Raw genomic sequence first — 144,179 nt, forward strand, 5'->3', positions numbered from 1 at the left:
GCAATAACAAAAAATAAATAAAAAAAGACTAGGAAAGGCATTGCTAGGATTGTAAACTACCAACACTTCAAATCCCCCCCCCCTTTCCCCTCTCCCAGCACAAATCCCCCCCCCCCCCCCCCCCAAAATTCCACCTCCTAGCACAAATTCTCCCTCCCCTCTCCTAGCACAACTCCCCCCACCTCCATCCACTCTCCTAGCACAAATCCTCTTCTCCCACCCCCATCCCCTCTTCTAGCAAAAATCTCCATTCCCTTCATCCCCTCTCCTAGCACAAATCCTCTTCTCCCACCCAAATCCCCTCTCCTAGAACAAATTCCCTCCCCCATCCCATCTCCTAGCATAAATCCCTCTTTTCCCACCGAAATACCCTCTTCTAGTACAAATCCCCTCCCCCATCCCCTCTCCCATCCCCTCTCCTAGCACAAATCCTCTACCTCCACCCAAATCCCCTCTCCCAGCACAAATCCCCCCCCCCCTTATCCCCTTTCTTAGCACAAATCCTCTTCCTCCACCCAAATCCCCACCCCCCCAATCACTTCTCCTAGCACAAATCCTCTTCCCTCCCCATCCGCTCCCCTAGCACAAATTCTCCCTCCATTCCCTCCCCTAGCACAACTCCTCTCCCCCCTCCCTCATATCCCCTGTCCTAACACAAATCCTCTTCCACCCAAAACCTCAGGTGGGATAGTTGAGCCCGGAACACATGGAGAGAGGGTCACCCATTTCAGGGGTCCGTAGAAGCAATCCAAGGGTTGCTGAATCACTTCCATCATATATTTTGTATAGAGTGGAGAAGGATTAGAACCCCTGTCAGGTTTTTACTGCTGTCTGTGTCCCTGTTAGGAAGATTCACCTTCTTTACTTGCTCTGGCAAAAGTTATAACCAAACACGAAAGCAAATCCTAAATTTTGGGTTGTTACCAAAACAGGAATAGCAGGGAAATCTTCCAATGGGGACACTAGTTCTGGTGACAACCAGGGATTCCTTCATTTTGGAACGATATTACAAGACAATTTTATGGTCCAGTTTATTGAGGCCCCAACTAGGAATGACGCTCTGCTGAACCTGGTAATCTCAAACCTTGTAGAGCTTATTACTAATGTTCAGATAAAGGAACATCTGGGTAGCAGTGACCATAACATGATTTCATTTGATGTTAACTGTAAGCAAAAAATACATACAGGAAAGATAAAAACATTTAATTTTAAGAGAGCAAATTTTCCAAGGATGAGGGCTGCTCTCCAGGACTTAGACTGGGAGGGAATATTGGCATGGATAAACACAGAACAGAGATGGGAATTCTTCAAAAAGACTGTATGTGAACTCACTGCAAAGTATATTCCCATGGACAATACATTTAAAACAGTGGTCATCAACCCTGTCCTCAGGGCCCACTAACAGGCCAGGTTTTATGTATTACCTTGGGGGAGATGCAGACTAGAATACTACAATCACTGAGCAGCAAATGATATCACCTGTCATGTATTTCAGTTAACCTGGCCTGTTAGTGGGCCCTGAGGACAGGAGTTGATGACCACTGGTTTAAAAGACTAAAAATAAAACCTATGTGATTCACGGCCAAAGTTAAAAAAGCTATAAACTGTAAGAAAAGGGCTTTTAAAAAATATAAAAATGAAGGAACACTATCATCATTTAAATGTTACAAAGAATATAACAGAATATGTAAAAAGGAAATCAAAACGAACAACAGATTACAAAAGATAGGACAAACCCCTCAAAATACTTCAAATATATTAATAGTAAAAAAGGTCAGGTCTGAGGGTGTAGTCCCTTTACAAAGTGGGTGACTGGGGACAAAGAGAAGGCAAATGTAATAAATACTTTCTTCACCAAAGGAGCATGGGGGGAGCTCATGTCTATAATGGGGGTGGTAGTGACACAGCCCCGAATAATCAGCAATGGCTCAAAAGTGATCTGGTTCAGAAATATTTAGACAGAATAAAAGTGGATAAAGCAACTGGACCTGATGGCATCCACCCACGGATCCTAAAAGAATTTAGCTCTGTAATTTTGAAAGCCATTGTTTCTAATTTTTAGGGACTCATTAATGACGGGAATAGTACCACTGGATTGGCGTAGGGCCAATGTGGTGCCTATATTTAAAAAGGGAACAAAGTCTTTACCAAGTAACTATAGACCTGTTAGTTTAACTTCTATAGTCGGGAAGATACTGGAGAGTTTAATAAAAGACCACATAGATAAGTTCTTGCTGGAAAAAATATTTTAAGCAAAAGACAGGAAGGGTTCATGAAAGACAGAAGTTGTCAGACAAACCTGATTTCTTTTTATGAAGAGGTAAGTAAAACCTTGGACAGAGGGGTGGCTGTGGACGTGGTATACTTGGACAGAGGGGTGGCTGTGGACGTGGCATACTTGGACAGAGGGGTGGCTGTGGACGTGGCATACTTGGACAGAGGGGTGGCTGTGGACGTGGCATACTTGGACAGAGGGGTGGCTGTGGACGTGGCATACTTGGACAGAGGGGTGGCTGTGGACGTGGTATACTTGGACAGAGGGGTGGCTGTGGACGTGGCATACTTAGACAGAGGGGTGGCTGTGGACGTGGTATACTTGGACAGAGGGGTGGCGGTGGACGTGGTATACTTGGACAGAGGGGTGGCTGTGGACATGGTATACTTGGACAGAGGGGTGGCTGTGGACGTGGTATACTTGGACAGATGGGTGGCTGTGGACGTGGTATACTTGGACAGAGGGGTGGCGGTGGACGTGGTATACTTGGACAGAGGGGTGGCGGTGAACGTGGTATACTTGGACAGATGGGTGGCTGTGGACGTGGTATACTTGGACAGAGGGGTGGCGGTGGACGTGGTATACTTGGACAGATGGGTGGCTGTGGACATGGTATATCTGGATTTTGCAAATGCGTTCGACACAGTTCCCCACACGCGGCTCATGTGTAAGGTAAAGTCTACAGGCCATGAAATATCAGTTTGTAAATGGATAGAAACTGGCTAAAAGACAGAATTCATAGAGTAGTGGTTAATTATTCTTCCTCTGAATGGTCTAAGGTTATCAGTGGTGTACCCCAAGGTTCAGTGTTGGGACCCTTACTTTTTAATATCTTTAGAAATTATATTGGGTTTGGTAACATTTCTGTCTTTGCAGATGACACCAAACTATGCAGTGGAATAATCTCCTTACAGGATGTCTCCAATTTACAAGCTGACCTCAATGCTCTGTCTAATTGGGTGACTATGTGGCAGATGAGGTTTAACCACTTCAGCCCCAAGCCTCTTTCTGAGATTTGCTGTTTACAAGTTAAAAACAGTTTTTTTTTGCTAGAAAATGACTTAGAACCCCCAAACAATATACATTTTTTTTCTAACACCCTAGAGATATAAATAAAATGGCGGTTGTTGCAATACTTTCTGTCACACCGTATTTGCGCAGCGGTCTTACAAGCACACTTTTTTGGGAAAAAATACACTGTTTTGAATTAAAAAATAAGACAACAGTAAAGTTAGTAGTAAGATTATTCCCGCGCTATCAGGTATGAAAATTAGCTAGAATAGGAAAAGCAGCTAGCACCGAAACAGGTACACACCAGACCTATATTTAAACAGTAAAGTTAGCCCCAAATTTTTTTTTATATTGTGAAAGTCACGCTTCAAAATTGCGCCCGCTCATGGAATGGCGACAAACTTTTACCCTTAAAAATCGCCACAGGTTTAAAAAATTCTACAGGTTGCATGTTTTGAGTTACAGAGGAGGTCTAGGGCTAGAATTATTGCTCTCGCTCTAACGATCGCGGTGATACCTCACATGTGTGGTTTGAACACCGTTTTCATATGCGGGAGCTACTCACGTATGCGTTCGCTTCTGCACGCAAGACGCAAGCTAGTCGGGACGGGGCGCGTTTTAAAAATCTTTTAAAAGAAAAAAATATATTTTTTTATTTATTTTATCTTTTATTATTTAATTTTACACTGTTTAAAAAAAAAAAATTGTGTCACTTTTATTCCTATTGCAAGGAATGCAAACATCCCTTGTAATAGAAAAAAGCATGACAGGGCCTCTTAAATTTGAGATCTGGGGGGTCAAAAAGACCTCGGATCTCATATTTACACTAAAATGCAATAAAAAAAAAAATAAATTTAATTTAAAAACAAATTAAAACATTCACCTTTAGGAGTGGGAGTGACGTTTGACGTCGCTTCCGCCCTCCAATGCTATGGAGCGGAGCGGGGGCCATCTTCCCCTCACTCAGCATCCAGACAGTGAGGGGAGAGGAACCGATTGGCTCCGCCTCTATTGACGACTCCGGTAAGCGGCAGAGACGACCGGAGAGCGGCGGGAGGGGGGGGCCTCTCCCGCCCTCATGATAAAAGCGATCTTGCAGCGAATCCGCTGCTGAGACCACTTTTATCTGAAAGAGGATAGTCCACCGTTTTTAAAAATATCATTATCATTTAAAAAAAAAAAAAAAAATTGCCCTTTAAGAGCTACGGGCGGAAGTGATGTTTTGACGTCGCTTCCACCTGCATTGTTATGGAGACGGGTGGGGGCCATCTTCCCCTCACTCGTCTCCATGGCCAGCAAGGGAGAAGATCCGATCGTCTCCGCCGCTGCAGACGGATCCGGTAAGCGGCGAAGGGCACCAGAGCGCGACGGGAGTGGGGGGGGTCCCTCTCCCGCCGCCGATAAAAGTGATCTTGCAGCGAATCCGCCGCAGAGACCACTTTTATCTGAAACCGGACCACCCGCTGAAGAAGAGGATACCGGGGTTATGGCAGCTAGCTGCTGCCATAACAACGATACTCCTCTTCAAACAGCCGATGTATAACGATGATGGTTAATGTTGATAAATGTAAAGTTCTGCACTTGGGGGCTAAGAATATACATGCATCATACATAGTAGGGGGAGTACAACGGGGGTGATCCGTAGTGGAGAAGGATCTGGGGGTTTTGGTAGATTATAAGCTCAATCATAGCATGCAATGCCAAGCAGCGGTTTCCAAAGCAAGCAAAGTCCTTTCTTGTATTAAGAGAGGTATGGACTCCAGAGAGATAACATTTTGCCCCCCCCTGTACAAATAATTAGTAAGACCTCATCTTCAGTTTTGGGCTCCAGTTCTCAAAAAGGATATCAGGGAACTGGAGAAAGTGCAGAGAAGGTCAACCAAACTGATAAGAGGCATGGAGGAGCTCAGCTATGAGGAAAGATCAGAGGAACTGAATCTATTCCCTCTTGAGAAGAGGAGATTAAGGGGGGATATGATCAACATGTACAAATATATAAGGGGGGGATATGATCACCATGTACAAATATATAAGGGGGGGATATGATCACCATGTACAAATATATAAGGGGGGATATGATCACCATGTACAAATATATAAGGGGGGGATATGATCACCATGTACAAATATATAAGGGGGGGATATGATCTCCATGTATAATACATAAGGGGGATATGATCTCCATGTATAAATCCATAAGGGGGGATATGATCTCCATGTATAAATACATAAGGGGGATATGATCTCCATGTATAAATACATAAGGGGGATATGATCTCCATGTATAAATACATAAGGGGGATATGATCACCATATATAAATATATAAGGGGGGATATGATCACAATATATAAATATATAAGGGGGGATATGATCACCATGTATAAATACATAAGGGGGATATGATCTCCATGTATAAATACATAAGGGGGATATGATCACCATGTATAAATACATAAAGGGAGATATGATCTCCATGTATAAATACATAAGGGGGGATATGATCACCATGTATAAATACATAAGGGGGGATATGATCACCATGTATAAATACATAAGGGGGGATATGATCACCATGTATAAATACATAAGGGGGATATGATCACCATGTATAAATCCATAAGGGGGGATATGATCTCCATGTATAAATACATAAGGGGGATATGATCACCATATATAAATATATAAGGGGGTATATGATCACCATGTATAAATACATAAAGGGAGATATGATCTCCATGTATAAATACATAAGGGGGGATATGATCACCATGTATAAATACATAAGGGGGATATGATCACCATGTATAAATACATAAGGGGGGATATGATCACCATGTATAAATACATAAGGGGGGATATGATCACCATGTATAAATACATAAGGGGGATATGATCACCATGTATAAATACATAAGGGGGATATGATCACCATGTATAAATACATAAGGGGGGATATCATCACCATGTATAAATACATAAGGGGGATATGATCACCATATATAAATACATAAGGGGGATATGATCACCATGTATAAATACATAAGGGGGGATATGATCACCATGTATAAATACATAAGGGGGATATGATCACCATGTATAAATACATAAGGGGGGATATGATCACCATGTATAAATACATAAGGGGGGATATGATCACCATGTATAAATACATAAGGGGGGATATGATCACCATGTATAAATACATAAGGGGGGATATGATCTCCATGTATAAATACATAAGGGGTCCATATAGTGAACTTGGTGTTGAGTTATTCACTTTACAGTCAACACAGAGGACAAGGGGACACTCTTTACGTCTAGAGGAAAAGAGATTTCATCTCCAAATATGGAAACGTTTCTTCACAGTAATGCGGCGTACACACGATCGGATTTTCCGACAACAAATGTGCGATGTGAGCTTGTCGACCGTGTGTGGGCTCCATCGGACATTTTTTGTCGGAATTTCCGACAACAAAAATTTGAGAGCCGGTTCTCAAATTTTCCGACAACAAAATCCGTTGTTGGAAATTCCGATTGTGTGTACACAATTCCGACACACAAAAGTTCCACACATGATCGAACTCAAGCAGAAGAGCCGCACTGGCTATTGAACTTCATTTTTCTCGGCTCGTCGTACGTGTTGTACGTCACTGCGTTCTTGACGTTCGGAATTTCCGACAACATTTGTGCGACCGTGTGTATGCAAGACAAGTTTGAGCCAACATCCTTCGGAAATAAATCCCAGGATTTCGTTGTCGGAATGTCCGATCGCGTGTACGGGGCATTAGAGCTGTGAAGATGTGGAATAGACTCCCTCCAGAGATGGTCCTGGCGAGCTCAGTAGATTGCTTTAAGAAAGTCCTGGAGACTTTCCTAAATGTACAGAATATAACTGGGTACTAACATTTATAGGTAAAGCTGATCCAGGGAAAATCCGATTGCCTCTCGGGGGATCGGGAAGGAATTTTTCCCCTGCTGTAGCAGATTGGATCATGCTTTGCTGGGGTTTTTCTCCTTCCTCTGGATCAACTGTGGGTGAAGGATTCTGTATATGGGATTTTATGATATTATTTTTTATTTATTTATTTTTATGGTAGAACTGGATGGATTTGTGTCTTTTTTTTCAACCTGACTAACAATGTAAATTCCCACTCACTTCCTGTCTTGGCTGTGGGACAGGAAGTGAAGGGAAATCTACTGGGAGACTGATGGCAACAAAAAAAACTGTCAGAGTAAAAAAAAAAAATAAATAAATAAATATATATATATATATATATATATATATATATATATATATATATATATATATATATATATATATATAATATATTATATTACACACAGTATCTCACAAAAGTGAGTACACCCCTCACATTTGTGTAAATCTTTTCTTCTATCTTTTCATGTGACAACACTGAAGAAATGACACTTGTCTACAATGTAAAGTAGTGAGTGTACAGCTTGTATAACAGTGTAAATTTGCTGTCCCCTCAAAATAACTCAACACACAGCCATTAATGTCTAAACCGCTGGCAACAAAAGTCAGTACACCCCTAAGTGAACATGTCCAAATTGGGCCCAATTAGCCATTTTCCCCTCCCCGGTGTCATGTGACTCGTTATTGTTACAAGGTCTCAGGTGTGAATGGGGAGCAGGTCTGTTAAATTTGGTGTTATCGCTCTCACTCTCTCATACTGGTCACTGGAAGTTCAACATGGCACCTCATGGCAAAGAACTCTCTGAGGATCTGAAAAAAAGAATTGTTGCTCCACATAAAGATGGCCTAGGCCAGTGATGGCGAACCTTGGCACCCCAGATGTTTTGGAACTACATTTCCCATGATGCTCATGCACTCTGCAGTGTAGTTGAGCATCATGGGAAATGTAGTTCCAACACATCTGGGGTGCCAAGGTTCGCCATCATTGGCCTAGGCTATAAGAAGATTGCCAAGACCCTGAAACTGAGCTGCAGCACGGTGGCCAAGACCATACAGCGGTATAACAGGACAGGTTCCACTCAGAACAGGCCTCGCCATGGTCCACCAAAGAAGTCGAGGTCACGTGCTCAGCGTCATATCCAGAGGTTGTCTTTGGGAAATAGACGTATGAGTGCTGCCAGCATTGCTGCAGAGGTTGTAGGGGTGGGGGGGTCAGCCTGTCAGTGCTCAGACCATACGCCGCACACTGCATCAAATTGGTCTGCATGGCTGTCGTCCCAGAAGGAAGCTTCTTCTAAAGATGATGTACAAGAAAGCCAGCAAACAGTTTACTGAAGACAAGCAGACTAAGGACATGGATTACTGGAACCATGTCCTGTGGTCTGATGAGACCAAGATAAACTTATTTCTCACCTTCCAGGACTTCCCTTGTCCCTCAGTATTGATTGTGTTTCTCCCACAGCGAAACGTTTGCTTTTTTTTTATATATATAATTTTATATATAATTTTTTTTTAATTTTTTAAATTTTTTTTTTTTTAAAATCACCCCTAAGTGAAAATGTCCAAATTGGGTCCAAAGTGTGGCCACCATTATTTTCCAGCACTGCCCTAACCCTCTTGGGCATGGAGTTCACCAGAGCTTCACAGGTTGTCACTGGAGTCCTCTTCCCCTCCTCCATGACGACATCACAGAGCTGGTGGATGTTAGAGACCTTGTGCTCCTCCACCTTCCGTTTGAGGATGCCCCACAGATGATCAATAGGGTTTAGGTCTGGAGACATGCTTGGCCAGTCCATCACCTTTACCCTCAGCTTCTCCAGCAAGGCAGTGGTGGTCTTGGAGTTGGAATACTGCCCTGAGGCCCAGTCTCTGAAGGGAGGGGATCATGCTCTGCTTCAGTATGTCACAGTACATGTTGGCATTCATGGTTCCCTCAATGAACTGTAGCACCCCAGTGCCAGCAGCACTCATACGTCTATTTCCCAAAGACAACCTCTGGATATGACGCTGAGCACGTGACCTCAACTTCTTTGGTGGACCATGGCGAGGCCTGTTCTGAGGGGAACCTGTCCTGTTATACCGCTGTATGGTCTTGGCCACCGTGCTGCAGCTCAGTTTCAGGGTCTTGGCAATCTTCTTATAGCCTAGGCCATCTTTATGTAGAGCAGGGATATGCAATTAGCAGACCTCAAGCTGTTGCAAAACTACAAGTCCCATCATGCCTCTGCCTCTGGGTGTCATGCTTGTGGCTGTCAGAGTCTTGCTATGCCTCATGGGACTTGTAGTTCTGTAACAGCTGGAGGTCCGCTAATTGCATATCCCTGATGTAGAGCAACAATTCTTTTTTCAGTAAATAGGTTAAGAGGGTCTGCGCTTAGGACGAGTATGAAGGTTGCAGCCTCCCCAAATAAGCCTCCGTAGGAGGGCTCTAAATTATAAAAGAAAGAGGATGAGAGGGGTGAGTGGCGCTACCTGTGTGCCAAATAGTGATTTACCAGATCACTCTTTAGTGGCTAAGTAGTTAAACACAGTGATATTGTGATAATAATTACAACAAAACAGTTAACAGAATAGCAATAGTAGTGTGATAATTATGATAGCTCGCCTACACCAGTAGGTAAATGCTAAAGCCATCTGAGTGTGGGCACCAATCCTACACAGGAAAACCAAAAATATAATTAACCTTTATAAATTAGTGGATCCCATAATACTTTGTACAAATGATAATGAATCCTCTCCTCATATCAATGCATATAAAATCCAAACATAAGTTGCATGACAGTAGAGTGATCCTCTGCTTATAACAGTACATACAGTGTCCAAACCCTAAATTCAAAATGTATGTAGCCCCAGGAAACAAAAACCAAAAAAACAGAAAGAATACAAAAAAAAATCGCACCAAAATTAAAAATCGCACCAAAATGCAATTTATCGCACCGTATACAAAAAACACATAGGTGCGTTCAATATAGTGTCCAAACCCTGAATTCAAGATGTATGTAGACCCAGAAAGCAACAAAAGAAAAAAAAAATGCAAGAAAACGCACCAAAAAACAGAAAAAAAAAAATGCAAAAAATTGCAGCGAAATTAAAAAATCGCACCAAAATGCAATTTATCGCACCGTATATAAAAAACGCATAAGTGCATTCATCCCAATGAAGGTGACTGTTCGTGCTTAGAGGAATTGTAGCAGGTGACTTTAGTGCTCACAGAATCTTGACAGGTGACTTGCGTGCTCCCCCTTAAGGGTCCCCACTCACCAGATCCTACTACCCCTACAGGGGTAATACGTATGTAACTCCTTAAGGTAGGTAGGTAACCACTGGTGTCAGCCTCTGCAGTTCCAGCAGCCTTGGGATATCCGAGTTGTAGTAAATATTCCTAATCCTAGTTGTAGTAAATGTAAATATTCATAATCCTCATAAAAAAGAGAAATTGTTACATTTATGAATATTTACATTTACTATGCGGTAAAACTACTTCAGGATACGTCCTCCAACCGAGTCACCAGGCCCCTCTCCAGACCAGCACTCTGTATGATCCTTCCATGATGGGTCCTCCCCTGGGATCTCCTCGGTTGTCCAGCTTTTTCTCTCAGGATAGACAGCTCAGGACCGTTCCTCTGCCGCTGTGGTAGGCCCCAGACAGGCTTCTGGGCCCGTCCACACGCCGCAGCGACATGGGCCTCCGGAACGGAGGACCACGAGGTGGTTCTCTTAATGCATACCTGTCGGCCAGGAGGGCCAGCAGGTGGCTGAAAAACGAACTCCCAAAGATGGCGTCTGTCCCATAAATACCCTCTCCCAGAATGCAACCCAGAGGACCACCTCCACCGAGTTGTCTCCGGGACAGAGGAGCACTCATACGCTTCAACACGTTGCTTTTCCAACACTAGCCCATGGCGACAACGACACCCACCGGCACAATGTGGAACTACTCGCAACGTCAGCCAAGCTGGAACAGAGGCAAATATAACTTCCTGACCCACTAAATTTACCTATCAGCGGTAGATAAAAATCTACCAGCGCTACACATTGATATAAGGAGTGGATTCATTATCATTTGTACAAAGTATTATGGGATCCACTAATTTATAAAGGTTAATTATATTTTTGGTTTTCCTGTGTAGGATTGGTGCCCACACTCAGATGGCTTTAGCATTTACCTACTGGTGTAGGCGAGCTATCGTAATTATCACACTACCACTTTTCTGTTAACTGTTTTGTTGTAATTTTTATCACAATATCACTGTGTTTTTTAATTACTTAGCCACTAAAGAGTGATCTGGTAGATCACTATTTGGCACACAGGTAGCGCCACTCACCCCTCTCATCCTCTTTCTTTTATAATTCTTTTTTCAGATCCTCAGAGAGTTCTTTGCCATGAGGTGCCATGTTGAACTTCCAGTGACCAGTATGAGAGAGTGAGAGCGATAACACCAAATTTAACACACCTGCTCCCCATTCACACCTGAGACCTTGTAACACTAACGAGTCACATGAACACCGGAGGAGGGAAAATGGCTACTTGGGCCCAATTTGGAGATTTTCACTTAGGGGTGTACTCACTTTTGTTGCCAGCGGTTTAGACATTAATGGTTGTGTGTTGAGTTAGGGTCCTTTCCGCCCCGTGATCATCCGCTTTCTCAGCAGGGATCGCTCCGTTGATCCCCGCTGAGCCGGCGGATGACAGGGCGGTCCCTGCACACTGTGCAGGGATCGCCCTGTCAGATCTCCGCTCTCCTCTATGGAGGATCGGAGGAACACGGACCGTCTGTCCGTGTTCATCCGATCCGCTCTGCAGGCGGATAGAAAAATAGGATTTTCCTCCGTCTGCAGAATCGGACCATAGCGGTTCATCCGCTGACACCCGCTATCCCATAAGGATGCATGTATGTCCATATTTCATCTGAAAACAGATGGATGAAATACGGACATACTGTCCGCACGTGTGAAAGGGGCCTTATTTTGAAGGGACAGCAAATTTACACTGTTATACAAGCTGTACACTCACTACTTTACATTGTAGACAAGTGTCATTTCTTCAGTGTTGTCACATGAAAAGATAGAAGAAAAGATTTACACAAATGCGAGGGGTGTACTCACTTTTGTGAGACGCTGTATATACATACACAAAATAGGGCATGGTAATTAGAAAGTCATTGACACCAGAGCTTCATACATGTTGGATCAGAACCACAGTACCACACACACTAGGTAGTCCAAAACACAGCCGAATGGACTGACAAATAGTACAAAACAGACCACATAAACCCCACAAACCAGGAGAAAGAAAACCAATTTTTGTATAAAGTTGTCTATGGAGGCCGTGATTTCCTTTTGTTCTGAAAGCCATGAAACCCAATTATCGAATCTGAGGAATAAAACACCAATAAAATTTAGTAATAAACATTCCATTTTTCACCTAGAAACAAAAAAAAACAATGTTTTATATACCTGTAACAAGATATTAGCATATGAAACACAAATATACATTACATTACATAAACAGTGCACTTTTTTAACATACCAAAAATTGTTGAGCTCAATTTATTATTAATATGTATTACTTATTACATATTAATACCATGTGGATTTTTGTTTTATGGTACACCAATAATCCCCCCCCCCAAAAAAAAAATGTATTCACCATGGTGAGAAAAAAAATGAGCAACTTGTAATAAATCTTTTAGCGGTACCATTTATCAACAGATCATAATACCTCACCACAAATCTCTCACAGAACTGTCTCCCTGGAAAACAAACACATTTTAGTAAATGCGCCTTTCAATTATATCTTGGCTCAGGTAATTTACATGTCTCACAGATCTGGTGAGAAAGAAGGGGGGGGGAGGGGCGTCATTTGGGTGGGTTCTCAGCAGTTGAGACAGCAGACCTTAGACAACACAACATATATTCCATATTCCACACACACACACACACACTCCCACACACACTCCGACATCACACATATCAGCATGTTTTCTATAATGACCTGTACTTCTTAACCACTTCCCTACTGCGCATAGTCATATGACGGCGGCAGGAACCCTTTGTCCCCCCCCCCCACGGGCCGCCGTCATATGACGTCTTTTCTTCCTGAGCCTCTAGGGCGCGCCGCGTCACTAGGCACCCCATGCGTGTGCCCGGCGGCCACGATGTCCGCCGGGCACCCGCGATTGCCCGTGAACACAGCAGGACCGTGGATCTGTGTGTCTAAACACAGACCCACCACTGGTGTGTTCCCAGTACAGAGGAACAGCGATCGGTCTCCTCCCCTTTGTGAGTCCGCAGCCCCCTACAGTTAGAATCACTTTCTAGGAAACATAACCCCTCGATCACCCCCTGGTGTTAACCCCTTCCCTGCCAGTCACATTTACACAGCAATCAGTGCATTTTTATAGCTCTGATCGCTGTATAAATGCGAACGGTCCCAAAATAGTGTCAAAAGTGTCCGAAGTGTCCGCCGCAATATCGCAGTCCCGATAGAAATTGCAGATCGCTGCCATTACTAGTAAAAAAAAAAAATAACAATAAAAATACCATAAATTTATCCCCTATTTTGTAGACGCTATAACTTTTGCGCAAACCAAACAATATACACTTATTACAATATTTTTGGTTAAAAAAAAAAAAAAAAATGTAGAATACATATCGGCCTAAACTGAGGAAAAAAATTGTTTTTTTTGTTTTTAATGGGATATTTATTATAGCAAAAAGTAAAAAATATTGTTTTTTTTGTTTTCAAAATTCTCGCTCTTTTTTGTTTATAGCGCAAAAAAATAAAAACCACAGAGGCGATCAAATACCACCAAAAGAAAGCTCTATTTGTGGGGAAAAAAAATTTATCAAAATGTCATATGGGTACAGTGTTGCATGACTGCGCAATTGTCATTCAGAAGTGTAACAGTCTGGGCAGGAAGGGGGTGAAAATGCCCGGTATTGAAGGGGTTAAACCCATAACCTCTGTTTTGTAAGGTTGAAACTCTTTCAAAGATCCATCTAATTTTTTTACGCCCCTTCTCAGCCCGTATGGATGCATTCTCAGATTTTGGAACAAACGGCTTTTGTTTTAGACGACTGAGAATGTTCGATGGCTACAGCTGGATTAGTAGCTGGCTGTTTACAAGATACGGGGGCAATTTTTTTAAAACAAAAACTCTTACCCTCCAGGGATTTATTCTTGTAGTACAGGAGGCAGTCAACTGAGGGACACCTAATTTCAATATGATTTGTAGCAGTTACAACATAGCCAGTGTTTACAGGTCTAATTACGAAGCTCACAATCCACAGTTGGTAGTTTACAAAGAGACAGATTCATACTAGGGCTGAAACAACTAATCGACAAGCAATCAACCATGAAATTAATGGACTACTACTTTCACAATCGATCAATTGGCCAGTAACACAATGGGGTTAAAAAAAAAAAAAAAATTAGCCCTCTATAGTACAAAAAGAGTAAACAATCGCCACTGTAAATATTACTTTCACTGTTCTACAGTAAAAAAAAAAAAAAAAAATGAACCCCTTACAGAAGTGATTATCCGCGCCACAAAGGGCCAACCCTAGCCTTCTAAACCCCATTATGTTAATAAACGTCTTAGACCTGGTCCACAGAAATGCACCACAGTTCATCCACATGGCCCCCCATGAGACACGTTCACGTCCATGCCCCCCCCCCAGCCGCAGCGTATTTGGAAAGGGTCAGGGTCACCCTCTTCAACGCAAAACGGCGCCTCTTCTGTTCAATACACTTCAATAGAGAAGCTGCAGGAAAGCATGCAATGCGCCCCTGCAGCAACCCGTGTCCTCCAATCTGTCCGACAACAAAATGGCCAAAAAACAAAAACGCCACTCGCAGCAAAATCACGTGCGCAAAAATCAAAAAGCACAGCAGAAACAGATCGAATGCAAACTGCATAGGTGTGTACCGAGCCTTACGCTGGCCACACCGATCAATTCTCAGACGAGAATATTCAGACGAAAAATCTTTGTACATTCGCTGAATGAAAGAATGTTTGAAATTTTAACTTGTTTTTAACATTCTGTTTTTAAAATCAATGTAATTTCTGAAGGAAAACATATCATAACATATCATATCTTTATCTCTCTCTTAGGGGCTTCAGGGAAGAGGATGAGATAGAGGAAGCAGAAAGCCAGATGATATCTGAGCTCTCCTCAGAAGAGGAGGCCGGCTTAGGTCCGGATAGTGATGTAGAAGACATCAAGTTAAGTAGTCATCTCTTCGCTTAGAGGACTTGGAGGGACTCCTCCCAGGCTATCTATGCCACTGAAGAAATTCCTGAACCTCTGCACAGGATAAGATGTACAGGGGGTTGGTTAAAAGCCAGGCTAGGGTATTTTCCCTACACCAGTCTCTAAAAGACGTGGTTCTTCAGGAGTGGAAATTTCCTGAAAGGAGTTTGGTCAGTCCTAAAACCTGGAAGATAAGGCTCCCCTTCAAGGAGGAGGAAGAGGAAAAACTCTTAAAGGTCCCTAAGTTGAACGCCGCACTTTCCCAGGTGACAAAAAAGTCTGACCTCTCCTTGAGGACCCTGGGAACATCCGGGACCCAATGGACCAAAAGTCAGAGTCCTTGTTAAAAAAAGCCTGGGAGGCCAATGCCTCGGCCATGGTCCCTGCATTAGCAGCAACCTGCATTGCCAGAAATGCAGACTTCTGGATAGAGAAGCTTAGTAGACACTTCTCCCAAGGAAATAAGTCTGAGGATATTCCCTTTCAGTGATAGGGAAGGCTGTAGCATTCCTGGCTGACGCAGCAGTGGATTCCGTTTAAAGCCTTTGCAAAAACAGGAGCACCGATCAACTTGGCCAGGGGGTCATATGGGCGAAAGCCTGGGAAGGGGATCTTACCTCTAAGGCCAAACTGTGTGGGTTGCCCTTCGAAGGATCTTTGTTGTTTGGCTCAGGCCTTGATGATGTTTTATCTAGGTCCTCAGAAAAGGGAAGAAATTTCCTGTCAAACCCAAACGGGAAAAGTAGAAGAATTTTTTTCGAGGCCCATCGAGACAAAATCAACAAGAGTCCAACAGAAGGTGGGGTTATGGTAGGGGCAGGCAAAAAGGTAATTTGCTCTTCTTCCTCTCCAGGCCAAAACACAAAAGATCCCAAGTGAAGCCAGAATCGGGGTAGGGGGCAGACTGTCTCATTTCATCCCTCAGTGGAAGAAGACTTCAGACAGTCCTTACATCATCAGTCTGATCAGGGAAGGCTACTGCCTAGAATTCTCATCAGAGCCTCCTCCTATGATCATGTTAATGATGCATCAAAAAAGAAAGCCCTATTAGATGGGATTCAGGAATTAGTAGAACAATAGGTGGTAGTTCTGGTTCCAAAAAGCCAGCTTTACCAAGGCTTTTACTCCCATATATTTGTGGTACCCAAGCCGTCAGGGAAGTATCGGTAAGTAACCGTCGTTTTTTGTTCAGATGGTGTCAAGCATGTGTGGTGGCAACCAGGTAAGGAGTACAAAGACAAGTGTGTCTTGTCTACAGTCAAGCATGGTGGTGGGAGTGTCATGGTCTGGGGCTGCATGAGTGCTGCCGGCACTGGGGAGCTACAGATCATTGAGGGAACCATGAATGCCAACATGTACTGTGACATACTGAAGCAGAGCATTATCCCCTCCCTTCAGAGACTGGACCGCAGGGCAGTATTCCAACATAACGACCCCAAACACACCTCCAAGGTGACCACTGCCCTTGCTAAAGAAGTTGAGGGTAAAGGTGATGGCCAAGCATGTCTCCAGACCTAAACCCTGTTGAGCATCTGTGGGGCATCCTCAAACGGAAGGTGGAGGAGCGCAAGGTCTCTAACATCCACCAGCTCTGTGATGTCCTCATGGAGGAGTGGAAGAGGACTCCAGTGACAACCTGTGAAGCTCTGGTGACCTCCATGCCCAAGAGGGTTAAGGCAGTGCTGGAAAATAATGGTGGCCACACAAAATATTGACACTTTGGGCCCAATTTGGACATTTTCACTTAGGGGTGTACTCACTTTTGTTGCCAGCGGTTTAGACATTAATGGCTGTGTGTTGAGTTATTTTGAGGGGACAGCAAATTGACACTGTTATACAAGCTGTACACTCACTACTTTACATTGTAGCAAAGTGTCATTTCTTCAGTGTTGTCACATGAAAAGATAGAAGAAAAGATTTACACAAATGTGAGGGGTGTACTCACTTCTGTGAGATACTGTGTGTGTGTGTGTGTGTGTGTGTGTGTATATATATATATATATATATATATATAAAATCTCTCACGCGAAATATTAATTGGCCGCTAATTATTGTGTATTGCTGCGGCGGTATTTCAGGTAACCCGATAGTTATCGCTAGTCAGAAGGCATCCGGGTTTATTTTGTATTTAATGTTCAACGTTTCTTCCCCTGTAGTAAGTCATTTTTCAGAAATGTGCTGTGGTTAGACCCGAGGATTGATGTCGACGCACTTCCCCTTAGTGTGGGTTTTGATTTAGATGATAGGCGCAGGGGGGCGTGGCCGACACAGCCAAAAGCGTGCAGCTGACTTGAGTGGTGCCTGTTAATGTCTTTAGTTTCAGTGTCTGGAGGACGAAGATCACCGAACGTCACACTAACAATTGGTGATCCATGACTCGATACTTTGTATCCTCTCCATAGCTCTCTTCTTACCATGAAGAATACTTTGTTCATTCTGCTGCTGAGTTGGGTGAGTTGTGATATTTTTTGTATTGGATGTGGTTTGTCTGGCACTATGGCATTGTAGAGGGGCAAGGCTTGGTTCACACGTACAGTGACTGAGCGCATGCGCGATTGCGCGCGTCGGGTGTAGGGCAGCCTGTTAATTTCAATGGCTATGCTCAAGAAACCCTTTTCCAAAAATGCGCCGCACCAAGCCGCATGGTGCACTTAATGGCACCGCCGCACCTCTGCTGAAGGGCAGCGCGGCAGGAAAGTGCACAATTTTGAACGCGTTCTGAATCCTGACGCACATAGATCTGGACCTGTGTGTGTGTGTGTGTGTGTGTGTGTGTGTGTGTGTGTGTGTGTGTGTGTGTGTATATATATATATATATATATATATATAATGAGCCCCCGGTCACTTTTGCTTTTGTTAATTCATTTCCTAAAGCAGAGGTCTCCAAACTGTGGCCCGGGGGCCGGATGCGGCCTTTGCTTGTCTTTTTCTGGCCCTTGGGGCACTTTTCCTCCCACTGACACCAATGATGGGGCACTATTCCTCCCACTGACACCGATGATGGAGCACTATTCCTCCCACTGACACCAATGATGGGGCACTATTCCTCCCACTGATACCAATGATGGTGCACTATTCCTCCCACTGATACCAATGATGGGGCACTATTCCTCCCACTGACACCGATGATGGAGCACTATTCCTCCCACTGACACCAATGATGGGGCACTATTCCTCCCACTGATACCAATGATGGTGCACTATTCCTCCCACTGATACCAATGATGGGACACTATTCCTCCCACTGATACCAATGATGGGACACTATTCCTCCCACTGATACCAATGATGGTGCACTATTCCTCCCACTGATACCAATGATGGTGCACTATTCCTCCCACTGATACCAATGATGGTGCACTATTCCTCCCACTGATACCAATGATGGGGCACTATTCCACTATTTTTTCCCAACAAATAGAGCTTTCTTTTGGTGGTTTTTAATCACATCCTGCATTTTTTAATTTTTGTGCTATAACCCTTTCATGACTAAGCCTATTTTTGACATTTGGTGTTTACAAGTTAAAATCCATATTTTTTGCTAGAAAATTACTTAGAGCCCCCAGACATTCTATATATATATATATATATATATATATATATATATATATATATATATTTTTAGCAGAGAATCTAGAGAATAAAATGGTGATTGTTGCAATATTTTATATCACACGGTATTTGTGCAGCAGTGTTTTAAACACAACTTTTTGGGCAAAGGGACACTTTCATGAATTTAAAAAAAAATCAAACAGTAAAGTTACCCCCATTTGTTTGTATAATGTGAAAAATGATGTTACGCCGAGTAAATAGATACCAAACATGTCACGCTTTATAATTGCACGCACTCGTGGATTGGCGACAAACAACGGTACCTAAAAATCTCCATAGGCGACGCTTTAAATTTTTTTTACGGATACCAGGTTAGAGTTACAGAGGAGGTCTAGGGCTAGAATTATTGCTCTCGCTCTGACGATCGCGGCGATACCTCACATGTGTGATTTGAACACCGTTTACATATGCGGGCGCGACTTCCGTATGCGTTTTCTTTGCTGCGCGAGCTCGCGGGGACGGGGTGCTTTAAAAAATTTTTTTCTTATTTATTTTATTTATTTTTATATTTAGAAATTGTGTTTAAAAAAAAATTTTTTTTGATGACTTTTATTGCTGTCACAAGGAATGTAAACATCCCTTGTGACAGTAATAGGTGGTGACAGGTACTCTTTATGGAGGGATCGGGGGGTCTAAAAGACCCCCGATCCCTTCTTTTGCGAAAACGGCGATTCTGAATACTGTAGATTTTTTTTAAAACCCACGCCATTGGCAGCCGAGTAAACGGGAAGTGACGTCATGACGTCACTTCCGCGTTTACAATTAGAAGGCTGGAATGAAGCCGCCCGCGGCTTCATTCCAGACTGTCAGCAGCCGCTGAGGCGGCGGATTGGTGATCGGGCCTCCCGGGAGGCCCGGTAAGAGCGGCGGGAGGGGGGAGACGTCCCCTCCCGCTCATCCGGTACAACAGCTTTTAGCCGCGTTTGTTATACATGGATAGCCGATCGCCCGCTCTACAAAACGGTACCGGGATGATGCCTGCAGCTGCGGGCATCATCCCGGTATAACCCCCGATAGCCGAGTACGCACATCTGCGTACGCTCGGCGGGAAGGGGATAAACAAAAAAACCTGACAATTTTGGTGGAAAAAAAAAAACCCCAATATTTTTAACTTTCTGCTATAAAACATATCCAATAAAAAAATGTAAAAAATCTAATTTCTTCATAAAATTTAGGCCAATATGTATCGTGCTTCGTATTTTTTGAAAAAAAAAAAAAAACAACAAAAAAAAAACAATAAGCGTATATTGATTGGTTTGCGCAAAAGTTATAGCATCTACAAACTATTGGATATATACTGGAATTTTAAATTTTTTTTTTTTTTTACTAGTAATGGTGGCGATCAGCGACTTATAGCGGGACTGCGATATTGCGGCGGACTTTCGGACACTGACATTTTGTGGGAACCAGTGACACCAATACAGTGATCAGTGCTAAAAAATTGCACTGTCACTGTACTAATGACACTTGCTGGGAAGGGGTTAAACATCTAGGGGCGATCAAAGGGTTAAGTGTGTGCCTAGCCAGTGTTTGTGTACTTTGTGTGCTGCTTTTACTAGGGGAAGAGACGGAATTTATTCCCTGCTTTGCGAGGAAAGAAAATCTTACTTTCCCCGCTGACAGGAAAGAGCTTTGCCTTGTTTATCATAGTCCGGGTTCTGTCCTGTGTAAATGCATGATGATCGCCGGGCGCAGGCAGTAATCCAATGGCCGGCACCTGGTGATCAACATCTGCTGTGTTTAATCACAGCATGGCTGTGTCGCCACCGGCGGCACGCACGTGCTTCCCCTACCCGTAAGTGTCAGATCACGTACTAGCTATGAGGAAGGCTTCGGCCGAAACACGTTAGCATTATGTGGATTGTACACTGCTATTGCACTTAATTAAATTCCTATAAGAAGAAGCTTTGGGTTGCCGGCAATTTTTCTTTTAGTATAGCTACGTAATCTGACGCAGCCCAGCCAGCTTGCCGCTGTATATCAATGTTATACGGTTGGCAAGTGGTTTAAAAAAAAAAAAAAAAATTTTAGGTCTAAGTCGCCATTCACACTTAGCGATTTTGGAATTGCCATGATACTGCCTGCGATTCCAAATCACGTGGCGTCCTGTGCAAAATGCGCAACACGGGTTCAGGTGCCATTCATTACAAATTTCAATACAAACACGATGCGATTTTTTTTTTTTTCGCAGTTGTTGTGCAACAGAATTGTGGTGCGATCGCTGTGAAACGCGACTTTTAAAAATCACGTGAAGCTTTTCACCCCAAAAAGGACCAGGAGCTTCTTTTGGGCGACAAATGCGCGTATGGAAGCCCATTGAAGTGAATGCGCAGAATCGCGCAAAGAGCCGCCCGCGCACAATCGCGAGCATGGACACGAGTTCCCGCTACCCGAAGTGTGAATGGGGCCTGAAGGTTGCTTAAAAGCCCCTCAAAAGATGATCTATTTTCTTTCTAAAAGCAGAAACCCTGGAGAATAAAATAGTGGTAGTTCCAGTTTTTTTTAATGTCACATATTAGCACAAAGGTTTAACCAGAACAAAATTTCAGCAAAAAATACACTAGAGTTAATTTTCGGACACACAAATGCGATAGATTACGCACTTTATTGGTAAAATATAAAAGATAAGGTTGTGCCGAGTAAATAGATACCCAACATGTCCAGCCTTAAAATTACGCTCATTTGTTAAACGTCGACAGACTTCAATACCCTAAATTTTCAAATGGTGACGCCACTTCCCGACCGTAGGATGTCCATGGGTTGAATTGGTTATACCGGGATGATACCTGCAGCTAGTCGGTTGTAGACCAGTCTTTCAAGAAGTTTGGAGGAGAAGGAGAGTAAGGAGATGGGACGTAGGTTGTTGAGATTGGTGGGGTCCAGTGAGGGCTTTTTAAGTATGGGGGTGACTAGCGCATGTTTTAGAGCGAAGATGCCACAAGAGAGGGAGAGGTTGAAAATGTGAGTTAGAGAGTGTAGAATCGAGTCAGAGGGTGAGCGTAGCATTTGCGAGGGAACAGGATCCAGGGGGCAAGTGGTTAGATGAGTGCTAGATAAAAGTTTAGCAACCTCAGTAAAAGTAGCAGAGTTGAATGAGGGAAGTAATGATTGTGTCTGTGGACATGGGGTGTTGCATGGGGGAGGTTTTTGCGCATTGGTGATCTCCTCATGAATTGTATCAATCTTAGTTTTGAAGTGATTGGCAATCTCCTGGGCAGTGAGTGAGTTGGTGGGTGGAGGCAGTGGAGGACAGAGTAGAGTATTGAAGGTAGAGAAGAGTTGACGTGGACTGGATGAGAAGGTGTTGATGAGTGTGATAAAGTAGGTCTGTTTGGCAGTGTGAAGGCAGGAGTAGTATTTTAGGAGGGCAGATTTATATTGTGTGAAGTCTTCCTGGGTCTTAGTCTTATGCCACAGGCGCTCAAGAGCGCGGCTACGTTTTCTGAGACTTCTGGTGTCGTCTGTTTGCCAGGGTTGTAGCAGTCGGGGCCTAATTCTGCGTGTAGTGAGGGGGGCCAGCTTGTCTAGGGAGGAAGACAGTGAGCTGTTGTAGATGAAAGTAGCTTGGTTGGGGCAGGACAGGGGGGAGATTTTGTCATAGAGGTGATCAGTAGCAGAGTAGAGAAGAGAAGGGTTGAGGTGGCGAAGGTTTCTACATGTAACTGTTAGGCGGTTGGAGGGAGAAGAGGTGGAAGACAGGGAGAGAGGAAAACTAATAAGGTGGTGATCAGAGAGTGGGAGTGGATTGTTGGAAAGGTTGCACGGATAGGAGAAGACAAGGTCAAGGGTGTTGCCGTTGGAGTGGGTAGGAGCCTGTATCCATTGCTTCAGGTCAAGCGATGAGGTTAGACTGAGAAGTTTAGAAGTAATAGTAGCGTTAGTGTTAACAGGGACGTTGAAGTCACCAAGAATAATTGTGGGGATTTCAGAAGAGAGAAAGTAGGGTAGCCAGGCAGAGAAGTCATCAAGAAAGGCTGATACTGGTCCAGGGGGCCGGTAGATGACAGCAATTCTTAGAGAAATGGGAGAGAATAGACAAATGCAATGTGCCTCAAAAGAGGAGAGTGTCAGAGAAGGAGGTGGGTGAAGTACCTGATAGGTGCTGCATGGGGCTAGAAGGATTCCCACTCCACCTCCCTTCCGTCCACTTGGTCTGGGGGAGTGAGTCCAGAGAAGGCCCCCATGGGAGAGGGAAGCAGGAGAAGTAGTATCTGATTCATGAAGCCAGGTTTCAGTAATGGAAAGTAGGTTAAAGGAATTTGTGATAAAGAGGTCGTGAAGGGCGGTGAGTTTGTTGCAGACAGAGCGTGCATTCCACAGAGCACAGGAAAAGGGAGGGGCTGGTTTTGGAAAGAGGAATAGAGACCAAGTTCTGTGGGTTGCGGCTCCTGCCAGAGGGATGGGAGCGTTGGGCAAAGACAGATGGTGGTGGCCCAGGGTTTGGGGATATGTCACCAGAGATTAGGAGAAGCAGGAGGGTGAGGGAGGTAATGTGGGAATGTGATTTATGTGAAGGGGCATGTCTCAGAGTACTGGAGGTTTTATTAGTATATGGATGTAGAATGAGCAAGAGTTGGTAGGAGCAGTAGTAGGGAGAGGACAGAAGGCAGGGTGATATGTATAAGAAGGGGGGTGAAGGTAAGAGAGTTTGAGGAGAGAGGACAGGAGTGTCAGAAGCAGTGGTAGAGAGTGCATGTTACAGAGCGGAAGGAGAGCTTAATTAGAGAGACGGGGTCACCTGCAGTCTGTTAGGTGCTTTCCAGTGCAGTTTGCTATATTTGTTTGCTTCGTGCAATCGCTGAAGTGCAGAGATTGAAGTGCATATCACTTGTAGAAGGAATCACTTAGAGATGGAAGCCATTGCAATGTGCTCCCCCAGCACCCCTTAAGGATGCTCAAATTTATACTGTTATAAGGGTGGGGTTGAAGTTCATTAATTAATCATGAGTGACTATAAGAATGCCTAACAATCAAGGTGGACTTTTTGCTTCTAAAGTCAGAATAGCAAGAGGCCAGAGGCCAAGATAAGATCAACACATAAAACTTAGGTAAGACAGTCCAGAGCAACAAAAAACAACGTCATGGTTATGCACACAGGGCAACAGATAGAGAAGGCCACATACCAAAGACACACACACAGAGACAGCAAGCAGATCCCAATTTCATTTAACGGTGGAAGAAGTGATTCAGCTGACACATACCTGTAAAGAGACAGAGAAGGAATGATCAGGTGAGGTAGAACTTGAAGCAGAGATTGAAGTGCATATCACTTGTAGAAAGAATCACTTAGAGATAGAAGCCTTAAGGATGGAAGCCATTGCAATGTGCTCCCCCAGCAATGTATTGGAATTTAGGTTCAAATTTGGCTGTTGGTGAACGTAACATATATGAATTATCCAAAAATCCTGAAGTCCATATCTAAACGAATAGAACATAACAAATTAATAATAATAAATAATAATAATAATAAAAAAGTTTTCCTATTACCGTATCTATTATTAATTCGTTCCGATGCCACATTCTATATTTTGGACAATTTGTAACCCCGGATAGATTTGTATTCGTTACATTCACTAACAGCCAAATTTGAAAGGAAATTCCAATACCTATAACTTAATAGTTATTATTAGTTAGTTGTTATTTTTTCAGATTTTCTTTCTTATTTTTTGGCTTTACGAATTGCGATCATAACGAACGACCCGAAAAACGAAAAAAAGAAAAAAGAAATTAAACGAAAACAAAATTAATTTTTCAACCTTGCACATGTCTACTTAACATTACACAGTCAATCACATTTAGTGGACGGTCCGCAGTAGTCACATGTGAAAGCATATGCAGCAGCTTGGCAGCCACCTCCCCTTTACAGTCTCCCCCCCCCCCACCTGGGGTCATTGTACTTACAGGACTGTGCTCTCTCTACAGGAAGTGGGTCTCGATTTGACCGGGAGTCCGAACACTCCCTGGCCAATCGGGGGATATCGAATATTAATTTGCTATTGTCACACAACTGGGTGGGCTCAGGGCGCCCTGAGCCCACCCTTTTTTTTTAAGGCCAATTGGAGCCTCAGGCTCTAATCATGTGCTTCAAAAAAGAAAAAAAAAACCCTTGGAATCCATGCATCTGGCGCCTAATGGACGGGCCTCCACTGTTTAGAACCCTTAAAGGACTGGGAGGTGGCCGGCGGGAAGGGGTTAAACAAGATTGCATATTGATAATGCTCTTCACTTTACAATGATCTCATTTACCTGTAGACTAGAAAAAAAAAAAAAAAAGATGATATTCCTTTTTAAAGTTGCACACCAGGATAAGTAAATATCATCTAAATCCCTTCCTCACGTGTCGTCTTCTGGAATCTCGGTGATCTTTGTGTATTTCTTCCAGATCTGGGCAGTAATCCAGTGTGAGACTTCCTGTAATAAGGACTGCTCACTGCTGATCTCTCTGCTTGTGCAGGGGGACTGGTCTTGTCTCCGCCCCCTTCTCTGGCGGGTGGAGCCTGCTGGGCCCCTCCCACTGCTTTGCGCTCGCCTTGTGCAGAGTGACTGGTTAGGTCTCCGCCCCCTTCTGTGGTGGGTAGAGCCTGCTGGGACCCTCCCACTGTTCTGCGCTCGCCTTGTGCAGGGGGACCGGTCTTGTCTCCGCCCCCTTCTGTGGTGGGTGGAGCCTTCTGGGCCCCTCCCACTGCTCTGCGCTCGCCTTGTGCAGGGTGACTGGTCTTGTCTCCACCCCCTTTCTCTGGTGGGTGGAGCCTGCTGGGCCCCTCCCACTGCTCTTCGCTCGCCTTGTGCAGGGGGACTGGTCTTGTCTCCGCCCCCCTTCTGTGGTGGGTGGAGCCTGCTGGACCCCTCCTACTGTTCTGCGCTCGCCTTGTGCAGGGGGACCAGTCTTGTCTCCGCCCCCCTTCTGTGGTGGGTGGAGCCTGCTGGGCCCCTCCCACTGCTCTGCGTATGCCTTGTGCAGGGTGACCGGTCTTGTCTCCGCCCCTCCTGTACTGGGTGGAGCCTACTGGGCCCCTTTTACAGCTTTGCCCTCTGCACGTGCGAAGTACGGCACAGTGATGATGTCACGGCTGCTTTTTACTAGGTATTTTTGTGAAGGTATTTGGTGCCCAAAAATGGGATTTATAAATATTGTGGCTATTTAAGAGTATATTAAAATTTTATATACTTAAAAAAAAAAAAAAAATTGTGCCGTAGTTTGTTTTGCAAAGGTTTGGATCGCTTGTTTTTACTTGAATAGTGAACAAAATGCATTACTTGATCGGGCATGCCCAGGTGATTTCAGACAAGTCTGGTGGAAGGATGTGGTGGGCAGGATTGAGGCCAATGCTCGGAACTGTCGCATGTTGGAAATCTGTTCTTTGTAGTCATAATAAAAGGCTGTGCTGGTATTGCTGCTTTAAACCTCACATTTAACTGCTGCCTATATACAAACACATGGGATGGAAAGGAGCAGTGGATGGGAGAAAGTGAAGGATGGATGGGAAGGATGCCTCATACCAACCAGAGCACTGGGCTAAGGCATCATGAAGGCTGCCACCAGGACAGTGGAAGGTGGGGCAATCAACTTCCCAATCAATGTCTCGTATAAATGGTTTCCTAAGTCCAAGAAACTGCCCACTCGATGGTATACCCACCCCTGGTTGTATCCTATGGAACTACTCCAGCGCATCTTACCTTGGCTCATGACCATTTTGCTCACCTACTTCTGAAAGGCTTATAGTGGAGGTCCGCCCACCGCTAAAAAAAAAATAAAAAAACAGCAGCTACACATACTGCAGCTGCTGGCTTTTAATAATAGAACACTTCCCTGTCCTGGAATCCAGTGATGTCGGCACCGCAGCTGATGTTTCCATCAGCCGTCGGGTGCATGCCGCCACTGCGTCTAAGGGAACCCGGCAGTGTAGCCTTACGGCTTAACGCCAGGAACCCAACTGCGCATTTACGCGAGGCTCCGCTCCTCTCTCCTACTGGCCCGGGGACATGGGGAAGGGGGAAGAGGAGGGAGCCGAGCCGTGATGTCATTGTCCAAAGCTGTGGCTCCCGGAAGTGGGATCAGGATACCTGTCAAAGATGGGTATCCTGTCCCCCCTCCCCCCGAAAGGTGCCAATTGTGGCACCAGAGGGGGGGAGGAAACAAATGAGCGGAAGTTCCACTTTTGGGTGGAACTCCGCTTTAAGGCTGGAAGGGCTCCACCAGGAACACTGTTGGTTTCCAAGAAATGTTTGGAGAACTCTTAGGCTGAGTTGGCTCTTTCAAAGCAGAGAGAAGGAGGAAAAGAAAGGACTTCCATTTTTTAGCTTAACCTGATCCCCCTCCTTGGATAGGAGTGATGGATGGCTGGATAGGATAGGATGGATTGGATGAATAGGAAGGATGCCTAAACCAACCAGAGCACTATTAAGGCATTATGAAGGATGCTACCATGAGAGTGGAAGGGGGCCCAATCAACTTCCCAATCCACGTCTGGTATATAGGATCCCCTAGGTCCCAGCAGCTGCCCATTCTACACAAATAAATAAGGGAAATTCCGCGCCAACTCAGAATTCAAAGCAGCCAACACCACAATCAGACTAATTGTAAGTATATGAATAAATAAAAATGTGTGGCGCTAATAAATATGTGTGCACAGTGTATCAACTGTGGTAGTAACATCCCCAAAAAAATATAACCATGATACTGTAGGTGCTTCTAATCTTATATGCTTCTCGGAAGGCGTTGAAAGTGCGTTGACGTATAGGGTACTGTAAAGAAGGATAAAATACCCTTACCAAGTCCCAGCAGCTGCCCATTCTACACCAATAGTATACCCACCCCTGGTCTTAGTCTATGGAACTACCCCACAGCATCTTAACTTGGCTCAACGCCATTTTGGCCCACAATCTTCTGAATGAGCTTGGGCTGGCAGGGCTCCACCAGGAACTCTATTGGTTTCCATGAAATGTTTGGAGAACTCTTGGGCTGAGTTGGCTCTTTCAAAGCAGAAAGAAGGAGGAAAATAAAAAAAAAAACTTTGGTTTTCAGTTTAACCTGATCCCCCTCCTTGGATAGGATGGAAGGAGGGTTGGATAGGAGGGATAGATAGATTGGATGAATGGGAATGATGCCTGATATCAACCAGAGCACTATTAAGGCATTATGAAGGATTCCTGCATGACAATGGCAGGGGGGTCCAATCGACTTCCAAATCCACGCCTAGTATAAATGGTCCCTTAAGTCCCAGCAGCTGCCCATTCCATACAGAAAGTATACCCACCCCTGGTTGTAGTGTGTAGAACTACTCCAGAGCATCTTACACTGTCACATGACCATTTTGGCCCACACTCTTCTCAATGACCTCGGGCTGGCTGGGCTCCCCCAAGAACTCTATTGGTTTCCATGAAATGTTTGGAGAACTCTTGGGCAGAGTTGGCTCTTTCAAAGCAGAAAGAAGGAGGTAAAGAAAGTGCTTCTGTTTTCAGTTTAACCTGAACCTCCTGCTTGCATCTCTCACTCTGCTGGTATTTTGGAATGTATTTGCTGTGTAGTGTTGTAAGTGTGTGTGTGTTTTTTTTTGTTTTTTTTTTGTGTGGTTTGATCAGAGGACTCGGCAGTCCCCATAAGCACGTTTTCTGGTTTACAGGAATGACTACAGGCACTGGCCGAGAGAGAACACCTCACACACTCTGTTTCCGTCCTACTTGCGAAATCTGTGACTTCCCTAACATTATCTTGCTTACAAACCAAACTTACTGTATTAAAAAATATGTATTAAGTATCAAAATTATAGCTTGATGTAAGGTGTTTACAGATGTATTGATAAGGAGATCTACCTTCACATCGAGTCCTCCTGAAAACCAAAATATTTAAAACAGCAGCCGTAGCAGAGTCTTATCCTTGACCACAAACTGACAACCTCCTCTGCACCAAGGAAGAGTGATCAGAGGTTAATCAGTTCACTATCATGTGTCATTTCCCTCCACTTAAAATATTTTCTAACAGTCAGAAGGTGCTACATGGCAGCGGATTTTAACCCAACCAGTATTAGATATGCACACATGATATCTTCGGCCAAGTCTTCTGGGAAAAGTTAGAGGAGCTATATTCCCTTCCACCCACCCTATCCTGGGTTCTCTTCAATTCACATACTCCCCCGCCCAGCAGATGCAGCATTGCCTGCTGTGTTCTGCCACAACAGTGGCATACGCATTGTCCCGTGCCACCACCTTTGGTCCTGATATCATCAGAAGCCAAGCACTTCTTCCTGGTTTGGGTAGTGTGGCACCTGCTGAGGTGCGGCAGGCCCACCTTCCTCTGGACACTGTCCTCTCTTGCTTGTTCTAAACTGACCACACAAAGCACAGAAGCTGACCTGTGTTGGTGTGGTCAGTTCTCATCCTTTGGCTGGCCATTCAGAGGCACAGGACACTGTGCAGACACACAGCATTCCTGGATTTGGTAGTTCAGCTACCATGCCCCCCCTCCCCCCTCCCAATCACAGCCTGCCTCTGGTACACACCCCCTCCCAATCACATCCTGCCTCTGGTACACACCCCCTCCCAATCACATCCTGCCTCTGGTACACACCCCCTCCCAATCACAGCCTGCCTCTGGTACACACCCCCTCCCAATCACAGCCTGCCTCTGGCACACACACCCCCTCCCAATCACAGCCTGCCTCTGGCCCACTCACCCCCTCCCAATCACAGCCTGCCTCTGGTACACACACCCCCTCCCAATCACAGCCTGCCTCTGCCCCACACACCCTCCCAATCACAGCCTGCCTCTGGCACACACCCTCCCAATCACAGCCTGCCTCTGGCACACACCCTCCCAATCACAGCCTGCCTCTGCCCCACACACTCTCCTCCCAATCACAGCCTGCCTCTGGCACACACACCCTCCTCCCAATCACAGCCTGCCTCTGGCACACACCCTCCCAATCACAGCCTGCCTCTGCCCCACACACTCTCCTCCCAATCACAGCCTGCCTCTGGTACACACCCCCTCCCAATCACAGCCTGCCTCTGGCACACACCCTCCCAATCACAGCCTGCCTCTGCCCCACACACTCTCCTCCCAATCACAGCCTGCCTCTGGCACACACCCTCCCAATCACAGCCTGCCTCTGGCACACACCCCCTCCTCCCAATCACAGCCTGCCTCTGGCACACACACCCCCTCCCAATCACAGCCTGCCTCTGGCACACCCCCTCCCAATCACAGCCTGCCTCTGGTACACACTCTCCTCCCAATCACATCCTGCCTCTGGTACACACCCCCTCCCAATCACAGCCTGCCTCTGGCGCACACCCCCTCCCAATCACAGCCTGCCTCTGGCACACACCCCCTCCCAATCACAGCCTGCCTCTGGCCCACTCACCCCCTCCCAATCACAGCCTGCCTCTGGCACACACACCCCCTCCCAATCACATCCTGCCTCTGGTACACACCCCCTCCCAATCACAGCCTGCCTCTGGCACACACCCTCCCAATCACAGCCTGCCTCTGGCACACACACCCCCTCCCAATCACAGCCTGCCTCTGGCACACACACCCCCTCCCAATCACAGCCTGCCTCTGGCACACCCCCTCCCAATCACAGCCTGCCTCTGGTACACACTCTCCTCCCAATCACATCCTGCCTCTGGTACACACCCCCTCCCAATCACAGCCTGCCTCTGCCCCACACACTCTCCTCCCAATCACAGCCTGTCTCTGGCACACACACCCCCTCCCAATCACAGCCTGCCTCTGGCACATACACCCTCCCAATCACAGCCTGCCTCTGGCACACACCTCCTCCCAATCACAGCCTGCCTCTGGCACACACCTTCCCAATCACAGCCTGCCTCTGGCACACACCCTCCTCCCAATCACAGCCTGCCTCTGCCCCACACACTCTCCTCCCAATCACAGCCTGCCTCTGGCACACACACCCTCCTCCCAATCACAGCCTGCCTCTGGCACACACCCTCCCAATCACAGCCTGCCTCTGCCCCACACACACCCCCTCCCAATCACAGCCTGCCTCTGGCACATACACCCTCCCAATCACAGCCTGCCTCTGGCACACACCTCCTCCCAATCACAGCCTGCCTCTGGCACATACACCCTCCCAATCACAGCCTGCCTCTGGCACACACCTCCTCCCAATCACAGCCTGCCTCTGGCACACACCCTCCCAATCACAGCCTGCCTCTGGCACACACCCCCTCCCAATCACAGCCTGCCTCTGGCACACACCCTCCCAATCACAGCCTGCCTCTGCCCCACACACTCTCCTCCCAATCACAGCCTGCCTCTGGCACACACACCCTCCTCCCAATCACAGCCTGCCTCTGGCACACACCCTCCCAATCACAGCCTGCCTCTGCCCCACACACTCTCCTCCCAATCACAGCCTGCCTCTGGCACACACCCTCCCAATCACAGCCTGCCTCTGGCACACACCCCCTCCCAATCACAGCCTGCCTCTGGCACACACCCTCCCAATCACAGCCTGCCTCTGCCCCACACACTCTCCTCCCAATCACAGCCTGCCTCTGGCACACACCTCCTCCCAATCACATCCTGCCTCTGGTACACACCCCCTCCCAATCACATCCTGCCTCTGGTACACACCCTCCCAATCACAGCCTGCCTCTGCCCCACACACTCTCCTCCCAATCACAGCCTGTCTCTGGCACACACCCTCCCAATCACATCCTGCCTCTGGTACACACCCCCTCCCAATCACAGCCTGCCTCTGCCCCACACACCCTCCTCCCAATCACAGCCTGTCTCTGGCACACACCCCCTCCCAATCACAGCCTGCCTCTGGCACAAACACCCTCCCAATCACAGCCTGCCTCTGGCACACACCTCCTCCCAATCACAGCCTGCCTCTGGCACACACCCTCCCAATCACATCCTGCCTCTGGCACACACACCCCCTCCCAATCACAGCCTGCCTCTGGCACACACCCTCCCAATCACATCCTGCCTCTGGTACACACCCCCTCCCAATCACAGCCTGCCTCTGGCACACACACCCTCCCAATCACAGCCTGCCTCTGGCGCACACACACCCTCCCAATCACAGCCTGCCTCTGGCACACACCCCCTCCCAATCACAGCCTGCCTCTGGCACACACCCTCCCAATCACAGCCTGCCTCTGGCGCACACCCCCTCCCAATCACAGCCTGCCTCTGGCGCACACCCCCTCCCAATCACAGCCTGCCACTGGCACACACCCCCTCCTCCCAATCACAGCCTGCCTCTGGCGCACACCCCCTCCCAATCACAGCCTGCCTCTGGCACACACCCCCTCCCAATCACAGCCTGCCTCTGGCCCACTCACCCCCTCCCAATCACAGCCTGCCTCTGGCACACACACCCCCTCCCAATCACAGCCTGCCTCTGGCACACACACCCCCTCCCAATCACATCCTGCCTCTGGTACACACCCCCTCCCAATCACAGCCTGCCTCTGGCACACACCCTCCCAATCACAGCCTGCCTCTGGCACACACCCCCTCCTCCCAATCACAGCCTGCCTCTGGCACACACACCCCCTCCCAATCACAGCCTGCCTCTGGCACACCCCCTCCCAATCACAGCCTGCCTCTGGTACACACTCTCCTCCCAATCACATCCTGCCTCTGGTACACACCCCCTCCCAATCACAGCCTGCCTCTGCCCCACACACTCTCCTCCCAATCACAGCCTGCCTCTGGCACACACACCCTCCTCCCAATCACAGCCTGTCTCTGGCACACACACCCTCCTCCCAATCACAGCCTGTCTCTGGCACACACACCCCCTCCCAATCACAGCCTGCCTCTGGCACACACCCCCTCCCAATCACAGCCTGCCTCTGGCACATACACCCTCCCAATCACAGCCTGCCTCTGGCACACACCCTCCCAATCACATCCTGCCTCTGGCACACACCCTCCCAATCACAGCCTGCCTCTGGTACACACCCCCTCCCAATCACAGCCTGCCTCTGGCACACACACCATCCCAATCACAGCCTGCCTCTGGCGCACACCCTCCCAATCACAGCCTGCCTCTGGCGCACACCCTCCCAATCACAGCCTGCCTCTGGCGCACACCCTCCCAATCACAGCCTGCCTCTGGCACACACCCCCTCCCAATCACAGCCTGCCTCTGGCACATACACCCTCCCAATCACAGCCTGCCTCTGGCACACACACACCCTCCCAATCACAGCCTGCCTCTGGTACACACCCCCTCCCAATCACAGCCTGCCTCTGGCACACACCCTCCCAATCACAGCCTGCCTCTGGCGCACACACACCCTCCCAATCACAGCCTGCCTCTGGCACACACCCCCTCCCAATCACAGCCTGCCTCTGGCACACACCCTCCCAATCACAGCCTGCCTCTGGCACACACACCCCCTCCCAATCACAGCCTGCCTCTGGCACACACCCTCCCAATCACAGCCTGCCTCTGGCACACACACCCTCCCAATCACAGCCTGCCTCTGGCACACACACCCTCCCAATCACAGCCTGCCTCTGGCACACACCCTCCTCCCAATCACAGCCTGCCTCTGGCACACACCCTCCCAATCACAGCCTGCCTCTGGCGCACACCCCCTCCCAATCACAGCCTGCCTCTGGCCCACTCACTCCCTCCCAATCACAGCCTGCCTCTGGCACACACACCCCCTCCCAATCACAGCCTGCCTCTGGCGCACACCTCCTCCCAATCACAGCCTGCCTCTGGCACACACCCTCCCAATCACAGCCTGCCTCTGGCACACACCCTCCTCCCAATCACAGCCTGCCTCTGGAACACACCCCTGGTTCAGCCCCCAGCACCCCCAACCCCTCCTTATACTTACCTGAGCTCCATCTCGATCCAGCGATGTACATGAGAGCAGTGGCCCTCCAGGGTGTCTCTCTCTCTCTCGTCATTGGCTCACACAGCTGCTGTCAATCACATCCAATGAGCCAATATCCATTCACAGGAACGCAGCTTGGGAGGCTTGCTATTGGGGGCACTCAGCAGGGGGGAGGAGCCAGGACCACTGGTGGGGAGGATCCAAAAGGAAGAGGATCGGGGCTGCTCTGTGCAAAATCCTTGCACAGAGCAGGTAAGTATAACAGGTTTGTTATTTTTATTTTAAATCACAACCTTTACAATTGCTTTAAACTTAGGGAAAAACCAGTTGAAAAACGATACAATTGGTCTGAGATAACCACAGCCCAGCCAAAAAACGAAATGGACAGAGTAGCTCCTGTTTAGGACAAGCCTAGGTGATAATGTATCTATAATATGTGAAAATATGTAAGAGAAAAGTGTAGCTCCCAACTGTCCCTGATTTCGAGGGACTGTCCCTGATTTCGAGGGACTGTCCCTGATTTGGAACAAAGTCCCCTTGTCCCCCTTTCCTCCTCATTTGTCCCTCATGTTGGACTGATCTATATAGTTGTATATAAAAGGCACTACTTATCTTTCAAAAATTGTATCCCAGTGCTGAACCTTCCATCCAGATTCTAAATTGCTGTATTTGTAAATTTCAAAAGCCAATATAAAGGAATAGTAAAAAAAAAAGCACTTGTGGGTTTAACTAAAAATTTTCTTGTATAATTCTCCTTTAACCACTTGCGGACCGCCCGCCGTCGTTATACGTCGGCTCTTTGAAGAGGAATAACGTTGTTATGGCAGCAGATAGCTACCATAACCTCCTCTTCTTCAGCGGGCGGTCCGCTTTCAGATAAAAGTGGTCTCTGCGGCGGATTCGCCGCAAGATAACTTTTATCCGGGGCGGGAGCTGCCGTGCTCCTGGGGTCTCCGCCGCTTACCGGACTCGTCGGTAGTGGCGGAGATGATTGCGTCCTCTCATGTGAACAGCCTGGAGCCAAGTGAGGGGAAGATGGCCCCCACTCGGCTCCATAGCATCGATCGGTGGAAGTGACGTCAAATGTCACTCCTGCCCAATGCTCTTAAAGGAGATTTTTTTTTTTTTTTTTCAAATGACATTTTTATTTTTATTGCATTTTAGTGTAAATATGAGATGTGAGGTCTTTTTGACCCCCCAGATCTCATATTTAAGAGGACCTGTCATGCTTTTTTTCTATTACAAGGGATGTTTACATTCCTTGTAATAGAAATAAAAGTGACCCTTTTTTTTTTTATTTAAAAAAGGACAGTGTCAAAAAGTAAAATAAGAAAAATAAAAAAAATTAAAGCGAACCGTCCCGCCGAGCTCGCGCGCAGAAGCGAGCGCATACGTGAGCAGCGCCCGCTTATGAAAACGGTGTTCAAACCACACATGAGAGGTATCACCGCGATCGGCAGAGTGAGAGTAAAAATTCTAGCCCTGGACCCTCTCTGTAACTCAAAACTGGTAATCTGTAGAAATTTCTACACGTCGCCTATGGAGATTTTAAGGGTAAAAGTTTATCGCCATTCCACAAGCGGGCTCAATTTTGAAGCGTGACATGTCGGGTATCAATTTACTCTGCCTAACATTTATCTTTCACAATTTAAAAAAAATTTGGCTAACTTTTTACTGTTGTCTTATTTTTAAATTAAAAAAAAAAATCCAAAAAAGTGCGCCTGTAAGATCGTTGCGCAAATGCGGCGTACGGCATAAAGTATTGCAACGACCGTCATTTTATTCTCTAGGGTGTTAGAAAAAAATATATATAATTTTTGGGGGTTCTAAGTAATTTTCTAGCGAAAAAACCTGATTTTAACTTGTGAACACTGAGTCTGAAAACTAGGCTCCATCCTTAAGTGGTTAAGGGGGCGTGGCAGGGGGTGTGTCCTATGCCTACATACTTTTTCTAATAAGTGTCCCTCATTCCCATCTCAAAAAGTTGGGAGGTATGGAAAAGGCCAGCACACCATGCAGGTTGGTGTGTGCCGTTGACCACAAGGTTGTGTCAGAAATCCAATACACAGGACACACAGGTCCTCTTTACCAAGTCCCTCAGAGTACATTGACGTTCTTGAGGTTTGCATGTACAGTGTGGTGAATGCATCGTATGCAAAAAGATGGAAAAAGTTGTGTTTTCTTGGGGCTGATAGGAGAATGATGCTACGTCTTGTGCACTCATTACCACCGTCCCGTGGGTCTGTCTCAGATGAGTAGATAAGGTGAGGCTGGCCCTTCACAGAAGTGATGAAGAAAGCTGCTAGACCCACATGAAAACATTTAGAAGGTGTCTAAGGAAGTACAGACTCCTCATCAAGAACAGGAAAAGAGATAACTATTTCCAGCGGTCGCTGTCTGTTTTGGAATTTGCGTTAAATATTGCCAAAGCAAAAGCCCAGTTTCGATGAGGAGTTGCTTAGGTGCAATTCGATTAAAAAATCAACTTTTTAAGGTGTATTTAGGATCGTTAAGTTTATTTCATTTAGTGTTTTTGACCTTCCTTGCGTGATAGGCTTCCCTGAAGAGATGAGTTTTTAGGGATTATCTAAAGGTGGACAGAGTAGGAGATAGCTGGACAGGGTAGGAAGTTCCAGAGGATGGGAGAGACCCTGGAGAAGTCCCAGAGACAAGCATTAGGGGAGAGGGACGAGAAAGCTAAAAGTCTTGGCTCTTGGGCGATTTGGTGAGGACAGTTAAGCCTAATGAGGGGTTTAGGATTGTTGAGGAGCTTCGGTTACCCTCAGGAGCCATTTAAAGCCTATTGCACCCTTAAAGCCACCAAAACCACCCTAATGTTGCCTTCTTTATGAACTCCAATGCATTTTGTCAAAATGATGACATTTTGCTGAAATCCCCTGATTTTTGCCAAAATTTTGGGGAAACAACAACTCTCAATTTTGTTGGCGGTCTACTGCAGCTGTCCCCATGGAAAGTTCGAGCACTCTATAATTAGGGTGGTTTTTAGGGTGCAATAGGCTTTAAAATGCTTCAGAGGGTAATGGAAGCTCCTCGACAGCCCTGGACCCCTCATTAGGCCTATTAGTTTAGTTTTATTTTCACAGAAAGATAAAAAAAAAAAAAAAAAACAGTGTCAGTAAAATAAATGAATTGATGACAGTCTAGAGGCTGTCCTTTTGAGCACTCTATAATCCTGAAAGCAGAACTCAAGGCAAAACTTTTTTTTTTTTTTTTATATTTCATTTTGGATAGAGTAAGGGAGGGTTCCTACTGGGTAGCTTTCCCTTGACTTCCTGTCCCATAGCCACCACAAGAAGTGAGGGAATTTTGGGAAATTTCGTTAATTTTCACTGTTGGTGACATGGGCGTAGCATAAGGGGGTCACAGGGGTCCCAATTGCCCCAAGGGACACGTGTGGCCTCCCTCCTTTGTGCAGTGGGTTTGTCAGAGCACTCAATGTCACGTGAAGGGGGCCTGGAAGTTCTCCTTGGACGGACAGTGCTGGGAGGAAGCCGAGACCCGGGTAAGGCTGTTTGCCAGTAAGCTGCCAAATACTTTGCATTCAGCTGAACTTTCTATTAGGAGGAAGGAGAGTGTCTATGGATGTTTGATGAGCTGATTGTGCTTATAGCACCATCTCTGCCCTTTCTATCTATCTGTGTCTGTGCATCACGGAGGTATTGTGAGTGAATGTGGAAGTTCTGATTTGTGCACAAGTTTATTTCCGTTTCTCTCTGAATGCTCTCTAATCAACTGGATCATGCCTGGAACTTTGCTTTAGCTTGCCAGATAACATCTCCTATGCTGCTTAAAGTGGTTGTAAAGCCTCAAGGTTTCTCACTCTAATGCATTCTATGCATTAAGGTGAAAAACCTTCTCTGCTCTTCAAAGTAGTCCCTGCACTACTTTGGCCCGACTTTGACGCGACTTGAGGTCCAAAGACCTCAAGATCACACAGGCATTGCTTCAAGTCGCGTCAAAGTTGCATCAAAATCGCAAAACTTTCAGGTTGTACAAGTGTGAAAGGGGCCTTAGAGTCCCATCATGGGGGGGGGGGGATGAGGAGGAGCTGGGGCTGACTAGAATAAATGCTGGAGCTGTAGACCCTCACAACCGTGGACCCAATGGTTCCTAGCGACCAGTCAGATGTCTCCTCCACTCCAGAGTGACTGCCAGCACTCAGGGTTCCAGGCCTGTGTTGGTTGTCTTTGTGCAGTGTCTGTGCCCCCCCCCCTCCTGCCGCGCTCCGGTCATCTTCGCCGCTTACCTTAGCCGTCGGTAACGGCGGAGACAATCGTGTCCTCTCCTCCTGTGAGACAGCATGCCGAGTGAGGGAAAGATGGCCCCCGCTCGGCTCCATAACATTGGATGACGGAAACGACGTCAAACCTCACTTCCAGCCAATGGTCTTAAAGGTGAAAATGTTATTTATTTATTATTGCATTTTAGTGTAAATATGAGATTTGAGGTCTTTTTGACCCCAGATCTCACATTAAAGAGGTCCTGTCATGTTTTTTTCTATTACAAGGGATGTTTAATTTTTTATTTTTTTAAAAGGACAGTGTAAACATAAAAAGTAAAATGAATAAGAATTTTTTATTTTTTCTTAAAGCCCCCCGTTCTGCGGAGCTTGCGCGCAGAAGTGAGCGTATATGTATGTCGCGCCCACATATGAAAACGGTGTTCAAACCACACATGTGAGGTATCGCCACGATCGTTAGAGCGAGAGCAATAATTCTAGCACTAGACCTCTAATGCCGTGTACAAATGGGCAGAATTTTTGACCAGACTGGTCCGACTGAGCGAATCCGGCGGACAATTCGACCGTTTGTGTGGGCTCCATCGGACCTGCAGCGGACTTTTTTCGGTCGAAAATCAGACGGACTTTAGATTTGGAACATGTTTCAGATCTTTCCGATGGACTCGAGTCCGGTCGACAAATCCACTCGTCTGTATGTTAGTCCGACGGACGAAAACCAATGCTAGGGCAGCTACTGGCTATGAACTTCCTTATTTTAGTCCAGTCGTACGTCATCACGTACAAATCCGTCGGACTTTGGTGTGATCGTGTGTAGGCAAATCTGTTCGTTAGTAAGTCCATCGGAAAGTCCATCGGACCAGTCCGGTCGAAAAGTCCGCCCGTGTGTACGTGGCATAACTCTGGTAACCTGTAGAAATTTTTAAAACGTCGTCAATGGGGATTTTTAAGTGCCAAAGTTTGTCGCCATTTCACGAGCAGGCGCAGTTTTGAAGCGTGACGTGTTGGGTATCAATTTACTCTGCGAAACATTACCGTTCACAATATAGAAAAAAATTGGCCTTACTTTACTGCTGTCTTTTTTTTTTAATTCAAAAGGGTGTATTTTTTTCCCCAAAAATTGACATAAAGTATTGCAACAACTGCCATTTAGTTCTCTAGGGTGTCGTAAAAAATAAAATAAAAAATATATATATATATATGTGTATATATGTTTGGGGGTTCTAAGTAATTTTCTAGCAAAAAAGACTAATTTTAACTTGTAAACAACGAATCTCAAAAAGAGGCTTGGTCCTTAAGTGGTTAATATACTGTAGGTGTATCTCATGAGCACAAAAACATGCACACTTGGCCAGTCAATGTGACAGCACTAACCAGTCAGAAAGCAATAAAAACCTGACAAGGGTTCTAATCTCTTTCCGCTCCAAAACGAAAAAGGTCAACGATTGTATACAACAGAAGGGGGGTTCTGCAACTGAGACATAGATGGAAAAAAAAAATTGCTACTATTTTTTTTTTTACACTAATACAATATTTTTTTTTTTTTTATTGAACTTTATTGCTTTCAAAAGGGGTGAGCAACATCCCTTGTGATAGCATGGGCCATGACAGGTCCTCTTTATTATTATTATTACTATACAGGATTTATATAGCGCCGACAGTTTACGCAGCGCTTTACAACATGAGGGCAGACAGTACAAGTACAATACAATTCAATACAGGAGGAATCAGAGGGCCCTGCTCATTAGAGCTTACAATCTAGGAGGGAGGGTCAAGTGATACAAAAGGGTAATAGCTGTGGGGGATGAGCTAATGGAGAAAATAGTGCAATTATTAGATGGAGGCAGAATAGGCTTCTCTGAAGAGGAAAGTTTTCAGGGATCGCCTAAAAGTGGATAAAGTTGGAGACAGTCTGACAGATTGGGGTAGGGAATTCCAGAGGATGGGCGAGGCTCGGGAGAAGTCCTGTGGGCGGATATGGGAGAAGGTGATGAGGGAGCTAGAGAGCAGGAGGTCTTGGGAGGAACGAAGATGGCGATTAGGTTGGTATTTTGAGACTAGGCTAGTGATGTAGCTGGGGGCTGAGTTGTGGATGGCTTTGTAACTTATTGTTAGTATTTTGAATTTAATTTGTTGGGCGAGTGGTAGCCAATGGAGGGATTGGCAGAGAGGGGTAGCAGACACTGAGCGGTTTGTAAGGTGGATGAGTCTGGCAGCCGCATTCATGATGGACTGAAGGGGGGAGGAGCCTATTTAAAGATAAGCCAATGAGGAGTGAGTTGCAGTAGTCAAGGCGAGAGATAACCAGGGAGTGAATCAGGAGCTTTGTGGTTTCATTGGTTAGAAAGGGACGTAGTTTGGAGATGTTGCGGAGGTTGAGGCGGCAAGCTTTGGAAAGTGATTGGATGTGGGGCTGAAAGGAAAGTTCAGAATCCAGGATAACACCTAGCACCCTGACATGTGGGGACGGGTGGATGGTTTTGCCATTGCTCTTGACAGAGAAGTTGGGGGAAGAGGAACGTGGGGGAGGAAATATTATAAGCTCGTTTTTGGACAAGTTGAGTTTGAGAAAGTGGTGTGACATCCATACAGATATGTCGGTTAGTAAGTTAGTGATGCGTGAGGAGACTGATGGAGTGAGTTGAGGGGTGGAGAGATAGATTTGTGTGTCATCAGCATAGAAATGATATTGAAAGCCGTGAGAGGATATCAGCTGACCCAGGGAAGAGATGTAGATTGAAAATAAAAGAGGTCCAAGAACAGAACCTTGGGGGACCCCGACAGAGAAGGGAAGAGGAGTGGAGGAAGTAGAATTGTAAGTGACACTGAAGGTGCGTTGGGATAGGTAGGATGAGAGCCGCTGAAGAGCACAGTCACGGAGACCGAGGGAGTAAAGTTTTTTGCGGAGGAGGGGGTGGTCAACCGTGTCAAAGGCAGCTGAAAGATCCAGAAGTAGGAGTACAGAATAGTGTCCATTGGTTTTTGCAGTTAGTAGGTCATTTGTGAGTTTTAAAAGAGCAGTTTCTGTGGAGTGTTGAGGGCGAAATCCAGATTGAAGGGGATCAAGAAGGTTGTTTTTAATGAGGTGGTCACTAAGTTGGTTGTAAACCAGACGTTCAAGGAGTTTAGAAGAAAAGGGGAGCAAGGAGATTGGGCGTAGGTTGTTAAGATTGGTAGGGTCCAAGGACGGCTTTTTGAGTATGGGGTTGACCAGTGCATGTTTTAGAGCATCGGGGAAGATGCCAGAGGTGAGGGAGAGATTGAAGATGTGGGTTAGAGAGTGTAGGATGGGGTCAGAGGGTGACCGTAGCATTTGAGAGGGAATGGGGTCCAGGGGACAGGTGGTTAGGTGGGCGATAGAAAGGAGTTTAGCAACTTCATCTGTAGTAGTAGATTTGAATAGGGGGAGTGTCAGTTGTATCTGTTGACATGGGGTCTTAGCTGAGGGAGATACCTGTAGAATAGAGATTTCATCACGGATTGTATCAATCTTGTTTTTGAAGTGATTAGCGATTTCCTGGGCAGTGAGTAAGTCAGTGGGTGGAGGCGGTGGAGGACAAAGTAGAGAGTTGAAGGTAGAGAAGAGTTTACGGGGATTGGATGAGAAAGTGTTAATAAGAGTTGTAAAATAGGTTTGCTTGGCAGTGTGGAGGAAAGAATAGTATATTTGGAGGGCAGATTTGTATTGGTTGAAGTCTTTGAGAGACTTAGTCTTGTGCCACAGACGCTCAAGAGCGCGACTACGTTTTTTGAGAATTTTAGTGTCATCTGTTTGCCAGGGTTGTAGGGGTCGAGGCCTGATTCTGCGTGTAGTGAGGGAGAGATCTGGGGTCTAATAGAGGGGGAGAGAGAATCTGCAACTGAGACATAGGCAGAAATAAAATGTATTATTATTTATTTTATTTTAAAAAATTACACTATACTGTACCTTTTTAATTGCTTTGTGTTGAACTTTATTGCTATCACAAGGGTAGAACAACATCCCTTGTAATATCATGGGCTATGACAGGTCCTATTTACTGAGAGATCTGGGGTCTAATAGAGGGGGAGAGGAAATGTGCAACTGAGACATAGACAGAAATAAAAATTAATATCATTTTTATTTTTTTTAGTTTTTTTTTACACTATACCTTTATTTTCTTATTTTTTTAACTTTATTGCTATCACAAGGGGTGAACAACATCCCTTGTAATATCATGGGCCATGATAGGTCCTATTTACTGAGAGATCTGGGGTCTAATAGAGGGGGAGAGGAAATCTGCAACCGAGACATAGAAATAAAAATGAATATATATATATATATATTTTTTTTTACACTATACCTTTTATTTTTTATTATTTTTTTTACCTTATTGCTATCACAAGGGGTGAACAACATCCCTTGTAATATCATGGGCCATGACAGGTCCTATTTACTGAGAGATCTGGGGTCTAATAGAGGGGAAGAGTAAATCTGCAACTGAGACATAGACAGAAATAAAAATTAATATAATTTATTTTATTTTTTTTTTAACTTTATTGCTTTTACAAGGGAAGAAGAACATGCTCCAAGAGACAGGATCCACCCTGTACAGGAAGCCTGGTTTAGCGGTCATGGTACCAGCCAGCCTAAACTGGAACATAGACAAAGGTTAAAGATAAGGAATCTGCATACTCAGAAATTGATTAAATCAGCTTCCGAAACTACTGTGGGTGTGATATAATTTTATTTTTGCTGCCAGAGCTGATTTTGCACGCATGTTTAGGAAATAATTTTAGTGCCTGAAGTTTAGGTACGCCCCCAAACATCATACAGTGCGGTGAAAAAGTATTTGCCCCCTTCCTGATTTTTTAGTTTTTTTGCATATTCCTCACATTTAAATAATTCAGATCATCAAATTTTAATACTACACAAAGATAACCCGAGTAAATCCAAGATGCAGTTTTTAAATTTTTATTTCATTTATTAAGGGAAAAAAAAGCTGTACAAACCTGCCTGGCCCTATGTAAAAAAGTAATTGCCCCCTCCCATGCTGAATCATGAACAAACTGTGATTAACCACAATTTTTTGGAAAGTTAAATTTCACTTTGCCACACTGAGGCCTGATTACTGCCAGACCTGTTGAATCAAGAAATCACATAGATCGAAGCTGTCTGACAAAGTGAAGCACGCTAACAGATCACAAAAAGCCACACATCATGCCACAATCTAAAAAAAATCCAAGAACAAATTAGAAACTAAGTAATGTACATATATCGGTCTAGGGAGGGTTTTAAAGCCATTTTTTAAGGCTTTGGAACTCCAGTGAACCAAGGGGAAAGCCATTATCCACAAATGGGGATACCTTGGAACAGTGATGAACCTTCCCAGCAGTGGCCGGCCTACAAAAATTACTCCAAGAGCATGACGAGGACTCATCCAGGAGGTCATAAAAGAACCCAGAACAACATATAAAGAACTGCAGGCCTCACTTGCCTCAGGTAAGATCAGTGTTCAAGATTCAAGAATAAGAAAGAGACTGGGCAAAAATGGCGTCCATGAGAGAGTTTCAAGGCCAAAGCCAAAAAGAACACAAAGGCTCATCTCACATTTACCAAAAAACATCTTGATTATCCCCAAGACTTTTAGGCAAATATTCTGTGGACTGATGAGACAAAAATTTTGGAAGGTGTGCGTCCCGTTACATCTGGCATAAAACGAATACAGCATTTCATAACTGGAATATCATACCAACAGTCAGACATGGTGGTGGTAGCGTGATGGTCTGGGGCTGCTTTTGTAGCTTCAGGACCTGGACAACTTCCCATAATTGATGGAACCATGAATTCTGAGCTCTACCAGAAAATCCTAAAGGAGAATGTCCGGCCATCAGTTCATGACCTCAAGCTCAAGTGCACTTAGGTTATGCAGCAGGACAATGATCCGAAACACAACAGCAAGTCCACCTCCAAATGGTTCAAACAAAGCAAAATTTAGGTTTTGGAGTGACCTAGTCAAAGCCTGGACTTAAATCCAATTGAGATGCTGTATCGTGACCTTACACGGGCCGTTCAAGCTGGAAAACCTTCAATGTGACTGAATTAAAACAATTCTGCAAAGAAGTGTGGACCAAAATTGCTCCACAGCAATATGAAAGACTCATTGCCAGTTATCGCAAACGCTTGATTGCAGTCGTTGCCACCAAGGTTGGCACAATCAGTTATTAGGTTTTTAGGGGGCAATTACTTTTTCACATAAAGCCAGGCAGGTTTGGACGGCTTTTTTGCCTTAATAAATGAAACCATCATTTAAAAACTGCATTTTGTATTTACTCGGGTTATCTTTGTGTAATAATAACATTTGTTTGATGATCTGAGTCATTTAAGTGTGACAAATATTGAAAAAAAAATTAAAATCAGAAAGGGGGCAAATGGTTTTTCACAGCATTGTATATATTTTCTGAAAGAAGACACCCTGGAGAATAAAATGGCGGCAGTTTCAAATTTTTATGTCACATGATATTAGCGCAACAGTTAACTAAGCGCTGAAAATCAATATATTATCCATGAGGTTGCACTGAGTAATTAGACACCCACAGGAGCGGACTGACCCATCGGGCACGCGGGCACAGACCGAGGGCCTGGGGCCATTAGGGGCCCGGCCCCATGAGAGGCCACTTGAAGTGGCTGTAATAATATCGATAATAATACTGCTAACGGCCCCTTGTCCACCGCAGGTGCTTGTACTGTACGGGACATCACCTGGGATGGACGAGAAGAGAGGAGGGGCCGGCGGGGAGCAGCCTGCCGTTAGCAGTATTATTACAGTCATTGGGTAGTGAAGCTTTTTATTCACTGGAGTATAGAGACACCAGGGCCGCCATTGGAGGGAGGGGCAGGACCACAGGAAGGCCCATGATACTCTCCTGGCCCCCCCCCCCGTGTGCTCTCCCTCCCCCCACAGTGTCCCCCTGTGTGCTCTCCATCCCCCACAGTGTCCCCCTGTGTGCTCTCCCTCCCCCACAGTGTCCCCTTGTGTGCTCTCCCTCCCCCACAGTGTCCCCCTGTGTGCTCTCCCTCCCCCACAGTGTCCCCCTGTGTGCTCTCCCTCCCCCACAGTGTCCCCCTGTGTGCTCTCCCTCCCCCACAGTGTCCCCACTGTGTGCTTTCCATCCCCCCACAGTGTCCCCCTGTGTTCTCTCTATCCCCCCACAGTGTCCCCCCTGTGTGCTCTCCCTCCCCCCACAGTGTCCCCCTGTGTGCTCTCCCTCCCCCCACAGTGTCCCCCTGTGTGCTCTCCATCCCCCACAGTGTCCCCCTGTGTGCTCCCCCCTCCCCCCACAGTGTCCCCCCTGTGTGCTCCCCCTCCCCCCACAGTGTCCCCCCTGTGTGCTCCCCATCCCCCCACAGTGTCCCCCCTGTGTGCTCTCCCTCCCCCCACAGTGTCCCCCCTGTGTGCTCTCCCTCCCCCCACAGTGTCCCCCCTGTGTGCTCTCCATCCCCCACAGTGTCCCTCCGTGTGCTCTCCCTCCCCCCACAGTGTCCCCCCCTTTTGTGCTCCCCCCGCACGGTGTCCCCCCTTTGTGCTCCCCCCCGCACAGTGTCCCCCCTGTGTGCTCTCCATCCCCCACAGTGTCCCCCCTGTGTGCTCTCCATCCCCCACAGTGTCCCCCCTGTGTGCTCTCCATCCCCCACAGTGTCCCCCTCTGTGCTCCCCCCACCCAGTGTCACCCTATGCAGATGTGGCTTGAGTGTGGGCGGGGACACAGGGGGCCCCATGATCTTCTATTGCCCGGGGGCCCCATGAGTTGTCAGTCTGTCCCTGGAAACCCAACATGTCAAGCTGTAGAATTGTGCACCCCCGTAGAACGATGAACTGTAGCGCCCAATATTTTCCATAGGTGATGCTTTAAAAACCCTTACTGGTCATCAGTTGACTGTGAATTATGGGCCTAGAATTGTTGATCTCGCTCCGGTGATATGTAACATGTGGTGTAAGCAACTTCCTCATATGTAAGCTCCCCCGAAATGTGTACATTTATTTTTTGACACTTTTTTTTTTTTTTTTTTTTTTTACACTTTTTTTTTTTTTTTTAACTAAAACGTTATATCACATAAGGAAGTAACAGTCTGCATGTGGTATAAACTCTTTGTGAGTCTCTTTAACCATTTCACGTGACGTCACGACGTCACTTCCTGCTCTGGCAGATGTTAAAGCGGAGTTCTGGCCACAGAATTATTATTATTTTTTTTTTTTAACAGGCATCCCATTCAGGGCTTTTTTTCAGCAGGAACTAGGGGGGACTCAGTTCCACCACCTCTGGCTCAGGTCTTGGGCACGTGGTATAGGCTGCACCCTCTGTGGTCTCCATTTTTTTTTCCCTGGTGACCAGTTGTTGATGCTCCTACTGCATGATCTCCCTTGCAAGTGACTGTAGTATAGTATAGTATGCTGGGAGGTACTACAGCTGGATAGGTGTTTCAGCTTAATATTGCAACAAAGCTAAGGAATATGACAGATGGTGGAGCTTTTAAGGAGGGGGGAGAAGATGAGGGCAGTGGAGGGGGAGGGGTTGTATGCGCTATTTGATGCCATTTGGCAGGTAAGTGTGTGTGGCGGGCATGGTTGAGTTCCTGCACCTATTCTCTGAGAAAAAAAGCCCTGATAATGCATAAATAACAAAAATGAAGTAAATATATGTTTTTGCTAGCTAAGACTTCTATCCTTTTTTTTCTACTTACAATTTAAAAAATGCTCTTCTGGCCGTTGCCATGATGATGATTGCCATGATGATTGTGGGCATGTGAAGCCCAATCGCATCCTCTTCCTGGATTAGCGATGGAGAGGTGCATGCTGGTTACCCAGCATGCACCTCTCCATTGCTAATCCAGGAAGAGGATGCGATTGGGCTTCACATGCCCACAACTCGCGCATGCGCGATGCGCCTGCAGCCGTAGCGCCGATTGTTTGCCAAGTTGCCATAACAACGGGCGGCGAGGGAGGAAGGTCCCGCCCCGTTGTTATGGCAACCTAGATAGATCCACCTTAAATCGCGTCATTTCCGGTCGGGAAATAACGCAATTTTTTTTTTTTTTACACACTCCTGCCCACCGACTCCTGGGAAATGATATCCACGCTTGATTGCAGTTGTTGCCACCAAGGGTGGCACAACCAGTTATTAGGTCTAGGGGGCAGATTAGGAGCCACCCCATGGCAACAGGGCATTTCTGGTGAGTAAAATTTTTTTTTTCAATCCCAAACATTTTTTATCACCAGTAAAGGACTGTGAAAATGTAAAAATGTTTTTCAGGGTGGAACTCTGCTTTAACACTGCAAAATTTTTTCCTGGAAAGCAGAGATCAACGTTTTTTTTTTTCTTTTTTAATCTCATGCTTTCCAGGGTAAAGCAGAGATCTTGGGTCTTATAGGCCTCAGATATCTCCATAAAGAGGACCTGTCTTGCCTTACTTCTATCACAAGGGATGTTTACATTTCTTGTGATAGTAATAAAACTGATAAAAAAAAAATTTAAGGGACAGTGAAAAAATATAAATAATATTTTTTGCAAAGCGCCTTCGTCCCGTCATGCTCACACGCAGAAGCGAACGCATATGTAGGTCGTGCCTGCATATTTGAACAGCGTGCGCACCGTGCATGTGAGGTATCGACGTGAATGTTATAGCGAGAGCAATAGTTCTAGTGCTAGACTTCCTCTGTGATTTTAACCTGGTAACCTGTAGACATTTTGAAGTGATGGACTTTGGCGCTGTTCCACGAGCGTGCGCAATTTTAAAGTGTGACTTTAGGTATCTATTTACTTATTGTGACATCATCTTTTACAGGTTACCAACAAATTGGGTTATTTATATATTTTTCTTTTGCAATAAAATTCATTTAAAGTGTATTTATTCCAAAAAAAAATAAAAAAGCGTTTGAAAAACCACTGTGCAAATACCATGTGACTTTAAAAATTGCAACGACCACCCTTTTATTCTCTGGGGTCTCTGCTAAAAAAATATACATAATGTTTTGGGAGTAATTTTCTAGCAAAAAAAATGATGATTCTTACATGTAGGAGGGAAATGCCAGAATTGTCTTGGGCTGGAAGTGGTGGTTTCCATGGAAGGGTTCCTCCATAGGCTGCTTAGGGTTCATTGAGCTGTGGCTGGTTGACCTCCCATCTGATGGTGCCTGGATAATTTTGATTCCAAAACTTCTTGACAGAACCAAAGGCATGACACCAAAGATCTCTTTATTTATCTGTTAGGGTGGTATTCTGACCACCACTGTAAGGGTTGAATTGTACCTACTGACCACTTCTAATGTAAGGGGCATTTTGCCATTGACCCCCAATGAATGCTTTAAGAAATGGTTTCTCTGAGATCTGAAATATTAATTTTTTAGGGGTTACGATGGGCTAAAAAGGAAATAATTTCTTAACCACTTCCCGCCCGCCATATAACAAAATGACGTTGGCAAAGTGGTTGCGATATCCTGACCAGACGTCATATGACGTCTTTCAGGACATCAAGCCGCTGCTCGCCCCCGGGGGATGGGGTGCGCATCGCGGCGATCGTTGTTGCGGCGTGTCAGTCTGACACACCGCAACTTCCGATCCCGGTAAAGAGTCTCTGACAGACTCTTTATCACGTGATCAGCCGTGTCCAGTCACGGTTGATGACGATGTAAACGGGAAGCTTTTCCTCACTCGCGTCTGACAGATGCGACTAGAGGAGAGCCGATCGGCTGCTCTCCTGACAGGGGGGGGTCTGTGCTGATTGTTTATCAGCGCAGCCCCCCCTCGGATACCCACCCAGGACCTCCAGGATGCTGCCAGGACCACCAGGGATGGCCACCACACTGGACCACCAGGTATGCCACCCTAGACCACCAGGGAAATGCCAATCAGTGGCAAAGAAAAATGCCTGCCAGTGCCACCAGTGATGCCTGTCAGTTAAATCTATCAGTGCCAGCCATCAGTGCCCATCAGTGCCGCTTAGCAGTGCCCAGCAGTGCCGTCTATCAGTGCAACCCACAAGAACCCATCAGTGCAGCCTTTCAGTGCGCATCAGTGTCGCTTATCAGTGCCCACCAGTGCCACCTATGAGTGCCCATCAGTGCCGCTTATCAATGCTCATCAGTGCCACATATCAGTGCTGCCTATTAGTGCCCATCGTCAGTGCCCATCGGTGCCACCTTATCAGTGCTGCCTATCAATGCCCATCAGTGCCGCATATCAGTGCCACCTATCAGTGCCCATTGTCAGTGCCCATCAGTGCCCATCAGTGCCCATCAGTGAAGGAAAAAACTTACTTATTTACAAAATGTTATAACTAAAACAAAGAAAAACGTTTTTTTCAAAAAAAATTTTTATTCGTTTAGCAAAAAATAAAAACCGCAGAGGTGGTAAAATACCAACAAAAGAAAGCTCTATTTGTGGGAACAAAATGATAAAAATGTATTTTGGGTACAGTGTAGCACGACCGCACAATTGTCATTTGAAAAGTGACAGCGCTGAAAGCTGAAAATTGGCCTGGGCAGGAAGGTGCGAAAGTGCCCGGTATTGTAGTGGTTAAGGGTTTACCAATATCAGATCCTCACCACCACTCGCACCCCACCTCCTTGGAGAAGTGATGAGTATGTTGCACATAGGCTATTGGTCTTAGTATCGTGGGCTTATTAGTCTTAGTCAACCAGCTTCTGTTTAACCATTCTACACTGCAATTTGGCAAAAAGAGGAAAGACTGTGGTTGCTATGATTCAGTTATGCTCCTTCAGACAGTTTAGCTTAGAAGGCCCCATCAGTGGAGTAAGAAACTATTTTTTCAGTTTTGCAATATTCCGATAACTTTATCTGTGTACGATGACTGTAAGCTCCAGACGGCCTTCTCAGTATTCAGCTTTCTGGTGATACTGCTGTGGTTCTCAGCAATTTCCTCTTATGCCTCACGCACAGAATGCTTGATTCTTGCTCATGGGGAATATTTGATCAGCGAAGATGCACTTCAGGTAAGAGTCGATTTTCCCCAAACTCTGACTCGACGGAGAGCTCATAGGCAGCGTCAGAGTTTTCCATGTCTGCAGAGTTTTTTTTTCAATTGAAAATTTTTGAATGGAATTTCTTGACTGAGTTGAGGAAGATCACTGCAGCATGTTGGGCGGCCACTGGTGATGTAACACAAGGGTAACATCGTCCCCAGGAATCCAAGAAAGAACGAGCTGGAAATGTGCCCACATAATAAATTGCTAGAAGAAAGATGAGGACTTTGCATGTCTTTAATGTCAAAAAAAAGTTTTTTTTTCCCACTTTAGAGATATACTGTGAATAGTTTTAGAGATTTTCAACCTTCAGACCAAGACTTTTTACATAAAGCTCCCATCTGCCCAGGTAAAGAACCTGTAGATCAAACCATTTTAATAGAATTACTAAACAGATCCAAGGCTATTTATTGCTCTACCTCCTTTGGCGTTGCACAACCCTAACCAATCCATGGGAGGTGGGATTTCAAGTCTAGGCTGAAGAACACCAAGCAGTGGAAGTCTGGTGCTAGAAAGCCAGTGGCTTAGTGGTTCGCATTCCTGTCTTGCAGAACTGTGGTTCATGATTTGAATCCCAACCATCCATGACACTACCTTCATGGAGTTTGCATGCTTTGTGAGTTTCTTCAGCGTAATCTATCCCCCCCCCCCCCTCCAAAAACATGCTGGTGGGCTAAGTGGCTCCATTCTAGATTCATCTTAGATGTGTGTCTATGTGAAATGGGGACCTTAGACCAGGGGTCCCAAACTGGCGGCCCTCCAGCTGTTGCAAAACTACAAGTCCCATCATGCCTCTGCCTGCAAGAGTCATGTTTGTAACTGTCAGCCTTGCAAGGCCTCATGGGACTTGTAGTTTTGCAACAGCTGGAGGGCCGCCAGTTTGAGACCCCTGCAGACTGTAAGCTCATTGAGGGCAGGAACTGATGCGAATGTACAGTATGTGTGGCACTGTGTAAATTGTTTGACCTATATGTAAAAAAAAAAAACCTGTAGTAATAATGTGAAAATGTGTTCTACTTTCTGTCTGAAAGTGGAAAACCTCAACAGGAAGTAATAAAACCATATAAACATTACTATAGTGGACCTGTAAGCAGGCGGTGGCTGCATTATATATCCTCCAACCTGAAGGTGGCACTATGCCGTTTCTTCAGGCTGACAGGAGCCAATTATAGACTAATTGTCTTCAGCTCTTGGTACCCAAATCCCGTGGCAGCCATCTTGACTGAGAATTGCACAAATAGGGGAATTCTGCATCGTTTGGTCTGAATGGAGTGTTGGAGTAAGCTAGGGGCAGAGATCCCATTGGTTGGGGAGAGTATAGGAATAGTATTAGGGACAGGTACCGTATTATCAGCTTCCCGCAACAGTCTCCTACTGATAGCCAAGCATCTGCAGGGACATTTGGAGATCTCAGTGTGAACAAGCTATAGCCTCCTCCTAGAGAAATGTTCCTCTGGCTTATCTGTGATATGTAAGTGACTGATATATTATTATTTGGAATGTGCCTTCTGAATAAACGGCACTCTCTCCTTTTAGAAGTGATTGGCCTGCGATATTGTTAGTAATATGGAATTGTGTTGTTCTGCAAGAAGAAAAGATACCCCCCCCCTTAAATTGTACCTGTAGTTATAAATACTTTTGTAGAAATTGTACTTGGTTCTTCTAATAATAATATTAGTGTAATGATGGGGTCTACTAGAATTCTGTGTGCCTTTCATATGGTTTGCCAGTCATCATGACTGTTCTACCTAAAGGCAGGTACATCAGGACAACTGATATTACCCTTTATTGGTCAGCAAAGTCTCCTCTGCACACCCCTCTGATGGGCCTTGCCTTGTAGTTTAAAGCTCAAATCCGCGTTATGAACTTAAGCACCCCCAGTCCATTGACCTCCTTTCCCGCAGTGGGAAAAAAAATCACTATTCATATTTTCCATGGCTCAGAGCTGCTCTCCATGTCCTCCTCCACCAATGACCACAGATCCTTCTCCAGGTTGAATGATGACCAATATCATTCAACACACTTCCTATGAACCCAGGGTGTCATGTACTCACCCTCTGGGGTGTGTAGTCATGCTGCCCGAGGACACCGGATAATAAATCAAGCTTACATCACTATGGAATGAGGGCCACCCACTGCCAAAGCTGGAGGTAAAAAGGAAGACCCCCCCCCTCCCTTACATACACACACACACACACACACACACATTACGTGACTGGTTAGAAGACCCCTGGAATTTAGGTATATGATCCAAACATTTTTTTACTGTGAGGGTGGGGGCTTTCAGCCCCGGTAACCTGCCTGCACCCTGTTAGTTAGGAGGGATTTTAATACCACTTTTTTGACACATTTTCAAAGTGTCTTGATAGTCTACAGTATTAATTGCTAATTAAGTATAGGTCTTGTTCAATGGCCACTTAGTCATGGAGGCCACTTGGACACAGCCTTCAAAACCAGCCTTGACAACCTACATTATTATCAAATGTAGCCACGGCCCCGACCTCTGAAGAGCTGATAATGAACCTTAGGGCCAGGGAGAGCTGACATCCATTCTCAGTGTGGGTCACTAGGCATAGTGGGTGCAGAGTAGTGTAGATTAAGTTGGGCGCCAGACACTTTGATGGTGCAGAACAAAGAGATTTATTTTCTCTTGAAGAATTGGGGAGAGAGGGTTAGGGCTTGGACAACCTTTAAGCAGGTGCAAAAGCACTTCGCAGACTCTGAGACTCACAAAAGGTAACTGGTACATGGGTTATATAGCTCCCGGTGCCTTAAAGCTGAACTGCGCCTGAAAGAACCGTTCCCATTAGCAACTGAACTGGTATTTTGACTTCAACACAGATCTGTACACATACCAACTTTGTAGGATCTGGCCTCCATCTCGCAGCCTTCCAATGCCATAGGTAACGATGCCACCCAGCGGCAGAGGAGAGAGGTGCGTCAAACTCAGAAGTAGGAAAAGAGTCAGAAGATCCCCTAACAATTGGCTACTTTAGTTACCACCTAGCAAACTAGAATTGACAGCATCCCTGTTCAAGACCAGGGTGCTACACAAAGTATAGGTCTTCTTCAATGGCCACTTGGGCCTTCAAAAACCAGCCTTGACAACCTACTGAATTATCTAAGTATGATCTTATTCAATGGCCACTTAGGCAAAGTGGTCACTTAGGCACAGATTTCAAAACCAGCCTTGACAGCCTATATAATTATCTAAGTAAGGTAGTAGGTTTTCTTCAATGGCCACCTAAGCACAGTAGACACTTGGACACAGCTGTTGTCATATAGAGGGATATACACTACAACAGCCTTCAAAACCAGTCTTGACAGCCTACAAAATTATCTAAGTATAGGTTTTCTTCAATGGCCACTTAGGCACCATGGACAGTGGGACACCAGTTGGTGGACATTAGCCTAGATGTAGATGAAACAAGCAACATAGTAAAAAAAACAGCATCAAAGTAAATCACAGAGGAGGGCAATAGCAGGCATCTTGTGGGACCCATCAACCATCTTAACAACTAGGCCCAGCTTCCAAAAACCCAAGCTGCTCAATGCCCTGTATATAGAGAGCACCCAGGAATTAGATATCATTGTATCTGTAGGAGAGTTTTTACCAGAATTAGCTTTGTATGCTTTTCTGCACGTTGGTTTCCGGAGATACTGAGTCTGCCTGAACTACTTTCAACGTTCTGCTTTGCTCAGCTTTTCCTGTAGGGCCACTTCCCTGAACTCCTAATGCAAATCATACATATATGGGCAGACCAGCTCTCAGAAAGAGACTAGACAAAGATGTAGTAGGTGTAGCAGAGAAATGACACATGAACACAGAGCACAGAACCTGTAATAGAGGAAGTCTTTATGGCATTTCAAAGAAAATCGTCCTTCTGTATGAACAGTACATAGCAAACACAGACCCAGGAAGAAATGTCATTATTCAGCAGTTAAACATGTGAATGTTACAGCATTACATGCATTCAAGTAGTGATCTCATACTAACCTACATGGAAGGGTCACATCGTCTCGCTGCGGTTAAATTTTTTTTTTTTTTTTGACCCTCCAAGTCTAAGTGTTGTCGTAGCACAGTACTGCAATGCACAATTGTTGTTATGCTGTGGAGTCATTTATATATGTAGCAAGGTCTCTGGCCTTGTCCAGTCTAATGAGAACTTTCCCGGCCAGAGATAGCTGACATCCTTCTGTATGAGGTGGGTTGTGAGGCATAGTGGGTGCAGGGTGGACAAAGTTTATTGGGCGCCAGACTTTTTGTATGTAAAAGAGTTTTTATTTCTCTTAAAGCCTCATACACACGATTGGACTTTGTACAAACTTTCCCGTGGATTTTTGTACAAAGGGCGTTGGCCGTAAACTAATTAAGCATACACACGGCAGGACTTTTTCGGCAACAAACACGAACGTAGTGACGTTTCAACGTACTGACGACATTTAAAAAAGAGCACGTTCAATTCTCCGGCGCCACCCTTTGGTCAACTTCTGTATTGTGGTCTGATCTTTTGCATTGGTTCTGAGCATGCGTGTTTGTACAAAAGTCGGATAGTTTTGTGTACACACGATCGGACTTTGCTCCATCAGACTTTTGTTGCCGGAAAGTTTGTCCGTTCGCGCAGCCAACAAAAGTCCGATGAAAACCAAAAAAGTTTGTACGATGGAGCGTACACACGGTGTATACGGGCCTTAACAGTCCTTTTTATATTTTTGGGGGAAAGAGGGCCAGGACACCCTTAAATAGTTGATTCAATTGGCAGACTCAGAGACTTCAATAGGAGGACAGCTGTGCAGGGGAAGGCCCCAGCAAGGCGCCACGTCTGCACATGCAGGAATGCTGTCTCCTATGGCAACAGTCTTTAACAGTTTCTAACTCAAACGTAACAGTTGCTTCAACTTCACTACATCTGCCTCTTGTAGTTCTTCAACACTGCGCTCCTGGTCTCTCACTAGACCATCTGATTCACTGACTCTGAATCCCTTGAGCTCCTCCAATATTTGCGGTGGTATCTCCCTCAAGCATCACCCCCGCTTCCCTGCTGGATCCCTAGCTTGGCACTCTAGATACTTCTCAAGCTTCACCCCTGCTGACCGGCTTGGTCCGCTGCTGACCGGCTTGACTCACAAAGCTGCTCTACAAGCGTCTCCACCCCTGGTTGGGTCCCTGACTTGATCACCACCTGAAGTTTCCCGATTCTCCACCATGCCTGTTCGGTGAGAATGCTGCTCCGGTACTTGCTTCAGTTACTCACGGTGGTCCCTGCTAATAAGGTGGTTGGCCCCTTTATGGCGACAGCTTCCCTTCAACCCCCGACCACTGACAAGTTCTCCGGCCGACAGAACCGTCACTTCTGGTTGGACTGCAAGCTGCATTCCCAACCCTGCACTGCTCTCTTACTTCTGTATAGGCCCTCACACAGCCTAGCAGCCATATGCCCCCAGGATAGGGCCAATCTCCGGCCTAGCAGCCCGGGGCATACGACACACGTCCACCCAGACAGCTGTCCGGGTGGCACAGAACGTGGATCACCTGACCTCACCTGAATATATAGGCTATCCCAGCAGGCCAAGGGATTCAAGAAAACCCCTGCCCATTGACTGAAATACCCCATATACCCATAACCTGACCTTGGGTTGCCCTTCTGGTATCTAGTACCACCAAGTACCTGGCGGTAGAAGAGAAAAGTGCTACTAGGCCAGTTTTAGGGAGAAATCAATGGATCTCTAACAATTGGCCAGGGTAACTACTCCTTGGCAAGTCAATTTGTGAGGAGCGTTCCTGACTAAGCCCCAGGGCGCTACATCTAGAATGGCATCCCAATAAGCAACTACAGTAGCAGTCACATCTTTTTTTTCATGGATTTTAACCTGGTGATCCTGGGAATAACAAACTTTTTGCTCCTTCATGGTGTGACGATCCGGGGTGATTAAGCTCTCTAGTGGTGCATCCGAGTTGAAGAAATTGTGTCAGTCCGACTGCATTTCTCAAGGGCGTGGCAGCCCATTTTTATTCAAAAGAAACAAATTTCAAAATCAGGCATACGCTGCTCATACGCACCTGTGACGCGGGGTCGCATTTCCACAATGGCTACTTTCCTTTCTGCACTATATCTTTTAGGAAAGCCATGGTTGGGTCACATAGGCTGGACTTCTAAAGCCGCGTACACACGAGCGGAATGTCCGACAGAAAAAGTCAGACGGAAGCTTTTCATCGTATATTCCGATTGTGTGTGTTGGCCTCATCTGACTTTTTTTTTTTCGAAAATTCAGACGGACCTAGAAATAGAACATGTTCTAAATATTTCCGACGGAACCAATTCCTATCGGGAAAACTGCTCGCCTGTATGCTGTTTTTGATGGACCAAAAACTGCTCATGCTCGGAAGCAAGTACGAGACGGAAGCTATTGGCTACTGGCTATTGAACTTCCTTTTTCTAGCCCCGTCGTACGTGCTGTACGTCACTGCGTTCTGGACGGTCGGACTTTGGTCGGACTTTGGGTTGACCATGTGTAGGCAAGGCCGCTTGAATGGAATTCCGTCTGAGTTCCGACGGAGAAACCTTCTAAGTTTATTCGGATGGCAAAACCGGTCGTGTGTACAGGGCAAAACGTGTCTTCCTTTGTTCATCTCCATTACTTGTTGGATTGATGGGGCTAGTAGTTTACACAATAAAGATAAAGTACTTATACTGCCTTTCCAGGACACACCATTTCTGGCAGGATCGATGGGTATATTTCTGCTGTACTTGCAGAAACCTTTCCTAGCCCAAATTAAATTGAATGTAGCCACTACAGCTAAGGACTGGTAAGCTGCAATATGGGGGGGGGGGGGGGGTAGATACGGTTTAAGGTATGAATGGACCCAAAAGGGAAATATGAGGACCTGTTTACATCTACCATGTTTTTAAAGTGTAAATAAAGACAAAATTGTAGTATTGTATAGAGTGGGGAACTGCATAAGCCAGGTCAGGTTTTAATTGCTGTTTGTGTCCTCGCTGGGTTGGGGGTTACCCTTTCTATTTGTCCTGGTGACCATTCTCTCCAGTATAGAAGGGGATGGGAAATCCAACATTTTAGAGCTGCCACTGAAAGGGAAGAGGGGAACATCTTCCAATGGGAACACCTATTCCAGTGACAGTTGTCTGAGAGGATATCCCCTTGCTTTAGACATATTTTCTTACTACACATGGCCTACACATGACCTTCATTGAAGCACACAAGGAGTGTGTGGTATGTCCTTTCAAGGGCTGAGTTCAGGTTTGGTCTGAACTTGGGTTCTGACAAACCCAAGAAGGAAGTTGTCACTCTCGCCCACTGCCACCCAGTCAACTGCGGCCAGGGATATCCCCATCCCGCAGCTGCATGTACAGATAGGGGTGATGTGGCCCATTACACATGGACTTATTAGGTCAATATCATTGACTTAATATGGTCATGTGGCCATATTAGGCCACATGTTATATTATAAAATTAAACATACAACTCATGATTTCAGCTGTTTGGTTCTACTTTACATCTCGATAGCTAGGGACAAATCTTTTGACATCTTCTGATGTCACACTGGTATACAGTGATTCCAGTTGTCTGGTGATGGTCCCATAGTAAGCAATCCATTAAAAAATCAAATAGTGCAGTGATAAATTTTACATACCAAACAATAATATTGTACAACCTGAAAAAGTCTCTCATATGATGTTATATTTTTCTCTCCACCCATAAATCCTTCATAATATTACTCCTGTCACCACCATGTTCACACCATCACCAGTTGTGCTCCCACCTGAAGACCTTACCAATTTATGTAGGGTCAAAATAGGCTCATGCCCCCTTTTACATGGACTTCGGATACAGTTTGATGTCACTTGGGTGGTCCTTAGCTGGTATGGCACCTCTTTCCACCCTTAGCCACATTCATTATCCTTCATATTTACTTTTATTCACACACTCCCACATAAAAATGCACTTACATTGTTCAGGGGCTTACACGCACCACAATACAATCGCCTGTGTCCTTAAACTCATTTATACTTTAAACACTGATCATACAGCTCAGATACTATTATGTCCTGTATTTCCAAGCGTGAATACTTCAACCAGTAAGCCCCGCCCCTACATGTTTCGTTACTGGGTCACGTAACTTCCTCAGGGGGAATTAAAATCTTTTTGACACCTTCTGATGTCACACGGGTACCCAACAGGACTGGTGATGATGATTCTAGTTGTTTGGTGATGGAGGTATGGGGGGGCATTTTAGGCAAACCCTTAGAGATCTTTTATTGTATAAAAGTTAAGAAGTCCTATTTTAGAAGGTTCATCAGGCATTAGTTTATTAATATTTTCCTCATTTCTATTTCCCACAGGTCTATTTATTATTGGGTAATCCTATTCATACTCTAGAAGATTGGAACCAGACATCAAAAGCAAACAAATTCAACTTCAGTGAAGATGGACTAAGCCAGCCGACGTGGAGCAAACCTGGCCGTTACAAAAGATCTTCACAGGAATGCCCAAATGATCAATCTTTTGACAATGAAAAAAACCGCTGCTGCAGGAAATGTCCAGAGGGTATGTTTATATTAACTGGAATAAAAAAACGGGACAACTTTATTTAATTTAGCACAGTGGCTGTCATTCAACTGACCACCGAAGCACTTAAGGGTCATCATAGAGCAGTGATGGTGAACCTTGGCACCCCAGATGTTTAAATGAGCATCATGGGAAATGTAGTTCCAAAAAATCTGGGGTGCCAAGGTTCGCCATCACTGTCATAGAGTATGTAAGAATCAACCAGCTCTAGTTTAAATTTCCTGTTTTTTTCCATCCTTTCCAACTGAACTTTCTTTCAACACTAAAATCTTTAAGCAAAATTACTGTGAGACTAGGCACAACGTTTTCAATGTCGATTGGGGATGAGGTTCGGGTTTGGAGCCACCTTGGATTTGAGGCAGAGCCCATTTTTTCAAGGTTAAGCAAAACTCTAAAATTTTTGGTAAAAATGTTGCCTGATCCTCTAATGTAACCCATATGCCTGGTCTCAGATGGGTTCCTGAGAGCCTGAAAAAATGGATAAGCTGGCCTCTTCATTATAAATGGTGAGGAGATAATATGTTGCACCACTGCGTCACAACCGTGTGCATTGCAGCAGCGTTGCCTCAATTGTTCGTTGGGTGGTAGTGCCCGCCAGATGCTACAGACGGTTTACTTCTGGTCACAGTACGTGTACACCCCCTGCCTTTGCAACTTAAGGGGAGTGGTTGGGGGGGGCAGTGAAATCATGGCTCAGCTGTGTGTTTTTAATGCTCTCCCTCCAACATATATAAAAAATATTTTTTGTGGGGGAATATTTTATCTGATTTTGCCTTGCTAGGGCTTTTTTTTTAAGTTTGAGGTATGCTGCCTACTTGTTTTGCTGAACAGATAATGACACTGCCCTTTGCATCAAAAGCACCAATCTTTCACCCCCCCTCCAGTGCCATAGTTGGTTAGAAACCAGATGTTCTATTGTCCTCCCCCAACAAAATACAATAATGAGAAAAAAGCAGGTCTAAAATGAGAGGCAGAGGTGGCAGTAGTAGGAGGTAATCGGGTCCCGTAGCACATAGTGGTGGTAGGACCATACAAACTGGAGCCAGGACACAAGGTTTTTTTTTTTCCCCCAAAGTTGCCGACCAATGCATTCACGGCAAACCCAACAGATGACTGACTGGCTGACAACGCCTCCTACACCTTCTTCCTCCCAGGCAAAGAGCAGACAGCTGTCCATGAACATTTTGCTGTTCTAGAAGGCCACATAGATCTTTAACACATTCCCCAAAACCATAATTTAAAGGACTGGACTTTGATTTCCTTGTTTATCCATTCAGGGCTTGCTGACCCAAGGGGTTATCGTTTACGTCCCCTTCATAGAATAGTTTCAGCGTTTTTACTCAAACCTATTTACTGTCATAAAATCCAAATGTGGTATTGGATTCAAAGGCTCTTATAGGTCTGGAAACGTTTTGGATGGATATGATTTGGTCTGTTATTTGGTCTACAATTTATCAAAATAAGGAACGCATATTTTCACATTCCTATCTTTCAAGGTCATCAGCGAATTTTCATTGTGCTGTAGGCAACAACCACTTTTCAGCTTTAGTCATCCTTCCCCTTCGGTCTTGCCTTGGCCCTGAGAATGTTCACAAAGGTCCTCCACATTAGTTTTGGATGTGTTTCATCTCAGAGGATCTCCAGTCAATGGATACCTGGACCTTGGAGCCCAATGTGTCCATCTAAACCTTGGACTTCTGATGGATCCTGAACATCTGGCCCCCACCTAACAACTGTACATTTATCTTCTCAATCAGCACATCACCCACAGTTATTACCTCTTGTATCTCTTGACCTTCCCTCTTAGATTGTAAGCTCTAAGGAGCAGGGCCCTCTGATTCCTACTGTATCAAATTGTATTGTATTTGTACTGTCTACCCTCAAGTTGTAAAGCGCTACGTAAACTGTTGGCGCTATATAAATACTGTATAATAATAATAATAATAATAATAACATCGAAAAGTCATCTCTAATTACATCATATTGCGCTAGTTGTCCTGGATTTGTCCCATGCTATCAAAAAAGTTCCACAAAGTTCTGAAGTGGAATTGAGCAAATTCGAAGGTAGATACCATAAATTCCAGCACTTGCATGTAGCTCTGTAGGAAAGTTGGAACTGAAATTGTCGAACTTGTTTCTGAAGTTTCCTCAACGTCTCCCAGAGCAGGAAGGCCTTGCATGCACAGTGTTTTCCATGTATTCCAATGGCTCTAGTTCACACCAGTGCAGTCAGTTCCAGTCAGTTTCCAGTGCAGAAAAAAACGTAGAGCGTGCTGCATTTTTTCTGCACAGAACTGTACAGGAACCTAGCAAATTGTATCAAATACACACTGGAACTGCGTGTGGTGTGAACTGTAAGCAAAAACTGATCTGGAACATACCCGGAGTGCAATTTTGTGATGCGAACTGGCCCTAAAAATGCATGCACAGTGTTTTCCATGTATTCCAATGGCTCTAGTTCACACCAGTGTAGTCAGTTCAGTCAGTTTCCGGTGCAGACTAAAGCTAGAGCCATTGGAATACATGGAAAACACTGTGCATGCATTTTTAGTGCAGAAAAAAGCGCACGGAACTTCATCTGGTGTGAACTGGCCCTCATTAGGCCTTTTTCAGGCCAAGGCCTTCCTGCTCTGAGAGGAGTTGAGGGAACTTCAGAAACAAGTTCGACAATTTCAGTCCCAACTTTCCTACAGAGCTACATGCAAGTGCTGGAATTTATGGTATCTACGTTCGAAGTGGTTCCATTTGCTTAATTCCACTTCAGAACTTTGTGGAACTTTTTTTTATAGCATGGGACAAATCCAGTCTTTTGGAAAGTTTGGTCGGCGGGACTTTGACTGAGGCCAATCACTTGTAGCGCTGGTAGATTTATGATCTACCATCTGATAGGTAAATTTAGTAAATTGCTCGTTAAAGGAAGTTAGATTGGGCTGACGTTGTTTCCATACTGAGCCGGTGGGTGTCGTTGTACTATTGGCTAGTGTTGGAAACGCAACGTGTCGAGGCGTATCGGTGCTCTTCTGTCCTGGAGACAACTCGGTGGAGGTGGTCCTCTGAGTTGGATTCTGGGAGAGGGTATTTATGGGACAGACGCCATGTTTTAGGGTTTTTTTACAGCCACCTGTTGGCCCTCCTGGCCGACAGGTATGCGTTAGAGTGCTACCTTGTGGTCCTCTGTTCCGGAGGCCTGCGGCGCGTGGGTGGGCCCAGAAGCTTGTCTGGGGCCTACCACAGCAGCCAAGGAATGGTCCTGAGCTGTCCATCCAGAGTGAAGAAGCTGGACAACCGGGAAGATCCCAGGGGAGGACCCGTCATGGAAGGATCATGCAGAGTGCTGGTCTGGAGAGGGGCCTGGTGACTCGGTTGGAGGACGTATCCTAAAGTAACTTTACAGCATAGTGTTGCCGGGTTTGGCTTAAAGGTTCAAGTACTGTGTCTGACATTCACCGCAAAACCAATACATCCTGTGGCAGAGGATCGTACAGGTTCATCTCAAGCAAGTCTGTGGCAGAGACTTTTGTTCGTGCTGCGTACTGGCTGCTAGGCAAGTGAGAGAGGCCTATCCAGATGAGCAAAACATGTGTCCCACAAGGGGAGCGCATTCTACTACAATATTCAACTCTAAAGGACATTTGTCAAGAATCCTACAGAAAGGTATTTGAGCTTCTCTGCAGTTTCCCTTCTGCCTCTTTCCTGCTACTATCTTCGTTAAGTGTTCAATAAAGCATTGAAAACGTACTCAAGTGTTGGTGCTTATATCGTCCGGAGGTAAACTCAACGGAACCCTAGACCCGGTGCCGGTGAAACAGAGGGAAGGAGAGTGAAGGTAACAAGCCCGCTTAAATCAGCAGCTCCACCGAGAGTTAGTGCTACACACTATATAGAGTAAGCATGTGTGATATAAAACACAGTATTGCTTTTATGGGTTCCAACAAAAAAGGGGGGAGTTTTTTGGGGACTTTGGATGAGAGATGTATACCAAAGAGCAGTCTTGGCAAAGTACATTTTATTATACCTTGTGAAATCATGTACAGCATACTGAATGACGCAAAAAAAAGGCATACACAGAATCGCATAAATGCAGGGCATGCTAAAAATCACATATAAGTATTGACGCCATGGTACTTGGCATATCATGGGGTAAAGTCCTGCACAACATGGGCCACTGGAAGGTCTGGATGGTGTTGGGAAATCTAGAGTAAAACAATATAAGAGACATAAAATCATCTGTATGGACATCATGCATCTATGTAAGCCTGACGCGTTTCGTTGGGGTATACCAACTCTTCAGGGGCGAATGCAATGGTGATCTATAGAGAAACATAACCATATGGTATAATATTGTAGCTGAATAATAGGAATAAGTAATAGGTGTAAGGGACAGGATGGACATCCCTATAAATACTCACGTCAACTGCATAGATGTGAACAGAGGATCAGAGCTGTTAGAAAGGTCTGGCAATCCAGTCTTTCTCTGGACTAAGTGATTCAGTTACATCCTCAGAATTAAGATGTCTCTGTCATAGTCGCTTCTATCCTCGGCATTTTTCGAGGGCAGTTTTTTGGGTTTTTTTTGTACAACATTTTCTGTATTAAAAATCCTTTTTTTTTTATTGGTCTTATGTAATATTCTAATTGTCTGAGATACTGATGTAGCGCTACCCTCATAGGGGCCGCTGGTAGAGTCTGTACCCAACCGGTTGCTCCCACTCTACAAGTTCTCCGACACCTCTGACACCCTGGGTCCACTCATTATTACCCGCTGACACCAGTAATAAGAGACTTACACAGTACTGATGAAAGAATTCCGCTTTGCTTACTGTAGCAAGAATGGCATATAGAAGTGAGTAACATAAACTTGTACGTCATGTGACTATCTTACCTAAAGCAACAAATCACTAGTAATAGATGCAATTATACAGGCTAAGGATTTCTGTTAGTAAGGAGGAGGGTGGGCCGGGCCCACCCCGACCCTGGTGTGTGGCAATAGCGAATGAATATTCGCTGTTGTAACACTGATCCTCCTCCCGGCCAATCAGGAATCGGGTGAAAGTGGCTGAAAGGACTGGCGATCCTATTGGACGCCTAGGAGGAGGGGAGGAGATGCACGGCAGAAGTAAGGAGGAGGAGAAGACACAGGAGCCCGACTTACGTTGCTGCCTGATGCCCTCCGACGCCTGCCACCTGATGCCTGCCGCTGCCGGGGATGCCCACCGATGCCAGCCACCTAGATGGGGTAAGTGCCGGGGGGACCGATCAGCAGAGATAGTGGGTGGGGGGGGGGGGGGTTGTTGGGGGGGGGGGGGTGCTGGTGGTGGTTGTTTGCTCCCCCCCCCCAAAAAAAAACCCCACCAGCCGCCACTGGCAGAAAGGTAAGGGACTGGCCCTTTTTACTATGTCATCCCACTCTTTTCTGTACCTCAGCCCACAGGCACGTAATCCTAAAATAGCAAAACATTCAGCAAACTGTTTGTAACTGTATTAGTAACTTGACTGGCTCCTTTAAACAGAGTCCCAGATAGCTGAAGGAAGACCCCTTTAGGTTAAACAACACCACTAGGGGAGGGACACAGGGGGTTAAAGGTAGCTCTGTGGTAAAGATGAGATCTGAAGGTCTTCAGCTAGCACTTAAAGGGCTTGTAAAGGTTCTTTAAAAAAAAAACAAAAAAAAACAACTCTGTCATACTTACCTGTTCCGTGCAAGGGTTTTGCACAGAGTGACCCCTGATTCTCCTCTTCTTGGGTCCCCCAGCAGCACTCCTGGCTCCTACTCTTCTCGAGTACCCCCACGGAGAGCCGCATTTCCTGGGGGGCAGTCGTGCGGGCGCGCCCTTGAGTCCTGTTGCTGCGTCCGTTGAAGCAGAGAGCAGGACTCGGCCCCGGCTCCCGTGTCACTGGATTTGATTGACAGCAGCAGGAGCCAATGGCTCCTGCTGCCATCATTTTATCTAATGAGTACCCGAGACGGCGGCTGGAGCTGCTAGGCTCGTCCCCATCGCTGGGTTCAGGTAAGTAAAAGGGGGGCTCTGGGGGGGGGGGGGTCCTGCACTACGGAAGTTTTTTCACTTTGATGCATAGAATGCATTAAGGTGAAAAACCTCCAGGGTTTACAACCCTTTTAAGAAACTGTGAATGAGACAATCCTGCATGGTAGAGCAGAGCAATTTAGCTGGTATGTGGTTAGCCAAAAGAGGATGCAGACTCTTCCTGTGTAACTTAGGCACAAGAAATCATATCACAATGTATGTTTGTTTGCTTGTTGGTATATAGTGATGGGCTTGGGCGTGTTCGGATTGAACCCGCCAGGAAACCATCACTGCACACCGCCAATCATAGGCAGTGAGGTATTTCCCCCCCCCCCCGCTTGTATCCGGTGGTACTACAGGTACCATAGATGTGAGCAGACAATGGTGTCTGTATACAGTGTCTATGTGATTAAATGGTGCCTGCTCACCGATACTTTAACCACTTCAGCCCCGGAAGATTTTACCCCCTTCCTGACCAGAGTATTTTTTGCGATACGGCACTGCGTCGCTTTAACTGACAATTGCGCGATCGTGCGACGTTGCACCCAAACAAAATTGACGTCCCTTTTTCCCCACAAATAGAGCTTTCTTTTAGTGGTATTTGATCACCTATGCGGTTTTTATTTTTTGCGCTATAAACAAAAAAGAGCGTCAATTTTTTTTAAAAAAAGCATTATTTTTTTCCTTTTTGCTATAATAAATGTCCTCAAAAATATATAAAAAAACAAATTTTTTCCTCAGTTTAGGCCGATATGTATCCTTCTACATATTTTTGGTAAAAAAATCGTAATAAGCGTATATTGATTGGTTTGCACAAAAGTTATAGCGCCTACAAAATAGGGGATAGTTTTATGGCATTTTTTATTATTATTATTTTTTTTTTTTTTTATTAGTAATGGCGGCGATCTGTGATTTTTATTGTGACTTCGACATTATGGCGGACACATCGGACACTTTTGATACTATTTTGGGACCATTGTCATATAAAAAGGCACTGATTACTGTGTAAATGACACTGGCAGGGAAGTGTTTAAACACTAGGGGGCGATCAAGGGGTTAAGTGTGTCCCAGGGAGTGATTCTAACTGTAGGGGGGATGGGCTACCTAGGACATGACAGCGATCACTGCTCCCGGCCACAGGGAGCAGTAGCTCCCACATGTTACATAGGCATCGCCCCGTTCTACCTCTCCACACCTCAATCGCGAGCCGTCGGCGAACATAGAGTTCCCGGGACCTGCGGGCATGCGCCCGCACGCCTGATAGGTGGCAAATTTAAAGGGACGTACCCGTACACCCATTTGCCTGCCTGTGCCATTCTGCCGACGTATATCTGTGTGCGGCGGTCGGCAAGCGGTCAATTGAAGTTGCAGGTGGTGCTGAAGGTGGTGAAGATGAAGATGGTGGTGATGAAGATGGTGATAGCTTTTCAGGATCTCCCTCAGGGTCCTGGCTCAGGGGATGGAGTCTGACCTCCGTCGCACCGCGCCGCGGCCCACCCGGATCTGATGTGCAGGTAGCCTGGAAGGATCAGGAATGGCCTTTAAGCAGTTGCCAGATAGGGAGGCGTTGCTGTCCGCAGATGTCCCTCGGAATGCCCGCTTGATGACTCTTTCTTGCACAGGCCGCGACTCGGCCGCAGAACACACAGACACAGAGTTCCACCTGGCATATCCCAAGAGAGCGATCTCGGCCTAGACCAGCCTTTTTATATCCTCTCCCAGCAGTCTGTTGTTCTTCTCTCCCAGCAGTCTGGTAGTTGTAGTTCAAGCCAGTCCTATGCTAGAAGTAAAACCCCAGCATTCTGAACTACACATCCCATGATGCTTTGCTCTGCTCAATGCTCTACCTTTAGGAAATGACATCGTGGAGTCCAGGCCAACACTAGGGGGAGACAACTCCATATCAACAGTACTGCCCATTGTCCTTGAATTGCAGGCAACAATAGCCGGCTCCTGGCTACACTGAATCTTGGGGTGTCAATCGCTGTAAGCCATAATCATTGAAATTAAAAGAAAGAAATGCTTGAAATGTATCGTTCTGTGTGTAACACATCTATATAGTGACTAGCGGAGGGCTGTCTCCCAGGGGCTATCCAATATCTGTTTATGTTGAAAATCACTCTATGGGGACCAAACTATCTGTCCAGGATTTTGTACGGTTTAGCCATTGAGGCAACTTGGCTTTGTTGTCCAGCACCTTTTAAAGGTGGCCATTGGTTCTGGATCCATTCCGTTTGGCAGTGCTTCGCCCCTGTTTATTGAACCATTTGGTTTTCACCCCTTATCTACTTATATCAGCAGATTTGGCTGTCCCCAATCATCTGCACGTGAACCACAGAGATTTACCCCCCCCCTCTTTGGGAGATTATTACATCCATAGTATCTGGGTATTTTTACATACGAGGTTCATTCTCCTGCAAGACAGTGAGATTCGTTCTCTCCTTTGCTATCTCTGAATACCTTAATTGTGTCCTGAAGAAGCCTAACGGTGAAACGCGTCGATACACAAGGGCTCACTGTATACTCTGTATCATATACAGGATTTTGAATCTTTGAATGCTCTATTCATATATATGTATTTTCATAATAAACATTGTTATTTTTCTACATCTTGCTATTTATAATATGCCTTTAAAGTCCGACCTAGGGATACTTAGTAAGTTCCTTTTTTTGTTCCCATCTATATAAACTATAGGAGTTTCACTTTTTGAATTGAGTTACCGAAATAAATTAACTTTTTGATGATATTTAAATTTTATGAGATGTCTCTGTATACTGTATATCTATGACGCCAAACACTTTAGTGCAGCCCCACGTGCGACATTTTGATGTTATCTTTTAATAGCAATAAAAGTGATTTATAAAGCAACATTTTTTATTACAATAAAAGAAACGTTATACTTACCTGATTTCTGCAATGGTATTGCACAGAGAGGTCACTTACCTTTTCTGGAATTCCCTACTGGCTTTTTCCGCTCCCCCTTCCCTTTTTTCCTTTGGTCTTCTGGCCGGTCACATATCGTCCTCCGTTCTTATGTCTCTGTGCCCTGCAGTGTTGGTGGCCATCTCTAATGTTGCAGAAAGCATCTCTGACAACTCTGCAGTATTGTATCTTAAAGTGGTCGTAAACCCGCTGACTTTTTTTTTTTTCTACACCTGTAAGGGAAAAGGCATAATGAGCTAGTATGCAACGCATACTAGCTCATTATGAAATACTTACCTTAGAACGAGGCACCGGTATCTCACCCGGTCCACCCTGAGGGAGCTGACATTTTGCCCGCGGCGTGTCTTCCGGGTATCGCGGATCCGGCGCTGTGAGTCGGGCCAGAGCCGCGATGTTGACTCCTTTCCCGGCAAAGTCCGGTGTCTGCCGGACTTTCAGCCTGAGAATCCCCGAAGCGCATGCGCCGCTGAAGTCGGCGGCTCATTGCGAGGGGAATATCTCACAAACCGTAGAGGTTTAGGAGATATTCTTTTTACCTACAGGTAAGCCTTATTATAGGCTTACCTGTAGGTAAAAGTAAAAAAAAAAAAAAAAATGACTATACAACCGCTTTAAAGTATTACTAAACCCACAACAGTGAAATCAGTCTGTATATGCAGTAAAGCATGCTTGTTATACTGACTGTGGAACCTAAGGGGGTTAATCCTCTGCATTGTGATCCTGTCTTCTCTGATCCTCCCCTTCTTCCATAGTCCCCAATCTGCCGATGGAACAGAACCTTGGGGGCACTCTGCACATGCTCAGTTTGGTGTGTATTGCTAGAGAGTTGTTGTTTTTTGGGGAGAGTGCATGTGATCAGCACAGGACCAATCAGCACTGTTCAGACAGGGGGTTAGCGGTCGTGCAGCCTCATAGAACTGTCAGAGGAGAATGAAAACTCCTCCTACAAATTTTAACCAGTCGGCTGGACACTGATAGAAGTCACAAGACTGCTATATACTGCTGATGAGAAAAGGTATTTAGCAGTTTATATTTTCTAAAATATTTGCATTTCCATGTTCTGTGTACTGTGGGAGACCAGATATAATAAATGCAGGCTCCTGGGTTCAGTAACAGACCAACATGGTGGAATTTCAAATAGGAGTTCTACACTAACCACTTAATAACCACAAAGGATTTGGAATTTACAATATACTGTGTCCATATTATGATGTCTTATGGAGAACATGGTCTACCAACCACAATGTGATCCTTGTGCTTGTTGTAGAACATTGTAATGGTCCAATGTATTGGAAATAGTCCATGAAGTACCACCTACATGGTTATTTCATGGCACCCACGGGTGGTACGTCAAAGCACCCCCAGGGGGGTACCTACCCTAGGTGGAGAACCACTGCTTTAGAGGAATTTCAATGATTGTTTAGGGTTTTGTTGCATCTGATGAGCTACATGACCTCCTAAACACGGAGTCTGACCACACGCTTATTGATCTCTATATACAATATCCTTCAGATTTACCTGCAAATATGAAGTGTGAGGGCCTTCCTGGACAATCCAATTTATTCCAACCCAACAATCCAATCTAATGACGGTTATAAAATGATATTGCAATGTGCGCCCAACCCATATTTCACACCTGCCTGGTGAAGGTGGTGGCGGGGGTGGGGGTGACCAGGACTAAGACATGTATTGGGAAATGGGGGGAAAAAATGTAGAAAAGACAACTCTGAACTGACCATTTTGGGATCCTCGGGTCCCATAGTAATGAATTGTTTTTGGATAAACTTTAAAACTATTTGGAGTGAAGAACCACTGGAAAAAGAGTGACCATTTTCCTTTTATTTTAGGCCAATATGTTGAAAAGCCGTGTAATACCTCCGGGGGGCCTCCTACATGCGCAGTCTGTAAGGAAAGAACATATCTTAAATTACCCAACTACAAAAACAGTTGCATAAAATGCAAAAGCTGTGACGATGGTAAGTAATGGAAATGTAATTTTCAAAAATAGAAAGTTTGTGTGTGTATATACAGTGTACGCTATATACAGTTTGTGTGTGTATGTATATATATATATATATATATATATATATATATATATATACGCTTTATCTTGGTTTGGTAATACACTTAGAGCACAGCAAGAGTGGCTCTATTTGTAATATATATATATATATATATATATATATATATACCGTAATAATAGTCAAATATCTTAGTCCGTAGGGTTCAATATTGAGTTGGCTCCGCCCTTTGCAGCTATAACAGCTTCAACTCTTCTGGGAAGGCCGTCCACAAGGTTTAGAAGGGTGTCTATGGGAATGTTTGACCATTCTTCCAGAAGCGCATTTGTGAGGTCAGGCACTGATGTTAGACGAGAAGGCCTGGCTCGCAGTCTCCGCTCTAATTCATCCCAAAGGTGTTCTATCTATTTGAAGTCAGGACTCTGTGTAGGCCAGTCAAGTTCCTCCACCCCAAACTTGCTCATCCATGTCTTTATGGACCTTGCTTTGTGCACTGGTCCAAATCATTTGGTGGAGGGGGATTATGGTGTGGGGGGTTGTTTTTCAGGGGTCGGGCTTGGCCCCTTAGTTCCAGTGAAGGGAACTCTTAAGGGGTCAGCATACCAAGACATTTTGGACAATTTCATGCTCCCAAGTTTGTGGGAACAGTTTGGGGACGGCCCCTTCCTGTTCCAACATGACTGCACAAAGCAAGGTCCATAATGGTCAAACATTCCCATAGACACACTGCTAAACCTTGTGGATATCCTTCCCAGAAGAGTTGAAGCTGTTATAGCTGCAAAGGGCGGACAGTGGGGAAAAAAATGATTTGATCCCCTGCAGATTTTGTAAGTTTGCCCACTTACAAAGAAATAACGGTCTACGGAGCCTTGAAAAAGTATTCATACCCCTTGAAATTTTCCACATTTTGTCATTTTACGACCAAAAACATAAATGTATTTGATAATCGGATAATTTGTAACTTCGGATAAATTCGTATTGGGTTCACTAACTGCTAAATTTGAAAGGAAATTCCAGTACCTATCATTTAATAGTTGCAATAGTTATTATTAGTTGTTATTTCAGATTTTAGAATTTTCGGGTTTTGTAAAAAAATCGTTAAACAGGTTTTCGTCAATTCAAATATTTTCGAATTAACAAATTTGTTGAACTTCCTCGAAAAAACGAATTCAGAACGAAACAAATTGCACATGTCTAGGGCACAGTACTTGCCTTGCCCCAGGCCCCGGCAACTCATGCTATGCCACTGATTGGGAGAGACCCAACTGGAGCCCTTTCATGTGAAGAGATCTATTTAAGTGACGCAACACTTTTTTTTTTGTATCTCTAATAGAAATTTGGGGAATTAGAATACCAAATATCATTTGTGTTGTAACTAAAATTATAATTTAATTGAATAATCATTGTGAGATCCCAAAAAAAACCCCAAAAGTATCATATTTTCTTTACTTTTGTTTGCTTTCAGAAAAAAATATTTGTGAAGGTCTTCAGAGAATTCCCATTTCATAATGTGTTTATCAGGCATATGGTTGTCCGGGCAAAGAGAACGTTTATGATGGGGTTTATCATGGATTTAGATTATTTAGCCCTAAATGCCAACTCCATGTATGTTGTATGTTTTTTTTCTGAGAGATGATACCTCTTTTCCCGCTCTAGATACCACACAGGAGGAGATGAGGAAAACTTCTCTGGTGGGGATAAAGATGGCAATTTAAAAAAAAAAACAAAAAAAAAACCTTAACAATAAGTAAAAATAAAATGTATTGTTTTTGCCCTCATTGGGTTCAGGTTTTGGTGACCACACAGGAAATAAGAGAAAGTCTCTCCAATGACCACAGAAAAATGAAAGTCTTCCATGTAGTGGCATTTTGTAGGATTTTCATTTCCACCATATTTAGCTTTTATGTTCTTTTGTCTGAGCCTGACCCTTTAGTTGGATTGAGCCTATAAAGGGATACTGTGTGTGAGGACGGGCCATTGATAGGTTGGCATCCGTCACATTTTAGGTGACCTGCCTTAACACCGTCAGCCCCGTAGTTCCAGTCCCGTCTACTGCCTTCGAAAAGGTGGAGAACCCTCTTCTCATTTCTAGATCTAGCTGTATTAAGTGGCTGGCATTGACCTTGTGCATACGACTTGGTGGTGGCTCCTGGAAAATTGGTGGGAAGAAAAAAAATGAATAACGTGCCTTTCTCTTCAGAAAAACAGGTTGAGGTGGCCCCGTGTACATCGAGCACCAACCGAGAATGTAAATGCAAAGAGGGGTTTTATGTAAAAGGAGAAGATTGCTACCCATGTACGAGTTGTCCTAACAGAGACATCAAAGAGATCTGTAAGTAAGCTGGAAAAAGAAAACCTTTCAGTAGTATAACCATACTGAGAAGAGGGGGAAAAATGTATTTTAGCTTCATATGTGCCAATTCCCCTGTCTGGTCTTTATATTCCTTCCATTATAATCCAAAACTGGTTTAGAGGCACTTGCAGGTCTAGCATAGGAGATGGAGAAAAACATTAGCATTTTTATTGTCGATGTTTCGATGAGGCTCAGTCCATATTTCTCAAGACACTTCGACATGGAAGTGAACATGTCAGCAGGTTGAAAATAGGCAATTTGTTGCTGTCCAGGCTGTGAGTGTAGGAGGTAAATGGTTTCCCGGTTCTTTGGTCTTTTGGCGGGCTCTTCCCTGATTCTGGCCCACTAATCCTGTGTTTATAAAAGAGGGTCAGTGGTCCAGAATGAGAACATGGGGGTCCGGGGCCTGTAGTAGGAGAGAGAGAGAGAGAGAGAGAGAGAGAGAGAGAGAGAGAGATGGAAGGTTGAAGAAAGAGAGACCCGGTGCTCATAAGGGGAAGAGACGGAGAATAACACCCATGAGGAGCTGAAGAATGCCACTTACTACCTGGATGTATAGTCAGAAGAACTTGGGGTTTTGCCCCGAAGACACCAGCTGCTGGAGAATGCCTTTGATGGACTCTGTATCACACGGACTCTTACCTTTTGCAGGTATGCAGGGGCAGCGCACAAGCCTGGAGTTAAGGCCTCATGCACACTGGACATTTTTGGACGTTTTTACAGCAGCTGTTTTAGGCTTCAGACTTTTTTTTCCCCACAGTCAATAAACTCTCCAGCATGTTATCCTATGTGTTCATGCACACATAGGCTGTTATCAACTGTTTTTGGCTGGGGCGTTTTTTCGCTATTGAAAAAAAAAAAAAACAAAACCAGTGGGTTCTGAGTGGAGTTTTTCAGCTGTTTTCAGCTGTAAAAACGCTCCAACGTCAAAAAACGCCTATAAACGCCAATAAACGTTTTCTAACGTTTTTGATCCATTGGAAAAAAAAAATACACTAAAGCTAAACAATGCTAAAAAAAAACTTTATTGCAAAAAACGTTGAAAAACTCACTGCAAAGCTACTGACGTTTTTAGAACGTTATTATAACGTCCAGTGTGCATGAGGCCTTAGGGATATAGGGAAGCATTATGTCTTTAAATGTTGGTCTTTGTAATACCTTTTGCACTTTAGTAAATTACAGTTTGAAACTTTGTTCCCGCCTGGTCTGAAGTTACTAAAAGGGGTGTAATGCATGGATGTAATGAATGGATCTTACATCCTAGGGCTTCAAATTTTCTGAAAAATAATAAGAACTATTAAATTTGTTTCTAAACCATTATCTTCTCCAAAGTACTCTGATTAGTATGGTAACTTCCAACCATCTTCCTTTTCCTTCCTCTTCTTCCTTTCCTTACTCCGCTTTTTAATACATTAAGCTACAATCCCTTGTTTACAGCGAGTTCCCTTTTGGGGTAAACAGGGATTATATAAATGTTTAAACACCTTAAGAGTTTCTAGTTTGATTCTAGTATTTTATGGTAACTTACTTTAAGAATCTCTCCCTTTTTTTTGGAATCCTATATAGGTATGACAATACTGTTTCAATATGTAACTGGAATATTCTTGTTTTACCTTTGAAAATTCAATAAAAATCTTTATTGGAAAAAAAAAAAGAAAAGGGGTATAATGCAAGTAACCAGCAAATATATTCTTTGATTTGGGTCATTCTACATGTTGGGGTATGAAGATAGCTTTGCAAGAGTCAATGCAGTGTGGAGTTGTCAGGGCTGGGCCGCTTAGCTGTCGGCTAATTGCCAGCTCCTTTCTCTCCAGAGTTACTCAGCTGTTGATGATATCCTGCTCGTCAGTCCTGCCTATTTAAGCCGTCCAGTCCAGAGGATCTCTGACTTTGTCTTGGTCAACATCACAGAAACTATCTCCTGCGATCCTGTTCAAGACTTGCTTTGCTGACATCCCTTCTGGCTCCAGAACCTGCTTGCCGTTCCACTATATTGATCCCTGACTTCTGGCTTGGCTGACTATCCGTTCCGGTTACTGAACTTTGACTATGTTTTGACTACGTTTGTTCTTTTTACTTTTATTATTAAACAAGTGTGATTTAACTGTACTTCTGTCTCGGCCTGATTTCATGGTTTCTGACAGTAGGCGAAGGCCATGAATTCAGAAGATGCAGTCAATCCACTTGTTGGTAATATTTTTTGAAGATTGGATGAACTGGATAACCGCATGGATCAGTTTGCCATGGCGTTACAAACGCTCCTGAATTGCACGGCTCACCTGGAGTCTCCCACTGTGGCCACCTCGGTACAAACTATGTTGCAGGCTGTCCCTGGTGCTGCTCCAGTCTCTGTGCAGGCACCCGCCTCGAGTATTACCTCTATAAGAGGTATGTCTGGTTCCGCTCCGCTTCCCCAGCGATTTGGGGGCGATCCAGTCCAATGCAGAGGGTTTCTCAACCAGGTTGAGATATACTTTGAGATGCTGCCCAAGGCGTTTCCCACGGATAGAAGCAAAGTAGGTTTTGTGTTATCTTTGCTATCTGAGAGAGCCTTGGCCTGGGAAAACCCTCTATGGGAGACGCAAAAACCTGTTGTCTTGAGCTACCCTTAGTTTGTGGCTTCATTTAAAAGGGTATTTGACTTTCCCGCACGCTCTGCTTCTGCTGCCAAGTGCCTCATGTCCATCGAACAGAGTACGAGAACTGTTGCCGACTACACCACTGAATTCCGCAGCAGAGGTTGCGTGGAACAATGAGGCCCTCGTGGCTGCTTTTTCTCATGGTCTCTCAGATACCATCAAGGATGAGATAGCAGCCCGAGATATACCCACTGAGCTGGAGAAGTTGATCACTTTTGCCATCCCCATTGACTCCAGACTCAGAGAAAGACTCTCTTTTAAGGAGCACTTGTGGAAGCCTCCTGTACATTTGTCTCTGAGCTTTGCAGTCCCACCCGTGCCTCCCTCACCTCCCATGCCTCCTGGTACCGAGTCGGTCAGTGAAGGTGAACCCATGCTCTTGGGTTTCACGCGTCTCTCTACGGATGAGAGAAACTTTAGGAGGAGGGAGAGATTGTGCCTTTATTGTGGCCAGGCTGGTCACTTTTTGAAGTCTTGTCCTACCCGTCTAGGGAACGCCCAAACCTTGAGGTCCTGTCACGGACAAACCTTGGGTGGCGTTGTTTCGTCCCCAGTTATCCAGAAGGATAGGCCCCTGATTCCGGTTACCCTTTCTTGGGCTAAGTTGTCTGTCGAGATACAGGCTCTAATCTGTTCATTGATGCTGCCTTTGTATTGCAGCACTCGATTCTTCTGCAGCTGCGTGACACTCCACTTGCCATTGAGGCTCTTGATGGGAGACCTCTACAGCCTGCCCATGTGACTCATGAGACGGTTCCGTTGTTCATGGCCGTAGGAGCTCTTCAGAATGAGATAATCCAATTCCAAGTGATTTCCTCACCTAAGTTTCCGCTGGTTGTTAGTTATCCTTGGTTACAGAGGCACAACCCCACTTTTGATTGGCTCCGTGCTGAGGTTCTCTTCTGGTCACTACAATGCATTTAGACATGCTTCCAGAAGGTAGCCAAGGTCCTGTGCACCTCTTCGCTCTCCTCCCTGCCGGAGGAGTACTGAGATTTTACCGATGTCTTTGACAAAGGACAAGCCGGTAGTTTGCCTCCACACCGGCCGTATGTTTGCTCAATTGACCTTCAACCTGCTTGTGGTTGGTTTTACCTTTTGTCGGTCTTGGAGGATAAGGCCAAGGAGGAGTTCCAGATGCACTTTCTCGAGGTTTCATCCGCAAATCCTCATCTCCTGCTGGTTTCTTCTTTGTGAAGAAGAAGAGTGGTGAACTGAGACCTTGTATTGATTATAGGGGTCTCAATCATTTCACGATTAAGAATGCCTATCCAATTCTGTTGATTACAGAATTATTTGACCGCCTCAAGGGAGCAACAGTTTTTATAAAGCTTGATTTGAGGGGGGCATAAATATTGTGAGGACTAAGGAGGGCGACCAGTGGAAAACTGTGTTTAATACCAGAACAGGCCATTATGAGTACCTCGTAATGCCTTTTGGCCTTTGTAACGCCCCGGCAGTTTTCCAGGAATTTATTAACAATGTCCTCTGAGATTTGTTGCGGTTATGTGTGGTGGTTTATCTCGATGATATCCTCATGTTTTCCAAGTCCCTGGAGAGCTACCACACAGACGTCTGTCGTGTGCTTCAGAAACTAAGAGAGAACAATCTCTATTGTAAACTGGAGAAGTGCGAGTTCCATCGTGAACAGGTTAAATTCCTGGGCTATGTCATTTCCACTGCTGGTTTTTCGATGGACCCAGAGAAACTTTTGGCAGTTCTACAGTGGCCCTGACCCATGAGTTTACCTCCTCTGCAGCGTTTCCTGGGCTTTGCCAACTATTATCGGAAGTTTATTTGTAACTTCTCGTCTCTGGTCAAGTCCCTGACTGATATGACCAGAAAGGATGGTAACCCACAGAGTTGGTCTCTGGAGTCCATTAAGGTCTTTGAGAGTCTCAAGGCAGCTTTTGTTTCTGCTCTTGTGTTGGCACATCCTGATCCTACGTTACCTTTTATCCTTGAGATTGATGCTTCTGAGACTGGTGTTGGCACCCTTCTGTCTCAATGTCCTAACGCTGAGTGCGCTATGCATCCTTGTGGCTACTTTTCCAAGAAATTGTCACCTGCAGAGTGCAATTATGAGATTGGTGACAGAGAGCTGTTGGCTATCATTTTAGCCCTGAAAGAATGGAGACATCTCCTCGAAGGTACCACTTTGCCTGTTCTCATTCTTACCGACCATAAGAATCTCACATTCTTGTCTGAGGCTAAACGCCTCTCTCCCAGAAGGGCACGATGGGCTCTTTTCTTGTCAAGTTTCGATTACATTGTCTCATTCTTACCCGGTACTAAGAATGTAAGGGCTGACGCCTTGTCACAACAATTTTCCTCCACTTCCAAGTTGGAGTCGGTTCCGGTTCCTGTGATTCCTCCTGATCGTATTCTGGCTACGCTTCGCACCACGGTCTCACTTCTCTCTTGGGTGACAAAATTCTTGCTGCTCAGGTCCATGCTCCTTCTGAGAAACCTTGTGACCGCTGCTTTGTCCCAGAGAGTCTCCGTACTGCCATGCTCCAGACTTACCATTCTTCTAAGGCTGCTGGCCACCCTGGGAAGAATCAACTCTTTTGGGCCATTTCCCAACAATTCTGGTGGCCTAGTCTATGTGCTGATGTAACTGCCTTCATAGCTGCCTGTTCCGTGTGTGCTCAGAGTAAGACTCCACGACACCTTCCAGTGGGTCTCCTACAACCCATACCCAATGGAGAGAGGCCCTGGACCCACCTGTCTATGGATTTCATTGTGGAGTTACCCAACTCCCAGGGCAACACAGTTATCCTTATGGTGGTTGACCGGTTCTCAAAGATGTGTCATTGCATTCCACTTAAGAAGTTGCCAATTCTAAGGAACTGGCTTCCATTTTTGCTCAGGAGATCTTTCGCTTACATGGGCTACCCAAAGGTGATTGTCTTGGACAGGGGTAATCAGTTTGTGTCCCGGTTCTTTTGTGCACAGTTGGGAATTCAGCTTGCTTTCTCCTCTGCGTATCACCCGCAGTCTAATGGGGCTGCAGAACGAGCCAATCAGTCCTTGGAGCAATTCTTAAGTTGCTTTATTTCTGACCATCATAACAACTGTTTAGGCCTATTACCGTGGGCAGAGTTTGCTCACAACAGTGCCTTGAATTCTGCTTCCCGATTGTCCCCGTTTATGGCGAATTATGGTTTCCAACCTTCCATGTTGCCCGACTCATTTGTTCTGTAGAGTATTCCTACGTTAGAGAAGCATCTCCGTGGTCTTCTTTCCAGTTGGGCAAAAGTCCAGGAGGCTTTGCGGCATGCTAATGATAGGTACAGACTCCATGCTGACCGCAGACGCCTGCCTGCGCCTTCCTACCAGGTTGGGGACAGGGTCTGGCTGTCATCTCGCAATCTCCGACTTCGTGTTCCTTCACTGAAGTTCGCACCCCGGTTTATTGGGCCCTTCCGTATTCTTCACAGGATTAACCCAGTGGCTTACGCCCAATGACCACAAGTGTAGGGAGCATTCTTCCCACTGACCATCACATTAATGTAATGTGTTGTAGATATAGTCATTTTTAGCAGGGGTTCCCCGACACCGGAAAGTTATTTCAAGGGTTCCTTTGTGTTGAAAAGGTTGAGAAAGGCTGATCTAGGTAAATGCAAATGACATTGTATGTATTCTACCACCAAAGTGTAATGTGTGCTTAGCTTGAGGCACAGTACTAGGTTCATTAGCATCCAGCAAGCTTGTTTTTGGTCCATCAGCTGAAGGGACTGATAGGGACACAATTCTATAGTCTATGATTTGTCAGCACTATATACTGTATACAGTGATAATTATTTGATCCCCTGCAGATTTTGTAAGTTTGCCCACTTACAAAGAAATGAAGGTCTATAATTTTTATCATAGGTGTATTTTATATGATAGAAACAGAATATCAACCAAAAATCCAGAAAAAAAACACAATACAAATGTTATAAATTAAGTTGAAGTTCAGTAAGTAAAATAAGTATTTTGCCTCGTTTCCACTGATCAGATCGGTTCGGTACGGTACGCTATTTTGGGTGTTTCCATTATGAAAGCGGCCCATACAACCGAACCGAACCGTTCCATTCAGGGTCCTGCTTCAGATGTGGGGCCATAGAAAATGGAACGGTTTGGTTAGGGCGGAGCTACGATACATTACACTGATTGGTGGACGTGTGACGCCATGACAGCATTTTTTCTAAACCCACGTATGGCCCCTGTCGGTCCGACTTGCAGTGGAAACGCTCGCCTGAATAGGCCAGACCATTCTAGGCCTTCCAAACCAATCCGACCCGAACCGATCTGCACGGTGGAAACAAGGCATTTGATCCCCAAGCAAAACAGGACTTCGCACTTGGTGGAGAAACCCTTGTTGGCAAGCACAGAGGTAAGACGTTTCTTCTAGTTGGTTCTTAGGGTCATAGTCAGCATTTTTTTTCCTCCAACCACAGCGAGTCCTCCACCTCAAGAAGGAACATGTACAGGCCAGTCTGAAGTTTGCCAATGAACATCTAAATGATTCAGAGAAGGATTGGGAGAAAGTACTGAGGTCAGATGAGACCAAAATTAAGCTTTTTGGCATTAAGTCGACTCGCCATGTTTGGAGGAAGAAAAATGCTGACTATGACCCTAAGAACACCATCCCTACAGTCACACGGAGGTGGAAACACGATGCTTTGGGGCTGTTTCTTTGCTAAAGGTACAGGCCGACTTTGCCGCATGACAATGACCCAAAACATACCGCCAAGGCAACAAAGGCTCAAGAAGAAGCACATTAAGGTCATGGAGTGGCCTAGTCAGTCTCCAGACCTTAATTCTATCGAAAATAAATGGAGGGAGCTGAAACTTCGAGTTGCCAAGCGACAGCCAAGAAGCCTTCAGGATTTAGAGAAGATCTGTGAAGAAGAGTGGACCAAAATCCCTCCTGAGATGTGTGCAAACCTGGTCACCAACTACAAGAAACGTCTGACCTCTGTGATCGCCAACAAGGGTTTCTCCACCAGGTACTAAGTCAATTTTTGCTTGGGAATCAAACACTTATTTTACTCACTGAACTTCAACTTAATTTATAGCATGGGTGCTGAACACGTGGCCCTCCAGCTGTGGTGGAACTACAAGTCCCATCCATGCCTTTGCCTTTGGGAGTCATGCTTGTAACGATCAGCCTGGCAAAGCCCCATGGGACTTGTAGTTCCGCAACAGCTGGAGGTCCACAGGTTGAGCACCCATTATTTATAACATTTGTATCCATGTGTTTTTTCTGGATTTTTGGTTGATATTCTGTTTCTATCATTTAAAACACACCTGTGATAAAAATTATAGACCCTTCATTTCTTTGTAAAGTGGGCAAACTTACACAATCTGCAGGAGGATCAAATCATTATTTTCCCCCCACTGTATGAACAAGTAAAAAAACAAGGGAGGTTCTGACTTTTCATTGTTCACTTTATTTCTTCTTTCAGGTTCAAACATCACAGATACCGTTTGCGGAGATTGTCTACCCAACTTTTTTGAGGAAAAGAATGAATGCCAGCCTTGTAATCAGTAAGTGCCAACCTTGGAATCAAAGTTAAAGTGATTGTAAACGATCACCCTGTAAAACAACCCATACAGTTTAAAATAGAAATGAAAGGCAAAATATTTTTCTATAGATCAAAAAAATCATAATACCCGTTTTCCCCCTTTTTTTTTATAAATGATCACATTCCCTCTGTTCTCAGCTGCATAAGAGCTGGGGGGAGGAGAAGCGGCAGGAGCTTCCCAGTGAATGGCTGTGCAGCGGGGGCACGTCAGAACAAGTCTGATCATTGGAGGAGAGTACACAGAGTTCCCAGCATAGCTAGAGAACTGGCCATGGTGTGTTTTCCTGCTTAGTGTGGTCAGTTTTTAATAGGAAAGCAGAGGGACTGGCAGAAACACCAGGGATTTCACACAGAGGAAGCAATAAAGAGAGAACGGGATACTTTCTGATACAAGTACATGGTACAGCAGCCACGTATCAGGAATACGAAGTGCTGGGGTAACAACAGCTTTAAAGCAGAGGTCCACCCTAAAATAAAAAAAAAATACATTAACATTCTCAAAAAAATATATAAAAAAAAATTTGAAAAAAAAATACCCCTGAAACCCCTGTTGCTAGGCAGTCTTCCTAATCTGCCTCTTCCCCCTCTTCGGCGAGCTGCCCCGTTGTCTTCTGGGACGTGTGTGTGTGTCCCAGAAAACAACAGGGCCATTCACAAAGCGCTGCGCGACTCGCGCATGCGCAGTAGGAAACGGGCAGTGAAGCCGCAAGGCTCCACTGCCTGTTTCCCTTCGTTAAGATGGCGGCGCCGACACCAAATCCGATGGACGGATCGGCCTGGGGGGGGGGGGGGGGGGGCGACATCGCGGGCTTCCTGGACAGGTAAGTGTCCTTATTAAAAGTCAGCAGCTGCAGTGTTTGTAGCTGCTGACTTTAAAAAAAAATTAAAAATCGCGGCTGGAACACGGCTTTAATTAACCACTTGAAGACCCGACTTTTTCTGGCACTTTTTGTTTACAAGTTTAAATCAGTATTTTTTGCTAGAAAACTACTTAGAACCACCAAATATTATATATATATATTTTTTTTTAGCAGAGACCCTAGAGAATAAAATGGCAACCATTGCAATTTTTTTTGTCACGCTGTACTTGCGCGGTTTTTCAAATGCTATTTTTTGGGGAAAAAAAAAAACATTTTAATGAATTAAAAAAAAAAATAAGTAAAATATAAAAAATAATTTTACTCTGAGTAAATAGATACTTAACATGTCGTGCTTTAAAATTGCGCACGCTCGTGGAATGGAGACAAACTACGGTACTTAAAAATCTCCATAGGTGACGCTTTATACGCCTTTTACAGGTTACCAGTTTAGAGCTACAGAGGAGGTCTACTGCTAGAATTAATGCTCTCACGTTAACGCTCGCGGCGATACCTCACATGTGTGGTGCGAACGCCGTTTACATATGCGTGCGCTTTTGCGGGCGGGCACGGAGGGATGGGGGCACTTAAAAGATAAATAAAAAATGTCTTATTATGTCTGATTTAACTTTTCATATTTTTATTTTTACACTGTCCCTTTAAATTATTTTTTTTATCACTTTTATTCCTATTACAAGGCATGTAAACATCCCTTGTACTAGAAATAAGGATGACTCTTTACGGAGAGATCTGGGGTCAAAAAGACCCCAAATCTCTCTTTTTACCTTTTAAAGGCAAAAGATCAAAAAAAATTATTTACTTCCACCCTGGACCGGAAGTGATCTCACCACGTCGCTCTGGTCCTCCAAGGCCATAGAGGCGATCAAAGAGTATATAAGAGTATATGGGAGCAGCGGGGCCCTGCCGTCAGATCGTTTCTCGGGCGAACCGGCAGAAACGGTAAGCCCAGGAAACACCGACGAGCTGCTCGGAACGCTTTCATGATAAAGCCAGCCGCCAGCAGCAAAAAACAATACCGGGGTTATGACTGATAACCAATTGCAAACCACAACGTGTAATCTATCTATCTCTCTCTCTCTCTCTCTCTCTCTCTCTCTCTCTCTCTCTCTCTCTCTCTCTCTCTCTCTCTCTCTCTCTCACTATATATATATATATGTGTGTGTGTGTGTATATATATATATATATATATATATATATATATGTATTGCTGTCAGCAATTGGTGTTTGTAAAGGCAAATTAATGAATTTTTTTTTTTAAAGGAGAAGTTCACCTTTTGTAACAGGTTACACCCATATTCAGAGTCTCACTTTTGAGAAAGGGATTGGGGAATCTCTGCCCTCAGTCATGTTCTCCATCTCAAAAGTCAGACATCAGGGGCCTGATATTTCACCAAAGCCCCCCAACAGGGCTCCTAAAAATAATTGTAAAAAAAATATTAAAAAAAAACGTCAGCCCCCCCTCTTGCCGGGGGTCAGGGGGACGCTATGCTACCAATTTAGAGTAATGGAGGAAATAAAGTGAAATTTGGCAGAATTTTTAGCCAGCTGTAGGCTATTTTTTTTTTTTGCTCTGAAGACCCAATGTTGTTAGTTTATAGTGCTGGTGGTAAAACATATGTTCCCTCACACGCTTGGACTTTCTTCTCTTAACCTGACCCTCGTACCCAACCCTTACCTCACCCAATCCCTAAAACCTAAGCCAGCTACTGGATCAGCGTGACAGCCAGGGGACCAGTATCTTCAGAGAGTAGGCAGGTTCTAAACTCTTTTAATACTTCTCTTCAATCCTGAAACGTGAACTTTAACTTGCCCCGATAACTATGGCCCTCAATCTAGAATGGTGAGTGGATACCGCTATGGGTATTTCATGGGTCATTCATGGTGTGGAGCTCAACTCTGCAGGGAGAAGGCTGTGATTGGAGGAGAAGTCGGTCACATAACTTTGACCAGTCACGTGACCAGGTTCTGCTCCTCCTGGAACCTTTTCTGCTTCTCACTGTTGCCAAGGATGCTTAGTATTGTTCTAATCCTTGAAGCAAGAGGAGTGCAATGGACATGTGTAGGGACCTTTTAATACGTCTTTTAGCGGCACAGTTGAAGGAAATATAATCTGTGGTCATCTGTTGTTCTCATGATAAGTTACAGTCGATATTTCTTCCCCTAGATCTAATAAAGACTGTATAGAAATGCCGGCAACATGCACACCCGTTTGTGTTCCAATTAAAGAGGGTAAGTAATATCCAAATGCCAAATTTAGGTAATGAAATGCTTCACCACTTGCTTGGCATGTTGCGTATGCATGGCTTAAAGTGGTTGTAACCCAAAAGACCCAACATCTGAGCCACTCAAGCTATCAAAAAAGGGGTGCAAGTCCCTAAATCCACCACTATGAGTGCTGGTCTGGGAGGGAGCTTGTCCCGGCTCCTGTGATCCCTAAGTGTGAAGGAAGGTCTCCCTGAGGCCGCATATCTGAACAATCCTGGCAATCGATAGCATGTAGCAACTTCAGCCTGGACTCCAACAGGCCACACCCCAAAGCATCTCGCTCCGCCCCTTGGAGCGCTCCTTAAACCACACGTTGGGGAAGTGGCCTGGTTGGAGTCCAGGCTGGGGTTGCTACATACTATCGATTGATGGGGATTGTTCAGATTTGCGGCTACAGGGGAGATCTTCCTTCATACTAAAGTGCTTGTAAACCTCAGACATGAAATATGAACAAAGCATATCCCTCTATGGTGTGTAATTCTCTCAGTCCAGAGCACTAAGTGTCATTTTTGTCTGCTGTCTCCTTCCTCTGCTATCAGCATTACCTGATTGACAGTCTCAGCTTCCCTCCAATCAGCTCTCAGAGCTCTCCTCACTGAGCTCTGCATTGTGTAACTTTAGCTCCCCGTCTTCTGAGCTTTGTTTGACCCTTGGGTCATACCTGGAGGTGAGCGGCCATTTTTAACATTGTATTGGTGGTGGCTATCTCTGTTTGTTTCCTCACTGGAGAGTATTATCATAATTATATATATCATTTCTTCTATCAAGATCCGGATCGGTTTGTTTTTTCATCTAATTTGCTTTTTGTTTGGACATCTCTTCTTTTATATTGTATATTTTTATACTTTTTTATTTTGTTGCCTTTTTTTCCCACTTTCTTTAATGTGACCTTTTTATTCATCGATTCACTTGGTATTTATTTGTTTATTCATTGAATAAGCGCGACATTTTCTTGTTTTTAATTTTTGAACACTTGTCTTTGTACTCCTCACCTGGTTGCCGCCCCACACGCTTGACACCATCTGAACCAAATAAGTTTATCTTGAGGCCCGTACACACGATCGGACTTTTTGACAACAAACATGCAAATTAGCTGTTTTAAGGCCACATCCGACCGTGTGTACGCTCCATCGGACAAACTTTTTCTGTTTCCATCGGGCTTTTGTTGGCCGTGCGAACGCGCAAACTTTCCGGCAACAAAAGTCCGATGGAGCAAAGTCCGATCGTGTGTACACAAAACCATCGGACTTTTGTACAAACTACAGTACGCAGCCGCGAGAATGTTTCCAGCGCGATCCCATCGCACTGGTTCTCGGCGACAGGGTACTGTACATCTCGCGCTGGCTGCAATAGAAAAAAACACATTTTCCTATTGCAGCGAGCGCAAGAGGGAATTCCCCTCCAAGAGCATACCAGGCCCTTAGGTCTGGTATGGATTTTAAGGGGAACCCCCTACGCTGAAAAAACGGCGTGGGGGTCCCCACCAAAATCCATACCAGACCCTTATCTGAGCACGCAGCCCAGCCGTCAGGAAAGGGGGTGGGGATGAGCGAGCCCCCCCCCTTCTGAACCGTACCAGGCCACATGCCCTCAACATGGGAGGTGGGTGCTTTGGCGCACCCCTGCGGCCCCCCCACCCCAAAGCACCTTGTCCCCACGTTGATGAGGACAAGGGCCTCTTCCCGACAACCCTGGCTGTTGGTTGTCGGGGTCTGCGGGCAGGGGGCTTATCGGCATCCGGGAGCCCCCTTTAATAAGGGGGCCCCCAGATCCCGGCCCCCCACCCTATGTGAATGAGTATGGGGTACATGGTACCCCTACCCATTCACCTGGGGAAAAAAAAGTGTCAATAAAAAAACACACTAGACAGGTTTTTTAAAGTAATTTATTAGGCAGCTCCGGGGGTTTTCTTCCGACTTCGGGGGTCTCTAAAATTTGGCGTGGAGTTCCCCCTCATGATTCATACCAAACACAGTGCCTGGTATTGGCGGGGATCCAAGTCGGATCCCTGCACCAGTGTGAACCTGGCTCGCAAGGTGTCAATCTCGCCGATAAAAGTGGCGAGATCGACACAATATCAGACAACAATACAGAAGTTGACCAAAGGGTGGGTGGTAAAGAGCTGAAAAACCACGTGATTTGGTGAAAGTTGGCTGAAAAAGTCCTGCCGTGTGTATGCAATACAAATTTATGGCCAACGCCCTTTGTCCAAAAATCATGGGAAAGTTTGTACAAAGTCCTGTCGTGTGTATGGGCCTTTGGTCTCATCAGACCACAGGACATGGTTCCAGTAATCCATGTCCTTAGTCTGCTTGTCTTCAGCAAACTGTTTGTGGGCTTTCTTGTGCATCATCTTTAGAAGAGGCTTCCTTCTGGGACGACAGCCATGCAGACCAATTTGATGCAGTGTGCGGTGTATGGTCTGAGCACTGACAGGCTGACCCCCCACCCCCTACAACCTCTGCAGCAATGCTGGTAGCACATACGTCTATTTCCAAAAGACAACCTCTGGATATGACGCTGAGCACGTGACCTCAACTTCTTTGGTGGACCATGGTGAGGCCTGTTCTGAGTGGAACCTGTCCTGTTATACCGCTGTATGGTCTTGGCCACCGTGCTGCAGCTCAGTTTCAGGGTCTTGGCAATCTTCTTATAGCCTAGGCCATCTTTATGTAGAGCAACAATTCTTTTTTTCAGATCCTCAGAGAGTTCTTTGCCATGAGGTGCCATGTTGAACTTCCAGTGACCAGTATGAGAGAGTGAGAGCGATAACACCAAATTTAACACACCTGCTCCCCATTCACACCTGAGACCTTGTAATACTGACAAGTCACATGACACCGGGGAGGTGAAATTGGCTGATTTGGTCCAATTTGGACATTTTCACTTGGGGTGTACTCACTTTTGTGAGATACTGTATATTAATCTCAAATTTACTGAAACCAGTTATAGCTTTTGTTTAATCTAGTAGATGGAATGAGTGCAATCATGTTATCTTTATTACTTTCAGTTGAAACGAATATCCTGCTGGTGATCTTCCCAGTGCTGCTCCTGGTCTGTGCACTTGTTGGACTTTTCATTTACAAGTACAAGTTTAAAAAAGACCACAGTCTCGGTAAGTTGGAACTCTAGGAAAATAGCCAAATACACAGCAGAAATGTGTGTGTATATATACTGTGTAAGTGTGTGTGTATATGTATGTGTGTGTGTGTGTGTGTGTGTGTGTGTATATATATATATATATATATATATATATATATATATATATATATATATATATATATATATATATATATATATATACACACACACACAGTGGATATAAAAAGTCTGCACACCCCTGTTAAAATGTCAGGTTTCTGTGATATAAAAAAAAGAGACAAATAAATCATTTCAGAACTTTTTCCACCTTTGATGTGACCTATAAACTGTACAACTTTGAGTTGAGCAACAAACTGAAATGTTTTAGGTGGAGGGAAGTAAAGATAAAGAACTAAAATAAAATATGGTCACATAAGTGTGCACACCCCTTACACTAATACTTTGTTGAAGCACCTTTTGATTTCAATCCAACACTCAGTCTTTTTGGGTAGGAGTCTATCATCGGCATGGCACATCTTGACTTGGCAATATTTGCCCGCTCTTCTCTGCAAAAACACTCCAAATCTGTCAGATTGCGAGGGCATCTCCTGTGCACAGCCCTCTTCACATCACCCCACCGATTTTCTATGGGATTCGGGTCTGGGCTCTGGCTGGACCATTCCAAAACTTTCATCTACTTCTGGTGAAGCCGTTCCTTTGTTGATTTGGATGTGTGCTTTGGGTCGTTGTCATGCTGAAAGATTAAGTTCCTCTTCATGTTCTGCTTTCTAGCAGAAGCCTGAAGGTTTTGTGCCAATATTGACTGGTATTTGGAACCGTTCATAATTCCCTCTACCTTGATTAAGGCCCCTGTTCCAGCTGAAGAAAAACAGCTCCAAAGCATGATGTTGCCACCACCATGCTTCACGGTGGGTACGGTGTTCCTTTGGTGATGTGCACTGTTGTTTTTGCACCAAACATATCTTTTGGAATTGTGGCCAAAATGTTCAACCTTGGTTTCATCAGACCGGACCACATTTTCCCACATGCTTTTGAGAGACTTTAGATGTGTTTTTGCAAAATTTAGCCGGGCTTGGGTGTTTTCCTTTGTAAGAAAAGGCTTCCGTCTTGCCACTGTACCCCATAGCCCAGACATATGAAGAATACAGGAGATTGTTGTCACATGTACCATACAGCTAGATATTCCTGCAGCTCCTTTAATGTTGCTGTAGGCCTCTTGGCAGCCTCCCTGATTAGTTTTCTTCTCGTCTTTTCATCAATTTTAGAGAGACGTCCAGTTCTTGGTAATGTCACTGTTGTGCCAGATTTTCTCCGCTTGATGACTGTCTTTACTGTGTTCCATGGTATATCTAAAGCCTTGGAAATACCCTACTCCTGACTGATACCTTTTAACAATGAGATCCCTCTGATGCTTTCAAAGTTCTCTGTGGACCGTGGCTTTTGCTGTAGGATACGACTAAGAAAATGTCAGGAAAGACCTACTAGAACAGCTGAGCTTTATTTGGGGTTAATCAGAGGCACTTTAAATGATAGCGGGTGTGCACTGACTCCTTTTTAACATGAGTTTGAATGTGATTGCTTAACCACTTAAAGAGGGAGTCCATCTAAAAAAAAAAATATATTAAAAGCCAGCAGCTAAAAATACTGCAGCTGCTGACTTTTAATAAATGAACACTTACCTGTCCTGGAGTCCAGCGATGTCGGCAGCCGAAGCCGATGAATCGCTCAGCTCTCGGCTGCTGCCGCCGCCATTCTCTGTGAGGGAATTGGGAAGTGAAGCATTGTGGCTTCACTTCCCCGTTCCCTACTGCGCATGCACGAGTCGTGCTGTGCATCCTAAGTGGTCCTGTGTGTTTCCCAGGAGATAGCCGGGGGGGGGGGGGGGGGTGCGGGAAGGGACGTGACTCCCGCGGGAGTCAATTCCAGGAAGTGGGTGCAAATACCTGTATTAGACAGGTATCTGCACCCCCCTCCCCCCTGAAAGGTGCCAAATGTGACACCGGAGAGGGGGAGGAATCAGATGAGCGGAAGTTCCACTTTTGGGTGGAACTCCACTTTAAGGACCGAGCCTCTTTCTGAGATTTCGTGTTTACAAGTTAAAAACTATTTTTCCTGACAGACTCCATGGCAGCCAACGTGTGGGTTTAGTCCCGCCTCTACTACCCTATAGGACACTACTCCCATAAATCTTTGCTCCTCACCAGCAGCCGTGTTCTTTTTTTGTCCTCCTCCAAGGACCTAGTTAAAATGGTCTTTCTACCCGAAGATTATTTTCTCCCTGCGATCAGATCTGGCGAGCGATTCCTAGGATGGGATCGCAGTATTCCAATAAGCCCTAGCTACTAGCAGGGTATGGAAGGGGCATATGGAAGAGGCGCTGAAGACGGTGTAATCCTAGCCACTGGCAGGCGAAACCCCAACTGGTCATACAGCCTAGCTACTAGCAGGTGACCCTTGTTGCCCAGGAATAAGTCCGGTCTGTGCTGTTTTTACCTGGTCCAGGTCTCGATCGCAGCAGGAGTGGTGAGTCCGTTCCGTTTACACTGTTATGGCAGCAGTTTGTGTAATCCTTCCCTGTGTTTGTCTCTGCCTGTGTCCTGTGTCCTTCCCCGCACTGTCGGGTACAGTGTAGCTGGCAGACATGGCGGCTGGTTCCCTCTGCGTTCCAGCCGCCGTTTACTTCCTGGTTTCGTTTTCGCGGCGTTCTGCGCATGCGCGGGTCCGGCGCGAGAACGAGGCTTGGTTCGCGCACGCGCATAGCGGTAATTGCGCGTGCGCACTAGCGGCACGGCGGTGACGTCACAAGGGCGCCAGATTTAAATTTGGAAAAATGGTCTGCAGGCTTGGGAATGCTTGCAGACTGTCGGCAGTGTATCCCCTTGCTCTGATTCTGCTATATCAGGTGAGGGGGCTTCTGAGGACTGGTTTTTTGACCTGCCCTTACTGCTTTCTAAACTGCTATCTGGTGCTTTGTTGTTTCAGCCCGATGGATCCCTCCGGGAGCATTAGCGCTTCACCGCCTGCCTCTGGCCAGCCCTCTCGCAACAGGTACTTGGTAGGGGGGTTCCTGCCTGGGTGTTGCGGGGGGGGGGGGTTATGGAGCATCAGTTGTCTGTTGTCTCCATTAACACAGAAGGACTTGTGTTTTTTCTTTTTCTTTTCAGCCCTTCTAGGTCTACTCAACAATGTAGCTCGCACAGAAGTGGTTCCTCTAGATCACAGCACCGGCATTCCTCGTCCAGATCTGGACATCACGGTTCCTCCTCGAAATCGAGACACCGTAGCCGGGAACCATCTCGCCCTCCCAAATCTCACTCCAGTCATGCAGCCGAAGGAGCCTGCTGGGGGTGTAGGGCAAAGGTTCCTATAGGCAAATCCCTCTGTGATACCTGCTATATAAAAGCAACAGGTGAAAGAGGTGGATCGGATCAGCAACTCAAGTCTCTGGTGGAGAAGATTGTGAAAGAGAATCTAAAGGAATTGGGGTCTAGCCAATCCCATGTTTCTCCTACAGAGCCTCCAGACCCACCAAGTAGGGATACTCAGGCTCAGGACACTTGTGAGTCCTCTTTGCCCAGTCACCTGTCTGCTGTCTCCTCAGATAGTGACTCAGAAGGAGAAGACCCTTATACCGGTTTTAGTTTTGACTTACTTCCTCCTCTGATTAAAGCCATCAAGGAAACTTTAAACTGGGAAGAGCCAGTGACGGCCCCTGCAAAACAGCGGAAGTTCTTCAAGCAGCTGAAGAAGGAGCGTGTCAGCTTTTCACTGAATTAGGTGAAGTTATCACGGATGAGTGGGGAAAGGTAGAGAAAAAGAACTCCCTTCTCTCTAAAATTCAAAGGCTTTATCCCTTCAAGGAAGAAGAAGTCAAGCAACTGGAGTCTGCTCCGCTAGTGGATGCAGCTGTGATGAGATTGGTCAGGCATGTGACCCTCCCTCTGGAAGACACGGTCTCGTTCAGAGACGCCTTGGACAGACGGATAGACTCGGATTTGAAGCGGGTCTATCTCACAGCAGGCATGGCATGTAAACCAGCCTTGGCTCTGGCCGCCATGTCCAGGGCCATGGAGACGTGGTCAGATAGCGTGGATGAGACACTTAGAGGTGTCTCGGAGGAAGTGGCCAGGAGTTCGCCCATCCAGGAATTAAGGTTAGCCTCATCCTTTCTGGGGGAGGCTTCAATCGACATTATCCGCTTGGTGGCTAGAGTTATGTTGTCTGCTGTTACTGCCAAGCGTGCCCTTTGGCTTCGCCCCTGGCTGGCAGACCCAGCATCAAGGCAGGTTTGGTGCCGTATCCCCTTCGATGGGTCCTCTCTTTTTGGTAATAAATTAGACAGCGCCATAACCCGTGCCACCGGGGGTAAGTCGGGATTCCTCCCTCAGGACAGGCGATTACAAGGCCAGAGAAGATCGTTTCCAAGGAAACAGAATCAGGATCGTGCCAGGGAAGCACGTGGATACAGGCCAGGCCGTGAGTTCTCCAGATCCTGGAAGGCCAGACAATCTTCTTTCAAGAAGAACGCTAAGAGTAGTATGTCGGGTGAGAAGGAACCGACCAAGTCTTTTTGAGATGGGGCCCGCCCAGGCAGGCCAGGTGGGGGCTCGCCTCCTTCGCTTTCGGCATGTTTGGGCGGCCTCGATCCAGGACTTTTGGACCGTAAGGACGATTTCCTCAGGTCACACCTGGGTTTTCAGCAGTGCTCCCAGGCTCAGGTGTGTTCCCACATCTCTTCCAGCCACAGAAGAAAAAAGAAAAATCCTTTTAGCTTACGTGAGATCTTTGTTAGATCAAGGCGCGGCTATTCCTGTCCCAGACGACCAACGTGGCATGGGGATGTATTCTCCTCTTTTCATGGTCCAGAAAAAGAGTGGAGCATGGCGACCTGTCATAGATTTGACGCACCTGAACCACTTCATCAAAAAGGAAAGGTTCAAAATGGAAACCCTGTCCACAATTCGACAGTCGGTTCAACCAGGAGACTGGCTAATTTCAATAGATCTCAAGGACGCCTATTTCCACGTTCCAGTGGCAGCAGACTTTCAACGCTTTCTCCGTTTTTCCATAGGCCAACTACACTTACAATTCACATGCCTTCCCTTCGGTCTGTCCACCTCTCCACGAGTCTTCTCGAAGGTCTTGTTGGCCGTTGTGGCTCTACTGAGAACCAGAGGGATCCGTCTTCACCACTATCTGGACGATCTCCTCCTACTGGCGCAAGACAGAGATTGCCTCCTGAAACACAGAGATATGGTCATCTCAACTCTCCAAGAATTCGGATGGCTCCTGAACCGAGAGAAGAGCCAACTAGAGCCTTCCCAGTCTCTCGTGTTTCTCGGGGCCCTCTTCGATACAACGAAAGGCACAATTTCCTTACCCGAGGAGAAGATCACAATAGTTCGGGACAGGATTCGCCTGGCTCTCTCCTCTTCTCATCTCCGGGCCCTCCAGTGTCTGAGAATCATAGGCACCATGGTGTCCACAATACCAATGGTGAAATGGGCTCAGTGGAGAATGCGTCCTTTCCAGAAGGGATTTCTTCTTCAATGGTCGGGCGACAAGAATCAGCGCGTTTACATCTCTCAGACCATAAGGGGTTCCCTCCTCTGGTGGCTTCAGAAAGAGAATCTACGCAGGTGTCACTCCATCCTTCCCATCACTTGGATCACTGTGACATCAGACGCCAGCGAGAGAGGCTGGGGTGCTCATTGCCTAGCGGAAGTGGCTCAAGGCTCCTGGGATTTCCCAGCGCGGAGATTGGTGTCAAATATCCTGGAGTTGCGTGCAGCCTTCCAGGCACTGCTGGCATTTCGTCATCTGATAGCGGGGTCATCCGTGTTACTCAGACTGGACAATACGACGGCAGTAGCCTATGTAAGGAAACAAGGGGGTACCAAGAGCCTGTCTCTGCTACAAGAAGTGGAACCAATAATGGTCTGGGCCCAGAAGAATCTGGTCAATCTAACGGCAACCTATGTTCCAGGGATTCTCAATGTCCAAGCGGATTTTCTCTCACGAGTCCACTTGGACAACAACGAGTGGTCTCTCCACGAGGATGTGTTCAGATGGATTCTAACACTGGGGATCTCGCCAGAGGTCGATCTCTTCGCCTCCCCGTACAACAAAAAGCTAACGAGGTACTACGCAAGGTTTCGAGATCCACAAGCCTACGGGATAGACGCACTGACAGAACGTTGGTGGTTCCACAGAGCCTATGCCTTTCCTCCGACACCTATCATCTTCCAGTTCCTGCGGAGGCTCAGGTGGGAGGAGGTGGAGATAATAGCCATCATTCCTTACTGGCCCAACAGGCCTTGGTTTCCTCTTCTATCACTCCTCAGCTTCCGAGAACCAGTTCCTCTCCCAACCAGAACGGATCTACTCTCCCAAGGCACGATTCTCCATCCGTGCCCAGCTCACCTACAGTTGAGGGCTTGGTTCTTGAGAGGGGTAGGTTGGAAGCACTAGGTTGCCCTAAGGAGGTTATTCCTACACTTCTGAATGCAAGAAGACAAAGCACTAACAAGGTGTATGAGCGTATTTGGACAAGGTTCTCGATCCATATGTTGTCCAGGTCCAAGTCATGTGACGCACCTGCAGTCCAGGACATCTTGAGCTTTCTCCAATCAGGCCTGGACTTACCCTTATCTGTCAGCTCACTGCGTGTACAGGTTTCAGCAATATCAGCCTTTACTGGGGTGTCCTGGGCCAGACATGCCCTTATTCAACAATTCTTCAAAGGAGCAATTAGAATGAGGCCTCAAAGGAAACCCAGGTTCCCTAAATGGGATCTACCTCTAGTTCTTGAGTTCTTCTCTCAACTCGTTAAACCACTGTCTGTTAGAGAACTTACTATCAAGACTGCCTTTTTGATTGCCATCACCTCAGCCAAGAGGGTGTCCGAGATCCAGGCCTTAGGGTCAAAAGAACCCTTCTTAACCTTCTTTCCAGACAGAGTGACTCTAATTCCAATGCTAGGGTCAAACCCTAAGGTCACCTCAATCTTTCACGAGAATCAAGAGATCTCACTTCCTACCTTTAGATCTGCTGGAAATCTAGAAATACATCCACTTGATGTTGGTGTCTCCTTGAAGCAATATCTTGAAGTAACGGCTCCCTTCCGTCAATCGGATTATCTCTTTGTGTCGTTCTACGGGAAGAACAAGGGGCTCCGAGCCTCAGTCAGATCCATTGCTGCATGGGTTGTACAGGCAATTCAATGGGCATATAGAGAGAAGGGCTTGGCTCCTCCAGAAGCGGTGACAGCGCACTCGACTAGAAGTCTTTCGACCTCGTGGGCAGCTTCTCGTCACGTCTCGCCTGAAGTGATTTGCAGGGCGGCTTCTTGGTCATCGATACATACCTTCATGTCCCACTATTGTGTTGAGCCAGCTGCTCTATCCTCAGTTGATTTTGGTGTTAAAGTACTGTCGGTGGACGGTATTAAATAAATCTTTATTTTCTTCAGCATTTTGCCCACCCGGGTGTGTACGGCGAGTTATTTCCCACACGTTGGCTGCCATGGAGTCTGTCAGGAAAACGGAAAATTCCTATCAAAATACTTACCGTAATTTTCCTTTCCTGATGGACTCCATGGCAGCAGGAGTTCCCTCCCAAATGACTGGAGTAGGCTAGTTATCGAACACGGCTGCTGGTGAGGAGCAAAGATTTATGGGAGTAGTGTCCTATAGGGTAGTAGAGGCGGGACTAAACCCACACGTTGGCTGCCATGGAGTCCATCAGGAAAGGAAAATTACGGTAAGTATTTTGATAGGAATTTTCCGTTTTTTTGCTAGAAAATTACTTAGAACCCCCAAAAATTATATATATTTTTTTTCAGACACCCTAGAGAATAAAATGGCGGTCGTTGCAATACTTTATGTCACACCGTATTTGCGCAGCGCTCTTACAAGCGCACTTTTTCTGGAAAAAATACACTTTCTTTTGGAAAAAATACACTTTTTTTGGAAAAAATACACTTTTTTGAAATAAAAAATAAGACAACAGTAAAGTTAGCCCAATTTTTTTTGATATTGTGAAAGATAATGTTACGCCAAGTAAATTGATACCCAACATGTCACGCTTCAAAATTGCGCCCCGCTCGTGGAATGGCGACAAACTTTTCCCCTTAAAAATCTCCATAGGCGACGTCTAAAACATTCTACATTTTGCATGTTTTGAGTTACAGAGGAGGTCTAGGGCTAGAATTATCGCTTTCGCTCTCCTGATCGCGGCGATACCTCACATGTGTGGTTTGAACACCGTTTTCATATGCGGGCGCTACTCACGCATGCGTTCGCTTCTGCACGCGAGCTCGGTGGGACAGGGCGCGTTTAAAAAAAAATTTTTTTTATTTATTTTACCTTTTATTTTTGATTTTTACACTGTTTTTTTTAAAAAAAAAAAATTTGACTTTTATTCCTATTACAATGAATGTAAACACCCCTTGTAATAGAAAAAAAAGCATGACAGGTCCTCTTAAATATGAGATCTGAGGTCAAAAAGACTTCAGATCTCATATTTACATTAAAATGTAATAAAAAAATAATAATTAAATGTCATTTGGAAAAAAATAAAAAAAATAAAAATGTCCCTGTAGGAGCTATGGGTGGAAGTGAGGTTTTGACATCGCTTCCACCCTGCAATGGTATGGAGACGGGTGGGGATCTCGTCTCCATGCCTAACAGGAAGAAGGATCCGATCGTCTCCGCCGCTACCGACGGCTCCGGTAAGCGGTGGAGGGCACCGGAGAGCGCCGGGAGGGTGGGGGGGTGGGGGCCCTCTCCCACCGCCGATTAAAAGTGATCTTGCGGCGAATCCGCCACAGAGACCACTTTTATCTGAAAGCGGACCACCGGCCGAAGAAGAGGATACCGGGGTTATGGCAGCTAGTTGCTACCGTAGCAACGAGATATTCCTCCTCAAAGTACTGACGTAAAATGACGGCGGGCGGTCCTTAAGTGGTTAATTCTGAACACAGCTACATCCTCCGTTATAGGAGGGTGTACACACTTATGCAACCACATTATTTTTATTTTTTATTTTTACTTTCCCCTCTCAAAGATTTCAGTTTGTTTTTCAGTTGTACAGTTTATAGGTCACTTTAAAGGTGGGGAAAAAAATCTGAAATGATTTTATCTTTGTCTTATTTTTTTTTTAAATCGCAGAAACCTGACATTATAACAGGGGTGTGTAGACTTTTTATATCCATTGTAAACACACAGTGGGGGGGGGAATAATGATTTGATCCCCTGCAGATTGTGTAAGTTTGCCCACTTACAAAGAAAGGGTCTATCATTTTTATCATAGGCGTATTTTATATGATAGAGACAGAATATCAACCAAAAATCCAGAAAAAACACACGATACAAATGTTATAAATGGAGTTGCAGTTCAGTGAGTAAAATAAGTATTTGATCCCTCACCAACCAACAATAATTCTGCCCCCCACAGACTGGCTCCAGTAGGTGCTCGTGTGGTACACAGATTAGTCCTGTCAATGTAAGAAGGTTCTCCTAACGACAAGTCGTTATGTATATAAAAGACAACTGTCCACAAAATCTCTCATCCTTCCATTCAAACCTCACCATCATGGGGAAGACCAAAGAGCTGTCAAAGGACGTCGGGGACACGATTGTAGACCTGCACAAGGCTGAAATGGGCTACAAGACCATCAGCAAAAAACTTGGTGAGAAGGAGACAACTCTAGGTGTGATTATTCGCAAATAAAAGAAATACAAAATAGCCATCAATCGCCCTCGGTCTGGAGCTCCGTGCAAGATTTCTCCTCATGAGGTGAGGATGGTCATGAGAAAAGTGAGGAATCGGCCCAGAACTACACGGGAGGAGCTTGTGAATGATCTCAAGGCAGTTGGGACCACAGGCACCAAACAAACCATTGGTAACACAATAGACCGCCATGGGTTGAAATCCTGCAGTGCCCGCAAGGTCCCCCTCCTCAAGAAGGCACATGTCCACGCCCATCTGAAGTTTGAAAAAGAACATCTAAATGATTCAGAGAAGGATTGGGAGAAAGTGCTGTGGTCAGATGAGACCAAAATTGAGCTATTTGGCCGTGTTTGGAGGAAGAAAAATGGTGACTATGACCCTAAGAACACCATCCCTACAGTCACGCATGGAGGTGGAAACATGATGCTTTGGGGCTGTTTCTCTTCTAAAGGTACAGGCCAACTTTGCCACATTGAGGGGCCAATGGATGGGACCCATGTATTGTAAAATCTTGGATGCGGACCTCCTTCCTTCAGCCAGAACACTGAAGATGGGTCATGGATGGGTCTTCCAGCATGACAACGACCCAAAACATACCACCAAGGCAACAAAGGAGTGGTTCAAGAAGAAGCACATTAAGGTCATGGAGTGGCCTAGCCAGTCTCCAGACCTTGCTCCTGTAAAATGTATGGAGGAGCTGAAACTTCAAGTTGCCGAGCGACAGCCAAGAAAACGTAAGGATTTAGAGAAGATCTGTGAAGAAGAGTGGACCAAAATCCCTCCTGAGATGTGTGCAAACCTGGTCACCAACCACAAGAAACGTCTGACCTCTGTGATCGCCAACAAGGGTTTCTCCACCAACTACTAAGTCATGTTTTGCTTGGGGATCGAATACTTAATTTTACTCACTGAACTGCGACTCCATTTATAACATTTGTATCTTGTGTTTTTTTTTTTTTCTGGATTTTTGGTTAATATTCTGTCTCTATCATATAAAATACACCTATGCTAAAATTATAGACCCTTCATTTCTTTGTAAGTGGGCAAACTTACACAATCTGCAGGGGGACAAATAATTATTTTTCCCACTGTGTGTATTTTTACTGTACTGCATATATGTGAAGATTCTTACCTGCCAGAGAAATCTGTGATTCTGTTCAGCTAATCCTGTGATCCAGACTGCACAGACCTCCCTGCACACTACACTGCTTGTAAGCAATGCAGCCTGGTCTAGGACCCTCTCCCAGCCCGTGGTTGGGTGATGACGACGAAGCAGCAGCAGCACAGTGATGATGTCATTCCTGTGCTCCCCATTTATGCAAGATTGTTCACAGCAGTGAAATGATAGCACTGTGCAAAGCAATAGAGACCAGCTGGCCTTCCTTCTCCCAGACTGAGTGCTGCTGTACAGGTTTATGTAAAAAAATGCATTTCCTTTTTTTTTTTTTTTTTTTTTTTTAGGAGAGCTCTTTTGGAACTATTTTATTAGCTCCTGGTCAACCTTCTATGTTACATAGGTTAAAAAAAAGACCATCCATTCAGTTTAACCAATAAAAAAAAAAAAATAGACTCCCCCTTATAAAGAATCCTTTACCCACAGTTGATCCAGAGGAAAGCTAAAAAAAACTCTTTAACCACTTCCCTACTGGTGCTTCGTAAAATGACGCTGGCAGACACCTCTCCTCCCTCCGAGGGGGGGGGGGGGGGGCTGGGGGGTCATATGACATCCGTTCTCGCCGTTCGTGCCCCCCCGCCCGGTATCAATCAATAGGTAGTTAGGAATTGTTATGTGTAATTTGTGCTCCTAGAACACCTGAAGGTGCTCCCTGCATGTTGGGCCTCTCTATGTGGCCAGGCTGTGTAAAAATCTCACACGTGTGGTATCTCCATGCTCAGGAGTAGCAGAATGTATTTTAGGGTGTCATTGCAGGTATGCCTTTTCCGTGTGTGAGAAATAACTTGTTAATATGACAATTTTGTGTAAAATAAAAATAATAATTTCCTAATTTTCCTAAGAATTGTGGGACAAAATTGCTTAAAAAAACTCACCGTGCCTCTTACTAAATACGCTGGCCTGTCTACTTTCCAAAAAGGGGTTATTTGGGTGGTATTTGTACTTTCCTGACATTTCAGGGCCTCAAGAAATGAGATCGGCCGTCAGTACATCAGGTGTGGTCAATTTTTAATAATTTATGAGGAGAGAACCATAATGGAGAGTTGTTGCCACCGTCCCAAATATATTGTGTATTTGAAGAAAATAAGTACCCCCCCCCCCCCCCCCCCGGTACTATGGGACTTCTTTAAGGGCGAACTTTTAAAGACACGGTCATTTAGAAATCTAGAAAAATGTACTATTTCATAAAACAGTATGACGGTCTGAGACAACACCATACACAAAATAGTACAGGATATCCATATATATGAGAAAAATGTACTTCTCCTATAGTCTGACGCGTTTCGGGAAATTCAAAGTAAGTCCATACTTCAGGGTCATGGAGGAAATGGTAGTTGGAGATACTCTCTGGAATAGAAAAAACAATGTTTGCCCTGCTGTATTATAGAAGTCTAGACCTTGTTTTTTCTATTTCAGAGTATCTCCAACTACCATCTCCTCCATGACCCTGAAGAATGGATTTACCTTGAATTTCCCGAAACGCATCGGGCTATAGGAGAAATGCTTTTTTCTCATATATATGGATATCCTGTACTATTTTGTGTATGATGTTGTCTCAGACCGTCACACTGTTTTATGAAATAATAAATTTTTCTATGTTTATAAAATACTGTGTCTTTAAAAGTTTGCCCTTAAAGTCCCATAGTACCGGAGGGGGGGGGGGGGGGGGGTACTTATTTGCTTCAAATACACAATTTTCAATGATTGGTACCATAGCTTGTAGACTCTATAACTTTCACACAGACTAAGTAATATACACGCTGATTTTGATTATTTTTATCAAAGATATGTAGCAGTATAAATTCTGTCCCAAATTTGTGAACAAAAATGTATTATCTGCAAAATTTTATAATCGAAACTAAAAAAAAAAAGTGTTTTATTTTTATTTTTATTTTTTTTTCTCTCCTTTTTCACTTATATCACAAAAAATAAAAACTCCAGAGGTGATTAAATAACACCACAAGAAGGTTCTATTTGTGTGAAAAAAAAGATAAAAATGTTGTTTTTGTACAGTGTTGTATGACTGAGTAATTGTCATTCAAAGTGTGAGAGCGCTGAAAGCTGAAAATTGGTCTGGGCAGGAAGGGGATATAAGTGCCCCGGTATTGAAGTGGTTGAACCTTTGTCAAATTTGCTCCAGCAGGGAAAAAAATTCCTTTCTGATGTAATCTGTGTGTAAAATACACATCTGTGGGCAGAACTGTAATTCTGTTCTTTTTATGATTTCAGGTGGAGAAAGATTTACAACGGTAAGACAAATGTATTTTATTACCATGCAATATCATAGCAATATAATCTTGTGTTAGTATCTCGTATTAAGTGTTTATACAACTCTGCATCTTCTAATCACAAAGCCCCGCCCCTGAGGTTCCCAAGATGTTTCCAAGCTCGGTTCATTTTTTGGGGGGGCTTTGATCCCAAACCATCTTGCAATGGAGTCAGTTTTGATGGCATGTGTGTTCCTGTGAGCGCGTCCATTTCTTCTCGCCTTGGTAGGACTCAACCGAAGACCTCTCAACATTTTATTTGTCCCGGAGTCTGAGACAGAACTGAAGCAACTCCCTTCGGCAATAGATCACTGCAACCGTGATCTATTTCAACCTGCTTGTAGCCAGCTGTAGATCACTAGAAGTATATATATATTTCTCACTGACCCCCATAAAGAAAAACATGTGAAATTTAAAAAAAAAAAGCGCCAAATAAAAAAAAAATAGTCCTCTCCCTGGCGCCTGACGTCATTTCCCTCGGCGCGGTACATACGGCGCATGCGCGAGAACGGGCGGTGCATGCTGGTCGCTCAGCTGCACCAGAGCCCGGAAAGATAGTGCTTGTGGGCTTCACATGCCCACAAGCAAGATGGAAAGTGCCAAGAAGAAGGAATAAAACATATCAAATCGGCAATCGAGCAGCGATTGAAAAGAGAAACGTGAGTGCTAGTAATAAGTGTTTTAAAATGAAGATATTCATCCAAAAAAAAAATTTCACAGTTGGAACTCCGCTTTAAGCGGTTAAATGGACACCAGGGTTGCATGTAAAGGGGCTAACAGGCTGCAGACAGATGCACAGCGGGGTCTTGCTGTTTGGTAGTAAGGTCCACCAGCTAATGATGGATTAAAGCCCAACTCCATTGCAAATATATTAAGTTTTGGATACAGTGAGGAGGTGTTAGAGCCTCTGTTGGGCTTTTTTTTTTTTTTTTAATGTCTATCCTGGATTGCAGAAAAAGCTCTCCAGGCGTTCTGATCCTTCCCCACTCGATTGAAGACTAAACTGGACGCACTCGAAGGCTGCTTTTGACGTTTTTGTAGTTTTTTTTTTTTTTTAACGAGCGTTCTTCCGTAACCGCGCGCTGCACATTGTCTACAGTCGCCATAAATTGTGTTTCCCCTAATCATGTCGCCAGTTCCCGTCCGTAGAGTGAAAACCTGTTTCTGTGTCCTTGTGTTCCCGGGGTTGTCCCAGCAACAGAGTACTGAGGACAGATGAAACCCTTAGTGCTTCTATGCATTAAATATGGGCTTCATGAATAGTGCATGGCCTCTGCTTTCTCTATGACTCACACTGAACCAACAAAGGAGCCCTGCAAAGGTCTGTCTGAGCCGCACCGGAAACCCAGCCGGCTGCACCCAACGCCCCTTCCTAAAACAAACTGCACAGCCAGGAAAAAGCCCGGCGGGGACTCTTCCCATCCCCCCCACCCCACCCATTCTGACCAAATGCATGAGCCTTAACACAACGGGGGAGATTTATTAAAACTGGTGAGTGCAAAACCAGGTGCAGCTGTGCATGGCAGCCAATCAGCCAATCAGCCAATCAGCCAATCAGCTTCCAGGTTTTATTGCCAAAGCTTAATTAAAAAAGCTGACGCTAGAAGCTGATTGGCTTCCAGCTGCACCAGATTTTGCACTCTCCGGTTTTAGTAAATCAGCCCCGATGAGTTCAAAGAAACGTATTTAATTATTTTTCTATAAATATCGATACACTCTGTAGGTGTATATGTGTGGCGAGAACCAAGTAAAGGGCTCTTCCATTGAGCTTTTGCTTCTACTATGACAGGGAGAGAATACCGGGGATACTGTAAATAGCAGCACACACACCTATCCCTGAGATAGAAGGTCGTTCCTTTACAGCAATTTTAAGATTGGAGATTCAGATTTTACAAATGCCCATTTCAACATTTTGGTTCTTTTTAAAACACACCTAAGCAGTGCTCAGGGTTTTATATCAATGGGGTGCGACTTCTGAGTAATAAAAGTGTATGTGTGTGTTGAAAGGGGTGTGGGGGGGGGGGGGGTGGTGGTTATAAAACAACTTATTGTTGGTCCCATTGAATTGCGTTGCCCTGTGATTTATAACTCTCCTGCAATCTTATATTCTGTATGCATAATGCATCTCACTGCCCCTGTAGTGTAATGTAAAGGGGTACAGAGGTGCAGTGGGCTGTGTAATGTAAAGGGGGCCAGAGGTGCGGGGGCTGTGTAATGTAAAGGGGGCCAGAGGTGCGGGGGGTGTGTAATGTAAAGGGGTCCAGAGGTGCGGGGCTGTGTAATGTAAAGGGGGTCAGAGGTGCGGGGGGTGTGTAATGTAAAGGGGTCCAGAGGTGCGGGGGCTGTGTAATGTAAAGGGGGCCAGAGGTGCGGGGGTGTGTAATGTAAAGGGGTCCAGAGGTGCGGGGCTGTGTAATGTAAAGGGGTCCAGAGGTGCGGGGCAGTGTAATGTAAAGGGGCCCAGAGGTATGGGGGCTGTGTAATGTAAAGGGGTCCAGAGGTGCAGTGGGCTGTGTAATGTAAAGGGAGCCAGAAGTGTGGGGGCTGTGTAATGTAAAGGGTCCAGAGGTATGGGGGCTGTGTAATGTAAAGAGGTCCAGAGGTGCAGTGGGCTGTGTAATGTAAAGGGCACCAGAGGTGTGGGGGCTTTGTAATGTTCTCTTCATTTATTAGCAGGTGAATACACTCTGTAGGTGTATATGTGTAGTAAGAACCAAGTAAAGGACTCTTCCATTGAGCTTTTGCTTCTGCTATGACAGGGAGAGAATACTGGGGATACTGTAAATAGCAGCACACACACCTATCCCTGAGATAGAAGGTCGTTCGTTTACGGCAATTTTAAGATTGGAGATTCAGATTTTACAAATGCCCATTTCAACATTTGGTTCTTTTTAAACACACCCAAGCAGCGCTCAGGGTTTTATATCAATGGGGTGCGACTTCTGAGCAATAAAAGTGTGTTGGAGGGGGGGCGGTAATAAAACAACCTATTGTTGCTCCCATGGAACTGTGTTGCCCCGTGATTTATAACTCTCCTGCAATCTTATTCCGTATGCATAATGCATCTCACTGCCCCCTCTGCACCACCATGGCAAACATGAGCAACCCCCCCCCCCCCCCCCAGGTATAAGGTAGAGTATGGCCAAAGCTCTTTGGCCCTATTTCTACTGGGGACCACAGGAGTACACTTCTTTTGCACTCCTGTGACCCATTTTCAGCCGACAGCCACTGTTGTCACAGAGCCGGTTCAGGCTTTGGAGAGATCCCACCAAAAAAATAATATGAATGGAATAAGCCAAATAAAAAATTTGAAATATTCAATAATAAATCTAGTGAAGTGATTGAACACATTCAAGTGAAAAAGTGTCCAAATAAAAATTAAATGGAACACGGCTGCATATGATGCAACACGTCGGGCAGAGCCTCCCCGTGACGTCATCACGTACGAGTTTCTCAGAAGTTGATCCGGTTATGCCATTTTGGTGATTATACTGATGTGCACATGTCTATTTATGCTTGTGTGTGATTTATATATTGGCTTTATTTCTGTTCTTATATACTGTACTTTTTTTCTCATGTGTACACATTAGCATATCACTTATTATTTACTGTCACAAATTAGATAGTAGGGATGCACCGATACCACTATCTTCCAAATACCAATACTTCTTTTTTTTAGTACTCGCCGATACCAATTGCTGATAACTACCGCAACAGTTTTTTTTTACACTTCAGCTGTCAGCAATGGTACAAAACATTGAAAAGTTATTTACAAATTAAATAATTTTTTTTTTTTTTTAATTCTTACTTTTTTCAATGTGAAATGTGTAAATATATGTTACAGATGTAAAAATATTAACAAACAAAGCAAAAAAAAAAAAGTGTTAATTATTAATAGTTTATAAAGTAGAAAAAATCAGCAGGAAAATAATAATGAAATGGAGGAGAATAGGGAGTTAATTAAGGCTGATTACAGTAAATTGAGGGTTAATAAGGGGTTAAACAGAGGAACATTTAATAAAAAACACCAAAAAAATGTTTTCTTTTACTTGACCGGTTGCTTTAGACAACCTATGGCCCATGGGCCATGCCCAACCCGCCGCCGCTAAATGTCCGGCCTGTCAGTGCACATGATGAATTCATGTGCACCCAGCCTGCGGACATTAACCCCTTCACGCCGACCGTATGCAAATATGTGACCTCGGCTTGAAGGGGTTGTACCGGGGTGATGCCTGCAGCTGCAAGAAACGCCCCGGTACCGTTTTTTTTTTTTTTAGAGCCAGCAGTTTGCTTTCTTGGGATAAGAACTGATGTGGCTAAGAAGGCGCTCGGCTGTTATCCCAAACAGCAGGAGGGGACGTCCTCCCTCCGACCGCCCTCCATGGCTCTCCTGGGCTCTTCCGTCCTACCGGGAGGCACAGGGGACCAGCCGGCACGTCCACTGGCTGGCTGGAGACCCGAATGAAGCTGGAATTGGCTTTGATCGGATCTCGGGTCTAGTAACCCGGAAGCGATGTCATGACATAATTTCTGGTTTACCGAAGACTTAAAGGAGCCAAATTTTAAAAAATACCCCAAATCCCTCCTTTCCACTTAAAAGCATTCAAAACGCCACGTTTGGCTGTTTTGAATGCTTTTAAGTGGAAAGGAGGGATTTGGGTTATATATATATTTTAAAGTGCCCCATCCCTCCGTGCTTACACAGCTGGGGGGGTGTAATATGCGGGGGGGGGCTTTGTAATATGCAGGGGGGCAGTGTAATGTAAAGGGGGCTAGAGGTGCGGGAGCAGTGTAATGTAAAGGGGTCCAGAGGTGTGGGGGCAGTGTAATGTAAAGGGGGCCAGAAGTGCGGGGGCAGTGTAATGTAAAGCGGGCCAGAGGTATGGGGGCTGTGTAATGTAAAGGGGTCCAGAGGTGCAGGGGGATGTGTAATGTAAAGGGGTCCAGAGGTGTGGGGGCAGTGTAATGTAAAGGGGTCCAGAGGTATGGGGGCTGTGTAATGTAAAGGGGGCCAGAGGGCTGTGTAATGTTCTCTTCATTTATTAGCAGGTGAATGCGGCCATCCATGCGGCCCTCACCCCTGACCCCTGACCTAAACTGACTTCATATGCAGATTGAAGTTCATCCCTTTGATCTGTAGATGAAGAAACAGAAAGATACAAAAAGAAACAATGTTTCTTTTTATCTTAGTGTTTCAGTGGCTGAGCAATGTTATTGATAAACATTGCCCAGCTGCTTTTTTTTTTTTTTTTTTTTGATAGATCAAATTGCCGGGACTTTTTTAACACTTCAGCTGTCAACAGGACCGATAATTGCTGACTTACTTTTTTTTTAAATCCCGCTGACAGCTGAAAGAACCGAGCCTCAAAGTATCTGTTTAAGGTATCGGTGCATTTGTACGAGTACTGATACTCCTGCAAATGCTTTGTTTCGGCACTGATACCAATACCGGTGTCGGTATTGGTGCAACCCTATTAGATAAGTTATCCTCTTTTGTGCTTACAAAAAAAAGGAATATTTCTTATCACATTTGCACGGTTTCCACGATTTATATATTTGGAGAGATCCCAACTTTAATGTCGGAGTCCACCCGGATGCCTGACCGGCAGCTGGCTCAGTCTCTCAGCATGCCGGTTAGACCCTGAGCCAGCCGCTCCTGCCCCCTCTACAGCCTGGCGCTCCAGTGAGCACTGAAGGGGCAGAGCACAGAGCAGTTACTGACGGTCACCTGCTCTCTGCTCACTGAGGACTGAGCGATCAGCGGTCTTTGATTGCTCTTTTCTTGGTCTTAGAAGAAGCGGGCACAGATACAGCATCGGACCAATTTCTGCATCCACCAAGTTGAGTATGACTGTTTTTTTTACAATCCCAAACTTTTTCATTTTTTAACCTGTCCAAAAAAATAAAAATCCACAATACACTAAATTAGGATTATCCTTTGGATCATACCATGTATAAAATTGGGGGAAAAAATATATATTTTTTATTTTTTTCTTGTTTCCAGTGTCAGGCGGAGGAACCTATTTCATCAAAGACACATCCAGAAGAAAGTATTTTGCTTACATTTGATGAATCCCCTGTCCCGGAGCTGTGCTCTGCCAGTAATTCTCAAGGTAATTATTAAAGTATATTATAATGATGGTCCTGGACAATTTTGTTTATTTTTAAAGTTTTTATATGTTAAAACAGAATTCCAGTTATGTACAGTATGAATAGGTTTTACAAATAAACACTTAAAACACAATTCCCAAAGCACTATGGGTTAGATAAAGAGACAGCAGACAAAACTTGCTTTGCATCTTTCTTTGTCTGGTAGGAAGCCATCTAAAGCTGGCCATACGTGCATCTAAATTCTGACAGTTCAGTAGGAACCAGCCGAATTTCTCTCCCTGTATGGCCGTTTGCGTTCATGAGGAATCGATCTATCGCAAGACTTTTTATGAACCAGTTTGTTGGAAAATTTTGCTTCAGTCAGCGCATTGTAGCCAATCAGCTGCAGCACTGATCAGTGTGTTCTGACAGCAAGAATCCCGCTGTCCAAATACAATAACGCAGCGGTGAAGATTCCTGCATCCACCAAGAAGGTTTGGATGGGAGAATTGGTTTAGTTTTTCCCTTTATCCGGCTGGCTGAACGAAAAAACTGAACCATGTATAGCCAGCTAAAGGAATCGGTCACTGTCACAATGACTCACTCCAGTTCCAGACCAGTTTCAGCATAACTAAAATAATCAGACCTGGGAAAAGGAAACTGGAGCTCCCGCTGGATAGATTGAGAGATGACTTTTTATGTACAGACCAGGCCAGCCTTTTTACCCCAGACCAGTTGTCTCCAAACTGCAGCCTGAGGGCCAGATGCGGCCCTTTGTCTGCCTTTTTCTTGGGGTGCTATTCTTCCGACTTACACCAACGATGGGGCCCTATTCCTCCCACTGATACCAACAATGGGGCACTATTCCTCCCACTGACACCAATGATGGGGCACTATTCCTCCCACTGACACCAACAATGGGGCACTATTCCTCCCACTGATACCAATAATGGGGCACTATTCCTCCCACTGACACCAATGATGGGGCACTATTCCTCCCACTGACACCAATGATGGGGCACTATTCCTCCCACTGACATCAAGATGGGGCACTCTTCCTCCCTTGTATACTAAAGATGGGGCACTCTTTCTGCCACTGATACCAACGATGGGGCACTATTCCTCCCACTGACACCAATGAAGGGGCACTATTCCTCCCACTGACACCAATGATGGGGCACTATTCCTCCCACTGACACCAACGATGGGGCACTATTCCTCCCACTGACACCAATGATGGGGCACTATTCCTCCCACTGACACCAACAATGGGGGCCTATTCCTCCTACTAAAACCAAAGATGGGGTATTGTTTGTGCTTACTGACACTGGGGTGTTTTTTTTTTTTTTTTGGGGGGGGGGGCGGCAAACAATCCACCCGCCCCCCTGGTCAGTCAATATGTAAATGGGTGTCCCACCCCCCCGGGTCAGTCAGTCACTTACCCCCCTCGTGGGCAGCGCTCCAGGCTGTGGGCCGCTGCTTCCTTGCTTCCCTTCCTTCCTGCCCAGCATCTCCTCCCTCCTTTTCCTCCTGGCGTCCAATCCGATCGGAACTCCTTTCAGCCAATCGGGTGACGGGTCTCAGGACCCACTTCCTGATTAGCCGGGAGGAGGAGAATCAGTGTTACAATATTGAACATTCATTAGTTATTGTCACACAACTTGATAGGCTTCGGGCGCAGTGCTCTGCTCCCCCCGAGCCCACCTTTTTTTAAGCCTATTAGAGCCTCAGGCTCAATCACATGCTTAAAAAAAAAAAAAAACCTGATTGGAATCCATGTGTCCAGTACCTTGCATGTAGATCAGGGGGCCGGACGCATGGATTAGGGGGGGGTGACACCTATGCGCCCCCTATAGACGAGTCATCACTGCTCTGCCCCCCCTTAAAGCTTGAAGAACATTAAACTGGTCCTTTGTTTAGAGAGCTCTGCCCCAGAGGAACCCTTGAAATAATTGTTAGGTCTCAGGGAACCCCTACTGAAACCAATTCCCTGGGGGGGGGGTCAAAAAATTCCCCTTACATTGGTGGCCAGTAGAAAGAATGATCCTTACACTGGTGGTAAGAATGCCACCCTTACAAACATCTAAAAAGACCTACAGCTCGTTGGCTCCAGCTCTATGCAGACACCATGAGATGGGAGGTCAGTCAACCATAGGTCAAAGAACCCATAGCAACCTCTGGAGGAACCCTAGTTAAGAATGGCTGGACTAGACTGTAAAACCCTATATCTAACTCTAAAACACCATATAAAAGAAAATACACTAAGCCATTATCCATTTCCTATAAATCCTTTAGAACCACTTCAAGGGCTGAGGGTTTATTTTTTTTTTAAAGCTGCATTTTAGTCACTTTAGATGCAAATAGCAGTATCTGAGTTCTTTAAGGGAAGCCGTGCTAAATCTGCTTATAAAGATCGGTTTCTCTCTTTTTTTTTTTTATTTTTATTTTTTATATTGCTAAATAATAGACAAAATGCTTAATCTGTAATGCCTAGCTCGTTAAGGACAAAACCACTCCATCATCCCCTGTAATGCATCAATTATGGATGTATATTTTTTTCATCTTTGTCTGCTGAACCTGTTGCCACAAAAGAACCCAACTGAATGACCTCATGAAATATTCAGAGGTGTAAACAGTGACTGTACCAAAGCAGATAAACACTGACACAGTGATACTTTGTACTCCCTGGGCAGGTCAGGTTCCGTCGGTCCTTCAGAAAGGTTGTGCCTTGTATGACATTATCGACTGCGTTCCAGTGAAACGGTGGAAGGAGTTGATGAGGAACCTCGAGCTTCCAGACAATGAGATCGAGAGGGTTGAAATGGAGGTCGGAAACTTTCGGGACCAGCAGTACGAGATGCTACGGAGATGGTGTCAGTTAAAAACGGCCTCCGTGGAGTCTGTTTATCAAGCTCTGGACCGCATGCACCTATCGGGCTGTTTGGAAAGACTTAAATCAAAGATAGAACAATATTGTTAATGCTAAGGAGATGTTTCTCAAGACCAATGAAAAGTGGAATTAAGCACTACACGGGGTCTGCAAACTCTTCTGCCTTCGCTGGTCCAATATACAAAAAGTTACATTGAAGAATTTTTGTTTTTCTTAATGCAATGAGTATATATCTGTTGTGGCTGGGCTCATCACAGTGGGCTGGTGGGGACCCATGCGTGAGGTTAAGGCGATTGGGTCAATATAATCCAGTAATAAATAACCCCACAGACTTGGCAATGACAGAGGTTGGACTAGCCCAGTGTTGTCCTGAAGGATCGGTTGGGTAAGAGGCAGCTCCAACAGCCATCAAAAATGGACTGATGATTGGTTCATAGCTTTAAACCACTGAGGCTTCGTGAACCCAAATGTCAAAAAGATCAAGTGACTTTAAATAATTAGGAACAGCACCGGTGTCCACAATACAGTACACCCATAGCAATAATGCAAGGGCTGCACCGAAAGTAATGCAAATGTGGGCATAACTTTATTAAGTTACATAGGTCGTTCAAATTTCACATATTGGTAGAGTAACTCTTCCTCTAAAGCAGGGGGGTCTCCAACCTTTCTAAACAAAGGGCCAGTTTACTGTCCTTCAGACTTTAGGAGGGCTGGATTGAGGCCAGGGGTTAAAATGATTGGTATTGGTGTAAAGAATAATCTCCATTGTTGGTGTCAGTGGGAGGGATAGTTTCCCATAGTTGGTATCAGTGGGAGGAATAGTGCCTCATCATTGGTGTCTGTGGGAGGAATAGTGCCCCATCATTGGTATCAGTGGGAGGAATAGTGCCTCATCATTGGTGTCTGTGGGAGGAATAGTGCCTCATCATTGGTGTCTGTGGGAGGAATAGTGCCCCATCATTGGTATTAGTGGGAGGAATAGTGCCCCATCATTGGTATTAGTGGGAGGAATAGTACCCTATCGTTGGTATTTGTGGGGGGAACAGTGCCCCATAAATGGTGTCAGGGGAAGGAGTAGTGTCTCATCATTGGTGTCAGTGGGAGGAATAGTGTCCCATCATTGGTATTAGTGGGAGGAATAGTGCCCCATCTATAGTGTTAGTGGAAAGACTAGTTCCCTATTGTTGGTGTCAATGGGAGAAATAGAGCCCTACCACTGGTATTAGTGGGATGAATAATTTGTATCATTGGTGTCAGTGGGAGGAATAGTGCCCCATTGTTGGTGTCAATGGGAGGAATAGTGCCCCATCATTGGTATTAGTGGAAGGAACAGTGCCCTACCATTGGTATTAGTGGGAAGAATAATTTGTATCATTGGTGGCAGTGTTGTTGGAAGGAATAGTGCCCCCTTGTTGGTGTCAGTGGGAGGAATAATGCCCCATCATTGGTGTTAGTGGAAGGAATAGTGTCCCATCGTTGGTATCAGTGGGGGTAATAGAGCCCCATCATTGGTTTCAGTGGGGGGAATAATTTGCATAATTGGTGTCAGTGGGAGGAATAGTGCCCCATCATTGGTGTCAGTGGGAGGGGAATAGAGCCCCATCATTGGTATCAGTGGGAGGAACAGTGTCCATCGTTGGTATCAGTGGGGAAAATAGTGCCCCATCATTGGTTTCAGTGGTGGGAATAGAGCCCCATCATTGGTTTCAGTGGTGGGAATAGAGCCCCATCATTGGTTTCAGTGGTGGGAATAGAGCCCCATCATTGGTTTCAGTGGTGGGAATAGAGCCCCATCATTGGTTTCAGTGGTGGGAATAGAGCCCCATCACTGGTTTCAGTGGTGGGAATAGAGCCCCATCATTGGTGTCAGTGGGGGGAATAATTTGCATCATTGGTGTCAGTGGGAGAAATAGTGCCCCATCATTGGTGTCGGTGCAAGGAATAGTGCCCCATCGTTGGTATTAGTGGGAGGAACAGTTCTCTATCATTGGTATAAGTGGAAAGAATAATTTGCATCATTGGTGTCAGTGGAAGGAATAGTGCCCTGTCTATAGTGTTAGTGGAAGGAATAGTGCCCCATTGTTGGTGTCAATGAGAGAAATAATGCCTTGTATCAGTTGAAGGAAAAGTGCCCCAAGGGCCGTATAAAGGTGAGTAAAGGGCTATATCCTCCCCCCAGACCTCTGCTCTATAGTAACACTTCTTTTTCATTGCATGTAAATAATGGATTCCATCCAATGTGCCATCACTGAGTTCTTGATGAAGTAGGGGTGCAACCTTTCCGACATCCGCAAAAGGCTACAGAATGTTTACAGAGATGACACCATTGACAAGAGCAACGTCTTCTCATTGGTGACTATTGTCACTGGTGTGAACATTTTATAGCCTTCTGTGGATGTTGGACAGACATCCTTCATCCAGAACTCAATGACTGCACATTGCAAAGAGTAAGCGTAGACGAAGAGTTACCATAGAGGAAGAGTTACTCTACCAACATGTAAAATTTGAACAACCTATATAAGTTAATAAAAAAATGATGCCCACGTTATTGTATTACTTTCTGTACAGTCCTTTATATTTCCTTGTACTGTAGATTGGTCGGGAGATGGCTGATATACCGGATAAACCCCATTATGTGTATGACATCACTAATAAGAAACTTTACCTTTTTGAATGTACAGTTTTCTGGCTCCTCAGGCCAGTGTTTTGGTGGGAAGTGGTTATTGCTTTGGCAATGTGCAACGCTACGAAGGTCTCAATGCTAGTAGACATCCCATAAAGTGGATGTTTCTTTTGTGATAGGTGGCAACTGGAAATTGTTTCTCTGATTTTTTTTTTTGTCTTTAGAGGATCTCATGACAGAAATTCTCTGAAGGAAGTATTCATTGTAGCCATAATACCCGGATCCTCCTTCCACGGGTCTAGAGCGGTATGGAGGAGTGGAAGAGGAATCTGGTTATTATGGTCTACTCGGACAGTTATGCCGCGTACACACGGGCAGACTTTTCGACCGGACTGGTCCGACGGGACAAATCCGACCGTGTGTGGGCTTCATCGGACCTAACGCGGACTCTTTGGTCGAAAATCAGGACTTTAGATTTGGAACATGTTTCCAATCTTTCCGACAGACTTGAGTCCGGTCAAAAAATCCGCTCGTCTGTATGCTAGTCCGACGGACGAAAACCGACGCTAGGGAAGCTATTGGCTACTGGCTATGAACTTCCTTATTTTAGTCCGGTGTACGTCATCACGTACAAATCCGTCGGAGTTTGGTGTGATCGTGTGCAGGCAAGTCTGTTCGTTCGAAAGTCCATCTGAAGTTCATCAAAAGTCCGTCGAAAGACCTGCGGACCTTTGATGCCGAAAAGTCCACCCGTATGTACACGGCATAAGTCCTTCAACTTTTGATCGTGGGGTCAGAGACCTGTGTAGATTTAAAGTGCATGTCTGGGCAAAATGGAACAAAAAAAAAAAAAACATTGAGTGTATCTCTTCAATACATACACATTGCCCCATGTTTAGCCTCTTCTACAAATTCTGCTAGAATAGAATACGTGTTGATTGGCTGGAAATCCAGTAAGCTTCTGACTTCCTTTAGTAAGCCCTGTTCTTCCCTGTTGGGCTGCAGAAACGCTTCCACCTCTCGTCATCTCCATAACATGAGGGGTGAGTTCTGTAATTCAGCAGGGGAGATCTAGGTCAGGGCTTTGGATTTTGGCACAACAGAAGTAATATTGTCTAGGGTTGAGAGCTCACTGGATTTCTGGCAGGATCAACAAGTACATATCTGTACCTGCTATGTTTTTATGAAGACAACATATGGGGAAATGTCCATGTATTGCAGGGATGTACAGTTTTTTTTTTGTACATTTTCCCAGCTGCACAGCATATTTTAAAGCAGCCTTGCTCAAGCTCTTCAACATGGAGGAACCCTTGAAATAACTTTATGGGTTCAGGGAATCCCTGCTAATAATTACTGTATGAAAAGTTCACAGTAAATTAGTGTGGTGTTGACCTAGAGCAAGGTACTCCAAATTTTCTAAACAAAGGGCCAGTGTACTGTCTTTTAGGCTTTAGGGGGGTCGGACTGTGGCCATTGGAGGTAGAAAATGGCCCAGTGTCAGTGGGATTAAACAATACTCCATAATTGGTAATAGGGGATGTAGTAGTGCGCCATCCTGGTTGTCAGTGGAAAGGAATAGTGTCCCATTATTGGAGTCAGTGGGAGGAACAGTGCTGGATTGTTGGTGTCAGTGGGAGGAATAGTGCTCCATTGTTGGTTTTAGTGAGAAGAATGGTAACCCATTGTTGGTGTCAGCGGGAGGAATAGTGCTCCATTGTTGGTGTCAGTGAGAAGAATGGTAACCCATTGTTGGTATCAGTGGGAGGTATACTGCCCCGTCATTGGTATCAGTTGAAGGGATAGTGCCACATCATTGGTGTCAGTTCCCCATCATTGGCATCAGTGGGATGAGCAGTGCCCCACCATTGGTGTCAGTGGGAGGAATATTGCCCCATTATTGGTGTCAGTAATAGTACCCCATCATTGCTATCAATGGGAGGAATAGTCACCAATCATTGGTGTCAGTGGGGATATTAGTGTCCAATTGTTGGTATTAATGGGAGGAATGGTGTGCCATAGTTGGTGTTAGTGAGAGGACTAATGCATGGGAATAATGCCCCAAGGGCCGCAGTTTGGAGACCACTGACTAAGAAGAATGCTTTCTACATTTGTGACCATTGAGAAGACTCTCCCCCTTACAGATAGCCAAAGATCACTGTTTATCTGAGAGGTAGAAGTTGCTCATTGTTAAAGGAGCCCCTAGCAACCCTGAAGGAACCCCAGGGTTCCATGGAACCCTTGTTGAGAAAGGCTGCTTTAAAGTATTCGTGTAATAAGGGAAACATAAGAGCCGCCATAACAGAACTCATCTCCTGAAGATGTCAGTTGTCTGGCATTGAAGCCAGAGAGATCAGCATGTTACCCAGGCACTTGAAATTTTTTTGGAGGTCAGCCATGGTGGCAACCATGTTTCCGTTGTTCTACGCAGGGATCATAGACCCTTCCGAGTGGGCAGTGGCATTTCACACACTGCAGAACCTGTTTTGGTTGTAAAGCGTACCTTTTATAAAGCTGAATTAGATTTTATTTATATTGTACAGAGGCGGGTGGGTCACTCGCATACATTTCATTTGATATGAAGGCTGATTGTAGTAGCTTTGGTGCTTTTTATGTGTCAAATGCAAATAAAACTCTATGAGAAAACGTGGGTGTACAGAACTGATTTTCTATCATACAGCACTGACCTCTGCACCAGTTGTTCTGTTTTAAGCTGCTACCCTAGACTGATCATCAGCTCCTCTGCCAAGCAGACACCGGTAAGTAGCTATTCTTATCAAGATGTGAACAGGGCCTTGGTGGAGTTCTATTCCCTGTGTTGTTTATTTGCCTTACCTTGTAGTGTTGACTCACATGTTGTGTTTGCAGTTTGTAGGATCATGCCTGATCGATCTCCCCTATGTCCATGTATTCATTCACCTAGCTTGTCCCAATTTGCTAAAGGGACAGGCAACTTCTCATTCCAGGTCACACAACGTCCAATCCATGCCTCGCCATTTGCTCTGTGCTGCATCACAAATGTGGGAGTGATAATGTGATGAAAGATTGCCTGGTGATCTCTCTGTTCATTGCTGTGCCTACTTGTGTCTGTGTCAGATCTTATTACCGTGCAGCTCTCACCAGCACTAGAATGAGAGACCCGGGGATTGTGGGATATATAGTTTCTTTACAGAAAGAATCAGTTTTCACACTACAGAAAGAAGTCATACAGTGGGGAAAATAAGTATTTGATACCCTGCAGATTTTGTAAGTTTGCCCACTTACGAGGAAATGAAGGGTCTATACTATAATTTTTATCATAGGTGTATTTTAAATGATAGAAACAGAATATCATCAATAATCCTGAAAAAACACATGATACCACTGTTATAAATCGAGTTGCAGTTTAGTGAGTTAAATAAGTATTTGATTCCCTACCAACCAACAATAATTATGGCTCCAACAGACTGGCTACAGTAGGTGCTCATGTGGTACACAGATTAGTCCTGTCAATGTAAGAAGGTTCTCCTAACAACAAAACTCGTTATGTATATAAAAGACACCTGTCCACAGAATCTCTTTATTCCATTCAAACCTCACCATCATGGACAGGACCAAAGTGCTGTCAAAGAACATCAAGGACATGATTGTAGGCCTACACAAGGCTGGAATGGGCTGGGAGACCATCAGCAAGAAGCTTGGTGATAAGGAGACAACTGTCGCAAATGGAAGAAATACAAAATAACCACCAATCGCCCTCGGTCTGGAGCTCCATGCAAGATTTCGCCTCATGGGGTAAGGATGGTCATGAGAAAATTGAGGGATCAGCCCAGAACTAGACGGAAGAAGCTTGTGAGTGATCTCAAGACAGTTGGGGCCATAGTCATCAAACAAACCATTGGTAGCACAATACGTGCCATGGATTGAAATCCTGCAGTGCACGCAAGGTCCTCAGGAAGACACATGTACAGGGCCGTCTGAAGTTTGCTAATAAACATCTAAATGATTCAGAAAATGATTGGGGGAAAGTGCTGTGGTCAGATGAGACCAAAATTGAGCTCTTTGGCATTAACTCGACTCGCCGTCATTTGGAGGAAGAAAAATGCTGACTATGACCATAAGAACACCATCCCTACAGTCAAGGACGGAGTTGAAAATGTGATGCTTTGGGGCTGTTTCTCTGCTAAAGGTACAGGCCAACTTTGCCGCATTGAGGGGCCAATGGACAGGGCCATGTATTGTAAAATCTTGGATGAGAACCTTCTTCTCTCAGCCAGAACACTGAAGATGGGTCTTCCAGCATGACCATGACCCAAAACATACTGCCAAGGCAACAAAGGGGTGGCTCAAGAAGAGGCACATTAAGGTCATGGAGTGGCCTAGCCAGTTTCCAGAACTTAATCCTATAGAAAATGTATGGATAGAGCTGAAACTTCGAGTTGCCAAGCGAAAGCCAAGAAACCTTAAGGATGTAGAGAAGATCTGTAAAGAAGAGTGGACCAAAATCCCTCCTGAGATGTGTGCAAACCTGGTTACCATCTACAAGAAACGTCTGACCTCTGTGCTTGCCAGCAAGGGTTTCTCCTAAGTCATGTTTTCTTGGGGATCAAATACTTATTTTACTCGCTGAACTGCAATTCAATTCATAACATTCGTATCATATGTTTTTTTCTGGATTTTTGGTTGATAATCTGTCTCTATTTAAAATACACCTATGATAAAAATTATAGACCCTTCATTTCTTCGTAAGTGGGCAAACTTAGAAAATCTGCAGGAGGTCAAATCATTATTTCCCCCCCACTGTATATTAACCTGCGCAGTGCCATGCCATGTACCTCATGTTTGAACACAAACCAAAACTTCTGACTTGGCAACAAATGACATCAGGAACTTACATGATCAATGCACATCTTATGGAGGTGAAAAGCACAAGGTGCAGGTAGGAAGGTTTATAATTCCTTTATGGTGGCTATGCCTAAGTAAAAAAATGTTTCTCCGATCTGCACTGTGTTAGAGAGCTATACATCTAGGTGTGCGCCGGACACCTAGTCCCCCCGCTGAGCCCTGTGGTTACTCCCATCACCCTCAAAGGACCTATCAGTGACAGAGTTCAGTGGAAGGAACCACAGTGTGGGGAGACACAGGCATCAGACTATCCCAGAAGTGTCAGATGTGAGGGTCCTATCAGAGGCTGTTGCTTTAAACAGAGCAGAGATCAGCGTGGTGGGACAGGCAAGTCCTGATAGGTGGTGCTTTTTAACATTTTCTACCTTTGCGACCGTCACTTTAGAGTGTAACTCCAACCAAAGAAGAGCTGTCCAGGATCACAATGGGAAAATTGCCACTTCACCCTCTCCTTACCCCTGTCCTGCACCACATTACATAGGGGGGGGGGCTCCCCTAAAACTTTTTTGGAGCCTGTCTGAAATTCTATAGCCCAAGGGTCTCCAAACAATGGCTAGCAGGCCACATCCAGCCAACAGCTAGAGTTTGTGGCCTATCCCCAATTTACACAAATGGAGGATTAAGTTCAGCCGATGCTGTCTTTGGGCTCTGCTTCAACTTCTCCCCAACCCAAACTCTATGGGGGGAAACTTCGATGGGGACCCCCATGTAAGGGGCACTATGATTGGGACTCTCAAGCAAGGTTGGGCTCTAATGGGGACCCTAATGTAAGAGGGGTCACTGATGTATGAGGGACTATGATGGGGACCCCAATATAAAGATTTTTTTCAGCCCACAAATAATGGTAAAATATACAATTTGGCCCTTATATTGAAAAGTTTGTAGACTCTTCCTAATGGGGACCCTGATGTATGGAGGACTATGATGAGGACCCTGATGTAAGGTAGTGACTCTAATTGACACCTTGATGTGTAAAGGACTATGACGGGGACCCTGATGTATGAGGGGCTGTGATGGGGAACCCAATATAAAGATTTTTTTAGCCCACAAATAATGGTAAAACATACAAATTGGCCCTTAAACTGAAAAGTTTGTAGACTCTTGCTAATGGGGACCCTAATGCATGAGGGACTATGATGAGTACCCTGATGTATGGGAGGGACTCTGATGGAGAGCCTGATGTATGAGGGACTATGATTGGAGAGCCTGATGTAAGGTGGTGACTCTAATGGGGACCTTGATGTATGAGGGACTACGACAGGGATCCTGATGTATGGGGAAATATGATGGAGACCCCAATGTAAAGATTTTATTAAGCCCACAAATAATGGTAAAATATACAAATTTGCCCTCATAAGGAAAAGTTTGTAGACTCTTGCGAATGATGACCCTGATGCATGAGGAACTATGATGGGGACCCTGATGTAAGGGAGGGACTTTAACGAGGACCCTGATTTATGAGGAACTATGATGGGGACCCTGATTTAAAATAGGATCCAATTGGGACCCAATGTAAAGTGTTTTTTCAGCCTTTAAATAATTGTAAAATATACAATGTGGCCCTCATACTGAAAGGTTTGGAGACCTTTACTATAGGTGAGTTCTCAACATATATATAATATGGACATTCCAATGATGTACAATGCACCATTGCTGTGTTCTGCAACCTCTATTGGAGCCTCCATAGGAATATATGAAGAACATGCTCATGTGAGTAATAACAGTAGCTTAGGAGCCCCTCCCACGAGGATCCCAGAGCAGTGAAAAGCTGGTGGTCATTTGAGCCTAACCTTTACCCAACACAGAAAAAAAATGTTTTCTATGTGTAATAATAAGTAAATCCAACAAAAATGCTCTTGAAAGTGAGGCACACATCATACATTTGAAAACATACTATATAGATTTATTTCTGTAGCTTTTTAAACAATATAGATCTGTTTTATATTATATATATATATATATATATTTCTGTATATTTATGCCAAACTGTGCTAGAAGGATGCAGGAAAAACATGACAATGTATAGAAAATATTTGCTAACATGGCAATGACAAGTATGGCATCTGTGTGTATTATATATATAATTTATAAAGCAAATATCTTAAAAATATATATATATAGATATATATCTATATATATATATTTTATCATTTTTCTCCATGTCTCAAATGTCTCAAGTTTAAAATACATGTTTAAAAAAAAGAGATCATACACCCAGCACATCGGATACTATCTAATACCTAACATTCATTAAACATTGATGTATGCTGTCTTTATATACAGTATTCAAAAAAATTCCTACATATTTCCATAGACATCAAATTAAATGCACAGTTAGTAAAGGCGATCCAAATTCATTTTTTTTTTTTTTTTTTTTTTTTTTTTAGGGAGGTAAGTTGGAGCATCGTTTACATCAATCAGCTATCATATGTTTTTTTTTTTTTTTTTTTTTTTTCTAAGTGTATTTTCACTTTTCACTAATTAGAAGCACCCACACTATTACCAATAGAGATTTGCACTTTTGAAGTCAAGTTAAAGAAAACCACTTTATTTATTCCTATTCGCAAATCGTACCTAAAAATTTTTAATTTTTTTTTTTTTTTTTTTTTATACCTTTCTAGTTCTTTTGGAGCAGGCCTTGGGCAGACTGCAAGCTTTTATGAATTATATGGAAGGAGAGGAAGCTCAATCAGTCCCCAATGACAGGGGGACACACCCAGTCTCCCCTCTTTAACATATGAGGAAGACCAGTCTCTAGACCAGGGATACGCAATTAGCGGACCTCCAGCTGTTGCAGGACTACAAGTCCCATGAGGCATAGCAAGACTCTGATAGCCACAAGCACGACACCCAGAGACAGAGGCATGATGGGACTTGTAGTTTTGCAACAGCTGGGAGGTCCGCTAATTGCATATCCCTGTTCAAGACCTTTAACCCAGTTGTTGGGACTGGGTTCAAATCTAGTCTGCACTGTGCTGGCAGATCTCATTAAAGGATATGTAAAAGTTTGTTTTAAAAAAAACAAAACAAAACAAAAAAACAAACAAACATGTCATACGTACCTCCTCTGGGGAAGGGCTGGCCCAGATCCTCCTCTTCTGGGGTCCCCCAGCGGCGCCCCTGGCTCCTCCTCTTCTCGAGTGCCCCATTGGAGAGCCGCTCTCCCTCGGGGCACTCGTGCGGGCGTGCCCCCATGTCCTGCTGCTGTGTCCATTGACACAGACAGCAGGACTCGGCCCCGCCCCCCCGCGTTATTGGATTTGATTGACAGCAGCAGGAGCCAATGGCGCTGGTGTGCTCATCCCCATCACTGGAAAGACTGGGTGCAGGTAAGTAAAAAGGGGGGCTCGGGGGGGGGGCTGCTGCATCACAGGAGACTGTTCATTTTAATGCATAGAATACATTAGGGTGAAAAACCTCGAGGGTTTACAACCTCTTTAACGCTGGATACTCACTATCCAATTTTCTGTAGATTTTCTTTCCTTCAGATTTACCAAAACCATATAATATATGAGGTCAAACCTTAGGAGTTTCAATTTGTATGCAATCATGCAGGCCCTGGTACTACATGTTTTTTGGTAAATATGAAGGAAATCTGACAACAAAAGTTGTATAGTGTGTATGGTGTCTAACAGTTGTAGGTAAATCTGGACAAGACTGTTCAAATCTAGTTTACAATGGGTAATGAGATCTGCCATCACAGACACTGGTCAAATCCAGTTTACAACTGATAATGAGATCTTCCAGTGCGGTACAGAGTTAATTGGGGCAGACAGTGGTCAAAACGAGTTTACTACTGATAATGGGATCTGCCAGCCCAGTGCAGACTGGGTTAATCAGGACAGACTGTTCAAATCTAGTTTACAAGGGATAATGAGATCTGCCAGCACCGTGGAGACAGGGTCATTTATGGTAAAAATTAATTCCCCAGCCCCCCTCGGGAGTTTTCAGAAAGAAGCAATTAAAAAAAAGGTAAGCAGCAATTTTTAAATATTTTGTTTCTTAAGTCATGCAATGTGAATGAGAACATATAACAAATGTAAAGTCGGTGTTATCTCAGTGGAAATACACTTTAAGGGCCCACATTGTGTCACGCTAACCTGCGCTGTGTTATCCTACAGGCAATTGTTTAACTGGCCACCAATTGACAAGCACCATTTTTCTGACAATGGCACCCCATAATGCATATAGGTTACCATGGTGTATGGGGGGGGCCCTTGAAAATGAATGGAACTGCAGAGTGCTGATGTAGTAACACACCGCAAATTATGAATGGGCCCCAAAGCCCAAATGAGCTTTTAGGGGGTAATTTTTAATATAAATCCTTATAGTAGTAGTGCCTGCTGGGAGATTTCCCCTCCACCACCTCTCTAAATAACAACAGCAATAGGAATTCACAGGGCTTTTTTTTTCACAAAGAATCGGTGCAGATACCCCGCCCCCTCTTCTGAGTTACCCCTTGTTTCCGATTCTTACCCACCTCTGAGCACCGTTTCTTGGCTCCTCCCCCTGCCCACCTCTGAGGACCGTTCCTTGGTTCCTCCCCGTGCCCACCTCTGAGGCCCGTTCCTTGGTTCCTCCCCCTACCCACCTCTGAGCACCGTTCCTTGGTTCCTCCCCTTGCCCACCTCTGAGGACCGTTCCTTGGTTCCCCCCCCACCCACCTCTGAGCACCGTTCCTTGGTTCCCCCCCCTGCCCACCTCTGAGCACCGTTCCTTGGTTCATCCCCCTACCCACCCCCCAGTATTGCCCCTTTTTAGAGAATGCAGAACAAAGTATCATTTTGTGGTGTTCCGTAATTTGTATAAAATGTGTTAATTTGAAAAAGAAAAGCAGTAAAATAGATCTCTTGGAGCCAGCAACAATAGATCCTTCCAGCAAAAACAGATCCCCCCCCCCAGCAACATCAACCCCCCCACAACAAAGTATTTGGCCATCATCAATAGACCCACCCCAGCAACACTAGACCCCCATCAACAATAAATCCCCCCGGCAAAAAAAGACAGCCCTCCCTAGCAACAATAGACCCTCCCTCAACATTAGATCTCCCTCAGCAACAACTGACTCTCCCCTAGCAACATAAGGCCCCCTGGTAACAATATACCTCCTTAGCATCAATAGACCCCCCTAGCAGCAATAGATTCCCCTAGCAACAATAAACGCCCCCCCCATAACAATGTTTTTTCCCAACAATACTAGACCCCCTCTAGAAACAATAGACCCCCCTCCCCCAGCAACAATTGAACCCCTGCAACAAACTCCCTCCTAGTAAAAATAGACCCCCCCCAGCAACAATAGACTCCTCCCTCAACATTAGATCCCTCTCAGCAACAACTGACCCCCTACCCCTAGCAACATAAGACCCTCCAGCAACAATATAACTCCTTAGCATCAATAGATCCCCCTAGCAACAATAACCCCCCCCACAACAAAGTTTTTTCCCAACAACACTAGACCTCCCTAGAAACAATAGCCCCCCCCCAGCAACAATTGAACCCCTGCAACAAAACCCCCTAGTAAAAACAGATCCCCCAGCAACAATAGACTCCTCCCTCAACATTAGATCCCTCTCAGCAAAAACTGACCCCCCCTAGCAACAATAGACCTCCTTAGCAACAATAGATCCCCCCCCACGACAATAGATCCCCCAGCAGCCAGCAACACTAGACCCTCCAGCACACCCCACCACCCCTTGCCATTACATACATTTAGTGCTGGAGATGCTGGGACTGTGTTCCCACTGAAAAAAAAGCCCTGGGAATTCATGTTGCCTGATGACCATGGGGACTGAGGCTGGAAGTGAGGAGAAATCCCATATGAGGGACACCGAAAGTAGAAGATCCACTTTAAGTTGACAACTTTGCTGTAATAATGACAGGAAGGAGTAGGAAACAATGGTCACCCGGAGACCTTGATGGTTGCTGGTTCTCTTCTACAGGACAACTAAACAGTCACTGACAGACGAAAGGCACTGCAGAGATTGTCTGTCTCCGTACTGACCTTGTTCACTAGTTCATATCATTTCACACAACGACTTGACTCCGGAAGCAATTTTTGGTGGCATCAATATGCAACTGAACACTAGTGGTGGTTGAAGCACGTTTCCACCGCTTGTCAGCCCACCCTTATCAAATGCAACTTTGGGCCACAAACAGCTCCTTTATAGCTTGGAGTATGCCAAGCGAAAACTGTCTAAGATTCTGATCCCCTTCATTTGTAGAGATTTCCTCTCCCTTCCTGTTGTGTGTGTAGGATAGAAGGTGAAGGAAAATCTCCCTAATGGAACACAGACAGCAAAAATTGATGATTTAAATAAAAGGTGAGGGCCAGGGACAGTCAAGCTGGGGCAGGAAGTTGGCTAGATCAGCCTTTCTTAACCAGGGTTTCCTCCAGAAGTTGCTAGGGATTCCTTAAGCAGTAATAGATAAATCTCTCTTGCCTGATGGTGTGCCCAGAGTTGGGGCACCAAAACCACTCAGCAGAACCACTAAAATGGGACCAGTGGAGTTAGGCTGGGGGAGAAAACAGCTAGATCAGCCTTTCTTACCCAGGGTTCCTCCGGAGGTTGCAATGGGTTCCTTAAGCAGTAACAGATACATCTCTTGCCAGATGGTGCCTCCATATTTATGGCTTCAACACCACTCAGCAGACTGGGGGAGGAAATGGCTAGATCAGCAGTAATAGATAAACCTTTTGCCTGATGGTGCCCCCAGAGTTGTGGCACCAACACCACTCAGCAGAACCACCACAATGGGACCAGTGGAAGAAAGGACTAGATCAGCCTTTCTCAACCATGGTTCTTCCAGAGGCTGCTAGGGGATTCTTGAACAGTAATGGATAAACCTTTTTGCCTGATGGTGCCCTCAGAGTTGTGGCACCAACACCACTCAGCAGACCCACCACAATGGAACCAGTGGAAGAAAGGGTTAGATCTGCCTTTCTCAACCATGGTTACTCCAGAGGCTGCTAGGGGTTTCTTGAGCAGTAATGGATAAACCTTTTGCCTGATGGTGCCCCCAGAGTTGTGGCACCAACTCCACTCAGCAGAACCACCACAATGGGACCAGTGGAGTCAGGACTGGGGAAGAAAGGGCTAGATCAGCCTTTCTCAACCAGGGTTCCTCCACCGTTTGCTAGGGTTTCTTTGAGCAGTCATGGATAAATCTCTTACCTGATGATGCCCCCAGAGTTGGGGCACCAACACCACTCATCAGAACCACCAAAATGGGACCAGTGGAGTCTCCTTTCTCAGGTCAATAACCATTGACACCAGTAACCATGTTTACTCTCCATAAGGAGAAGATTTTTCCGACTGACCACCAATGTAAAAGGGCATTTCTTCCACTGTCCCGCAATAGATGGGAGCCCTACACTGACCAACAAAGCAAGGAAGCTCTTTTCTCATTGACCATTGGTGGTCATTGTGTGGCTAATGTACCATAAGCTATAGCTGAAATACTATTTAGGTGTCGGGGAACTCTGCTAAAAACTAATAAAAGAGTTCATCCATGGTATAAAGGTTGAGAAAGACTGGGCTAGATGATGTTGGACATCCTCCAGCCAGGAAATGAGGCTGACTTGCTGCAGCTTCTAATGTACATTGTGCAGTAAAATCAGAGTAAGCTGTTTTTTTAGTACAGGGCTGGAGTCTGTACAACTATGCAAGACTGAAGAGAAAGCTGGAGGTCAGCTTTAAGCTGATGTCAGACTCTTATCACCCTAAGCCTCCATAGTCCTATATACAGAAATGGATGGGCAGTATTCCTAAACACCCTAGCATTTAATGCGTGGCTAATAGTGACCAGCCATCCATGGGAAAAAAAAATATTTGATTACTACTGTTTGCTCCAAGATAAGCCCCAGACCAAGACACCCTTTCTTGGGTGGCTGCTGGATCATTCCTGCAAATGTGATGGTCATCAGCCAGGACAACATGGTCAATAGATAAAAAAAATAATCTGGCACTATTGCAGCAAACAGTGATTTTTTTTTTTTTTAGGGAGGCAGAATTATAGTGGCAAGCCAATACATGGGGCATCGAGCGAAAAGTTCACCCACTACTGAGGATATCACAGCCAGAAGAGATAACCAGGTCCAACCTATTCCACCCAACTCTTGGCTACTGCATGCCTCTAATGTAAGTGATCCTGTCCAGTTTCAGCAGTCAGTTTTTCCATTGTGCAAAGCTGCAATAAGTCAGCCTGCGGTGAAGGTAAGGAAACCAGCATACAGGAAGCTCGTGCCATGTTACTGGTGGTACTCGGCAAGATAAAAAAGCTCTCATGATAAGCACAGGTATCAGTGGGCACAACGTGTTTTGGCTTTCTGCCTGTAACTGATAATATCTCTGTGACACAAGGCAGTAGAACACTGCTAGGTATAGTGCTGCAGATCTTAGAGACGGTCACTTACCAAAAGAAGAGAGCTCGGTGGACTGTCCACTGCAATAGAGCCAGATGTGTCTAGAACAGTTCCTTAGAAGTCTAGGGTTCTCTCTAAAGCAGGGGTAGGCAACCTCAGCCCACCAGCTTTGGTGAAACTACAAGTTCCATGAGACATTGCAAGACCCTGACAATCACAGGGATGACTCCTAGAGACAGAGGCATGGTGGGATTTGTAGTTTCACCACAGCTGGAGTGCCGAGGTTGCCTACCCCTGCTCTAAAGGTTGCTAGGGGTTCCTTAAAGCTGAATTCCAGGTATGGATATTTTTTCAGAGTTACATTGGACCAATGTTGACAATGAGGATGCTGGAAGATGGAAATCACTGAGGTAGACACTGCTACTTCACTGCTACTCTAGTGATCTCTACTAGCTCCTGGGTCCCATTTTGAGTGTCTGCCCTGCTGCATCCTGAATACGGGAGGCAGTTTGCTCAGCGCTGGCGCCATTCACAGATTGCTTTGCATTTTCCCAACAAAGCCGGACCAATGTAAATATGTAAAATATCCATACCTGGAATTTAGTTTGGCTATGGCCGATTGACCCCCAATGGGAAAGTGCACAGTTCCAAAGGCAATGACACTTGGCAGAGCCAGCTGCAAAACACCAATAGTAATTGTTTGCTGTCTGTAAAAGGGCATTCTGACCATCACTATGAGGGTTACATTCTTCTCACTGACCACCAATGAAAGAGACATTTTTCTCATTAACCCCCAATTAATTTGGTTTTAGTAAGGACCTGAAAATTATCTATGGGATATAGAAGAATCATGAAAAAGGTTGGTCTAGATCAGCCTCTCTCACCCTTTAAACCCTCAGGAAACCCTTAAAAGAATATTCAGGTCTCAGGGGAACCCCTGATAAAATAATTAATCTAGGGGCAGAGGGAAAAATTCTCCTTGCATTGGTGATCAGTGGGTAAAATGCTCCTTACATTGGTGGTCATCGGAAAAAATGCCCCTTACATTGGTGGTCAGTGGGAAGAATGCCCCTTACATTGGTGGTCAGCGGAAAGAATGCCCCTTACATTGGTGGTCAGTGGGAGGAATCACCTTGACATTGGTGGTCAATAGAACGCTTCTTACATTGGTGGTCAATGGAAAGCACGCCCCTTACATTGGTGGTCAGTGGGCAAAATGCCCCTTACATTGGAAGCAAGTGGGAAGAATGCCCTTTACATTGGTGATCAGTGGGAAGAATGCCCTTTACATTGGTGATCAGTGGGAAGAATGTTCCTTACATTGGTGGCCACTGGAAAGAATGTTCCTTACATTGGTGGCCAGTGGGACGAATGCTCCTTACATTGGTGATCAGATAGAAGACTGCCCCCTTACAGTGGTAGTCAGTCAGAATGCCTCTCTTAGTGGTTGATGAAAGAACACTGCCACCATGGCCTGGCCCTGTTGGTAAGTGGTGTTGGTTCCAGATCTATGCAGGCACCATCAGATAGGAGGTCAACTAACCACGGCTAAAGGAACCCCAAGCAACCTTTGGAGGAATCCTAGCTGAAAAAAGCTGGCCTAGAGTCCATAATTGTTACTAGGTGAAGGTAAAGGGTTTGCTAGTTTCATCAGAGTCCTCTCCATAATTGGCTACATTGGGAAAATCATAAAATGTCCTCAGATTCTTGTAATGGTGGTAACTGTCTTTCCACTAATTTGTATGCTTGCTTAAAAAACAAATTCTGCAATAGATGCCTTCAATGTTTTTACCTCTATAGTTCTTAGCCAGGGAATATGCGTTGGGTGTATACTATGTATTGGTTTTAACATGTAGTACATTTTGAAAAGGATGACATGAAAGCAATAATAAATACACAAAGCTTGGAAATGAATTTCTGAAACTTGAAGGGCCACTAGCCCTAAACACAAGATGATGGAGTGTTAAAAGTTCTCTTTCAGTTATGAAAAACATAAATGTAAAGCATCCAATCTGGGTCCAGAAGTGAAACGTCCTACTTCATTTCTCAGTCTCAAGTTTGGAAGAAAATTACAGGAGCAAAAGAGGGCGGGGTCTACATAAATGGGGTAGGGCTTCACAGGAACAGATTAGTATTGGGGAGACTAGCAATGGGGGGGGTATTTTTTTAACTTTTCCAGACTAATGATATTTTTCTCACGGGGACAGAGAGGTCTTCTTGGGTACAATGCATTATTTTATATTTCAAAAAAAGTTAAGATTTTCCTTAACGTGTTCCTACGTGTTAACTCTGGGAGGCGAAGTCGGCCTCCCGATCAGGTGATCACTATAATTGGCCGTCATAGCAATCACATGATTGGAAGCTTGTCCCATTGGCTCCTGATTGCAAACAGTTACCAAGAGCTGTCAGTGACCCTGTCCACGTGGGCCTTCAAGAACGCATTTAGAATCGGCTCGGGCGAAAGCTAATAAATAATTAGAGAAGCTACAATTGGAAGGCATGTAAACATGTTATAAATACTCAAATGATTATAGATACCCCCAAGCTGGAAGATGGTGAAATGCCAAAACACTCTTCAAAGGCTTAGTAACATCTGGAGTAACCATGGTACCTTGTAGCCCAATGACCTATGGTGTCCTCAGTGGGCCGCGTTATGGTGAAATGTAACGGTGAGCAGCGCTTATTGAACAGCTGACAATCTAAACTCGGATAGAAGGAGGCGAAGGGCAGGAATTGGTTATGTCTAATGTTTTGCTATGTCCCCTTTCTTCAGGATAATTTGCCTTTGCCATGGTGCTAATTTGGTCTCATCGTAACCCAATGTCCTCAGCTTTTCCGACTGCTCTTTCTCTCGAGCCGCTTCTTCTTTCTTTGCCTTTTCTTGTTCTTTCCTGAAATACAAAAAAAAAAGAAGGGCGTTGGTAAAATCGTGATGGATACACAAGTAAAGATGACAAAACACAACTGAGAATTCAATTAAAGAGTAATTCCACTTTTGCTGAGAAGAAAACAAACACCCCCCTCTGGGTACTGGATTTGTTTTTAACTGATATTTGTATAAATGACATTTCTTGGAGAGATTGTCCCACAATTAATGTTTTTACTTTATCCTCGCCATTTGAGGCAATATTGTGCATGTAGTGATTATGATTAGTGTACCATTAGTGATGTGGTGGTAAATCATTGACTAGACCCTTGGCACTACAATAATCCAAACTTAGAACCTTCCTGAACACCTACTGATAAAATTACTAACAAACAGATCTATTCTACATGTATATCCAGAACCCATATTGATTAGACACTGGGCAAACATTTTCTTGCCATATGCCCCCCCCCCCCCCCATGCAATTTCACTCTCCACCGCAACATCCCCCCAAAAAATGAACAAAAATGCACACACACGTAGACTTAACAAGAAAAAAAAACTCAGATCATTACAAAGGACCCCCCCCCTCCCTCTCCATCATTACACAGGACCCCCTCCCCTATACTACCAGTTTTATTACACAGGAACCCTCCCCCCTACTACCCCTATTATTACAATGGACCCCGCTCCTCCATAGTACTCCCATCATTATGCAGGCCCCCCCACCCCATACTATCCCCATCATTACACAGGACCCCCCCCCTTCTCCATCATTACACAGGACCCCCTCCCCTATACTACCCCTTCAATACACAGGAACCCTCCCCAACTACCCCTATTATTACAAAGGACCCCCTCCCCCATACTACCCCCATCATTACACAGGACCCCCCTCCTCCATAGTACTCCCATCATTACACAGGACCCCCTTCCTCCACAATACCCCCATAATTACATAGGCTTCATCCCCATACCACCCCCATCATTACGCAGACCCCCCCTTCTCCATCATTACACAGGACCCCTCCCCCATATTATCCCCATCATTACGCAGGCCCCCATACTACCCCCATCATTACACAGGACCCCCCCCCTTCTCCATCATTACACAGGACCCCTCCCCATACTACTCCCATCATTACACAGGACCCCTCCCCTATACTACCCTTTCACTACACAGGGACCCTTCCCCTTACTAACCCTATTAGTACAAAGGACCCCCCTCCTCCATAGTACTCCCATCATTACACAGGACCCCCTTCCTCCATAGTACCCCCATAATTACATAGGCTTCATCCCCATACTACCCCCATCATTACACAGGCCTCCCCACCACATACTATCCCCATCATTACACAGGAACCCCCTCCTTTATCAATACAAGAACCCCCAAATTCTAAACACACAGATCCACGTCCTGTCAGGGGAGAGGAGACCGATCGCGTGTTCCTAGTATATAGGAACACCGATCGGTCTCCTCCCCTAGTCAGTCCCATCCCCCCACAGTTAGAATCACTCCCTAGGTAACACATTTAAGCCCTTGATCGCCCCCTAGTGTTAACTTCTTCCCTGCCAGTGACATTTATACAGTAATCAGTGCATTTTTATAGCTCTGATCGCTGTATAAATGTCAATGGTCCCAGTCCCAGTCATGATAAAAATCACTGATCGCCGCCATTACTAGTAAAAAAATAAAAAAAATAAAAATGCCATAAATCAATAACCTATTTTGTAGGCGCTATAACTTTTGCGCAAACCAATCAATATACGCTTATTGCGATTTTTTTTTTACCAAAAATATGTAGAAGAATATGTATTGGCCTAAACTGAGGAAAAAAAAATATATATACATTTTTTTTAAATTGGGATATTTATTATAGCAAAAAGTAAAAAATATTGTGTTTTTTTTCAAAATTGTCGCTCTTTTTTTGTTTATAGCGCAAAAAATAAAAACCGCAGAGGAGATCAAATACCACCAAAAGAAAGCTCTATTTGTGGGAAAAAAATGATAAAAATTTCATTTGGGTACAGTGTTACATGACCACGCAATTGTCATTCAAAATGTTACAGCGCTGAAAGCTGAAAATTGGCCTGGGCAGGAAGGGGGTGAAAATGCCCGGTATTGAAGTGGTTAAACAGGACCCCCTCCCCCATACTACCCCTATTATTACACTGGACCCCTTCCCCTCCCTCCACAGACCCCCTTTACCCCCCCCTCTCCCCCCCTGTTGTCTCACTATGATAGTGTCCAGAGGATGTCAGGCAAACGCCAGGCACACCCCGCCGAACCCTCCAGCCAAGAAGTTCTTCAGAGGGCCGATGGTCTGTGGCTTGTTGGACATAATGAGGGAGAGGGGTTGGTGTGACTGTGCCCGGGACTGACAGACGCTATCCCTAGACAAGGTTTACCTTACCGAGGTGGCCGATCACCACACAGGCTGCAGACATAACACCCAACCAGTCACTAGTGCCCCCAACATTCAATTCCGCCCTCATCTCCTAAATGATAGCCAAATCCAATTATCAACCATTTGTGGGCAGGGTGGGTTTAAGGGGCAGATCAGCTGCTTTGGGCCCCACAACCATGGCTGGGCCCTTTTGCCTCGTGTTAAAGACAGCCATGTGTATATATTTGACTTTATTTCATCACACCTTCGACCCCCAGTGCCTGAAAACATATTGGGCCAAATAGATCAGGACCTCCAGATTCATTCTAGCCAGTTGATTAGCACTCACCGTTTATGTTCTCTGTTGCACGCAACGTTGAAGGAAAGAGAAAAAAAAGAATGGTTAAATACTGTAGAGATTGGCAAAAAAAAAAAAAATTCTCAGTGTAAAATTCCATTGTAATCACTTCTTACTTCTCGTCCTCCAGCTTCTTCCTCAGGATCTCTCTCCGCCATGCCGGCATGGTCGACAACCGTGCCGCCTCCTCCTGCTCCTATGCAAGAGGAACATCTCATAAATACAAAGCAATACCATCACATTCCATTCAAAGTATATTTAGACTTTCTCATCCAGTTGGATAAATATGTGTCACTTCTAGGAGAGGTCCTTCATATTTTAGGACCAGCGCCAGCTGATGGAGAAAAAAAAAAAAATGCGCCATCCATTATGAGTGTCACCTGACCCAATCAGTTTATTGTGTCTCTACATCTTCCAACTGCTAGAAGTAGGGTCATGCCTATGATCCATCACACAGACCTGTTTTCTTGTCACCAACATGGCAGCATAAATGTAGTACTATGCGGATATAGATAGGCGCCAGGCAAGGAAAATTACGGGAAGTATTTGATACATTTTCTCTAGCCACCAACATGGCAGCATACACACGCCACATGTATGCTGCCATGGACTGCAGTCAGCAAAGGAAAATTATGGCAAGCGTTTGATACAAATCTCTATTTTCCTTGTTCCAACATGGCAGCATACTACAGCATGTATACCACCATGGATTAGCCTCAGGAAAGTTTGATACAATTTTCCATTTTCCTTGATACAACATGTCAAGATACTACAACATGTACTGTATACTGCCATGGATTGGCCTCGGGAAAATTTTGGTAAGTACAGTATTTGAGACATAGTTACATAGTAGGTGAAGTTGAAAAAAAAGACACAAGTCCAACCTATGTGTGTGATTATATGTCAGTATTACATTGTATATCCCTGTATGTTGTGGTCGTTCAGGTGCTTACCTAATAGTTTTTTGAAACTATCGATGCCCCCCGCTGAGACCACCGCCTGTGGAAGGGAATTCCACATCCTTGCCGCTCTTACAGTAAAGAACTCTCTACGTAGTTTAAGGTTAAACCTCTTTTCTTCTAATTTTAATGAGTGGCCACGAGTCTTATTAAACTCCCTTCCGCGAAAAAGTTTTCACCCTATTGTGGGGTCACCAGTCCGGTATTTGTAAATTGAAATCATATCCCCTCTCAAGCGTCTCTTCTCCAGAGAGAATAAGTTCAGTGCTCGCAACCTTTCCTCATAACTAATATCCTCCAGACCCTTTATTAGCTTTGTTGCCCTTCTTTGTACTCGCTCCATTTCCAGTACAACATGTGCTGTATGTTGCCATGGACTGGCCTCAGGAATATTTTGGTAAGAACAGTATTTGATACAATTTTTTCCATTTGCCTTGCTCCAACATGGCAGCATACTACAACATGTAGCAAAATTTTGGGAAGTATAGTATTTGATTCAATTTTCCAATGTTCTGGTGCCAACATGGTAGCATACTACAACACGTACACTTCCATTGATTAAGAAAATGGAGAAAATTAAGGTAAGAATTTGAGACTATTTCCCAATTTCTGGGCAGCAAAATGGCAGCATACTACCAGAGGTATGTTGCCATGGACTGGCCTCAGGAAAGCAAAAATGATGGTAAAAAATTGATACAAATGACACACTCTAGGGATGACCAGTTTTTTTGGAGTGTGGCGTCTCATTCTCTTTCCATTAAGTGTGTACACTGAACCACGATGGGCTCTCTTAGCACTGACACCCAATGTGAATCAATGGAATATCACAGCTTACAGTTTGATTTATGAACAAAGAGGGTGGGCTTTAACACCCATATAAAATGCTGAGGTTTGATCAGGTAACTGTGGTTAACGTTTTTCTTACCAGAAAATTCTCCTACTGGGTGGGCTCAACACCCTCCAAAAAAGACCTACTCTACACTGTGCTGTATGGGCAACCTGTCCCCAGAATATACTTCTCCATGACAGAGCAGATTGTAAAGCAGGGTTTCTCAGTTACGGTTCCATGTTCCTCCAGAGGTTGCTAGGGGTTCCTTGAGCAGTTTCTGCCTCTCAGATAAGTTCCCACTGACAACTGATCTTTTTAGCTATCTGTAAGGGGGTAATTCCTCCCAATGACCACAAGTGTAAGGAGCATTCTTCCCACTTCCCATGAGTTGTAGATATAGTCATTTTTAGTAGGGGTTCCCTGAGACCGGAAAGTTATTTCAAGGGTTCCTCTGTGTTGAGAAGGTTGAGACAGGCTGTTGTAAAGACAGAAGCTGAAGGCTGCAGGCCATTGCTGCTGGAAATTGGATCAATGTTCAGGTGAGCTCATCATAATAGCAAATATTCGCACTTTGTAGAGATCAATGAAAAGGTATAATTCTTGATAGGTTCACTGTTATACCCTAAAAATGTAAACAAATTCTTTGGCAACAGGAATGCCCCGTACACACGATCGGATTTTCCGACAACAAAACCGTGGATTTTTGTTCGAGGGATGTTGGCTCCAACTTGTCTTGCATATACACGGTCACACAAATGTTGGCCAACAATTACGAACGCATTGACTTACAAGATGTACGTGATGTCTCCATTACGAACGCTAGTTTTAGAAGACCGAGCGCTTCCGGCTCGTACTTGGTTCTGAGCATGCATGGACTTTTGTTCGATGGACTTGTGTACACACGATCGTAAAGTCCGACAACAAACATTTGTTGAACCTGCTAGCCAACAGTCGGACTTACCGCCAACAAGCTCACATTCAACATTTCCCGTCGAAAAATCCGATCGTGTGTACGCGGCATTACTTTCCAGAAAAACAAATAAATTACTTTTTTTACATTGAAAAACAAAAACAAATGGCCAATATAATAGTACATAAATCACCAGTGTGAAAACAGTTATCATGAACTGTTGGTCCAGATTTTATTCAAGAAAATTTTGAAAATTTTTTGTAACAAAACCAACATATTATTTAGCATGTAAGTGCTGGTCTGTTTTACAGTTCTGAATCTCAGTGGTGTTGCCTGTAAAAATTCTGTTACCAGAGATCCTGGTAATTTGGCAGTTTTTCGATTCTCCTTTAATGTTGAATTGTTAAAATGATATTAAAGGAGTTGTAAGAGCAGAAGGTTTTTTATCCTAATGCATTCTATGCATTAAGATAAAAAGCCTTCCGTGTGTAGCAGCCCCCCTAATACTTACCTGAGCCCCATCAAGTGGCGACTGATGGATTTTTTTGGGGGGGGGGGGCAAAGAATACCACCCCCTTGGTCAGTTGGTGGTTAGTCAGGTGGGTCTATTGCACTTACCTCATCTATGGTGGGCAGCACTTCTCCCAGGCTTCACCGGCGGCTTCCCTTGCTCAGCGGCGGCGGCTTTCTCTTCCCCTTCTCTCCACAGGCATCGCGGCGGCTTCCGTTTCCTCCGTCCTTCTCAGCGGCCAATTGGAACTCTTCTCTAGTCGGCCAATCAGAAAACGAGTCTCAGACCTGCTTCTGATTGGCCGAATTGAGGATCAGTGTTTCAATAGCGAATATTCATTCGCTGTTGTAACACCTAGGTGGGCTCCTGGCGCCAATGCTCTGCGCCATGAGCCCACCCGATGTTGAAGCCTATTTGAGCCTCTGGCTCTAATCAGGTGCTTCAAAAAAAAACACCCCTTTATTCTTACCTGGGCCCGATCTTATCCAGTGACGTGCACAAGAGCAGCGACTCTCGCCGATGTCTCCCTCCTTATTGGGCAGATTGATAGCGGTGGGAGCCATTGTCAGTCAACTCCAGTGACATGGAAGCCAGGACTCGGAGTCTCTGTCAATGGACGCAGCAGCAGGGCTCGGGAGCGAGCAAACTCAAGTGCCCCCATGGAAAGCAGCCGGGAGCCAGGAAGTGGAGATTCGGGGCTGCACTGTGCAATTCCATTGCACAGAGCAGGTAAGTATAGAGATGTTTGCTATTAAAAATAAAAAATAAAATGTCCTTTACAATTACTTTAAGGGCTTTTTTGTTTGTTTGAAATAACAAACATTTTATACTTACCTGCTATTTGCAATGGCTTTGCACAGAGTGACCCCAAGCCTCCTTTTCTGGGACCCCCTCTTCACGCCGGGACTCCTTAGCTCCTCCTCTTTTCTGTGTGCTCCCATAGCCAGCTGCTTGCTATGGGGCACATGTGCGAGCTCAATCCAGATCCGGGCTGTGTGTGCTCATAGACATTCACAGCGTGGCTCAGCCTCGCCCCCCCCCCCCTGCACCCTCCTCTTATGATTTGACTGACAGCAGCAGGAGCCAATGGCTTCAGTTGCTTTCAGCCAAGCATGTGAGAGCACAGAGAGGGGGGATAAGAACTTTGCTGGATCGATAGAGGTAAGTGTTAGTGGGGGGAGCACTGCTATTGTAAGGTTTTTGACATTGTTACATTGTTACAAGTCAGAAGGTTTTTTTTTTATCTTAATGCATTCTATGCATTAAGATAACAATTCTTCTGTGTGAAGCAGCCCCCCTCAGACCCCCCAAATACTTACCCGAGTCCCATCTCTGTCCACGATTGTCTCAGCCGCCCGGGACTCTCCCTCCTGATTGGCTGAGACACAGCTGCAGTCAAAGTCAGTTAGCCAATCAGGCTAGGAGAGAGAGGGGGCGGGGCGGAACAGCAGTCTGAATGGACACAGGGAGCTATGGGCTTACTGTAGGGGAACCCAACAGGAGGGAGGGGCCATAAGCTCCGGCCAGGGACCCGAGAAGAGGAGGATCGGGGGGGCTACTTTGTGCAAATCCACTGCAACAGAGCAGTTAAGTATAACATGTTCGTTATTTTTATAGAAAAAAAAAGGAGACTTTACAACTAGACATGTGCAATTCGTTTAGTTTCCGAATTCGTTTTTCGACAAAATTCGACAAATTCGTTAATTCGGAAACATTCAAATTAACGAAAACCCATTTGACGCATTTTTCCGAAAATTTGTAAATCCGTAAATTCGAACATGTGAAAATTTGAAAATAAGAACGAAAATCCGAAAATAAGAACGAAAATCCGTAAACCCGAAAATCCGACATAATAATAACTAACTAATAATAATAACTATTACTAACTATTAAATTATAGGTATTGGAATTTCCTTTCAAATTTGGCTGTTAGTGAACGTAACGTATACGAATTTATCCGAAGTTATGAATTATCCGAAATAATGAATGCTGCATCTAAATGAATGGAACGTAACAAAATAATAATAATAATAATAATTAATAATAATAATAAAAGCATATTATTATTATTATTATTATTTATTAATCTTAATTTGTTCCGTTCCATTTGTTTAGTTTAGCGGCATTCGTTATTTTGGATAATTCATAACTTCGGATAAATTTGTATTCGTTACATTTTTTTCACCTTCCTCTGGATCAACCATGGGTATAGGATTGGGTATATAGGATTGTATGATATATTTTTTTTTATTTTTATTTTTTTTCTTATGGTTGAACTAGATGGACTTGTGTCTTTTTTCAACCTGACTAACTATGTAACTATGTTCATAAACAGTCAAATTTGAAAGGAAATTCCAAAACCTATAATCTAATAGTTAGTTATTATTAGTTAGTTATTATTATTTTGGTTACCGAACTTTGGAACTTTAGAATTTTCAAACTTACAAATTTGCGAAAGTTCGAATTTACGAATACCGCATCTAAACAAATGGAAAATAAGGAATTCAAATTTTTCTGATGTTATGAATTTATTTGAAATAATGAAATTCGATCATAAAGAATGACCCGAAAAAAAACCAAAAAAAATTAAATAAATGAAACGAAATGGAACAAATTTTTCGGCAGTGCATATGTCTATTTACAACCACTTTAATGCAGAAAATTCACTAAAGTAAAAAAAAAAGTTTAGACTTTAGAACTACTTTTAAGTGGAACTCCAGCCAAACCTTTTTCTTATCAAGTTTACATAAACTGTGCAAGGGTTGGATCCCCTTATATATTACATATAGATACGACGTTGGTCATAATGGTATTTTATTCACAGTTTAGCACATCTTAAATCATATTATTAAGAAAAACCAAAAACACAAGATTGTTAGTCTTATAGAACTTTATTATGCAGCTAAAACAGTTGAAACTGCACACAGACAGATATACTTGAAGAACAAACGGCATACTCAGCCAGAGAACAGATCTGCATTTCAATGACAGAAGCCTGCTAATGCCTCAGTGAATAGAAAACACTGCACAGAAAAAAAAAGTAATATTGAAGGAAGAAAAAAAAAAAAATCGACACACAAAAAGAAAATTAAACAGATCCATGCCAAAAAAAAAAGAATAAAAAAAAGGTCTCAAGCCCACATTTTACATTTATATTGTAATTTTAGGATATTTTAAAGAAGAACCCCATAAAGCAAGAATTTTAATTCTCGACCAAATTTTAATTTATTTTTGATTAATTTTAATAATGATTAATAGAATGATTAATGTGACAGACTCACCCAGGACAGAGGCTTTTGGAGGGGACCGAATGCTAGCCTCTTGCCTACCGACTATGGGCCCTGGCATTTGAGGGAGCTACAAGCATTTAGGAAGGTCTTCTGTTATGTAATGCAAAAGGACATTACTAAGGAGGCCATGATGGTCTCTGCATGCTTGGGACCCATATAACAGATGTATGTGAAAGGAATGCTGATTAATGAAATCTGGAAAGCCCTGGGTCTCCTGTTGTCTACTAGTGTGGCTTCTAAGAGTATTTCACCCATTGTCATTTGTGCTAATTAACCCTGCTATTGTATGAAGGAGTTCTGTGTTGATGCTTCTGATAATGTGTATTGTATAGTCAGCGAACTAGGAGACGTGAAGTCTACCCTAAAAGGTCATATCTCTGAGTCACCTAGTCTGGGTAAATGATTAGATAATTAAGTTATGTTAATTAGGTTTCTGGTCACAGTTTTTATTGTAAGCCTGCTGTATATATTTGTGTGTCATCTCAAATAAATCAGTCCATGTTCAGCAACTAAACAAGTATCGTCTTGTTTTGTGCTTGTGAGCGGTTGGAATATTTGATATCTATATTCAGACTGGGAGGAAGTGGTATATGACGAAAGCACTCAAGCGGAGTGTGGGACATTTTGTTACAATTACATTTTGAATTTAAGAAAAAACACATGTGAACATTATTAATCAATGGCTCTTAGTCCAATCAGGGGACACTATGGGAGAGATTTACTAAAAACTGAAGAGTGCAAAATGGTGCAACTGGTGCAGCTGTGCATAGGAGCCAATCAGCTTCTAACTTCAGCCTGTTCAGTTAAAGGGGAACTGCAGTCTCCTCACATAATTTGAAATAAAAACAATCTTTGCCATTATGAAGCTTCCCTCCAACCACTTTGCATATTATTATTTTATATATACTGCGATTCTGTACTTGCCAAATAGGCTTCAGAAATCTCCCTCTACTGAGTCTGGCTGTAGCCATTTTTACTGTGGGCAGCTGAAGCTGCTGCCTGTTCACTTCCTGGATTTACACAGACAGAGGCACACCTCCAGCTCTGCAGCTCTCATTGGCCCTCCTATGACTCACCCCCCTTCCTGGCAAACTCTCAGGAGAGAGGGAGAGAGAGCTGTGCATGATGTCATAAGCCTAGGCCAATGACTAGACAAGAAACAGGAAGTGAGCTGTATAAAATATTTACTGGCAGAAAAAAACATTTTTACTATCCAAAGGTAAAACAACAACAAGGGCAGAAGTTTGAGTGGATGGAAAGATGAAAACATGACTGAAGGTCCACTTTAAGCTTTGACAATAAAATCTGGAAGCCGATTGGTTACCATGCACAGATGCACCAGATTTTGCTCTCTCCAGTTTTAGTAAATCAACGGCCATCCGTATGGAGTTTGTATGCTCTACTTGTATTTGGAGGGCTCCTCCCATAATTCCAAAATGTTTGGGACTGCTAAAGGACTTCAATTCAAAATGAACATTGCGCTCCTTTGGAGGTCAGGGATTGACTGTAAACGGTTCTATGCACTATCTCTGGCAATCAAGTGTCTAAAATTAAATCTTAGCGACTACAGTAGATTATGGATTATCTGAAATTAAAATAGAATAATTTAAGAAAATGTTTACAGTAAAGCCTTGGTTTGAGAGTAACTTGGTCTGAGAGCGTTTTGCAAGACAAGCAAAATTTTTGATTGATATACAAACGATGTCTTGATATACAAGTAGCGTCAGGTCACAACCGAGTATAAAAGAGAAAAGCGCCTCTAAGTGTAGCAATATGGTTACATTTAATGAAGATACAACATTTAGCAACATATTGCTACAATTTGATATACAAGTGCTTTGGATTACAAGCATGTTTCCGGAACGAATTATGCTCGCGATCCAAGGTTTTACTGTATTCCATTTCAGTTTTTCCCCTTTTTAAAAGAAATATTTAAAAAAAATGAAGGCGGGGAAAATTTCACTCCCCCCAATTATTTATTTATTTATTTATTTATTTTTCTCTCTTTTTAACTTTTCCAGTTCTTTTTCTTGAAGTTATATTATCTTAAGTTGAATCATGTGTATCAGTCATTTAGTTACGCTCTATATGAGTAATATTTATGAATTTTTTGCCCATAATTAGTAATCTTATATTTCAATGACTGTAATTCTTCCTTTCTATTTGAAATATTAATAAAAACTATTGAAACAAAAAAAAATGAAGGCAGAAATTTTCTACTGTCATAAATAAATCAGAATAATTTGAATTGGTTTCCAAAACCAGAAAAACATATTTAGTGTTTAGAAGCCAAGGACACATCATTTTATCATATGTTTAACTGGCTCCTCAGTTTGGATTTGTCAATGAGTAGTTAAAAACTGTGAATTAATCGTTACTTTTTATCTCCTTTCTCTTGTTCCTCTCCTTTAACCCATTTAGGCATCCAATGCAAATGTCTGGCCTGATAGCTTTTGGGGGCACCCATGCATGAGCTAACCAACTGCTGTTAGCTATTTTTCCCCATAAATAATGATAAAAAAAAATGAAAAAATTACTAAAAATAAAATTGTGGATCAACTATCAACATGGTAACGTTCTAGATTTAGGAGATTGGTTGGTGGCATCAAAAACTGACACCTCCAACAGTTTGCAGAAAACAATAATGGCAAAACACATACAACCTTTAAAAAATAAAAAAAAAATTAAAAAAATGGTCCTTACCGGTCCCAATTAAAATATTTAAATTTTAACCTAGAGTATTTTAAAGAAAATGGCAAACATACAACTTTCCTACTGACCCCTATTAAAAAAAAAATTACCAAATCTTGACTTGGTAAAATGAAGTAGAATTCAGGAAACAATAAATATTGGGCCGCAGATGTTAAACACTGTTGCCCATACTTTTTATCAGTTTTGTTTTTCTGGCTTCTAGGAAACGTTTAAGCTTACTTTTTTTTATTACATACAGGTAGGTTCTATGAATTGCCATGTTTAAAATATTTAAGAACCAATATTAAATAATATTAAAAAATTAAGAAAAAAAAACACTTTTTTATCAAGAATTTTTAAGTTGTATACATCTGTTTCAAATGTCTAATTTTGAGTCGTATAACAGTTAGGAAAAATAGTTACCCATTTTTCAATTTTAACCGAATTAGAATATTTCAAAGGAAATGGCAAACATACAACCATAAAAAATAAATCCTTCCTACTGTCCTCTAAAAAAACTAACCAAATCGTGACTTGGTAGAATTCAGGAACCCATAAATAATGGGCCAAAGAGGTTCAGCACTGTTGCCTGTACTCCTTTAAAAAATGTTTGCAATGTATGCCTTCTAGGAATTGTTTAAGCTTATTTTTTATTACAAAAGTTCTATGAAGTATCATGTTTGAAAGATTTATATCTAAAATATAGTGGTGCACCGTAATGAAAATTCCAGCGCAGAAACCGAAAAATTCAGGATGCACTTGGCCGAAACTGAAATTGACGGTTTTAAAAGAATATATAATTTTTTTTATGAATAATTGTATTATATTTTAATTTTTAATTACGGTAATATCATGATGTTGAATGAATATGCATTTACTGTCAGCCATTATCGGCACCTTTTGAAGCAGTGTTAAAAATCCCGTTTACTGCATTTTTTGGTGCATATTTTGGTCAGTTAAAAAAAAAAAAACACCAAAAACGCACCTCCCTATTGAAATGCACTGAAAACGCAGCAAGAACGCATCAAAAATGCACCCACGTTGCATTTATGACGCATTTTTTGAGTCACATGACCTATGAAAAAAACACACCATAAGCACAAGTGTTTTCGACAACCAGTATCAACATCTTTTTTTTTTTTTCCCGGCACAAAGCTGAAAACACTATTTTTGCCGATAATTTTCGGCGGCCAAAATTTCGGTGCATTACTACTAAGGACCAACATTAAATAATATACTACAAAAGTTTAGAAAAAAAAACACTTTTTAACAAGATGATTCAAGCCCCCAATATAATCACCCGTTTTTCAATTTTAACCTAATTAAGGAAATTGCAAACATACAACCATGAAAAAAAAAAAGAATCCTTCCTACTGTCCCCTATAAAAATAAAAACTGATCAAAATCATAACTTGGTAACATAAGGTAGAATTCAGGAACCGATAAATAATGGGCCAAAGAGGTTAAGCACTGTTGCCGGTACTCTTTATACTTTTTTTTTGCAATATCTGGCTTGCAGCAATTGTTTAAGCTTATTTTTTATTATATAGGCTCTATGAATATTCATGTTTAAAAGATTTATGTCTAAGAACCAACATTTAAATAATATACTACATAAAATTAAGAAAAAAAAAAACGTTTTTAACAAGATGTTAAGCACTGTACTCTTTATACATTTTTTTTTTTTTTTTGCAATATCTGGCTTCCAAGCCCCAAACATCACTTTTTAGTGTCTAATTTTGAGGCTAAAAAAAAATTACAAATAATAACAGTTAAAGAAAATCGTTACCCATTTTTCAATTTTAACTTAGAGTATTTGACAGGAAATGGCAAATACACAGCCATTAAAAAAAAAAAAATCCATACTGCAGTGCTGTTCCCCAATAAAAAGAAACGAAGCAACACCTGACTTGATAAAATTAGAATTTAGGAACTCATAAAGATATGAAGCACTGTTGCCCATAGTCGTTATCATTTTTTTTTTTTTTGCCCATCTGGCTTCTACGAATTGTCTAAGCCTACTTTTTATTATACAGATTCTATGAATACTCATGTTTAAAAGATTTATGTTTAAAAAGCAACTAGTATAAAAGTTTAGGGAAAAAAAAGAAAGTTTTTTTTATCAAGATATTTCAGGCCCCGCACATCAGTTTCTAGCATCTAATTTTGAGTCGAAATGAATAATACAAACTATAACAGAGAAAAATAGTTACCCACTTTTTCAATTTTAACCTCAGAGTATTTCAAATGAAATCCACTGGTATAAGAAAATAATATATATCTTTAAAAAAGTTTTGTGACAACTTTTTTTTTTTTAGGTTTTTAGAGATACCAGCTAAATGAATAAACCTTTTAATAAAGGACACAATTCTTCTGAGGCTACTGCTGGTTTAGAACAAAAGTGTCATGTCAGCATGTTACCATTCCGCTTTTTAAAGTGTTGGTTTTAATGATGGGAGTAATGTACACTGCTCAAAAATATGGAAGGAACACTTTGAAAACACATCAGATCTCAATGGGGAAAAATCTCATGCTGGATATCTATACTGGTTTGGACTGGGTAATGTGTTAGGATCTATAATGATATGGACTTGGTAATGTGTTAGGATCTATACTGGTACAGACTGGGTAATATGTTAGGATCTATACTGGTACGAACTGGGTAATGTGTTAGGATCTATACTGGTACGGAACTGGGTAATGTGTTAGGATCTATAATGATATGGACTGGGTAATGTCTTAGGATCTATACTGGTACAGACTGGGTAATGTGTTAGGATCTATACTGGTACAGACTGGGTAATGTGTTAGGATCTATACTGGTACAGACTGGGTAATGTGTTAGGATCTATACTGGTACAGACTGGGTAATGTGTTAGGATCTATACTGGTACAGACTGGGTAATATGTTAGGATCTATACTGGTACGAACTGGGTAATGTGTTAGGATCTATACTGGTACGAACTGGGTAATGTGTTAGGATCTATACTGGTACGGACTGGGTAAGATGATAGGATCTATACTGGTACGGACTGGGTAATGTGTTAGGATCTATACTGGTACGAACTGGGTAATGTGTTAGGATCTATACTGGTACGGACTGGGTAATGTGTTAGGATCTATACTGGTACGGACTGGGTAAGATGATAGGATCTATACTGGTACGAACTGGGTAATGTGTTAGGATCTATACTGGTACGGAACTGGGTAATGTGTTAGGATCTATACTGGTACGGAACTGGGTAATGTGTTAGGATTTATACTGGTATGGACTGGGTAATGTGTTAGGATCTATACTGGTATGGACTGGGTAATGTGTTAGGATCTATACTGGTACAGACTGGGTAATGTGTTAGGATCTATACTGGTACAGACTGGGTAATGTGTTAGGATCTATACTGGTACGGAACTGGGTAATGTGTTAGGATCTATACTGGTACGGACTGGGTAATGTGTTAGGATAGCAAAAACTAAAAAAAATTGTTTTTTTCTCCAAATTGTTGGTCTTTTTTTGTTTATAGCGCAAAAGATAAAAACCGCAGAGGTGATCAAATACCACCAAAAGAAAGCTCTATTTGTGGGAAAAAAAGGACGCAAATTTTGTTTGGGTACAATGTCGCACGACCGCGCAATTGTCAGTTAAAGCGACCCAGTGCCAAATTGTAAAAAGTGTTCTGGTCAGGAAGGGGGTAAAATATTCCGGGGCTTAAGGGGTTAAAGACACACCGAAATTCAAAGTGAAAAAATGATGCAGTAGGCTCGTCCATTTTTGCTGAAAGCAGCAACTAAAAATGGTACTCAGTAGTTTGTATGGCCCCCACGTGCTTGTATGCATGCCTGACAACGTCGGGGTATTCTCCTAATGAGACCACGGATGGTGTCCTGGGGTATTTCCTCCCAGATCTGGACCAGGGCATCACTGAGCTCCTGAACAGACTGAGGTGCAACCTGGCGGTGTTGGATGGACTGAAACATAATGTCCCAGAGGTGTTGTATTGGATTTAGGTCAGGTGAGCGTGAAGGCCATTCAATGGTATTAATTCCTTCGTCCTCCAGGAACTGGCTGCATACTCTCGCCACATGAGGCCGGGCATTGTCGTTTACCAGGAGGAACCCAGGACCCACTCTACCAGGGTAGGTTCTGACAATGGGTCCAAGCATGTCATCTTGATACCCAATGGCAGTCAGGGTGCCATTATCTAGCCTGTAGAGGTCTGTGTGTCCCTCCATGGATATGCCTCCCCAGACCATCACTGACCCACCAACAAACCGGTCATGCTGAACGATGTTACAGGCAGCATAACGTTCTCCGCATCTTCTCCAGACCCTTTCACGTCTGTCACCCTGTGCTCAGGGTGAACCTACTCTCATCTGTGAAAGGCACAAGGTGCCAGTGGCAGACCTGCCAATTTTGGTGTTCAATGGCAAATACCAATCGAGCTCCACAGTGCCGAGCAGTGAATACAGGGCCCACCAGAGGACGTCGAGCCTCAGGCCACCCTCATGAAGTCTGTTTCTGATTGTTTGGTCAGAGACATTCACACCAGTGGCCTGCTGGAGGTCATTTTGTAGAGCTCTGGCAGTGCTCATCCTGTTCCTCCTTGCACAAAAGAGCAGCTACCGTTCCTGCTGATGGGTTAAGGACCTTCTACGGCCCTGTCCAGCTCTCCTAGGGTAACTACTTGTCTCCTGGAATCTCCTTCATGCTCTTGAGACTATGCTGGGAGATACAGCAAACCTTCTGGCGATGGCACGTATTGATGTGCCATCCTGG

General features: G+C 44.5%; 2 protein-coding genes across 4 annotated transcripts in view; one reads left to right on the top strand and one right to left on the bottom strand.

Annotated features, from left to right (window-relative positions):
- Positions 1-17,766: 17,766 nt before the first annotated feature.
- Positions 17,767-113,984, top strand: LOC141111387 (tumor necrosis factor receptor superfamily member 25-like). Its single transcript, XM_073603645.1, has 10 exons — positions 17,767-17,932; positions 58,552-58,756; positions 69,595-69,723; positions 71,969-72,100; positions 80,217-80,298; positions 83,379-83,443; positions 86,490-86,594; positions 99,717-99,736; positions 105,759-105,867; positions 108,538-113,984. The coding sequence occupies exons 1-10, from the start codon at positions 17,897-17,899 to the stop codon at positions 108,822-108,824; spliced, it is 1,170 nt and encodes a 389-aa protein (XP_073459746.1). The 5' UTR covers positions 17,767-17,896; the 3' UTR covers positions 108,825-113,984.
- Positions 113,985-126,417: 12,433 nt separating this feature from the next.
- The window catches only part of ESPN (espin), a 284,273-nt gene continuing 266,511 nt past the window's right edge, over positions 126,418-144,179 (bottom strand). Inside the window, exons 13-15 of one of the 3 annotated variants that reach the window (XM_073603648.1) lie at positions 130,331-130,410; positions 130,206-130,217; positions 126,418-127,491 (exon numbers count right to left, since the gene is read on the bottom strand). In XM_073603648.1, coding sequence (XP_073459749.1) covers positions 127,344-127,491; positions 130,206-130,217; positions 130,331-130,410 — 240 coding nt within the window. In that variant the 3' untranslated portion in view covers positions 126,418-127,343. Of the gene's footprint in view, positions 127,492-130,205; positions 130,218-130,276; positions 130,411-144,179 lie in introns of those variants that run through there. The other 2 variants (XM_073603646.1, XM_073603647.1) reach the window with 2 other exon arrangements.

Source organism: Aquarana catesbeiana, linkage group LG10 (assembly GCF_042186555.1).
Source record: "Aquarana catesbeiana isolate 2022-GZ linkage group LG10, ASM4218655v1, whole genome shotgun sequence".
Taxonomy (NCBI): Eukaryota; Metazoa; Chordata; class Amphibia; order Anura; family Ranidae; genus Aquarana; species Aquarana catesbeiana.

Excerpts from the sequence above, each read along its gene's own strand:
- LOC141111387 (XM_073603645.1), top strand. The coding sequence starts at position 17,897 with ATGAAGAATACTTTGTTCATTCTGCTGCTGAGTTGG. Across the intron at positions 86,595-99,716 it reads TAAAAAAGACCACAGTCTCG|GTGGAGAAAGATTTACAACG; the intron begins GTAAGTTGGAAC and ends TTATGATTTCAG. Across the intron at positions 105,868-108,537 it reads CTCTGCCAGTAATTCTCAAG|GTCAGGTTCCGTCGGTCCTT; the intron begins GTAATTATTAAA and ends CTCCCTGGGCAG.